Source organism: Vespula vulgaris, chromosome 1 (genome assembly GCF_905475345.1).
Source record: "Vespula vulgaris chromosome 1, iyVesVulg1.1, whole genome shotgun sequence".
NCBI classification, from domain to species: domain Eukaryota; kingdom Metazoa; phylum Arthropoda; class Insecta; order Hymenoptera; family Vespidae; genus Vespula; species Vespula vulgaris.
The window spans coordinates 422,279-530,345 of record NC_066586.1 but is presented as its reverse complement, the minus strand read 5'-3'; the positions used below and the strand labels follow the sequence as shown (position 1 = coordinate 530,345).

Sequence of the window (108,067 nt, the reverse complement as noted above, 5' to 3'; positions counted from 1 at the left end):
AAAAGAGCAGAGCGCTCTCTCGCGCCCTTTAATCTTCGCCTTAAGCCACGAGTCGTTTCGCGCGTTTAGCGCCAAATGAAAAATTCATTTCCACGAAGGCGACGGGAGAAGTTCCTCCTCGCCCTCCCACTTTTTCCGACCGCTTCTTAATGTCCCAACCACCGTCATGGAATTCATTACGGGAGTGTCGTCCGTTACGCCGTTCTCGTTCCGCTGCGATTTACCGCTCCTGCGAGCGGCAACCGTGCGAAATCGAATATTTTCCTCGCGATTTTACGTATCCCGCGAGAAGTAATACGCGTTAAATGCGTTCGAATGGGAAACGGAGAAAGAGGACGTTCCGTTTCTTTCCTCCTGCCGCGATCGGATGCACGTGCGAAATACCTACCACGTATCTACCTATACCCTCTACCTTCGAATCGAGTTCTCCGGCACGAAGGCGCGGAGAAACTAATGCATCCTTGAAAGCAGAAGCAACGCGTTACGATCGCGCGAGCGGTAGTAAGAGGAATTCGAAGAAAAATACGTTTTATCTCGAGGTTCCCGTATAAACGAGTCGACTCGGTTAAAAGAAATATTATTCGATAAAAAGAGAATTTCGATGAGAGACGATGTCAAAGAAGTAGAATTTTAACGCGAACGTTTGCGAAGTGGATCGATCGAGATGATAAATCCCGGTAAAACGGTCGAAGGATTAACCTCCTTCTTTTGCCTCTCCTCTTTTTCCTCCTCCTCCTCCTCCGCCTCCGCCTCCGCCTCCGCCTCCTCTTCTTCCTCCTTTTCCTCCTCCGGTCGTTTCCCAAGCGACGACGGTGGCAGCGCGTTTAAGGATGGCAATTGAATTAACTGCTCGTTCTTACGAGATACCACGACCGGATAGCCTTTTCTCTTTGTCACAATTAAGCGATATTTACATAGCGTGAGATCCCACAAACGACGGGAATGCCGGCAGCAGCAGCAGCGGCAGCAGCAACAGCAGCAGCAGCAAAGGCAGCAGCCTCGACCACTTATACTTTTTCCACGAGACTTTCTCGTTTTACGTAAGCTCCCAGCACGCTAAATTATCTCCAACGCGCATTACACTTACCGGCGTTGGTGCGACGATTTATCAGCTGCGATTGGATTACTATATTTTCTCTCCGAGGTAACACGTACACTCTCGCGTACGCACGGAACGTGCGATTTGCATGCGAAGCGGCGATCAACCGTCTATCGTATAATGCATACACATACCTATGTACATACGTAGGTATCTAAGTATAACGCTGCCATTAATACGAGAGCCTGTAAATCGATTTGCCGTCTCCGAGCATTTTTACCCCGAACGTTTTTGCCAACCGTGTAAAGAGGAAAGAGAAGGAGTATGTATCGCGGAAAAAGGAGTAGTAGTAAACGCGTCGCTTCTTTACCTTTTCAAGAACCACCGCGCTAGGTCGTTAATTCGATCGGAACGGTGCTTCGTTTATCGGAGCATCTTCTTAATAACTGTCTTTCCTTTTACGTAATTATAACCGTCTGAAAGAGAAAGACAGATTCGAGATCGTCTTTCTCACGATTGGGAGGAGCTTTTATTCTTAATCTCTCTCTCTCTTTTCTTTCTTTATTCAACCCGGAAGGAGAATCGATTCGTAAAGGGGCGGTAATTTTGAAAATCATAAGCGAGACGTCGAGGAGATGGAGCGGGCGAGTACACAACGTTGTGTGCGTGACGATACACGTACGAGCATTCCGTCGTGTGTGGCACGCGAAAGAAACTTTAACGAGCGTGTAAGAAAGGCGAAATAATTAGTATCGCCCACGGTTGCTCCCCCTTTTGGTTTCACCATCCCTCTCTCTCTCTCTCTCTATCGCAACCCTCCTTTCTCGATCGTGTTGTCTTATGCAGATGCAGGCGAAGCGCATTAGTGGCAGGTACGTACAAACTTGCCCACGCCACGCAGCTACCTTCGCGCGTGCATATGGCTTTAATGGATGTAGTACATAACCACGGACGAGAGGGTGTATCGATGCCACAGCGTTCGCCTATCTATATACGTCCTCGCCGCTTAATCTCTAATAATTCCACGAGCAAAGCGAGCGAGCGAGAGAACGAGAGAGAGAGAGAGAGAGGAACGTTATGCAAAACGATTTCTTACCGATCCGCCCCTACTCCGAACGAGCCAAGCAACTTCCAATTCTTTTACGATCATCTTTTCCTCGTCTTTTATTTTTTAGTGTCATGCATCGATTCCTCCTCCCTCGTCTCTCATCCTTACGCGATACTTGAAAAGAGAGAGAGAGAGAGAGAGAGAGACAGGGAGAAAAAGGCTTCTTGGCGTAGCACGAAATTCGAACGTTTATCTTGTCTCGTTTCTTATTTCAATCCTATTAATTCCGTTGGGCACGGCGGCGTCGTTAATGAATTCGCAGGAGTGATGTAAAGCGATTGAAGTCGGTAAGTTATGTAAAGTGATAAATTTACAAGACGGCTACGGTGACATGATTATTACACCCTACGTACGCGTACCGTAAGGAAAGAGAATTGTTATCGTTCTTACGATCGGTAATAAGAAAAAGAAAAAGAGAGAGAGAGATTCATTGAACGTATGTCGGTGAGAGAGGGCCGAGCAAAGGATAATCGAGGATCCCCTTAAATGGATTTGAGCGAGTATCGACGATAATGTATATGGAGTAACTAATTATTAGTAGTCGACTTGGCCGTTTAATTGCCCCGAACCTCTCGGTGACCTTTGAATTTAATTGTATCTACATATTATATATATATATGTGTGTACGCATATATATAGGTATACCTATCTACATGCAGCGTTTCTCGCCGACAAGAAATCGTTTAACGAAGTCAGCTACACCTGTACGAGACTCGTCGATGACGAATATTAAAAAGCAAGATATCTCGATGGCTCTAAAACGATATCGACGAAGAAACATAACTTTAACGAAAGTAATTACGTCGCGATAAAAAGAAGACGTTACTTGTTCGAAAGGCCGATTACCATGGAGGTCACTCCGCTGAAAATATCTTAATTCGAGAAGAAAATAAGGCAAAGGAAATTATATGGACGTATCAATCGATGCGAAAATAATGTTATAAGAGGAAAGAAAATAAAAATGAATCGCAAATGATATCTATCGTATAGGAAGGTGAAAGAAAGAGCGGAAACTCGAAAAAGATTATTCGACACGGTGAGCTGCCTCGAAATTTTTCCGCTTCGACGTGCCAAGCATCGAACGACTATCGTCTCTCTCTCTCTCTCTCTCTCTCTTTCCGTTTTTTCCTCTTTCTCTCTTCCTTTTTCTTTTTTCCTTTTTCTTCCCTCCTTCCTTTCGTCTTTTCCTACAACAAAACCATCGCTAAACACGAGGGCGTGTGCAGTACGGTCGTGTATCGAATTTCGATTCCGTTGGTCGATTGCGTATACGCTCGACCACTCCAACTCTACCGGGGTTCAAATTTCTCGAGGACCTCTCGTTATTTACTGTCATCCGACTCGGTTACGCCTTCTTCGACCGGTCTCGCTCGCTCTCTCACTCACTCTCCCTTTCTCGTCCTTGAGCAAAATCGGCAGAACTAAGGCGAAGGAGGAAAGGAAGAAACCTAAGGTCCCTCGAAAATTCTGTCGAAAGCTTTTCCCTCGACGTTCGGCCCGATGTTAAATTAAATCAGATTGGATTCGAAGAAAGCAATTGGACGGGTAAGGTCTCGAGAATCCTCCAAAGCAAACGGAGGAATGCAAAGAGCCATCCTCCGTTCTTCCTTTATATTATTGCTCTCTTCTATCCTCGCGTTTGTGTCGGTGACACGATTGTACTATACGTTTGATGCGAAGATACGCAACCAAGGACCTTGCTCGTCTTAACGTCGAGGCAAAGGATGCGGGTGTATCGAATTCAAAGGAGTACGCTATCCGGAGTACGGAGTACGAATACTCTGAAAAGATCGAATCTCGTCGAACCGACGTCCCTATTAATCATTTCTTCCTCGATGAGAAATATTTCCTAGATATAGAAAATATTTCTTTGTCCGTCGTTGATTTAATCGTTTCGAAGAGTTCTTTTCCAAGGCTCTATATAACGCGATGTACGAGTTACTGGATGTACGAGTAGGAGGACTCGTTCGTTCTCCTCCCCGTCTCTTCGAAGTCGATCGGAGATAAACGACGCATTGTCTCGGATGTTCGACCGACGACTACCAGGAGAGAATCGTCGTCGTGGCTGTCGTTGCCGCCTTGCTGCCGTTGCTGCCGTTGCTCTCGAGGTATATGCAGATACGCTCTCACGTCGATGTATACCGAGGCCATTATGCTCGCTCCAAAGGCCCTCCACTCGCTTGAATTTACGAACGTTTCTCTCTCTCTCTCTCTCTCTCTGCATATACATATACATGCTTGCGTGCGCGCCTCTCTCTCTCTCTCTCTCTCTCTCTCTCTCTCTCCGCGTCGCTTTGTACGCACGAGCTTCGTTATTATTCGAAGCGAGAAAGCATTGTCACGAAGAGAAACGTAAAGTTTACGATCGTTATCGAGCATCCTCTCTTGATTCTCCCTCCCTCTCCTTCTCCGTCTCCGTCTCCGTCTCCGCGTCGCGTCATTTCGAAAAAGAAAATATCGTTTCCTTCCTTCGGAATTCGCAAAACAATCTCGAGACTCCGATCGTCCTATAAGCTCCGAAAAAGAACAACATCTCCAAAGAGAAAAGTTGATTTTCCGTAGGAGATAGATAAATCTTTTAGGTAGCACGTCTTTCGAATGATCCCTTAAAGAGAAAACGTCAAGGTTAAGAGGCAAAGGTGCCATCGTCAAAATTTGTTGTCGTGGCTGTCACGAAACGCAAAGCGTTCTACCACCGAAGGGAAGTCGGCTCGTCGCGAGGAAGAGACTTTTTCCGGTCCCTTTTGCTTTGGCTTCGTGTACGAGTTTACAGGGTGGAGCGTGTAAACGGAGGAGGAAAGAAAAAGACGAAGGGCGGATGCCTTCCAGCAGGGCGCGTAAATCTGATTACGGCGCGAGCAGGAGTCGCGTCATAAATTCTCGATGAAAGTCGACGTTAGAGAAAACGTCGGGCTTCGTGTGGCAGCCCTCTTAAAAAAAGCGAACGTCGAGCGTTTAGGTGTCACCACCCTCATCGAAGCCACTGGCGAGTTCGTAGAATTTATTTATTCGCTTAACGCGCCTTTTATGAACCCTTCGGTGCGGGTGTCGGCTCGCACGTTCCTTCTCGGCGCGTTCGTGTGCGTGTGTTACGGGCTGGAACGAAGAGGGGAAGAAGGAGACAAAAAGACGAGGGATGAGAGAGGGAAAAACGTAAATTAGTGGACTTACACGCTCGGCAGCCCCCATTAAGCTAACGTAGCGAAGTATTATTAAGTCACCGCCCGTCGCCGATAGTTACGGACGACCTCCTGCGCTCGTGGATAATAATAATAGCTCTGTGTGGGCCCAGGACTACGTCGTCGACGATGACGGCGAGGACGACGACGACGACGACGACGACGTAGGCTGGGATAATAATAACACAATAGCCCGTCACAATGGATAACCGGCTAATAAATGGGGGAAAAGGCATACAGGCACGATCGTCCGATGGAGCCGAGCGTCGAGATATAGCGCCGTGCGTGCCCTCGTGTTTCTCGGAGAAACCTACCGAGATATATCCGCATCGAGAACAGCACGGAAAATTCAGAAAATCGCGCATCCAAGAAATCCATGTCTTAACTCGCTCGTGCGGAGAAGTCGAGTAGAGGAAAACGAGGAGAAATCGTCGTCGAGGTTGAAACTTTAGCCGCGACAATATTTCCACGTTGTCGAGCCGAACCAGTTCTCGTGAGAAGCCAAGGGGAGGAGGAGGAGGAGGAGAACGTATCTTGCGAAAATTCAATCGTCGCGCTTCGTAAAATCGTCTGCACTTTGATATTTGCGCGAACGTTCGCAAATTTTCCAACGACTTCCGCTCGATTTCGAAAGAGAAATATCTCCAAGAATCTCTAGTGAGCCGAATTGAATGATACCTTGTGTCGTAGAAGAAAAGAAAGAAAGGAATGGAGAAAGAAAGAAAGAAAGAAAGAAAAAACGAAAACAAACAAAATCGGTGTATTCGCTTTAGGACTACGCCGTGTATATCGTCGATAACGAACAATTCGACGATACGGTCGAGCGGTTCGACGTCGATGTCACTATTCATAACGTCGAACGCATCGAGACGGAAAGCAGCGGGCTCGGTATCGATAGAAATTAGCCGAATTAGTATAATGCGGCTCGATCGCTCATCATTTTCTCCTCCACCGTATTACGCAACGCGCGAACCTGTCGGTGTTTATCTTTACCGATCTGGAAGCACGATCGACATCGTAAACGGTAGCATATAGGCGACATATACATGCAAACGACGACGTCGATCGCCGGATGAATTTTTAATTATGCATGCGCGTCCGCTCCTCTCCGCGTAGCTATGCATTATTATTATAGCTCTCTTCCTCTCTCTCTCTCTCTCTCTCTCTCTCCGCCTCTCCGCGGATCTCTTTCGCTCGTTGGTTATATGGGCATTTAATGGTAGAGCGCCGATCGATAAACGATCGTCGTCGTGCTCGTATTCGAGATTTCCGTGTCGCAACATGGGATGCTCGGTTAGTACCACGCTACACCGTCGACAGAGCAAATGAGTAATTATTCGGCACGCATGCCCGATCTCGTTAATCGTAGCATCGGGCAATGCCTTACGGCTTAGTCGCCGTACGGCTTGTGGCTTATGGCTTAACAGCCTGCCTTCTCGTATACCGCCTGACGCCGGACCCGTCTATCCGTCTCTCTTTCTCTCTCGCTCGGTCCCTCGCTCACCGATTTTCTTACTCGCTCCTCCGTCAGGTATCTCCTCTCCGTCCGTCGTGTCGGGATCGGATCGTGAAAAGCGGATTACGCTCTTCGAGAGCACATTCTTTCGAGACGAGGGCTTCCTCGAGAGTCGAGAGATAAGGCTGCTCTCGACAAAGGGACTCCGTCCGCTTCGATAACCGAGAATACCTATCTCTTTATAAGGCTCTAACGAACCGATTTGTTTCGAAGAAGAGATAATATCCAATCTCGATCGTCTCATCGATTCCCTCGCTAATTGCATTTCTTTGTTGTCTCTCTTAAAGCGTACGTACTTACGTATCTCGGCGTAGATTGAAAAAGGGAACGATACGGATTTCTCTATCTCGTTCGCGTCGGACAAATATTTTTTTAGTGGAATTTTTATGTATAGATTACCATAGACAGCCGAGCATATAATTTCGAATTCCTTTCTTCGAACACATTTATTATATTTTAAAATAGAAATCAAAGAGCACCGATAGGATATCTGAGAATCCTTGAAAGAACCACCTGCGTAATCGCTTTTAATCTTTCGATACACCTGTCCTTTGAAGAAATACCGAGCGAGCGAGCGAGAGAGAGAGGCGTAAGCGAGACTACTACGTAGAGCTAAGTCGCGCGCGCGTTCGTCGAGCGACGAGGATGCCACGATGCGGGCGTTTATGCGGGTACGCGCGATCGCACGAGGTAGTGCAACACGTGGCGTTGCCACCGCAACTGCGTCTAATTAGCCGCTCGGCTGCGCGCGGAATTGAATTTCAATCGTCGTAATTCGCTGATTCGCTTCGTGCGTGCGAGCACGAAAGCGTGGAGAACGTAGAAGGATCGTGAACGAGAAGAAAGTGGCAGACGAAACGAATCCGTTTCAAGATCGCGCGCGCGCGCTAGAGAGAGAGAGAGAGAGAGAGAGAGAACAGCGACGACTAATTAAACCTCTCGAAGATTTTCTCTCTCGTTGGTCCCATCGAAGACGGGATTCATTTCGAAACGTTTCTCCAAATGGTAATAGCAGCTTCGAAAACACGCTCGATGCTCATCTTCGGTGTCTGGGTTGCGACGTCGTGCAAACTACCGTACGAAACACAGTGATTCCCTGGTTGACTGGTGAATGAGGAAGAGGACAGAGCTTGGAGAGTGAGGGCTGTGTTTTCGACAAGACCGGCTCTCTCCGTCGATGGATTTATTTAAGGGCGTGTATTCAGCAGGAGATACAATAGCGAAACGACTTTGCGGAGGGTGAAATCGCTCTCTCTCTCTCTCTCTCTCTCTCTCTCTCTCGCTCGAAGGCTTACGGACGACATCTGCGGCCAGTTTCGACCCCCCGGCGTGACGAAACGTCGAACGGCAAATGGGCCGGCGAGGGTAGCGCGGGTTTCGAGGGCAGAAGGGCTCTTTAAGGACGCTAACTGACCGAAGGGTGTGTCGTTGCTGGCACAACGTCGCTTCTGAACTTCCGAAAGGACGAACTAGGGAGAATCGAGAGGCAGCTACGTGGTAAATCGTCCGTTAAAAATCTCTCACACGATTTCGCTAGCGTTCTTCGCTGCTTTTCCTCCTCTTCCACGCTTTCTCCCTTTCTTTCGGCCGATTTTCTCTCTCTTTCTCTCTCTCTCTCTCCTTGTAAATCCGTGACGAAATCGGTTCGACCCCACGACGTTCCGCGTCTCGAATCGAACTCTTGACTTCCATCTCCCATCAATCGTCGTGTAAAAAACGATTGGAGAGACGGTATGAAATTTTGCAAATTTCCGAAAAGAAAACAGAGGAGAGATTCGCGTGCAGATGTTAACGTAGTAGGAAAGTTTTCGTTTATTCGTTTGCGACGACTGGCACGGTGTACGAGCGCGCGCGCTTTATCGCGCGACAAAGTTTCCACGCGAGCCATGCACTCCCGTAGAGACGGAACGTCGTGCTCTCGAGCTTTCCTACCTCTCGTACATATGCACGTACATAGATACTACGAGTACTCTTCGCCGTTGTAACGATGCTAGTGGCGGTGATGACGATGCCGGTGTAACTTTACAAACGTGCATTACGCGTCTCCTCCGACTGCATGGTAAATGCGTTGTCGCGCGCACCGAGAACACTATAACACTATATTCGAGCACGCGTTACCCGCCGTGAGTACACGTGTACGACGTGCACCGTGGTACGCGATAGTAGGATGTGGGCCAATGGCGTGGGGCATAAGGGTGACGTTATTTGATTATCTTCGACGTCGACGATTCGCCCTTCTATTTGCGCGACAAAGCTAATGATAATTTATGATCGGTGAGTAGCGCGCGTCCGCGAGAGAGAACGAAAGAGAGAAGCAAAGTAATTAGAGGGTCTCGATGGCTCTTTTAAACATCGATAACGAGCGTTCGTAAAGCATGCCCTGGGGATTTCTCGAGCAGCCGAAGGCCCCGTGCGCTAACAAAGATTTATCTTGTACGCTCCGTCGAACGCAAAAGGATACCGATCTCTCCGTTCGTCGCGATTCATAGAAGCGAATATCAGCACTGCGAAAGTTTGTGTTAAGCACCGACACAATAGAGAACACTAGACGAAAACGGTAGGGTTCTCCTCGCGCGAAAGGATCCACTCGATGCGAGTGCTACTTCGTTGAGCGTTCGTCGACGGTACCTTTGTAAAGCTATAACTCGAGTTAATCGTGTCGTTCGAAAAGAGAGAGAGAGAGAGGGAAAGAGAAAGAGAAAACAAAAGGGAAAAGAGAAGGAGAGAGAACGAGAGCAAAAGCGGGAACGCGATCGATTCTCGCGAGTCTCTTTCGTTATCGCCCACGAAACGTGGCGAACGAGCAAACGAACGGCGGAGAAAGTCGATTCTTTCGCGATTATCGCGCTCTCGAGCTTAATTTCTCGAGATAATTATTATTACGGCATGTAAATAATTTCATAACGAGCAGAGAAGAAGCTGCACGAGCCTTCTCAAATTTTCGCAGCTCTCGCGGTAATTAACGAAATACAAATTGCGAGGAACGCGTTCCCACGCCGGTGAGCTTCGTAAAACGAGTAACGCTCTCCCTGTCCAGGCTCATTAATTAATCCAGCTTCATGAATAAAAAGAAAGAAAAAAAAGAAGGAAAAAAAGAAAATGAACAAAAAAAGGGAGAGAAAAGAAAATAAAGAAGGGAAAGAAAAGGAACGCGAGACGGGACGAGACAAAGACCCGTGGAAGATATGTGGGAGCGAGAGAGGGAGAGGATGAAAGATCGTAGAGGGTCTTCCTCGAGTTACCTGCTGCTGCTGCTGCTGCTGCTGCTGCTGCCGCCGTTGCTCGAGCCGGATCCATAAATACACTTGGCCGTGTTAATTCCGTGTGCCGAGCACGAGACCGAGCAAGGGGCCGGAGCAGGCGGCCGAGCAAGCGGCCGAGCAAGCGGCCGAGCCACTACCGGTATTAACCGAGTCCAACGACACGCGGTTACACCGCGAAAAGGGAGATAATTTCGAGCTTGGCCCGTCCTACCTCGAGCCAATTTGTCTCCGCCCGTTGGATAAAACGTCGACGTACCCGGCTGTTATTTGTAATTTGGATAACGGTACTCCGCGTTTTGTGCCAGAACCGCGGAAGACATTTGTCAACGTGCTCGCGCGCGCGAAACTCTTTTGCCAAAAACCCTTTTTTCCTATTTCGCCGAACGCTTTTACATAACGTTCGTCGCCTCGTCGTTTTAATATCGTTTCTCATCTTTTCCCTTTTACTATTCTTCTTTTTCTCTTTTCTCTTTTCTTTTTTCTTTTTTCTTTTTTCCTTTTCTTTCTTTCTTTTTTTTCGTCAAATATGATTCCTCTTTCCTTCTTTCCTTCCCGTAGCAAATATCGTTCGATCACGAGAACGAGCACAGAGATCCATCGAACTTAATTGCTAACATCGTTCGACCGGGAAAGCCTTCGTTTATCCATTAAGCATCGAGTTCGGTTCTACTCCACCGACAGTCAGCAGACATTAGCCAAATGTTCTTCCCTCGATCGACCACCGTGTCGGGGAGCGACCCCGAGTCGACCCTTCGAGCCTCGTCTAGAAATTCGATCCTTTGGGATAATGTTGGGTCTTCATCGAGCTTCAGAGCGGTAGAGAGAAAGAGAGAGGTGGACGGAGAAATGGAAACGGAGCGAGATGTCGAGAAAGAGACCGAACGGGATTCCTCGAATCTCGGATTATGGTGTACGAAAACACGTTGTACGCAGCGTGTCGCGTTAATGGTTATGGCATGGGCGTGATGTTTACCACTTACCGCTCGTTAAGATTTTTATATATATATGTGTGTGTGTGTGTATGTATGCATGTATACATACGTACATAAATATATATACATATACATATACACACATATATCGCGATCGATCCGACGAAGGCCGACTCTTTGCGATCGGATCGCGCTATAAAACGAGTCGAGTTTTCTCGGAACAGCCTTTTGCTCGCAGATCGTAACTACTTTTCAGGTACGGATTACAGCAGGATATCCGGCTGGTCCTAAAGTCAGTAGGTATCTTTTCAAGTTCAGTTCGGTCTATTTTCTCTTTCTCTCCGTCCGTTTTTCTCTCGGTGGTATACATTAATGAGGCTCGAAGACGGTCGATCGCGTCCTCTTGGCAAAGGCTGACAGTCTCGGCGTTGCCGAGTAGGAGTCGAGCCTCTTACGAGATCTCCTCTCGTGCGGTTGGATAAAGTGGCCGTTGGTCGAGAGCGAGAGCGAGAGCGAGAGAGAGAGACGGCGCGGTTGGCCGGTGCACTCAACCAATTATAATTAATTACGTCGGCCCCTTCGTATATAGACCGCCATTTTCAAGGAGGAAATTCTCTCGTACGATGACACTAATAGAGAGCCCACCTGAGGCGCTTCCTTCGAAAGGTATTCCCGGATATAACGACTTCTTTTTCCGAACGTGGAGCTTCCATCGAGATTAACGATACGCGCGAGAGAAAGAGACGAACCCATCCACCTAGATACTACCTATCCTTCGCTTCTTTCTTCTATCTTACGGATTATTAAGAGTACCGATTCGAGATAAGGATCGATCGTGTAAGCGATAATACCTACGCATCGGCCGAGTTTGGCGAGATAACGAGCTCGAATCCGACGGCTCTTCTTCTTGCGCAAAGCGAGATTTCGAACGGGTCCGGTGTCACGTTTTTCTTCGCCCTCCTTGTACGCTTCTTCCATCCTCTAGGTGGAATCGAACGCTTCGCGCTGTACGATCTAGCGGCTTTTCGTAATTCGCAAGATCCGTGCTGATCGGGCAAGGTCGCCGCAGGTTGAGAACATCGGCGCGGTTAGCCGCGACGACCGCAGCGACTGGTTCTGCCGCCTGTCGGCGTCTCGCTCGCCATCGCTTTTCGCGGTATCGTCTCCTCTCTCTCGCTCTCGCTCGCGTGCTCCTCGTCTACGCGGCACTTTCCTTCCTCTTCTCTCTCTCTCTCTCTCGCGCGCACTCTGGCCAGAGTTCGGTGAGTACCGAGCCGTGCCGAGCCGCGCCGAGCCGCGCCGAGGACACGTATCCACCGAGCGAACACGGCGAACACGCAAACCGGCTGCGGCAGGCGGCAGGCAAGGCGGCTCCGCATAAACCGCAGCCGACCAAGCGCGACCGACAGCTTCGCCAACACTCCACGGCACTGCCTTATATTCCTTCTTCGTCGAGTGGAAAGGAGATAAAGAGCCGCGCCCGAGGAAAGAGAGCAAGAGAGAAAGCAAAATGCGCTCACGGTTCTCGCGATAAACAAAACCCACCGTCACCGCGGCACGTCACGTATTTATTTCATTAAGGGTAGGTCCCGCGCCATCGCCTCCGCCATGCACCAACCGACGAATATATGACTCCGAGAATCAGGGGGAAAGAGAGAGAGAGAGAGAATGAGAAAGAACTCTCGTGCATATATAAGCACGCACATATACACGTACCATCCCGCGTTCCGCGAAGCATGACAATGGGGTTTTCTAATCCTTCTTTGGATTAAGGGTCGAAAGCAGGGCTCGGTGTACGGCAGAGCGAGAGAGCTTCAGGTAATGGGATCGACGTTTCGTTATGTTACTTTTCCATTCTCATCCTCGGCCTCTCTATCTTCCGACCGGCGAAGCACCACCACCACCGTCGTCGTCGTCGTCGCCGCCACCGCCGCCACCGCCGCCGCCGCCACCGCCACCGCTGGCACTACCACCGCATCACCATCACCCCGAACAGCCTTTGCTGTTTCGGTTCGTAGGGTCCATCCCACAGAGTCCTCTTCCACCTCCTCCACTTCCACCTTCTCCTCCTCCTCCTCCTCCTCCTCCTCCTCTTCCTCTTTCTCCTCCTCTTCATCCTTCACCAACACCACCTTCTCCACCTCCTCCCTCGATCGTGTTTTTCCTCGTGTAGCCCCCTATTTTTCATGTTTCGCTGCGGCTTCGCGTAGCACCTTCATTCCGTATAGCTACGGCCATAGAGCGCGCAAGGGCGAGAGAGAGAGAGAGAGAGAGAGAAAGAGAGAGATAGAGAAAGAGAAAGAGCGAAAGAGAGACAGAGCGGAGGAGTCCGCGCGGAGCAAACGCGTGGACGTCGATCGAAAAAGTCACGACGAGGATTGGACGAGGACGAGCGCTCATTCGAGTCTTTGCGCCGGTAGCGTCGATCGGTGGGGCGTTCGACGGTACGATTGGCCAAGGCTCGCACGGCGGCGCAGCGATTGGTCGAGGCGCCGTACCTCGATCCGCGCGGACGGCTTCCCTTACGAGGCTGCCGGACGATAGCGGCAATCAAGTAGGAAACTGCTTGGGACTGTGTGCTGCGCGATATTCACATAGGGGCATCCCCTTACCACACACGCGAGCAACCCGGTGCTCACCACTCGCGCATGTACGTTCGCGACCGTGATGAGGGAGCGAGAGTGAGATACGTGCGTCTCTACATATATTCTATCCAGGGGGAGAGCGAGAGAGAGGGAGAAGAGAGAAAGCATGCTTTCTCTCTCTTGCCCTTTCTTCCTTCCTATCCCTACCCCCTGCTACTCACTCTCTCTCTCTGTCTCTCTCTACTCTCGCTCTCGCACTTTATGCAGCCACGGTATGTAGGGGTTGGGAAAACGGGTGGAGGCGCCATATTTGTGGTGGTATGGGAAGTGAGGGAAATCACGAGTACCGAGAGAGAGAATGACGCGGGGAAGGAGAGGGAAAGAGCGAGTTTATGCGGACATCCGTGTCAGCCCGGTGACGGCCATTTTGCGAAAAACTTTCGATTTGTTTGCACGCGTCGGTCGAAGCGGGGAGACGAACGACGGCTAATACTCGCGCGTATGTACGGCACGCCGCGATTTCGTCGATCCATCCACCTATCTATCTATCGCTTCGACGATCATCCCGTCTCCTACTCGATATGTACTTGCTTACTTACTTACTTACCTGCGCTCGGAATCGTCCTAAGAAAGGTACGATGTCTAGATCGTTTCGGCTTTCTTCGATCCATCCACGATCGATACCCGAACTCGGAATTATCCGATAGAATCGAGACGTCGACCGTTGGATACTCTCGTTAATAGTTCGAAGGAAAAATTAAGGGGCGTAATCGACGAACGTTGCGGGTTACTTCAGTCGAGTCGGCCGCTATTTTTAAATCTCCTCTCCGACGTATCTTTTCGCCTAATGCAAAGAAAATTGGGACGTCTCGAACGAACATGTAGCGAAATGGATACGCAGAGAGAGAGAGAGAGAGGGAGGGAGGGGTGGGGAGAGCAACTTTGACGAAATATTCACGGACCTTCCTCTTATCGGCGATGAGCCACGCACGAAGTCGTGACTAATTTCGATCGTTTGTAGAACCCTCCGACGACGACGACGACGACCGTATATACATAGGTAGTCGCGCAACTTCTCCTTCGTATATTCGCTCGGAACGCGACGAGAAGCATAAAGTCGTAAAACGACACGCGAGTTCGAGCGTGTTAACGCGACGCGTCTCAGATACACGACGGATAGAGAAAAAAATAACAATAGAAAATAGAAGGCGTTTCTTCTTCCTTTTGATAAGAGAGTCGAACGCCTCGTCATCGATTCGATCTCCGTGCTATCGAAAAATGAAAACGTCGAGTTCGATCGCGTTAACTCGGTAGAGAGCATTAAAATCGACTTGGCTGAGGAACATCCAACCGTCGGAAAGCGCGAAAGGGCATGCACGCGCCACCGTGTACGTGTAAACGAAGAGAGCGAGAGAGAGGGGGAGGGAGAAGCAAAGTACTACCGAGGGAGGGGGCCCATCAGAAAGGGGAGAGCATCGCAGCGACGTTTTAACGAGCCGTGATTTTCGTGCTCGCCTTTTCGAGGCCCTTACGTAACGCGACTTAATTGTGAAGGAGCTATCGCGCCGGTTAATACGAGCCTCGAGGACGAAGAAAGAGAGAGAGAGAGAGAGAGAGAGCGTCGAGAAGGAGACGGAGACGAAGCAGAAGGAGAAGAACGACTACGACGACGATGACGACGAAGACGAAGAGGAGAAAGACGGGAAAGACTACGACGACTACGACGACGACGACGACGACGACGACGTTCGAGGAGCTGCTTGGTGGGTCTAAGTGCGGTGAAGCGAGGCAGCGTTGCTGCCGAAAGAAAGAACGAGCGATACGCAAGAGAGAAAGAGAGAAACGGAACGGTGGTGCGAGCGAGAAGAGTCCCGGAGATGGGCGAAAGAGAGAGAAGGAGAACGAGCAAGAGTCTCGTCGAGTGGGGAGAGTCGCCGCGCGGCTACGAGGAGGGGATACGATCCCCACCACTCCGTCGTCCATCAGTCGCGCCGAGCACGTCGTCGGAAGAGGTTGTTTCGCTTCGCGCGTCCTCGGAAGTCTACGACGCTTCGAGAATCGCGCGTTCTTCGCTCGCCTTTCGACGCCGAGTCAAGTCGGCCGATTCGAAGCGTCCAGTTTGAAACGCGAGTGAGTGCACGGTTGCTCGACAAGTGTGCAGTGCGTAGGCAAAAGCGCCGTGCCAGTGAGAGCACGGTTGTGAGTTTTGTTTCGCTCGGTGTGGAACCGTGACGAAGAGTAACGGAATCGTATCGTCGAGCGTTGCGGGACAGGAGAGATATCGAGAGAAGGGATTATCCAGGAAATTTCCGAGTGCGCCTCGTCGGGTCGTTGTCGCGCGGCGAGAGAATCTCGCTGCCGTTTCGAAAAAGCGTCTTCTCGTTCGGCGTCTTTCCGCGTCCGTTTCTCGCGGTTCCTCTCGTCTCGGTGGTCGTCGCAGCTCTCTGCTTTACCGACCGACGTCGACGGAAGTGGGAAAAGGACGCGACGCTTCTAGCCGGCTACGGCGTCGTGGCATCGCCGCCGCCGCCGCCGCCGCCGCCGCCTTGTTTTCTCTCCCTCCTCCTCCTCCTCCTCCTCCTCCACGTCGCTGTTATCTTTGTTGTCGTCGGCGTCGTCGCCGGCGTCGCGATCTCGACGCGAGTCGGATCGATGAGAAAGGAAGAAGGTGTCGAGGACCGACGTCTAGCGCGCCGATGGATCCTCCTCGTCGAAAAGAGAACAGCGTGATCGTCGTTCGGACGGACGCCTGGATCGTCCACGAGAATCTTTCTGCGAAGGCACGCCGTTCCAGTCGTTCCGATCGTTCCGCCTCGACGGAATAGCCCGCGCGATTTTCCGCCGTTCGAATTCGGCGCTACTATTTTGTTTCTTTTTTTACTTTCTACGCGTCCCTCGAAACGCCGTTAGTTATCCTTTCGCGCTTCGGTGCGTTGCCATGACGCGACCTTGACGTGCCCGAATTCTTTGGATATTTTTTTCGTGGGAAGGGAGACGACCGAGCCAGGACAAGGAACGTTATTATGTATCCCAGTGCTGGAATCAACGCGGCTGCGGTGGCCGCTGCTGCCGCGAGGCATCCGGTGAGTACCGAACGATTTTTTCCGTTTCTTTTCATTCTTTTCTTTTTTTCTTTTTTTCTTTTTTTTCATCTTTTTCTCTCCCTCCTCACCTCCCCTTTCCATAGACTCGTACCATTAGCGTCGAAGTTATTCCACTGTAAGTATAGCCGCGAAGTCGACGGACGAAAGGAACGTTCTCTCTTTCCCTCTCTCTCTCTCTCTCTCTACCTGCTTCTCAGTTACAGTTTTCTACCTGCGCGCTCTGTGCTCGCCGTCGCTTCGGTTCCGGCCCTCCTTTCGTAGAAACGACCAACTTTTCCCATTTCGAGCTTTCCTTAGAAAATATTTTCTACGTACCTTCCTTTACCCATTTATCCTCTTATTCCATACGCTTTACGTACGATATACCTGCGTACCTATATTTCTTTCGTAATAGGAGTTTCTAATTGTACTACGAACCGAGTTACTTCGTAATCCCGCTCTCCCGTTTACTTATCGCGCGTTCGTCGGCTCGTTACGTCTCGCAGCTGTCGTCGACCCGTACTTTTACAACCCCCCGTGAAAATTTCCTTTCTTCGAATTCTACGACTTTCTTCTACCTGAGGAAAATACGAATATGTATATGTGTATATATACTTTGGGACGTCGTAAAATGTCCAACTATTACGATCCACGCACGAGATTAGTCGATGATCGTCGAAAAACCTCTCGCTTGCCCTTCTTCTTCCTTTCCTTGTTTTTCCTCGCTCGCGTTGCTTTCTTTATTGTTTTTCTTCCCTCCCCTCTCCCTTTCCCCCGACGCACAACTTTTATTAATTATTTCCGCGCGTGTGACCGTTATCGAAGGCGCGACAACTCTTTTAAAGGCCGCCTAGTTGTAACGCCATTTTTAATCGAGAAACACGCGTGACTCTAGCGAGTAGCACCTATCGAGAGTTACAAAAGATCGTTGCGTATCGACTGCGTGCTCCCACGCGAAGCAAACATCACGCCTTCGATATCTTTTTTATTTTCGTCTTTTTTCTCTCCTCGTTCCCTCCCTCCCTCCCTCCCTCCCTCTTCCTTCTCTTTCGCTCGAATATCGTAGAGCCGGTTCGAATTCCTCTCGCATGTGCGTTTCTCTTTACCGTAGCCTGCATATTTATCGAGCGACTCTCGAGATGATTTATATTCGTGATTTACATTGTTGTTAAGCTCGTTAACCTTGTCTCTCTCTCTCTCTCCAAGTACACATATTTGTACATACGTCTATCATATCGGATAAATTATATTTGTGATACAAACGAGAGAGAGCGAAGAGGAAAAGAAAGAGAAGAATAAATTGTGTATAAAATATAATTTATGCGAGGTGGAAGAAGAAGGTCGTCGACGGAAGCAGCACGTTCCGTCGGACGGTTTAATTAAAATCGACGTTGAATCGCGCCTCTTTATTATTACTATTTTTTTTCCTTTTTCTTCTCTTCCCGACTCGTAAAGGATATTTTTCCATAGGGGTCGCAGGTACCCTTCGCATTATAGCCGTTGTTATTAGGTTTGAGCGATTTGTTCATCGTAACTCGATCCAATCGAGGGGGACGGACTTGCTTGGTTTCGCGCGCACACGTACGCGCTCTTACACACGGATAACCCTGCTCTTTCTCTCGATCCCTCTCTCTCTCTCTCTCTCTCTCTCTCTCTCTCTCTTCGTCGCACATACGTACGCTGGCGATTCTGGTCACGTTCAGTGACGTAGGCAGTGGGCCGCGTTACACCGATGCCTCGACCGTCCATATTCTATCGAGTTACCCTTCAAAGAATTCTTTTTAACGTACCAAATGGTTGCTCGTTCGTGACGCGACCCTCTTCTTTCTTTCTTCTTTCTTCTCTCTTCTTTCCCTTGTTCCCATTTTTTTCGTACGCGTTTAAAAAAAAAAATTTCAAAGTATAGCAGAGTCTAGTTTCGTCTTTACGACGTACGCGTATCCGGATATTAATTAATTTCGTCGTAGAAATCCATGTACGTTGTTTTAATCTCGTTTGCATTTGGCTTCCTCGGGCGGTCGATTATCGAGAGAGATTCCGAGAGATCGGGCTGTAAAACGATGGAGAAAAGACGACGTCGCACGTGTTCGTCACGAGCGAGCGAGTTAACTCGACGCGCATCGTACGTACGTACGTACGTACGTACGCATGTAGGAACGACTAGCATAAACGGCTCGCGTAAGCGACACGTGCTCGTGTCGACCCGGACGCACGTGTGCGGCTCTTTCCCGCCTCCGCCGTACCATTTCGAGATATCGAGATGCGTGGGCGACTCGAGAATTCTCTTCTCTCCTCTCGCCAACGTTTCGGAGGAAGCTGCGTTACGTGTTTCTAAATTCGCCGATCGTCGTTCGAATTTATATTTATATTTTCAAACGATGTGCTCCTTGTTTTCTCCCTCTCTCTCTCTTTCTCTCTATTTTTTTCTCGCGTCATTTACAACGCGCGTTCGTATCGCTTCGAAAAATTAACAAACAACGTTCCTCGCGTATTGCGTTAGCGCGCGTTGGCGATCGTTCCCTCTTTACGCGACGATTTCATAATATTTCTATGAATAGGGAACGACGCGTAAAAGTGGTCGACGTCGTTTCTTCGTCGTCGTCGCCCTACCTGGTACCACCGCGACGTAGCTTCTATTGTGAAGCGCGCGCGAAGGAACGACGACTGTGAGACGTTTCCCGTTCTTTTAATAGAATCATTGAAAGAGGACTTGCGGTGTTTTGACGAAGACGATATTATAGATCCAATTTCAACTACGGCAAATTTTTGGCAAGCGTTCGCGCGGCACGTTATTTGTATCGCGAGTAACTCGACGGACGAGCACCTTTGGCATCGGAGATTTGTTTTTGTCTGTGCCAAAAATACTGCAACTTTGCGCGGACTACTCCGCGTTCGCAGGACGTTCTCGTAAATCGCAGGAAGATCGGAAAGATGGATGAATTATACGTATCTTTCTTGACTCGACATTTTCGAGGATACTTTGCGAAGAAGGAAAGAAAGAATGAAAGAAAAACGTAGACTTTTAACGAGCCAAATCGAAGACGATCTTTGCGACCGCGCCAACGTAGACGAGATCGTTGGAGAGTCATTTTTCAAGCAGTCGTTTCCATTTAGGGAAGGTGCGCAGCCCTACTTAAGAGAAACGTCGCGCAATCGTTTTCAAAGAAGCTTGAACCGGCTCGATAAAAGGGGAAGAAGCGTGGAACGAGAGTATAGATCTCTCCACCCTCCCCACTCCTCTCTCTCCGCCGGCTGTCCTTTCGCTTTCCAAGCTCGAGGAGAGATCGCTCGTTTACGCGGATTTTCAACGAAGTACTTCTTTTACGAAAAGAAACGTGGGAGAAAAAGAAAGAGAGAAAAAGGGATGGGGGGGGGGAGAGGAGAAGGAAGTGCGCGTATCCTATTTCGATCGAATCACCGTAGGATATTTACTTTTGCTCTTAAAACGACAAACAAAGGTTGATCGATTGGCACGAGACGTCGCGCGGAGAAATTGTGGATATGTCCCTCGTGTAAGTCCGTCGACTTAATAACGATAATCGTGGTTCGCGAGAGCGAAGAAATAAAAAAAAAAAGGGAGCAAAGTCGGTCATTACTATGTATTATAATGGTGTTGTCGGGTAAGAGGGAAACTCCGATGGAATAATGAAAGCTTCATCTGGCCCCGTCCCTAATAACAGGCGTTACACCGGATGCGGCACGGCGATATTGTAGCACGTGGAGAGATAGACAGGCGCAGGCAGACGAGCACGAGCAGGCAGGCGCACGGGATATAGGGACGAGACGAAGGAAGGGTCTTCGTGAAAGGGTCCTCGTACCTTCTCCTGTCCCTTCGTGTCCTGTCCCTCAGCGCCAACGACGGAGAAAGCAACGTGAGAGAAACGTCCTTATATCGGTCCGCATATCGACTGCTATCCCTGCCAAATTTTATTTTTCGGTATCTCCGTTACGAAGGTACAACGATCCGCGCGTAATTCGATCGTCCATCGATTATTCTTCTTCTTTGTAGAGCGAGTTCAAATGAAAATAAATGAATGCACGAGTAAATAAAATGAAATGAAAATAAAAATAAAAGAGAAGAAACACAGGCGAGTAATATACGCGAATATCGAATAGGAAAAATACACGTTGCATTAGGTGGACATTACATTCCGTAAATTCGCGCGCACGTTCGCGCGCAGCAGCGGAGCCCGGCTTTCGGCAAATATTGATACCTTTAATCGGCTTGTTTGCGCCGACGCGTCGCTCAAATGCACACGGTGTGTGCAGCTGAAAAAACTCGATGTGCTCGACAGACTGGAAGGTGTACGAGAATGTACGAGAGAGAGAGAGAGAGAGTGCGGGGAGGGGGGAGAAAGAAAATGCGATCGAAAAGAGAGAAGAAGAATCGGCCATCTTGCGTCCCTTATCGTTCGTTCGTTCGCTCGCTCGCTCGCTCGCTCGCTCGTCTGCGCGGAAATTCGACGAAAATTCCTGCCGATAAAGCGGCCCGTTTGAGACGCGGCCGAGCGTGCCAGACGGCCCGTTATTACCGGAATCGACGATGCGTGACTTCCGTTTCGGAAATTTTCCGATTTCTAAACAGAATCGGACGAATTATCCGAGAGAAACGTTATTCCTGCTGATTATTCTTCATTCTTATCGTACCTGTGCGATACGAAGGCCGTTTAACGAAGCATTCGAACGAGAATTCGAAATTGCCATCGATTTGTTCGACTCAAATTGTGCAAATATATATATATTCCTTTTTATTTAGTAGGATGTGTCTTTTGAAATCTCATTTGTCATTTTAATTTATCGTCCGTACTACTAATGATACTCGAGTAAACCATCAACGCGGAAGGATCGCGAACGTATTTTAGAGAAGGAGGAGATAATGTCGGGTGACGTGGGCGGTGAGATCGAGGGCGCGCGAGCGTGCACGACGCAGAAATATGGAATCACGGGTGATATCTTGAGCGTCACGTCGTCCATTACGCCGATGCGGCCGGTAAATTTCACGCATTATACTCCCATTATACGTTTCCTGGGGCAGGAAAGGAGCGTGGAGAGGGTCCGAGGGAGGGAGGAACGCGATATATAGACTCGCAAAGCGTTACGATCCTACCCCTTCTTCGTTTTACTCTCGCCTCGACCGTAATTACACGTTACATGCCGCTTCGTCGACGTAGCGAATGAATATAGGGAGCCAGAAAACCTATGCGCGTTGCGCGTGTGTACGTGTTGATGTGTGTAAGCAGATAGATGGAGATAGATAGATTGACAGAGAGAGAGAGAGAGAGAGAGAGAGAGAGAGAAAGGCTCCACTCGCACGATCGTGTTTTAATTTCTATTTTACTCGGCTTCCTCGAGCCGCGCAACTCCGTCACTTTCTCTCTTCGCGTACTCATTATATGCGCTTTACAAAGCTTCGTTCGATATTATCGACACGGTGAGAGCGTATCGCGCTTGGACGACGGGCCGTCCTGCAAAACAGTTTAACTCTTTTCGTTTCGCTACGCGTCATCTTTAATGGGATTCGACGACTTTACGTTTCTGTTTTTTTTTTCTTTTTTTCTTTTGCGAAATCTTTCCTTCTCTTTTATTTTTGTATTTTTTCTTTTTAACGCAGCTGCACAGAGTTATTATTCCATGAGTTTCCTTGTGTACGTGTATCTATGTTGGGTATTCTCTAATCGCGTAAGAGAAACCCTATATATAATACATATATACCTATATATCGAGCACTCGCTAACTGCTTACCCTTAATTGCCGCGCGCTTTACAGTAATCATGTTAATATCCGATAGCTATTAAGTAGGGTCGCTAGAAAACCAATAACGGCTGGTAAAGGGGACTTGGATGGTAATACCGTATCGTCGAGCTACTCAATTTACCAAAGCGTTATAGGCATAACGAATAAATCGATCCTCCAAAGCTTCGTCGACTTATTTTATTATTTGACAAATTTATCGCACGAAATACGACGATTACGACGTTATTTCTTCTTCTTCTTCTTTTCCTTTTCCCCTTTTTTCCTTTCTTTTTTTCTTTTTCCTTTTCCTTTTTTTTTGATCAACCGATAAAACCATCCGATTCAAGCACCGCAAGTTTCTATAGTTCGGGAAAAAGGTCCAACGAAATTGCTTCTTCATCGTCGAAACTCACTTATCGCCGGTCGTGCATTATTAAACGTGGTCTTTCGACCAAGAGAATCGTCTGATATCGATGATAATGGAGTAGTAGTAAGGTCGTTTTCTCGGACGGAAGACGGAAGAGATCGTAAAAGTTTAGTCGCTGTATGCACGATAAAAATTTGGAGGACACGCGGAAGAGTCAATCTCTCTCTCTCCCTATACATATATATATATGTATGTATGTATGTATGTATGTATGTATGTATCCATGTTTATCTTTATTTTTGTCATAAAAGCGTGTACGTAAATGCGTACGTACATATTAGGTATATACGGCATCGACGAGAGCACGACGTTAAAGAAGATAAGCCGATCGTTTCGTCTTACGTAACCTAGTCGTCTCGTTTCTTCTATCTATTTCTCTCTTCCTTTCAATAAGACGCCCCGAGATAATTGCTTAATCGAAGAACAAAGTCTATGCTCGAAAGGAGATCCGTTTAATGAGCTCGATCGGTATTCAGAGACATTTAACTAACGAAAGCGTTGGGATTCTTTGAAAGAGGATTTTCTTTTAATGAAATTGCACCTTAATGACATTGCAAATTGATCGCTTTATTCGCGTTGGTATACATCTCGAGATATATTATAATGGATCGTGCAAACGAATGATTATTATCGTTGGAACGTTTTAGCGTTTTCCTCGATAATGGACAGCTGATTCGAAGGGGAGCGTAACTGCTGATTCGAGGGTGTCGATGAAAGGCAGAGAAGAAATACGGCGTGTCGACGATATTTGGTTGCAGGTGCTCGAGAATCGCATAATCCGAAGGGTAGCTAAACGAAACGAAACTAAACTAAACGAAACGAAACGGACGAACGAACGAACGGATCGACGAACGGCTGCAACTGTAAATCCCCCTATCTTGCCAAAATAATCCCTCGGCCGGCACAACAATGGCCAGAAACGAGCCCTCGAGCTCGAAGCGTATTACTTGGGTCCTCGGGGTGCCGTAAATTGGTTCACTAGGAGAGAGAGAAAGCAAAGGAAAAGGGCTCCCGAGTAGAGTACCTTACCCACGTTCTTTCTCTCCCTCGTTGTTGTTATCCCTTTTGGCCACCCTTCTGTTTTATCTCCTCTTCGGATGGACGAAGAAGAAAGGAGACGTAGTCGCTACTCGTGTTTCCTTCGAACCGCAAAAATCCAAAATCGCGTATATAACGTATCAGCTCGTTTCTCTTGCTCCTTCTTTCGCTACCCACGTACTCGCGTCGTGATTTTTCGTCTCGAACGTCTCGATTCGAGATACGACGCCCGATAAACGCTCTTCTTTAGCTCTTGACCCTTCTTTTACGCGTCGAACCAACGCGAACGATCTCGAAATAGTTTGGCGAATCGTCTCGACGAGAGATCGATAGCTAAATATTCTCGGGACGATAAATTTTTATCCGTTCGTCGTCCGTACGGAAGACCTCTTGTCGGACGATTTGAAGAAATACGTGGTTGTGCGCGTCTACATTCACATTTATATTCCACGCGTGCTTTATTTGCCCCTCTTATATTCGTCGCTGCTTTACCCCATGCAACGATCGCGGTCGCTCCAAGTTTCAAGTATTTATCTTTCGACCACGCTTGGCTATAGATAGTCGAACGAGCAGGGGAAGGAGAAGGAGGGGAGGAGGAGGAGGAGGAGGAGAAAGAAGAAGAAGAAGAAGACGATACTTTCTATTCCAGGCAACGCAACATCGAAGAGGTCTATCTACACGCTCGAAGCATAATCCATTGTGCCGGCTCGATTGTATTTACGTCTGCATACGTTTCGACTAGAATGGAAGATTCTCCTTTCTCCCTCCCTCCGCCTCTCTTCCGTTCTCTTGCACACACCCGTTTTCGTTGAAATAACTCTCGAATTACCTCGCATTCCATCGACTGACATCGCTTATCTCCTCCTCGAGCTTCTCCTTTCGCTCGCACAACTTGGACGATCTTGTTCCTCTCGTCGTTGTTATCCCCCCATCTTCTCTTCGTCCTTCTCCATCACCTACCACGAGACCGTGGTTAAATCCGTCGCTTTTCCGAAGCGCCCACGGCAAAGGCAACTTGCGGCCACTCTCGTGGTTCTTTTTGCGGTTGGACTACCTCTCTTCGAGAGGTCCATCCACTCCCGCGATTTCTATCAGGGTAAAAGGGACTCGTTCCTCTTACCCTCGATCGACCAACGCGATTTCTCTCTCTCTCTCTCTACCTCCCTATTGGATTCGATTACATTACGCTCGCTCCTCTTTGCCCGAGGCTCGTTAAAACGAAAAAACTCTCGAATTCGACGAGCATAAAAGTCGTAGTCAAATCGGTAAGATCGAGCTGGATCGATTTTCGATCGATTTAACGCTACGGGCGAAAGAAAACATAGAGAAAGAAAACGTCAGAGGGAGAGAAGAGTGGAAAGGACTTTGAATTTGTCCCAACAAGAAGTTGACTCCGCAAGAAGTCGATACCGCAGAAAAAAGGACATGATTCTCCTTGGAAATAGGAGGTAGAACCACGTCGACGATTTTCACGGCTCGTTAGTCTCGCCTTTATAAAATCGAAGCTCGTAAAAGGGAAGAAGGGCGCGTCCAAGGAGGCCCGTTGCACTCGATGGAATGCGCGAGAGTGTACATAAGTATTTCGTGCACGTTCCTTTCGAATAATGCCAGCCACTCGACGAGGAGGATACGCCCGTATGCGTGCGCATGTACACGTACGTAGGTACATACACGAATGGCGATAAATACGCCTAACCGCTCTGTAAACCTCGCCCGTGGAGATCGCTGCGGAAAGAGAGAGAGGGAGAGAAAAAAAGAAATGGAAAAAAAAGAAAGTCCGTAGAAGTCTCTTCGAGTCCAGTCTCTGACTGCCGTTGCCGTTGCTGCTGCTGTTGGTTCTGCTCGTGTAGGAGAATGGCACTAATTGGCATTAGGCTTGGCAGTTTGTCGTGTATCTCCTCTTGCTTCCTCTCTCTCTCTCTCTCTCTCCTTTCGTTTCCACGACTCCTCTTCCGTGACTACGTACGGTATCCTATCCCCACCCTTTCTTCTCCCAGCATGTTCTTTATCTCCCTTCGTGCCGTAAAAGCGCCTCGAGGCAGGACCCACGATCGGTGGACGATGGTATTACTTATCGTCGTTGGCAGAAGGGCGCAGAGAGAAAGAGAGAGGAAGAGAAGAGAGAGTAAGTATTGGACGGCAGCGCGCACGCACTCAGGATACACTTAATGATTATCCTCGATCAGGCCGTTCTCGCTCCCGTCCGCGTATATAAAAGCCGCTCGAGCCATGGACGAGTTGGCTGACTGGCTGCCTGCCTGCCTGCCTGCCTGCCTGGCTGACTGCCTGCCTGCCTGGACGGCTTCTTTGTCCTTCGATCTTCGTGATTAAGTACGCCTTGTAATTTCTCACTCGAAGACTCCTCGATTATCTTTCGGGCTATCGGGTCGTTAAGAGCCCAACGACGTTGCCTCGACACGCACCGACGTCGATTCCACACGATTATTCTTCCTCGATATTTATTATCGAAGCAGAAAAATTGCGTTTATGAGCCTCGACTTGAAAGACCCTTCCGCTCTTTTCTAACGACATCATGCTGCGTGACATTCTTTATTTTATTTTCCCTTGGAACTTGCCGCTCGTTGGGAAAAGTGTCCGATCGTTTTTCGAGATCACTTCCAAATCCACCACTTTCTGTTTTGTGGATTTTTTAAATTTCTTTTCAAGATGACGATAGACAGAGAGAGAGAGAGTAGTTACGTGTAGCAACGTAGAGTATACGTACGTAGCCTTTTCGAATACGTCTGTCCAGCTGCCGGCACGCCGCTTTTCCGCAAATCCGCTGCGACGTGCAAATATTTGTTGGACGTTCGTCGTTCCTGATCCACCTCTACTCTTCTCTTCCTTCACTTCCAACTCTCTCGTTGCCTCTCTTAGGTCACCGTTGGCATGGATACCAATTGCAGAGCGAGAGAAAGAAAGTCGTCGAGCAAGAACGATGAGAAACGACCAAATATTTGATCGCGCAGCAAAGCGTGGACGCTAATCAGTACCGAATAAACGTACACAGGCGTTACACGCAGACGATTTGGTATTAGGAATGTTTGTAAGAATTTCACACCGACTTCGTCCGTTCTCGAATCTCGAGATTTCCAGTATACCGAGGGCAAACGATAAAAATTTTCAATGCTATCGCCGAAACATTTTTTCCTAAAGAAAAAAAAAAAAAAGAAAAAAAATCTTTAAAGGATCTTTCCTTCGTACACGGGATCTTTTTCTCAGATTGTAAAGCAAAGGTCAGAAAGGGAAGATAGGGAGAGAGAGATAGAGAAACGCCACGAAACTCACATTGGAATCTCGACGCGAGTCTTCTCGACCGCACGGACGAATGGGAAATTGGCACGTAAACGGTGCGGAATTATTCACCGCTAATGGGAAGATGAATGTTGAAGATAAATTCGCTGCCAGGTAGTACCCGGCCATTAGGCTGTAGTTGCTGTGGTTTACGCTGGGATAATCGACTTTTCTTCTCCGTTTCGCTCTTCTCTTCGTCGACACCTTCCCCTTTTCTCTCTCTCTCTCTCTCTCCCTCCCTCCCTGTACATATATATATGTGTGTGTGTATATCTTTCTCTCCTTCCCTCTCTCTTTCGCTTATTTACAAATTAAGCTTACAAAGCTTGGCCACATCTTGCTCGCCCTTCGCGGCCGATTCAATGACTGCTCTCGACGATGAATCACCGCGAGCGAACGAACGAACGCGAGATGTTTGCGAAGTACACACGGTGCGGTTTTGCCTCGAGCGAAATACAGGAGAGTAATAGTGGTAGTGGTAATTGTAGTAGCGGCAGCAGCAGCGGTAGTAGTGGTAATAGTAGTGATAGTAGTAGTAGTAATAGTAATAGCAGTAGTAGTAGTAAATGGTTGACCCTCTAAGGCTCTAACGTCGGTATTATGCGAATCACAAGCGAGATTCGCGTCGGATTCGAAAAAAGTCGAAAATATCCATCGTTCTTGCGACCTTAATCGCGTTGGGCGTTCTTCGAAAGTAAGTTCGTTTGTTTCTTTGCCACGCAACACCGACGATTACGAGTTTCTCAGTTGCAGCAATGAAATAATCTACGTATACGCGGAGAGAGAGAGAGAGAGAGAGAGAGAGAGAGAGAGAGAGAGCGTTTAATCCGGTCTTCGACAGCGTTCATCTAGTATTCCAAGTACGTCGTTTGCCCCGAGCCCTACGAAGCGACGTCCCGCCCCTTAGGCACCCTTCGACATACGCTTTATCTCCTATTCCCTAACGTAACGCTCCCTTCGTGCTTTGCTCCGACGAGAAGGACGACGACGACGACAACGAAAGACTAGGACACACGGACGTCCCTATTATTTTCCACAACGAGGGAGATCGTCCGTGACCACTATACGGCTCCGTGATCGTGTATTCTTCCCCTCCCCTCTCTTTCTTCTCTCCCCTCGTTCCGTGATCGCTCGTAATTTTTGGAAGCCAGTCCTGGCCCCTCGAGGGGTTCAGGGCGCTAAGCCGAATTAACATAAGAGCGTGTGTGCAAACAGAGACGCGGTTCGTAGGGTGAATAAGAGAGTGAGAGAGAGAGAGAGAGAGAGGGAAGGAAGGAGGGAGAGACACGGATAGATAGAGAACACGAGTAGGGAGCGAGAGAGCGCGCGAGCATGGTGGGAACACGTGTCTCATACGGAGATAGTTAATTACTCGTTTGTGCACACGGTGACTATCTCGTTCTCTCTCACACACACATAGACGCGCACGCACACAAAGAAACACGCACAAGCTCTTTCACTCGCTCTTTCCTTCTCCGTTCGTTCCGCTCGACGGGATATTAGCGTGGAAGAGAGACGGAGGATGACTCTGAAACGACATCGGGCGTACGACGAGGAAGATGAAGAGGGAGCGAGAAAGACGGGAGATTCCTGTTCCATCGGACCGTTGAGACCTCTGCTCTGAGAGCTACGGAGGTGCTGCTGCACTGCTGCTGCTGCCACCGCCGCCGTCGCTGTTGCGCTGCACGGTGGAGCCGGGGGAAGAGGGCACGAGAAGGAGGCGAAAAACGAGGATGAGGTTAATGATATACATGGGAGCTACCGTATACCACTACCGGCTCGATCCCATCTGCGGCTGCTTCTCTACATCCCTCTTCTTCCTCTCTCGCTCTCTCGCTCTCTTACGGGTCTTTATGATCTCACAGTACGTCTCCGCTTCCATTCTCTTCACATTTTATCAGCCAGTACAGTTCTCGCGACTCGGAATAATCGCTCGGTATACTATCGCTCAAAGTCCTTCTCGGCGAACTCTTTGTCTCTTTTATCCTTCTTATTTAGTTTTTCTTTCTCTCCGTTTCTACTCTCCGGATATCGAATTTTCCGTGCTGGTATTAGACGACACCGGCTGAAACTCGACTAATTGCGAGCAATTAAGAAGCGATTGAGTCTCTACTTAATTCGCTCATTGGTACTATTGAGGGAACGACGGAAAGAGAGAGAGAGAGAGAGAGAAAGAGAGAAACGGAGAATTGTCAAATCGTGATTGAATCGCTTTTTAATTACTTACAGTCGATTGGAACCCAAAGTTGTTACTGTACGTTTACAAGCGGAATCTAGACAGTGCTTAATCTACGAATATTTAAAATTACGAATTAATCAGTTTTATATAGATATACGATATAACTGTGTGTATGTACATATATATATATAGAGAGAAAGAGAGAGATCTGTTTTATTCCGAACGTTTGATTGCTGCTTCAACGACCGAGAGACCGATCGTTTAAGGGGGTAAAACGACGAGACTAGAAATACGGGAAGGGTGGACGACGTAGTTAGTATGCATGAGAATATCGGTGTCTAGCAACTAGAGCTTCGTAGTTTCTCGTACGTACGAATAATATTGGAATTCGCTGCCACGTAGCGAAAGTCTGTCGCGTGCTCGAGCGACTCTATCCAAAACGATTTATTCGATATATAACCCGTTATTGAATTACAGATACGAATTCGACCGAGCAAAAGCCCGAAGTAGGTCTCACTCTTTTGGAATGTTATTTCCTCGATTTATTTGCGATCGTTAGCGTTTTACATCGTTACTCGCGCGACGAGACGAGTCAGGAATAAAATTCCACAGAGGACACGGATATATTTTATCGGACTTTTCGTTTTTATATCTTTTATTTCTTTATCAGTTTTATTTTTTCCAAGGTTTCTTTCTCTCTCTCTCTCTCTCTCTCTCTTTTTTTTCAAGAATCATTTGTATCAGTCTCCGACGCCACTGTCGCCGAATCGTCTCTCCTTTTCGTTGTTCCTTTCTCTCTCTCTCCCTGCCCTCGAATACTTTACAGTGGTTCGGAGATCTACGAAGACGACGAGTTGGAGGTAGCAACAAAAAGAAAAAGAAAAAGAAAAAGGAAAAAAAAAGAAAGAAGTAGGGTCCTCACGTTGGGACCTTGTCGGGTACCTACATTAGCTGCAGCTTGTTCGCAGATAAAGGCAGGCACGGCTCTTAAAAACGACCGGTCGACCAACGAGATAGCTTCGATAATGGCGCGACATCGCGGAGACACGAGGGTACATTTTTTCTTTCCTTTTTTCTCTCCCCCTCTCTCTCTTTTTCTCGCTGTCCCTTCTCCTTGTACTTTTTATTTCTTTGACTGGAGTGAGATGGAACGATCGTGATTCGAGAAACAGGATAAACGGCGCACTCGTGGAGAAAAAAAAACAGAAGAAACGAGTATAATCCGTGGGCGATAACACCAACATTCTCTCTCTCTCTCTCTCTCACTCTCTTTCTCTCGGAAACTCCTCGCGAACGATATAATTAAGATCGAATCGAGTTTGTTCGCCGCTCGAAAGTTCGTCGATCCCTTATCGAATTTAACACCCGTCGAGTATTTCGAGGCAAATCCTCGTCTATCTTTATCTCTTTCTTTTCCTCGTTAATATCCGTAATAGCTCTCGAGGAAAGAAACGACATCGATTTCTTCGTCTCTCTTTCTCCAAGCTTTTTACTATCCAAAGAGAGGGCGTTAAAGCACGCGTTACCTCCCCAGGGGTTTAGGACTTGATCATAGAAATCTTCCATTTATGAGCCGCAAAACAGATCGTTGGGAAAAAGAGAGAGAGAGAGAGAGAGAAACGAGCAAGTCCCCATGTAGACAGAGGCCAGAGAATCACGATTTAGATGCTCTCGAGTGATTTGGCCGCGTGCTCGAATTTCATTGCCTCGAAAGGGCCACCCTAGAGGAGGGTAAAGCGGAAAGAAGAAGAGGGACGTACTCGAGGGGTTGAGACCGTAATGACGCCAGATAACGAGATTATCGCGAACCAAACGTGTAGGGTGGGAATAAGTGCGGCCTCTGGAAATTTCATTTCGACGCCACTGTGCCCCTCGTAAAAGAAAAAGAGGAAGGAGAGAGAGAGAGAGAGAGAGAGGATGCTATCGCTCCCGAGAGATCGAAAAGGGTGGCATTGTCGTAAGCGCGCTTGGGGAGTAAGCGTAGAGAAGAAGGGCTTGGAAAGGGCTCTCCCGACCCTTTTACAACTCCCTCAGCCGTTCAGTTTGACGGTAATTGTAACATATTCGCCCCCTTCTCCGAAGCAGTCAAGCTTGACGCGAAGCTCCTTTAGATCGTTGGATCGTCCTCGACGAGGTTCAACGAGATGAAAAAAGAACCTACTGCGTAGGATTAAAAAGGTGAACTATCACCTTCAGAAAAAATAAAAAAAAAAAGAGAGAGAGAGAAAGAAAAACAAATCTCTCGTATCGATCTTTCTGCGCTATTAACTATCGTATCGTCCGAAATGGTTCGTGTACGTTTTCCTAAGCAGATATTTATCTTGGAGAACGCGACGAGAGAGAAAAGAAAAGGAAACGGTAACGGAAGAAAATCAGTAAAGATCGCAGTTCGAAGTTCCCTCGAAAAGTGTGTCGTTTTCTATAGGGAGTAGGGCGACGGTGTAGAGCTCGTAAAGAAGCGAGCGGTAACGTTGATGGCGATGCCGTTGATGGTGGTAGTAATAGCGGTGCCGGTAGCGGATGGCGGAGTGCAAAAACGGAGTTTATGACTGTAACAGATTAGGTGGCCGAACTAGCGTAGGGTGGTTCTTGCCGCGCTTCCTATTATCGCAGAGCTTTTGTATTACCGTGCTTTTGTCAGGTCCCTTTTTCTCCTTCTCTCTTTCTCCGTCGCTCTCGCTCTCGCTTTCTCTGACAGCTCGATGGAAAAGGGGTGCGGAAGGAGACGAAGCGTAAGAGCGAGAGAGCTCGTAAACGCGAAGAGTAGCGGGGATAGGGGGTGGCTCGAGAGGCAGCGAGCCACGACAGTTGGCCGATATTTGAGCTCCCTTTGTGTCGCTAAAGTACCGCGCCCTATTGCCGTGCGCCTCGTCGGACTTTTCGCTTCGTGCTTTTATCGCTGCTCTCTCTCTCTCTCTCTCTCTCTCTCTCTCTCTCTCTCTCTTCCTCTCTTTCTCTCTTTTTCTTCCGCTTTTTCACAGCGACTCTCGACGTACCATCGTCGCTGTAGTAGACTCGCTCGTGGGGCGGGTGGAAGGTAGCGAAGAAAGGAGAAAGAAGAAAAAAGGACAGGAGTAGGTTCGACCAGTAATTACCCGCTCGGTCCAAAACGGGAGGAAGCGAGGTTCCTTTGTTTGCTCGTCTTTGCCTTCCGTTCGTTTAACTCCCTTCTACACCTCGTCCTTTTTCTTCCCTTCCAACTTCTTACGAATGCTCCATTTTTATTTCCCTTTGACGCGTACGCCTTTCCCCGTTTTTCTTCGGCCCCTCTTATCGTCGCTCATCTTCGTTCGTTGTTTCGTTACGATTCGGACAATTTATGAGCTCGTAACGTTTCATTAAAACGAACATTTTCCAGCGCCAACGATTTCCATGATATTCCGAAAGGAAACACCGGGTATATGCCTCGTAAGTTTCGGAAGGAAGAAAAAAGAAAAGCAGGAAGAAAAATTTAATGGCGATGGCACTCACGCGAACGTAAGCGGGAGCGAAGCGGTTCTCTCGGTACTTTATTCCTCAGGCTCTTGACATTTAACTTCCCTCGTAAAACGTGCACGCACGCGATGCCGCTTCTTCTATTCGTTCCTTTCATCGCGCACCTCTTTTCCCTTCTCACTCTCTCTTCTGTCTCTCTCTCTCTCTCTCTCTCTCTGCTTCTCCCCGCGAGATTCGCCCTTTTGTGCGATTAACAAACCTCCGAGCTCATCGCCGATAGTTATCGCGATCCTCGTCTCGTCGCTTTCCAGGACATGCGAGTCCTGAGAGACATATTTTTCCTTCTCTCTCGCGTATCTACGTACGTACGTTCCTATCTACTACGAAAGTTCTTCCAGCTGTTATAAAGATACACACGTATATGTATACGTAGTGTATATATATATCTTTATATATATATCTTTTTTCTCGAGCAAAACATTAGCTCTCTTTGAAAATGAAATTCAAACTCTCCCTCTTGCAGCTCGCGTGAAACGCCGAAAGATTCTCGCGATGACAGTTATTTCTTTCTTATTTTCCGGAATTACTTTTTCTCTTTCGAAAACGAGTTCCCTTATCAAAGAAACAAGTCGAGAGAGAAAGAGAGAGAAATGCCGGTGGCATCGCGTTATTAAGTCGAGTCGAGTGGTCCCGCAGCGCATGGAACAGCTGGTCGTCCTCTCTCTCTTTCTCTCTCTGTCTCTTTCTCTCTTGTTCCGTGTGCTCAATCGCGCGTACGAAAGCGCGATGCAAAACACGCGCGTAAACAGAGCCGTGCACTCTCGAACAAGAAAGAGAATAACGTGTATGGAAGCGTACACACGTATAGTTACACACCTACGCGTCGTATGCGTCAGAGAAGGAGGGAGAAAGAGAGAAAGAGAAAGGGACAAAGGTAGCACTTATCCACGTATCCAGGTACGCGGTGTGACGTTATTTCACGAGAGAGCACCGATCGTATCGCCTTAATTGCTCGCCGGGTTAAACTGCCGCGGCCACCTCTTATCGGCGGATCTGCACGAGCGCTCGCCGTGCCCGTGCGAGCTCCCCTTTGTATCTCTCTCTCTCTCTCTCTCTCTCTCTCTCTCTCTCTCTCTCTCTCTCTCTGTCCGTCCGTCCGTTTATCTATGCGCGTGTTTGTGTACGTACCTACGTACGTTGCGTGTGTGCACGATTCACGTATAGACGAACACGTATGCAACCCGTACACGCAAGAGGGCAGGAGTTTCGTTCACGCTGCCACGACCGATCGGACAAAAAAGCTGATCCGATGGACGTACTACGATCTTCGATGGAAGCTCGAAAGGGTACTGCCTGGGCTTGGAAAAAAATGCTAATATCGATCCCCAAGAGGACGCGGGCTTCCATTCGTTCGTTCTTCCAGACGCGACGAGCGCGTCGATGCGTGTAATATCGCGATTTGTTAGTTTTAACTAACGAGAACGATTTTCTATCTTTATCGATTCTTTTTTTCTTCCTTTACGCGATCTTGGAATATACGAACTTTCGCGTCCTTCCATTGCATATCGAGTGTTTCGTTTCGGCTAATGCTCGTTTCTTGTTCCGCTTTCGAAACGAGCAACTATTATTTACAACTTTGTTAAAAGCATTTATCATGAGAAACGCGCTCGATGAGTCGTTACTTTTGTTAAGCAGATACATTTAAAAGCGGTTACCATTCGCGACACGCAACATGATTACATATGTGTCTCTCGAAACGAGTAGCTCGTTTTCAAGGCTGGAAAACGATAGGCTAACATGCTGCGAGTGTACGCGTTCTTACGTACCTACGTGAATGTAGATAAGTGAGTACACCCACGGTCGACGAACGCACGCGCGCGAATACAAAGTATCGAGAGCTCGATTACTGGACATAGAAAACGTCGACTCGTACTTTATTAGGAGCGTACCACGATACCGATTAATTCGATCTTAAATCACGTCGATCTCGAGGTTTTTTTTCGATCGTCTCGAGGAGTGAACTCGAGGAGCCAGCGAAGCTGATAAGAGAGAAAAACGGGAGATTGGATCGAGCGACGAGCTCGTTGGCAACGTTTGAATCTCGCGTCCATCTTTTAACTCGAAATTATACACAGAGAGAGAGAGAGAGAGAGAGAGAGAAAGAGAGTTACACATGCATATATATATAGAGAAAAGAAAGACGACTCGATCGCCAATAAATCGTGAAACAGATGTCGAATATTTTTGTCGCGATCTCGAAATCCCGTCCCCGTTACCTTTTGTCCTTCGCGATAGAATCGAAAGGATCACGCGTCGCGATAAGAACGTACGATCAAAAGGTTGGATTAATTGTAGCAGGCAGGAAAAGTTGGACCGAACGTAAATCAATTTAATGGACGATTAGCGATCGCGAAGGTCGCGCGGCGCGAGATTAAAAGGAACGAAACGTAAAGTACGGAACGTCGTTAACGACGACGGCTACGACGCGACGAATACGACGTCCACGACGACGGTAGAAAACTCGAAGCGCGTGCAAGAGCGTGCCGCAATCTCGCATAGCGAAGAATTACGAGCGATAGAATCTCGTTTCTCGTTTCTCGTTTTGCGGTAGTCGCTCCATCTCCGTCTCTCGGTCGTTCGCATTCGTGCTCGCTCGATCATTACGCCATGCATTATTTATGTCATTCCCCGTTCCGGACACAATGTGGGTCCACGAATCAAAATGCATTGCTTATGTAAATGTCGGTCGTGCCCCGCAGTCTTCGCGGGGTGAATTCGCAGTCTGCTTCGAGGAATAATCATAATGATCAATAAGATACACCACCGTCGACGAGGCGTGCATCGTTTCCTCGTGTTTCTGCCGTCGAGTGGATGGAGCTGGAAGAGGGAGTACCATCTCGCCTCGAGCTCATGCAAATCTTGAGGCGCATTGTCTGTTGATATTAGGGGAACTGTTATCGCGTTGCATAATTTTCGTCTTCGCTCTTGCTCGTGTTTGTCAAGTCGGTATAGCGATCGGTTTGCATTTCGGAGTCGATCTCCCGCCTCTCCTTTTTCTTATTTATTTATTTATTTATTTATTTATTTATTTATTTATTCGCTCGTTCATCCATCATCCGTCAAGTTTTTAAGTACCGTCGCGATTAAATCGTACAACGTGTCCAACGTGTTCGATCGCCGCGTCGCCGGGCCGCGCTAGACGCGCACGTTCACTTTCGAAACGAAATTTGAATTTTACGAGCGCGCGTAAATCAAGAGTCGACGTACGCGCGATAAAGTCCGAAACTCCGTCGTCTTCCTCCTATCCTATCGTATAGACGAGATCGTAAATCTTGCGATAATTCGAGGACGATTCGATTCTTATTTCTTACCGTCGTCCTCTTTCGAAACGCTCGTCCTCGCCGCGAGTCCGCGACTTGTCCGAAGGAGGACGAGAGCCGGTTTCCAACGATTCCGGTCGAACGTGCGTCGAATGAGAGGATGCGACGACGATTCGACTTTCCTACCGAAAGAAGACATCGATCTTTCAGGTTGACGAGTGAGAAAGAAGCTATCTTCGCGGTCATAGGGCGATTGCGGTCGATCCCGGTCGTCCGGCGGTTTCGAGTCCGCGCCGCGAGTCGGTGCTGTTCTTCGCACCGCAAAACCACCGGACGGTTCTCGAGAAGCGCGCAAAAGCATCTCGAGGAAACGACTCGTGTGCCTCGTCCGTTCTCGCTTCTCTCGACGAGAGAGCTGCGAGTACCGCGTAGTCCGACCGTCTATGCATCTACCTGTTTTATAATTCGTCAAAACTAAGACGGAAAGACCGCGGTGAGAATCGTTATACTCGGGGAAAGGGAATCGATCGGATCGATCTCGTTAACGTTCCAAGACTTCATCGAAAGCTCGTATCGCGTGATCGTCTCCGATGCGGAAGGTATATAACGCGAAGTGCCTTTAAACCGAGCGATAATGTAACTTCGATGATCAGGGGCCTTTAGCGGACGGTAGGATCGATGAAGCTAACGTAATTAGTCGCGATGATACGCGGCATTTAAGCGTACTTGAGTGGCTGCAAACGCGACTGATTGGTTCCGTTGGCGTTGGTGCTACCCGGCCGTTGTAACGCGCCGTGTTGCTCGTGCTCGCTCGAAAGAGCGACGGAGGAGCGCCTTTCGACGCGGAACTAATGCATCTTACTTCGCTGTCGGCTCGCTAAATATTATTATGTTGATTGCTGCTTTGGAAACTGCGTTGTACGTTGATGGATTACGTGGCTCGCTCGTTAAACTTTAACCCGAAAAATCGCTGAGCCGGCTTCGCGAGTCGTGCCTACGTTGCTCGCCTCGTTAAAATCGAGATATTACGTAAAAAATATTTGTGCAATTATCTCCGTTACGTGTTTCGCGCGGCTTAGCGGGACTCGGAGGGAAAACTTGTGCTTTACCGAAGTCGGGATGAAAGATCGAAAGTAAAAAAGGAAAAAAAAGGGAGAAACGACCGAACAAAATCTCTACGCTCGTGCTCGAATCGATGCTCGATACGCGCCACGGGTATCTCGACAAAGAGGCTTATACCTACGAATGCGATAGCTCTTTTTCTTCGTCTCCTTCTTCGTCAACTCTCTCTCTCTCTCTCTCTCTCTCTTCCTCTACTTCTTCCTCGAGGAAGAAGAAAAATATGTTGCAAGAGGGATGTAACGAGTATATCGATGAAATTACAGCGTTGCACTTTAAACGTCAATAATTTATCATCCTCGATCGAGAACGAGACGACACTCGGTCGACGAGGCATCGTATTAACGGCACATCGAGAGCCGATCCCTATTTATCCTAACGTATCATTGATTCCTTCGAAGAAATCGTCTTACGCGAAAGAAACAGGAAAATTATAGATAACGCGAAGCGTCGTCCTTCGACGTTTCCTATGGGAAAAGGAAAAAGGAGATGCTGGCCGGGGGCTGGAAGGGGAGGAGGGAAAGCAGAAAATATCTACTCGTTACGTCGATCGGGTCTCGCTTTATACCTATTAATTCCTCTTTTTAACGTTATCGCGATATACTACCCATTTTCACGGCTGTTTTCGAGCGATGCGATATTCGAGTGCTGACCGTGTTATTGTGATTGCTCTCGAACGTGAAAAAAGGGGGAGCGCGAGGGTGAGAGAGGAAAAGTGCGGTGGTGTCGGTGATTGGAAGGCCGGAGGGGGAAAGAGAAGGGGGATGGGACTAGCCGATTTCGGGGTGGGTCGGAGGTAGGGACTATCGGATAATTAAATCGGCCGCAGGACGTAAAGGACACTGATTGACGTGTGCCGGCTGTGATCTCTCTCTCTCTCTCTCTCGCTCGCTCTCATTATTATTCGTCGAAACGACATAATTCGCGCTTCGCTTTTCGACGAAAATCTAACCGCGTTTTCCGGTGTCGGCAGCGACAACCATCCAGCCGCGCATCCACCCTCCTCCACACCTCTTTCCGAGCCCGCAAACATATCTGCGGGCAGCCGAGCTCGCCGAAAACTTTCACCGTTTTATCGGACGTTGAACGATGAACGTTTGAAAATCGAGCGGAAAAGAGACGACATACATACCCCGTCAAAAGTTTCGAGCACCGGACTTGTTTTCGCATAAATTTCGATTTCTCTCATAAGCGTGTAACTATTTCGTTGAAAAATATTTTAATGAGAATTATCGGCGTTGCCGTTGGCCGGCGAGATTTCAAATTTTGTTATCTCCGATGAAATCGCAAAGGAACGTTGATCGTTCGACAAATATTTTTGACCATCCGTCGGAATAAATCGTTCGATCATCGATCGATTCTTCGTATCCCCGTATATATCGTAAACGGGGATAACGCCGGTACGGTCGTTGTAATAAAGACTTTTTCTAGATGGTTCACCCGGTATGTCGAAGCTATAGAAGGTGGCGCGAGCGCTCGGCGAAAGCCAATAAATTAATTGGATTGACCGCGAGCGGCTTTGTGCGAACAAATGGGATCAACGATTCTTGCCGATCAGCAGCAGCGGCAGAGTCGACGATGATGCGTCGGTACTGGTGCGTCGATACCGGTGTTGGTCGGGTCGCCGACATAAGCACCAGCCGGCAGAAGCAAGCGATTTTTACGAGTCCGTCGACGCGATCCGCGTTAACGCGATCTTCTGACCGGATGTCGACCTAGTCATGCGCTTACACGTGTATCTCGTCGTTTGAAAAAAAAAAAAAAAAAGGAGGAATATGGACAGAGACGCGTAAATGTTCGCGCTTACTTCCCATCCATTTTTATCGATTCTTCGCAGCTGTAGCGGAAAGGAAGTAACAACAGTTTCGTTTTATACGCATTTCGTTGATCTCATCCGCAATAGTCCGTTTTCTAATTACTTAAAGTATACAATAAATTCAAAGATACCAAGCATCGTCCGACGATCGATACTTTTCGATCGGAAAGCGATCTCTACTCTCTTTGCGCGTACGCCGACGTTACTACAAAGGGATACCATAAAACGTAAAAGAAATAGAAAAGGTTACCCTCGCTAGGCGTTACTTATTATTTCTTCGAACCGTACATAGATACTCTTTACTGGTATCCCTTCAACGGCTTCTTCTGCTTACTCGTGAAACGAACGACGCGAGTATAAGTAAGTTACAATATCGGTGTTGTAGCTGTGTCAAACTCGTGGCTACGTTCCTACTCGTGGAACGTGGGAGCGAGGTGATCCAGTCGACGACCGTAACCGTGCTGACGAAGCGGCTTCCTTCTAGGAAGAAAAAGGAAAAAAGGAAAAAAAAAGAAAAAAAAAAGAAAGAAAAGAAAGGAAGGAAGGCGGAAAGGAGGAAAGGAAGAAAGGATACCGTTATAATACCGGATCTCTTTCACCATCGAGATTTCGAGATATTTCTAAGACGAGATGGAATATAACGTTCGATCTTTCATACGTATGAAAATCGTAGCAAGTTTGCACGGTGTATTCGAGGTGAGAAAAGTCGTCGAGATTTACCCTCGATAAGAACGCTGTTTCTAAAAGCACTTGATAAGGTCCAAGATGGAAGAAGAAAAGGGCAAGAAGCGCGGGAGGAAGTTAATGCGAGCGTTTGAACTTCTCAGCCTTCGATCTAATATAGTACCGAGCTCATTAAAGACCGCTTAATGGTCTCGATGCAGCCGGTTGGGTGAGAGCCATGGGGGTGAGGGATGCGGACGAGGAAGATGGAGAGACTGGGGGAGAGAGCGGGAGAGAGAAAGCGAGAACTGTTTTAGCTTTTACGAGGCCGACGTGGCATATCCGTTTTGCGAGACACGACGTGCAAAACGATCGATAACACGGTTGTAACGTTATTACCGGCGGGTATACGGAGGTGGGTAGTAGCACCGGTACTACCGGTAATAATGTGGCTTTTACGGTCGTGCGCGCCGCTACAGCTGCCGCCAAAGTCGGTAAGTGCGGCTTTCCATCGAGCTCTCCCTCCCTCTCTCTCTCTCTCTCTCTCTCTCTCTCATTCTCTCCCTCCCTCCTTCTCTCTCTCTCTCTCTTTCTCTCTCGAATACGCGACGACGGAAACCGAGCTTCGCGGTGCGCGCACTACCGCCTGGAATTTATCGCGCTTTTGCGGCTCTTCGAGCTTTTCTCTGACGATTCCGACATCCCCAAATCATTTTCCTACACTCATCTCTCTTGTCTTTCCTTTATTCGACTTTTTATTGCATTTTTATACGAGATTCGTTCTTCTTCGTTCGCGTACTTATTATTATTAGTTGATTTCTCTAGGAGAACATTGCTGGTAACAATTATTATTACGCGATCTATTATATCTCGTAGATTCGCGTTTGATTTCTTTCCCCTTATATGTACGATGGTACCAAGAATCTTGGGTATCTCCATTCTCCGAGAAAAGAGGCAGACGCGCGCGTTTCTTGCATCGTTTCTCGCAAGCTCAAAGCTCCGTGCGATATTTCGAACGTTCTCGCGAACTTCAAAGCTAGCCGAAAGATAAACAGATTTTCGAGAGGAAACGAAATCTTCTCGGCTCTTTTGAAGATCCGTATTTTTCTAAATGGCTTTCCTATGGGGAGGGTACTTCAAAATATCAGTTATTATTTTTTTTCCACTAATAGGTCGTCGTTTGTGTTTCAGGGTCCTCCGCAGCCTGGGCAACCGTTCAAGTTTTCGGTCAGTGAGTCCTGCGACCGAATAAAGGAAGAATTTAGTTTTCTACAGGCACAATATCACAGGTAACTCGTTTTCGTATCACGGATTCTCATTTTCCTTGTCCCGAAAGTTCGAATACTATTGTCCGTCCACATTTACGTGGATTCCGCGTGGGCAAGTACGCGAAACGAACGAACGAACGAACGAACGAGGAACGTAGGCGGCTAATCGTTCGACCGGAAGCCGGAGCGAAATAAATTGAAGAGAGAAGGCCGAGGAATGGGGAAATGTCTCGTTGGTATTAGACGCGCACGGGTAGCATCACGGTTCGGATTAGCAAAAGTTCATTTTCCGATTCACGCTCGTCCGTTCGTTTTCTTTTTTTTTTCTTTTTTCCCTTTTTTTTTTGTTAACCAATTACGAAATTCGCAGAGTCGCAGAGGAGGATCGCGGAAACCGATCGATCGATAGATCGAACTTTTCCATCGAGCCAACAAAGATCTCGTTTCCATTTGTAATTGTTCCTCTTGAATCGTTTTAACGTTCGAAATCGTAAAGTTATAATACGTGGAAGAAAATGTAGCGTATAAAAGGAGGTTAAACGAGCGAGCAAGGCCGTTAATCGTGGCACGATCTCTCGCACGCGAAAGAATAAGAAGTCTGCGATCGACGAAAGGAACTCTTTCTCTTTTTCCCTCTCTCTCTCTCTCTCTCTCTCTGTTTTTCGTCTAAAACGATGTGTTGATTTTCCTCTTGCGGACGAACGCGCGCCGATTTCTATCGCGCGTCCTTACGAACACGATAATTTATGTGCCGTCGCTTTGACGTGTTAATTCGCAAAGTCACGTGCCGCACGACTGGCACGGCCGCGACGGAAACTTAAATTACTGCTTTCGTGTCGTCGCATCGAGAAGGTGCGCCATGTAAGGGACGAAAGGGAGAGGAAAAGGACGGAAGGAGTTCGACGGAGGCGAGGAGAGAAGGGTAGAGCGAGTCCTCGGGCCGCCGAGCGCATACATGCATAAATATGTGCCAGAACGTACGTGCGTCGCGTGCGACATTTTCTGGTCGCTCATTGTTTCAAAGGCCTATCGCTTACCTAAGTAAGTACTTACTTACTTACGTACTCGATCGGCGAGTCTCGATATCGAATTTACGTGCGCGACGATGAATCGACCCTTTGCGAGACTTTTCTTTCTTTCTATTTCGTTCGTGCTACTATTTTTATCTCTCTCTCTCTCTCTCTCTCTCTCTCTCTCTCTCTCTGTTCCTCGTTAAAAGAGAATTTTTCCATTGCTCATTTCTTTCTCTACGCGGTGTAGTTATTTTATCGAAGCGAGGTAAAAAAAAAAAAGGAAAAAGAGATAGTAAAATATTTCGTATCTGTAATATATCCGAAAGGAGACGAGATAAATAGCGAGTATTATATCCGTACGAACAATCGCATATATCGCGTTAATTTCTCTTCCTCCGGTGCTTTAGTTATCCGCTTAATGATGCGATAAGTATTCGTAAATTATCGTCCCGATCTTTTTCCTTATACGCGCAGAATATTTTCGAATAAAGAGAAGAGAATTTTCGGAGAGTAATGGGTGAAAAAAAGAAAAATGGAAATAGAGTTATAAAGAGAGAAAAATCGTTTTCGGGAAAAACGACGATAAAAGAAGGAAAATAAATCGTCTAATCGTCGAAAATAGGAAATAATCGCCAACGCTGACTCGATTTGTTCGTTAAAAGGACGAAGGCGAAAGATATAACGGCGAAGGTTCGTATTTGCGAAAATAATTAATAATCCGCGATTGGTTATCGATCTTTGTGGGATATCCAGGACCGCTTTTATCGTCTATTCGATTCCTTCTATTTGCGAGCTTCTTCCTCGCGTTGGAGAATTTATGAAGCTCGCGCGTGCTTCGGTTCCGCGTTATTTCGCAAAATCGAGTTGCGGAGCAGCGGGATTTCCGTTCCGCTTTCGTCGATCGTTTCGCCTTTAATGGATCGTGACTCGTCGAACGCTCGTTCGCCAAGGTAATAACTCTATCGTTTTATTACGTCTACTTGAGTGTTTAACGAATCGAATAAAATTGCGTAATACGTTAAGATTGAAAAGCTTACTTCAAAAGCGAACGATTCTATCGAACGAAAACGATTTTTAAGAGACAAGATCGTCCATGCACCAAGACCTTCTCGAATCGAATCGTGTCGCGAGTGTGAAATGGAATTGAAATTATGCTAACAAAACGACGACGAATAAAAAAAAAAGAGAAAAAGAGAAATAAAAGAAGAATAGAAATCGTCACGAGAGAAGCACGAAAGGTTAACATTTAAATGTAGCCACGTTCGTAGAGTGGAATTTTAACAATTTCGTACGAACTTCTCTTATCTCCTTACTCCGTAAACGCACACGTGTTTTAATTTAACGTCGCGCCGACGTGCTCGGGATGAGAAGAAGAAGCACGAAAAAAAAATAAAAAATAAAAAGGAGAGCGAGAGAGAGAGAGAACGCGCGGTCGGGCTAGATATTAATGCTTTTCGCCCTTCCATTTTCCTCTTTCTCTTCTTTTTACTGCGTAGCCTTAAATTGGAACGCGAGAAACTGACCGGTGAAAAAGTAGAGAGACTCTGTGGTTTCGCGTCTGGGTTGCGTTGCTGAGCTAGCCCGGACAGAGAGAGAGAGAGAGAGAGAGAAATTTAACGCGACACGTTGCAAGTCGCTCTCTCGCGAATAAAAATTCTTTCCATCTCGACTTCGTCTCGATAATCTTCCTTAATTTCAATTTTTTTCCTTTTTTTCTCTCTCTCTCTCTCTCTTTCTCTTTTATACGTTTCCCTGGAAACGCGTTTACACTTGGCCGAGTACAAATTTACAAAATTTCGTACAACGCGTTAAAAAATTTTTATATCCAGGTAAATTTGTGCTTTCGAGCATACACAAATCCGATAAATAACGCATTTAATTCAGTTTCAGTTTCGAAATATTTCCCAGTCGTTGATATACACGTTATTGCAAATCATCTAGCGAATCGTTCGACAGGCAAAAAAAAAAGAGAGAATGATCGGCAAAATGCAAAATCGCCCGTTCTGAAAAAGAAGGGGTAAAAAGAGGTGGAAGTGAAAATGGGGAGGGAAATTATCGTGGTATCGTCGGCGCATTGCAAAATACTAGGTAAAGTGGGAAGGGACTTGTAACTCGCGAACGTGGCGAATATACGCGCGGGCACGTTCACCGTGCGTGCGGAAAAACGCGCGTTCGCGAGTCCGCACATATGGCGCATCACATCGGACCATTGTTACGCGAAACGCATAGGTCGTATGTAGAATCGTGAAGAAGAGAGGAAGGGAGGGAACATCGACGCATACGCTGGATTCGCTGTTTTGTTATCGTAATGTCGAACGATACGTTGTTTTTGTTATTAAATTCTGTGTGAATCCTTTAGCGGTGAGTTTATGAACGAGAGAAAGAGAAAGAGAGAGAGAGGGAGGGAGGGAGGGAGGGAGGGGAGGGGGTCAGTCGATCGAAGGGAACGAACGAAGCCACCGGGAATAACGTTTTGCTGAATTTTGATTTATTTTTATTTCCGATCATTATACAAACAGTACCTTTTCTCAGTATATGTAATTTACGATATACATTGTTATTCTTCTAACGAGAAGTATACGGTATTTCGTAGTAACTTTACAAAAATATTGTCAACATCTTTCTCTAGCACCGAACAATTACTCGTCATTAATTGCTTTAACGAGAAGGGTCTCTTGGATGTGTTTTCACGAGCGATTCGAACGATCGGCTGGCGTCCAATTTTCCCCGTTGGTACACTCGATTACGATTCGAGTCAGCGTGCCGTCGCTGCGCGTGCATGGATAACAGAGAGAAAGAGAGAGAAAGAGAGAAGCGGAGTTAGGGGTTTACGAGACTGCCGTGTAACGAATTATTATCGATGTTTGTTGCGGCCGCGCTAATTGCGTATTTTTAACGGCTTGCCTGCGAAGCGGTATTCATCATCTCCCATCCCCCTCTTACCTTCCCACCAACGCCACGCGATTGGTCGACCGCGTCGATCGAAAAAGAAAACTAGCGGGGTGAACTAATGGCGAGCAGTCATCGATCGATTCTGATTTTTATTTATTTATTTATTTTTTTTGTTTGTTTCTTTTTTCCTTTTTTCCTTCGCAATCCGTAACAAAGCGTAATCGATTTTCGTACTCGAATCGAAGAATAGCTATACTTTTGTTTATTTTTTATGCAGATAGAAATTATCAATTTTTCATTCGAAATATTTGTGCTTTTTAATTCTCTGGCCCCAAATTGAATTTTTGTATTACGTAGGTATTTCGAAGCGTTCTATAAAATTTGTATACCGTTGGTGTTAGCTCTCGCAACAATTTCCGTTTATCTCCGAAAAGCCTGTATTGCGATACTTTATAATTGATTTTTACAAATCCGATCGCCATCGATCGTAGGAAAGTCACGAAGCAAAAACAATGTACGCGGTGTAATCGGATTATCGAGTCCTTTCTGTCAAATAATGTTTACGAGCGTTACTCAACCGCATCCCCATCCTTTCCATAATATAAACAACGACTTTCGATATTTACCTCGCACTTACGATCCGTTATTTGTGTTCTTTAGTATTAAGTTGGACCTGGAGAAGCTTGCTCAGGAGAAGACGGAAATGCAACGTCATTACGTAATGGTGAGTACATTTTCTTTCCTTCTTTTTTCTTTATATCTTCATTATGTATTTATTAATTTTCTTTTTTTTCTTTCGTAAATTCTTTTTCAAAACTTTCTCGCGTAATTCTTCTTCGACTATCGTTGAACGTTCATATGGAATTTGTTCCCTCGAATTAATCGGATATGCTATGTACAATATACCTACGTGCTTCTCGTGCAACGATCGAAATACCGTTAATTTATTTGGCTGCGTGTCTATTAATGAAATTGCTATATTAAATGGCATCGGTGATTCTCAGTGGTCGATAAATTATAATTTGCAGGGAAGCTTAATAATTCAGCGAAACGGTATCTATGGAATTTGAAATACGTAGAAGCGATGCACATCATTTTCATAGATATCGTTAAAGCGATCGCGAGTGTCTGCGTTAAGTTTTTCATTTTCTTTTTAACGCAAAGGAAGTTGGAAGCGAATCGCAAAGACTTTGAAAACGAGCTTTTTGTTAATATTGTAATAACGTAATTAACTCTTGGCTACTTTGTTGTAACAAAAGCTTGGTAGCAAACAAACGCTTGGCGCGACATTAGCGTACGAGTATAGCGTAGGAAACACTTTCGGAATACGCGGTCTCAGAAAATTACGTTAAAACGAAAGCCGCGTTCCGTTGCCTTTGTACTCTCACGAGTTTCCATTTGGCGTTTGTCGAAGGGATGGTAAACAAACGGGAAACAAAAATGAGCATTGCATTAGCTAATGAAAATAACGGGAGAGTGCTTTTCCAAACGAGTATACGATAGGAGTCGAGAAAAATACTCGTAGATTCGACTACTCTTCTTCGCGCGAGAAATTCCAAGGTAAGTTTATATATATATATATATATATATATATATATATATATATATCCAGTAGGTGCGATTCTATAAGCATTTCTCGAAAGCTTTAGCAATTTTCACGGACACGCGCTTGCTACGGCTGAAAGCGCAAACGAGATTCGCAGGCACTCGAGGTACTCTGTAACGTTGTGTATACGTATCCACTCGCTCTCTCTCTCTTTCTCTCGACACTCCTGTTTGCAGTTACTTTTTGCGATCTCGTAGCCGCACTTTCGCCAGTAGATCTTGGTTATTACCTTACGTCGCGTCGGTCATGCGTGTGTCTTTATTAGCTACGAACTCGTGCCTTCTCTCTATCTCTTAGTAGGTCGAAGGTCGCTTACCGTGTTAACGTATGCAACGCGACGAGTATCGATCGCGATAGATCGTCGTCGTCGTCGTCGTCGTCGTCGTTCTCATTCACGATTGCTACCAACGTAGAACGAACTTTGTACAATAATTTATAGGGTACGCTCGTTGACTGCGTGACTACGTTCGATGCAAATCGCGCGATATAAAATGCAGCTCGTTCGCTCAGCCGTGGACGTGGCACTTCCGGCGATTCACGCAACGCGAAAGATAAATCGATCGATCTCGATCAGCGAACCAGGCGCGCCATTTTCTCACGTCGATTTTGCGATCCCTAGCTGCGGCCACGATTAACGCACTTGAGTTCGAATTTACGCGAGCCTGCCTTTCTACGTATGTACGTTTCTCGTTATTATAGCCGCGATAGGCAACCCTCGATCGGTTCGATGTTAAACGAGTCCATTCGTTATTAGAGAGCCTTTACTGGCATGCTCGCTTCTCGCGCTCCGCCGATGATCGATCGTCCTCGAAGGTAACAAAAATGTATTTTATCGGATCGTTTCGCAAGCCGGACACGCAGCAACAGGTATATATATGTATCTGTATACGTATATACAAGAGAGAGAGAGAGAGAGAGGAGGTATTTAGGTAGGTACGTACACCTGTTCTTCGCACAGACGATCGACCGCTCGACCGATCGACCGCCGACCGATCGATCTATCCGCTGATCGAGACTCTATCTCCAATCGATATCGAGCTCGCCACCGACTATTTACGCTTTCAGATTTCACTCGATGATAGCTCGTTTATCGAAACATACAATCGGCTTGAGTTTATATTTCGATTTATATAATCGATGCATCTTCCCCAGATATCGTCGATCTTCCTTTCCTACAATACGATTTCACTCGGCATCCTTGTTAAATGTCATTCTTGTCGACGCAATCCAAACGCTTTAGCACACATTGCGCCACTTCGTTTCTTCGTTTACAGTTTGTAAGCAAGTTTGCAAATCGCGACCTTTAGCTACTGCTTCTTAAGAGAGAAAGAGAATGAGAGAGACAGAGAGAGAAAATAGGAAAATAATGGAAGGTACAGATGGCGGGTGCATCCAGTCGTTGTCGTTCGTGGCACGTTTACCGGATTCGGCCTTACCACGAAGAAATCCTTTCTTCGGAAAGGTTCGGAGCATCGAAAGGGGTCGGAGGCCACACGAAGACTCGCGTTAGAAACGAAGAGGAAGACGCTTCTCTCACGATGCCGTTATACGACGTCGTAGCCAGAGGGCCATTACGCTTTTACGACTCTTTCATGTAATCGTCGAGCTCGTGAACTTTTACGAGTTAGAACGGAGATCGCCTCGCCGCCCGTCAAGCGTTTCCTTCGGTTTACATCGATCCACCCGTTACACTTGTACGTACATTTATTTATATGTACATATATATATATATATATATATATATATATATATACACACGTACACACACAAGGAAGTACGAGTATAAGTAAGTAGCTACTTGCCGTACACAAGTTTTCCCTCCGAAATTTTAGCTTCTTCGAAAGATGCGTAAATTATACAAGACGAAGAGATTTTCGAAGGAATTACTCGTTTTACGAACGCTTTTCGTTTCAACGCGTGTAGTAGGAGGAGCCGAGAAACGTCTAACGTGAAATCGATTCGTTTCAAAACGGGATCGTTACAAAGTTCGTAATCGATGTCGGGTGTTGATTTAATAATCGGGTTCGAGCGACTCTGGAGAAACGAGTTATTACGATGTAGGAAAGATGGTAGAAGGAGAGAGAGAGAGAGAGAGCGAGGAGAATCCATTAAGAATTCCATTCAAGCGATTCCATCCGACGATGCTTCTCTTTTACTTCGAGCTACTGGCGTTCTATCGATTTATATCATACATATTGAATCTGGCTTTTGCGATGCGAGTTATCGATGAAAAGTAGCGGAAAACATTCGCGTATAAAAAGATAGAAAAATGTATAAAAATTTCGTTTTCACGATTCATTATATTTCCGTCTTGTTCTCTCTCTCTCCCTCTCTCCCAATTTCTAATTCTAGAAAAATTATATGCAATTGGGAGAGTCTATTATCGGGTTCGGAGATAGGTACGTATAGAGCGGCGATTTACGCGAGAGAAAGTTGATTGTAAAACGCGACAAAGAGCATTGACGCGATGGACTATGAGCATACAAGTATACGTGTAGGGAGAGCACCGTTAACTTTACCATCTCGTTTACGCTTCGTCGAATTTACACGATCGCTTCATTACGCGAACGCATATCTCGCGCGCGAACAACGTTCCACGCATAGTAGTAGGTAAACTATCGACGCGTCGACTAGACTCAAGCTAGTTTCACTTTTCTCGATAATTTTCTCGCAGACTCGTAGAAGAAATCGAGCGTGAAGCGAAATCGAGGACAAAATTCTCTCTTCCTCGCGTCTTAACCCTTTTACGTATTGGATTCTTTTAAGGGCACGCTTCTACACGGTATTCGAGGTATCGAAGGTCGATCGGAGTACGAGATAAGGGTCCATCGAAAGAGAACGCGTAAAGAGGATCCATTAGACTCTCTCTCTCTCCCCTCTTCTTTACCGTCTATCTACCCGAGATATTGATCGCGATCGATATCGTCCATTTATTCGAGAACGTACAGCCATGGAATCGTTTTCATCGTCCGGAGGATCTCGCGTTCGGGTAACATCAAAGAAACCAGTTCTCTCAGGGCAAACAATGGCCATCTCTCTCTTTCTCTCCTTCATTCTCGGTTGGTACTTTTTGCGCTCGTAACTCGGCTTTGACGTGGAAAGAAGGGGAGCACGGACGAGCCGTGGAAATCTAATAACGATAAGCGTAAAGTTGACCCTTTATTACTGGCAACGCGCGCTACTTCTCGCGCTTATGAAAGAATCGGAATTAACGTTAAACTTCCTTTTTTTCTTCTTCTTCTTCCTCTTCCTCTTGCTCTTCTTTTTCTCTTTCTCTATTCCCTTCTTTCCTTCTTTTTTTTCCTTTTCTATTATTATTCTACATCCATCTCTCTTTTTCTTCGTTCGTCTTCCTTTGACTCTTTAAAAACCGTTTTAGGCTTTGCTTTATGGAGGGCGGAGATAGCGTTGAATAGATAGTAACTTTGTTTTACGACGACTTAATAAAAAGCTAAGGGAAACGCGTTAAACTTCTCGGGGATTTGTATTTTCTTAAGAACTCTAAGACAAAGGAAAAAAGAGAAAGAGTAGTAACGGTTCTTTAGTTTTCTTTTTGGATCGACGCGTTCGCGAGTAAAATATTAGTTATATTAATATTTTAATTGCTGGTAAAGTCGTGGAATTTTTTTCTTCCGATCTTCGACTCGTTTGTTGAAAAAAGAGGAAACAAGCAAGGAAAGAGATTAACGACGATACGGCGGTACGTAAGTCGACGAATATCATTGAAACGTGTTCCGGTTAGTTGGAAGCATCGAATTGCATCACACTCGCCGTCCTTGCGGCGAAATGAGTAGGTAAATGCAGCTCGAATAGTAGGAAAGAGAGCGTAATAAAGAGTAAAAACTGCGGCTCGTTGAACGCGCGAGCGTGAAATTACGCGTGTAGCGTGAAAAATTGGAAGAGACGGAGAGTGGGGAGGAGAGAGAGAGAGAGAGAGAAAAGTAGAATACGCGAAAAAGGATCGTCGACGGGGATAATAATAATTGGTGGTTGCGTTCTCGAATGTACATGCGCAAAGAGAAATTATCGTTGAATTTTCATCGCCTTCCTCGATTTTTCCATGAAACACGGAACCATGAGGATAGGAGTCTCTCCTATTAAATGCATCCTCGCTAAAGTGACGTTCTCGGTCTCTCGTGATAATTAAGATCGTGACCTCGGTTCCGACGGAGCTCGCTGCTACCGGGGAAAGTCTATTAATTAAAGGCCAATTACTTCGGTGAAACGACGACGACGAAGAAGACGACGACGACGACGACGACGACGACGACGACGACGACGACGACGACGACGACGACGATCCTCCGCAAGCTACGCCACAGTTCCACCACCGTCTCGTTGCCTTTCTTAATCAGCCTCTTTCCACTTTCCCCTTCCACGTTATCTCTCTTCTCCATTTCCCTTTCCCGGTCTTTCGCAAGTCCCCACGAAATACCGACTCTTTCTCCTGTTCTCTCGCTGAATTTCACGATATTTGGCGAGCTTAATGCTCGTTACACGCCTCGCTCCGTGCATCCTCGACGCTTAACGCTCCTACCCACGCCTCTTGGATTAAATTCGCAAACGAGCGTCATTTCGGCTACTGGGATGGAACTTGGTGGCACTTTGTTTACGATCGAGCCGAGCTCGTGGGATTGGAGCAACGATTAAAATCCGATTTTTCTCATTTCGCTGGAGAGATTATATTTCGACTTGGAACGGGAAAACGAATTTCGATTATTTCGTTTCGTAACGTCGACTTGAAAACGTAGGAAATAATTTCGAATAATATCTTTATTTTTCTCGATATCTAGGCTCGTTTCGGAGACACAGTTTTACAACGAGTTACTCTGTAGGTCGAAGCGCAGGATTTTACGATCGGCAAGCAGTAAAGACCGCCCGACGAGAGATGACCGTAGAACATTCTTTCTCTTCTCGGAGAAATAAAGCGATGGTTGTATAGTACGCTCGTTAAAATTGCGAACTATGAAATTTTATTCTACGCGTCTACCACGACCACCGGTTCTCTCTTTTGTTTCCTCCTTTTTTCTCCAGTTTGGAGTAAACTCGCGCGAGCTAAACGCAGTCTCGCGCTCTTTTTGCGGGCCGCCGGTAGCACTGGTACAACTCGGTGCCAACCAGATATCAACAGTTACTCCTTTTTTTTCCTGGTCCTGTAGCGTTGCACTTTTATCGTCCACTTTACCGTCGTGCCTATGAAATCTGCGGCGAGCGCCGGCAACAAACGGCGAATCGCGATTCGCGGCTCTCAATGGCGCGCGAGTTGTAACAAAAAGCCGAGGGTAGAGTGTCGAATCGAATCTCCTCTCTCTTCTCTTTTTCTCTCTTGCTCTCTTCGACGGGCGTTCGATGTTTTGCGAGTTGTTTTAGAAAAGCCACCGTTCAAAGAGAACCGTTCGTTTTCTATTTCGATCAAACGATTAACGAAGCGTCGATCGAGGAACGAACGATTCGTCGCATCGCTGAAACTCTCGACGAATTTATCTAAGAAGAACAAACGAAATATCTTTGATATCGATCGTGGTTGAAAATTCTGAATCGATGGAAGAACCCCTGCCTTGGTTGGGTGCAGACGCTTGAATTAGTTAAAGCGAGCGCCGACGACGGGCTCTTGTACACACGATGTAGAAACGATGTTACGAGAAACCGGTCTTGGATCGCCGCCGGAATCAGCAGCTCTGAAACTCGCGTGAGATCCTTTAGTGTGGTAGAAAGGTGGAGAGGAATGGGACGTGGGGAACCAAACGACTTCTTCCTTTTCTTCCTATTTTCCTTTCTCTTCCTCCTTCTCGTTTTCTCATTTACTCGACGCCACGCCGTTTATCCCTTCTCCCTTTCTTCCTCCCCGCTCCGCTCTTCTCTTCTCTTCTCTTTTCTCCTCGTGTGCTCGCCGTGGTCTCGCATTACAGCTCAATTTGGTCCGCTTTCCGTAATCTCCTAATCTCGTTCGATCGATGTAATCTCGACTCGGCAGTCCGTGTCGGCTATTTTAAAGATACTTTTCGAAGAGGAAAAGAGAGAGAGAGAGGGGGGGGGGGAGAGGGAGGGATACTTTTTAAGAGACTCGTTTTTAAATTTAAGCAGCCTATCGATTTTCTCGCGTTCTAGATAATTCCATCCGGATTCGGAAACGCTCCTCGACAGATCGATAATGCTAATCGGATTACTCGGTGTATGTTTTGTAATCGCTTCTTTACGTTCGATGAATAATAATTTATGCCATATGTAGATATCCTTCGCCGTTCATAAATTTACTGCGTTTGTCCTATATACAATAACGCGAGATCGTATACGAAAGTTGTGTTAACGAACCTGTTTTCTTTTTTTTCTTTTCCAGTACTACGAGATGTCGTACGGGCTCAACGTAGAGATGCATAAACAAGTGAGTATAAAGAAAATTCGTATAAATATATTTTCGAAGGTAAGTATAACTTTGCTGGTCGCGATGCACGAGCACGCGTGACGTCGAATGCTTGACTTATTAATCGGTCGGCTTGACTCGTGGCGCGCAAAGCTTTAATCCAAAATTAAAGGACCGAACGAGAAGAGGAAGCTCGGATTAGAAGGGTGATATCCGAGCCCTCGGGCTCGCGGCTATTGAATAAATATGTAAACAAGGTAATAACATGCAAATAGCATGATGACCTTCTTGGCGAACGGCTTTCTCTTCGTTGGAGATCGTGAAAAGCTCGCTGGAAAGAATACCAGAGTGGGCTTTCGGGAGTTTCACGAGAGAAATTATTCAACCCGTCGCTCTCGAGAACAATTTCCCATCGAATGGGCTGGTGGAACGAATGCCGACATTTATTCTTAAGATCATTTAAAGATTTCTCCTTTTTCTTTTTCTTTATATACTCTCGAGGGTGTATAAAATGTGTTCGTATTCGAGGAGATTGCGATCGTAAGTTTCAGGTCTTTCGTCGATTATTTTCGACCGGGACGAAAATTGCGGCTTTCGGTGTACAAAGGCGAGGAGATTGCGCTTTGGTATAAACCTTTGATATACCCTTAGACTACGTTTTCAAATACGTTCGTATATAAATCGTCGATATCTTTCGGATAAACTTCTACGGCTACGATTCCAAGAGGGAAATTTATTTCGAGATGAGTTTCATTCGCGACGCACAGACGAGGTATATTAGATAGGTTTATATATCTTTTTATCCGGGAGAGCGTTCGATTACGCGCGCGTACCATCTTTACCTTCATTTTCAACGCCTTCTTTATTTTCTTTTTCTCTCCCTTTTTGTTCTCGTTCTTTCCTCGCGGTCGAGATTTATCGCGCAAACGAGAAAGCTAGGATAGAGAGGATGGACGATTTATTTTTTTTTTTCTTTTTTCTTCTTTTCTTTTTTTCCAACAAAAAACGCGCCTTCTCTTCCATCTCGCTGGAGTGCTAGGTAGAAAATTTATTAGGTTCGCGTTAATATCCCGACGAAAAGGTGGCCTGTGGATGTTGGTAAAAAGATGTCGGAGCCTAAAGCGACGGTTTTACGTAAAAAGCGTGCGCGTATACCAGATAGAGAGAGAGAGCGAAAGAGAAAAAGAAAGAGAGAGAGAGAGAGCGGCTTTTCGTAGTGCGCGGAAGGCTCATAAATATCGTCACGGATTATTTAAAGGAGGCGAGAGCGTACGGCAAGCATACGATGTATGCCCGGGACGAGAACATCTTTCCAAGTCGCACAAAATCTCGATCACGAACTCGCGAAGATAAATAGCCCCCTCTCCCTTTTGTTTCTTTTTCTTTTCCTTCGGGCCTGCGCTCTTTCATCTCGTCTCTTTCTCTCTTTTCACCTCCCTTCAACCTGAATTATGCTGTCTCTCTCTCTTTCCCTTAACTCGCCTTCTTCGTCGTTGTCGTCGTCGTCGTCGTCGTCGTCGTCGTCGTCGTCGTAGTCGACGTGCCAGGAATAATGTTCGCGTTTATTGAATATTTAGCAGCCGGCCCCGTTATTTCCTCCTTCTTCCCTCTCCATCTCTGTCTCTTTCATTCTCAAGCACGATTTCCTCCTTCTTTTCTTCTTATTCCGGGCGGATGCGCCCCGCAAATCGTAAATCGGACTTCGTGTCGGCCGGGCGAAAGAGAGTTCGCTCTTCTAGCTCGAACCCTCCTTTTCTCTTTTTCTTTCTCTCTCCTCCTCCTCCTTCACCTCTTCTCTTCTTCTATATTTCCCTACCTACTCGAGCAAGACACAGGAGTAAAGAAGAAATGGCACGGGACGATTCATAAATTAGCCGACGGTCGTGCGGATCGAAACTAAAAGAGGGAATCGTCGTGGAATAGTCCAAGAGCGAGCGAAGAGAGAAAAAGGATAGAAGGAGACACGGTTTCCTGAAGGGGGATGTCCACGTTGTTCTCTCTGCAAGAAGAGACACGTATTTCGTTTTGTTTTATTTTGTTTTTTTTTTTTTTTTAGTTCTCTCTCTCTCTCTCTCTCTCTCTCTGTCTCTTTTTTCAAATCGACGCGTCATCCATGTGTTTTTTTTTCGAGAGAGTACATACCGGTGAGTAATTTTTATATTTTACAAGTCACGCGATTCAACCACGTAGTTTACGAGGAAACTCGCGCCTCGTCGCATACGGATGCTCTTCCTCTTTTTCGAGATTTCGCGTTAAACGACGATCGCGAGGACGATGACGATGATAATAAAACGAAAAGTACGACGTGTCGAATGGGGAGTGAATCGCGTTTCCGAATACAAAGGGGATGGCGAACGCGTTCTGTGCAAAAGAGTGAGAGAGAGAGAGAGAGAGAGAGAGGAGGGATTGGGGGAGTTGCGAAAGGGCAAAATATTTCCCCCTTCGCTCGTGAAACGTCGAATGAAATTTATCGAGGTATACCGGGGCCGAGTGGGCGCGCGTATTAATCGACCGACTCTGCTCGATGTAAGTGTCGATGTAAACGCGACCCGCTATCACAACGACGCGTAATTAACGCGGGGTAATGCTTGACAATTACCGTCATCGTCATCATTCATCCGGGTGGTGCGCTCCGACCTGTTACGTTTTCCCCATCCTCCCTTTTCTCTCCTTCTATTTCTCGACACTTGTGCCACGCTAAATAATCGTCCGTGACCGACACGCTTCGCGCTCCGACGAGTTTTAACTTTTTTTTTTCTACTTCTTTTTTTTCCTCTGTCCTTTTTATCGCGTAATTAAGTACGATAGCCGGAGCATTTCCGGAGATAATTAGAGTATCAAAGTTTCTTCCGTGACACATTTTCTGACGATTACGTTATTTAAGTCCGAGGAAAATGAAAAGAAAGAAAGAAAGAAAGAAAGGGAGGAAGGAAGAAAGAAAAATTGTGAAAGAAGTAGATCGTGCAATCTGTGCGTCGGATAAAAGATGGACCGTTTTGATATTTCATCCGCAGTCGTTATTTATTACGCGCCGATGAAGCGCGGTCTCTCTCTCTCTCTCTCTCCTTTCTCGGACTCTGATATCGTTCGATTTTTATTTATCGTTTCGCATCACGGAACGACGATCACGGTCGCACGCTGGGTTTTTATTGCGGCGCGACGATCACCGGGACTCGGTCCCGTTTTTATTTGCAGGAAGCGACGCGTATTGTAAATGTTTTCGGGCATTACTCTCGATTTTACTAACGCTATTACCAGCGATTCCGGGGCGCTCTGCAATACGTGTCGGGCAGTTGGAAAATTCACGCATGAAAAGTACCGACGGCCACCGCGAGTGATTCGATTTCGTTGTTTTGCGTCCGATTCGCTGCTTCCCATCCCCTCACCCTCTTCCTCCCGGTCGCTCTCCTGGTTACCATCGCTATCACCGGCAGCAGTAGCAGCAGCACACCGGTAGCGTCACCCTCGCTCGTTCTCTCGCTTGTCTCTCTATCCACCCCATATAGTTCGCTCATTATTCATTTATCGGTTTAACGAGCACGTCCGCGAAAAAGCGCCACAGAATATTGGCCGGTCGATAGCGTAGAATCGGCCTTTTCGAGGACGACGCGTCCTGTCCGTTCCGCCATACCCGACGAGAGCTCTCTCTCTCTGTCTCTCTGTCTCTCTGTCTCTCCTCCCCTCTTACTCGATCTCTTTTCTCTTTTTTTAATTTGAATTCGCTCGCGGTCCACGACGACCAAATTAGTCCATTTCAAAGTCCGGTACAAAACGAGAATCGAAACGAATCGATTGTTACTCGTTCGAATAATCTTGTCTGCGGTGGGATTATTAATTCGCCGATAAAAGAAGGATTTTCCATCGGCGATCCCACTGTTTCTCTCTCTCTCTCTCTCTCTCTTTTTCTCCCTCCCTTTCTCTCTCTCTCTCTCTCTCTCTCTCTCTCTCTCTCTCTCTCCTTCCGAGGCGAAAAAAGAGCCGAAGAGAAAAATCGTTGATACTTTTGAAGGAGCGGATGACGACAGTTTATCGCCTTTCTACGGCGAATAACGAATTCGTCGTTCTCTCGTAGTCGCGACGAACTCAAAGGAATAGTAATTCGTGATAGGGCGAGGTTGGCTGGGTCCCTTCGTCGCGTGGAGCTTCGACGAGAGCCCGTTTTCAATCTCCCCTGAATGACCGCAAATCTAGGCTTCATTAATTTCGCGGCGTACCACCCCGAAAAAGCATGCTCGAGGAGAGGAATCTCGTCAGGTGCTTCATGAATAACCTCTCGAAAGCGTCCGACGCGCAATGCGATGCTCCCTCCCTCGAAAACTTCCCTCTCTATCCCACTATCATCGGTACTCGCGAGAGGGGTGACTTTAAGCTGGTACGGAAGCGAGCGAGCGCGCGCACACACACGTTACCAGTCCTCGTTTTTTCCACCTTTTTATTGTGTCTGCAGCAGCAGCAGCAACGTCGCTGCTTCGGTCCTCGTGTCTACATAGGAGAGAGATAGAGAGAGAGAGAGAGAGAGAGTGCGTGCGCGCGCGCCCGTGTGTGTAGAGAGGAGCAGAGAAGCAGAGCGAAAGAGAGCAGATGGAGGTTGCAAAAGAAGAGAGAGAGAGAAAAAGGGCGAGGTCGAGAGGAACGAGCGAACGGGTGGAAAACGCGATGCATCCTGGAGGGTGGGTGGGAGGATAGGTAGGGGCGAGTGGTGTGGCAGCCGACGAGGGAGGCTGGTTTCACAGGCTCGCTGCCGCGCTCTGTGGTCGGGGAAAAAACGAAGAGCAGAATTCGCTATCGGAAAAATCGAGCCATTCGCCCCTCCACAGTCCCTCTCTACGGTCCCTCCACGGCCCCTCCGCGACCCCTCCATGGCCCCCTCCAGGGCCACTCCTCCATCTCCCATACACGCGTCTACTACGCCAGCCTCTCTTTTCTCTCTGTCTGCCTTAGCCGAGCATACTCTCTCCAACCATCTCCATCCCGTATTCCGCTCGTCCATTTCATTCTCTTCCTCTCGCCCCAGAACCCCTTTACGAAGCGACTGTGTTTGTATGCGCGTACACGTGCGCGCGTTGTGTGGCTTGGCGTGGCCGCGGAGGAACGAGTCGCAATATGTGCACGATAAAATATACACAGAAATGTCTACCAGCCGCGGCGCGCACGTTTCTACATTCTTTTTATCCTTCGCCGTATTTCGTCCGCCGCGTCTATACGTGTAGGTACGTGTACGTTTGTGCGCGCGCGTGTATTATATAGATGGATAGATAGATAGATAGATAGAGAGAGAGAGAGAGAGAGGGAGAGAGGACGCGCACGTGTTATTCTTTCAGCACGGTGGTATTCGCAGTACGAAGCGGGCCACCACGTATTCGATACACGTCTTCTCTCGGCGCTCGCGATCTCCCAACACGATAAGTTCTTTCAACCGACACCGGCTTCGATCCTCTCTTTCTCTTTCTTTCTCTTTCTCTCTTTTGCTCTCCTTTAGACTGCTACACCGCCCAACAACAAACACATACAAACGTATATTCGCACACCTATCCGAGCGTCCGTGTGACGAGTGAATTTTTTGCTTCACTACCGGAGGAAGAATGCTGCACGGAGACGATGCGAGATACGAAAAGGTTTTATCCGGGGCAGCTCGGCTGCCTGGAAATACCGCGTACTGAATTGAGAGCGACTCTCTTTTCCACGAATAGAAAGAGCCAGAGGTTGGGTGGAGCGAGAGGAGAAGCTAATGCCGATATTCCAGCTAGACGAATGCATCCACTCGAGCGATGCGCTTCCTGCGAGGTTATCCCTTCTTTTTCCTCTCTCTCTCTCTCTCTGTCTCTCTCAAACTTTCTCTCTATTAGCTTTGACGCGTGACTCGTCGTTCCGTCGCGAAAATGCGGAGCCGTCCCTTTATGAAAATTTCGTCTAAGTTGCGCGAGCAACGCGAGAACCGGCTTTGAAATTTTCTAGAAAGGAAACTCTGACGAATCGAAACGCGTTTTATTGGGTGATACGACGAACGCTGGCTGATTTTTAATTACCGTCGGAGCTCGTTTTGCAGAGACCTCGATATTCGTCCCATCGACCAAGAAAGAAGAAAAATAAGAGGAAGAAGAACCAAAAAAAAAAAAATACCAATACCGCGATCCTTATCGAGACGAAACGCTTTGACGAAAACTTTGCAAAGAGTCGCGTAAACGGCATGAATTTTCATCGCGCGTCGTTTCCTTTTTATATCGAATTCAAGATTCAGGAAGTACCTACTATTCGGAGCTGCTCGAGGGAGAAATACGAGAGAGAGAAAGAGAGAGAGAGAGAGAGAGGACTCGCTTAATTCTCGCGTCTCCGAATGGGTACTTAAATTTCTTGCTTTTCTAGCCCGAGCATCCTCCGACACACCGTCGTAGGTCGTTAACTTCGCTGGAAAGGGCTACTAAGAAGGAGGGTGCTCTCCGTCCGTTCTTCGAAAGACCCTTCGGAGGTAGTGGTATCACCGCACAACTCCAAATATTCTTCTCGCGTTAAGCTTCGGACGTCGCCGTAACTACCTCAGGAGCGCGTTGGGGGATCGCTTTTATCGCTCCCACAACTTTTACGAGGAGTCCTCCACTTTTGCGCTCGCCGCGAGGAAACCTCGTCTTTCTTTCTTTATTTTTACCTTGGTTCAAATTTGTGAACGAGTTTCTTCTACGCTTACGTTTACGAGTCTCGAGTTGTGTCGTATTTGCCTGTTGTGCCAAAGTACCCAACATTTAATGATACTACCTAGATGTAATATCATTTCATTTCTACATCGATACAATATATACCGTTTGTTTTAACGAAACGATACCCTTGCGAAAAGAGAAAAGGATCTATGCCATGGGCTTATTTACGCTCTATCTAACGGCGAGTCTCCGAGCTCTCCTTCCTTCGCTTTATGTTCGTTGCTTTACACTTTTATATCGATGCGCCGACGTTAGCGTTATGCCGGCTATCAACGAGAGGGCTAACGCCCTCCGACCTCTCCATGGTCACGGGGGAGTCGTTAAGAGATCGCCGCTTACTACCCTCCTTCTTTTCCGCGTTATCCCCTAGGAAAACTCTTTTCCATGGATACGTAGTAACTCGAAACGACGAGCGAAGGAACGATAAAAAAGAAAGAAAAAAGATATACGATGTTCGCATTCGATAAGATCGTTTCCCTCTACTCGATCCTACGATCGATTTACATGTTACGATTTTCAAGAGTCATCGCAAGAGAAAGGAGCATAAAGAAAATAGACGTCCACCGGTGTGTTTCGTCGAGGTCTAATTAGCGGCACGCGCGCGCGGATGGATAATCCATTTACGTTTGAGTAATCAGAGAGAACGATCACTCGACATTTATCGTCGAAGCGTGGCACCAACGTTGCTGCTGCTGTTGTTGTTGTTGTTGTAGTTCGCGATGAATCAGGAGAATTTAATCGTCCCGCCAAAACCGGCCGAGACTTTCCAATTAATCGAGACGTCCTTTCAGGTGGGCTTTATTCCTCCCGCGCTAAGTTAATTATATCCTGTGGGCTAACCTCCAGGACGACGGTCTTGTTTTCCTCTATGTTCATCGTGGAATTACGAGGGGTCGCTCGTCGACTATAATTCCTTGGGTATTTCGGTGGTGGGCGTGCGGTGTGCTGCTACTGCTCGTAAAGTCGCGTTCACAATGTGAATTCTCGTCTCGTCGACTCTGCGACGACGTCGACGTCGTTGTCCTTCTCTTCCTTGTCGCGTCGTGCAAACGAGCCTGAGGCGACCGGCTGTCGGATGAGAGCAAGAGGTGCGCAAGAGGAACGCAAGAGAGGGAGATAGAAAACTTAACGAGGGCGCCAGGGAAAGGGTGTTCTTGCTCGGAGTCACGGCACTAATTTGCTCGCTTCGTGGCACAGCGGATATCATTCCGGCGTGTTTTCAGCGCCTCCGCGTTAATTACCGCGGTCGTATTTGCGTCGACTAAGATGGAAACGAGTCTTATACAATCGTCGACAACTCCTACTTCTCGCTGCTTTTTGTTTCTTTTTTCTTTCTTTTTCTTTTTCTCGACGTTTCAACGACGTTTCAATGACTTCCCCGATGACTCCTCCTTTTATTGCTTTTTTTTTCCTCCATCTACCAAAATGGTACAAGTCATTTATAAATTGAACAAACGCCTACGCGTACGCAAGAACGCGCGCATACACGTCGAAAGACATTTAATCACAGAATCCTCAAGCTCTACGATTCATATTGGAACACTTGAAATCGATTTAATCGGCAATAATCTGTAACACGAGCGAAGGGATAGCGTACTCGAACTCGAAATCGAGAGGCCAAAGTGTAGGGCGAGGAGATAGAGGTCGGCTCTGGCGGCTAGTCCGTTAATGTTTAGCGCAATCAGCGATAATGGCGGTCTATGGCGCGTTTAATCAAGGCAGTAGTCCGTTGCGGCTTGTGGTTCGAAAGCGGCCGCCTGGCCCACGGTGCAAAGGAAAGGGCTTGGCGTGAGGGTGAGTGCATTGGAGTGTGCACGAGAGAGAGAGAGAGAGACAGTAAGAGGGTAGGATATATCAGGTGGGCTTAGTGGTCTCTGCTGGCCTCGCATCGTCTCGACCAGAGAGTGCCCACCGTACCTCTACACACGAATGTATCGTTGTTCGTGTTTGCGGCCAGGATCGCCAACAGACCGGACTCTCTCTCTCTCTCTCTCTCTCTCTCTTTCTCTCTCCATCTCTCCCTCTCTATATATCTTCCCTTTCTCTTTAGCCGATCGAAGCTACTCGCTCGCTTGCGGTCAAAACGCCGCGAACTCTCCTACTCGTCCATCAGTTCTCTATACGGCTATATACCTCTATTGCTGGTGATTGTTTAGCTAGGTAGTCTGTGTGCACCGACCACAGAGAGAATCTTTACACGAATTTCGTGAAAATGTTTGTTCAAAGTCAAAGATCGGGAGATGGTTCAAATATTCTCTCGAGGTAACAAACTTGAAGTACCCGTTGTAGATTCGTAGACATATTCGGATTTTGAAATTTCGTGTTTTCACTCGCTACTCCTTTAATGGAGTTTCGAGCCGACAAGATGGAAACGTTAGAAGAGCATGGAGGAAGCCGGTGGAACGGCACGACAGTCTCCGGGTAAACGAGCAGCCGTATATAAACGACCAATTAGGAATGCCGTAACAGCGATACGAGCTCGTAACGCTCGGGAGCGTCTTCGTAACTCGGCAATCTCTTGGCAGCCTTAGCAAGCTTCCCTCCTAACACCTACCGGTACATCCCTCCTAATAGCTGGGCGAAGCCAACCCGTTGTTATTGGCTGCTGGCACCAGCAGAAGCTCTCGCGATAGCACCTTTCTCTCTCTCTCTCTCGCTCTCGCTCTCGCTTTCGCTCTCGCTCTCCCTCGTCTAATATCCTGAGTGGCGCTTATTTGCCGGCCGTAACCCACTAACACGTTGATCGATCGTTCTCTCGTTCTCTTTCGGAAGGACGACGAAGGGGAAGATTACTAGGAAGACGACTTCTGGAGACCCGTGCGGTAAGAGTGGAATCGAGAGAGAAGTGGAAGGGGAGCCCAACGGGTAATTAGATACTCGAAGGTAATCGACGTTCTCGAGTAACCGCCTACGCCGGCGAGCTCGGGCTTGTCCGTACAAGAGCCAGGGATTCTGTGTACATCGTGTAAGCCTTATTAACGTCGATTGATTTTACTCGATCGTTTAACGCTTAACGATAATCATTTGTTCCCTCGAATCCTACGTTCGATCGAAATCCCTTATGTATCCCAAGTCGAGTTTCGATCGATCTTCGTTTTACCACTGTACGTACAAATATTTTTTACCCTCGAAGAATGGAGAAAAATCGGAGCGGCGATAAATTCACTTCTCTTCCAGCGGCATCGATTTGTTTCGGTCAACCCGAAGGCCGATACGTCGGCGGACACCCGGTGTATCGAAGTATCACGGGGGGTCGAGCCACTCGAATAGAGAAGAGTGGAGACCGAGTGAGAGAGAGAGGAATACTCGAGTGCTGAGACAGCACTCCGACGTTCAAACATCCAAACATCCTGATCTTTCGCCGTCTGTTGGATCCTCCACCTCTTCCTCATCCTCCTGCTTCCCCTACCTTTTCTCTTACCCTCCTTTGCCTCCTCTCGGCCGTGAAGCTCGAGTGGCCACTTATCCTCCTCCATCGCTCCTTCTTCCGTCTTCATTCCCGACCTCGTAGTAGGCCCACTTCACTTCCCATCTTCTCTCCTCCTCGCCTCTCCCTCCCACCCTCTCTCTCTCGCTCGTTCGCTCGCTCGCTCTCTCCCTTTCTTTCTATCTACCTATCACTCTCCGCATTCTACCTTTAGCCGCTCGTCGTCTCGTATTCGCGATTGTAGTGCAACTCGTTGATGGCAAAGTTTCCAGGTGTGGGTAACGTTTCTACGTAGGTGCTCGTCCGTGTAGTCGAGTCTTCCTGTATCCATGCTCTTCTCCCTCCTCCTCCGTCTCTTTCTCCCTCTCTCGTCCCATCTTTCTCCGTCGAAAGCAGAAGAGGGTGGGTATAGACGTTGGTGCACACGTACGAGGGGTGTCTACGTTCTCTAAACGGCGACCACTTCAAGTCAGCCCACTCCACGAAGCAGCAACCACGATGAACCCCCGGAATTGATTGCAGCCTGTTTACCCTCGAACGTTCGCACATAATGGCCGGCCCTCCTCCGCATTGTCGATTGCTCTTCGTCTTCGGTGGCTGCCTCGGCACGAACCCCCAAAGACCTACGCTACCACTACTGGCAGCATTGCTAACACTGCACCAACACTCGATCTATGTGTGTGCGCCCTCGTGTAAGCTTCTCTTCGTCCTTTGCAATTCGTTCGTCATCGATCCGAGGCGCTGCCGCCGTTGCTGCAGTCTTCGTCGGAAGAGATCGTTTGATCCAGAAGCAATCGAATCTGTTTTTCAGTACCTCTTCGTTCCACATTTCGTTCGTATTCGTTCTCATTCGTTCGTTTTCTTCCATGCAAAGGCTGCCTTTTCGTGATCGGCTCTTTGAAAACGATTTTTCATCATTTTTCTTTCATCTTATATCCATCGTCTTCTTGAAATTTTCAAGAGAAAAATAGAGAGAGAGAGAGAGAGAGAGAGAGAGAGGAATCGTTAACGAATAGAGGAAAGATCGAGGTTGCGATTTAATCAAACTAATCGAGTTACGCTCGCGTTTTGCATGAGATTTGTAATCTCGGCATGATATCTTAATTTCCACGCTCGCGGGCTATATACGTAGATAGGTATATCTAGGTATGTATGTAAGTCTCTGTACATACATATCGGTGGGCGGCAAGATTCTCGTCGCAGCTGTTTAACTTCGGAAACTGCGGGCGTTTAGTCGTGGCTGAAATTTATACGCCCTCGAGCATTTCGTTGTATACGGTACTTACTTTATAGGTGTATCGCTTATCCGTCGTGAGATGCTTTGCGGACAAATATGCCGCTCTCACATCTCGACCGAGTTAGCTGAGCTTTTCTTAATAAATTTCACGTTGCAAAAGGATATAGGAAATTATTTGCGAACACCCGGCGCTCTCTGTAACATCGATCGATGCGCGAACACACAAAACGGATATTACGTTGGTCGGTTGTTAGTCGACCAGTTTTTCCGGACACGCAGAGGGTCGACGTTAATGATTTTCGCGCGCTCGTTTCGACGATCCTGTAATTATAATTTAATTACACGAGAGCCAGTAGACGAACGAACGGGACTGATTGCCCGTTATTTAAATGTTAAAATAATTAAGTGGACTGAGCGAACGCGTAGTCTCTTTTTTCTCTCTCTCTCCCTCTCTCCCTCTCCAGCGAAAATGGGAGAGAAAAAGAGCGAAAGGATCGATGAAAAAAACGAGGAGTAGAAAATCTCACGTTGACGGAAAAACGCGTTGCCGAACGTGTCATCGTCGAGTTCGCAATTACACGTTCCCTCTCTGCCTCTCTCTGTCTCTCTGTCTCTCTTTAATTCTCCACTCTCGTCCTCCCGTTCGCAGCCCACTTTGCCAACCATTGCCCTCCATAGCGCAAATTCGCGGTGAAACCACCGTCGTTCGCACCTTTCGTTCCAATAACCGGCATAGCCACGCTCGGAATCATGAACGAGCTTTCGCATAAGTTACCGATGAGAGTATCATCGAAGGAAAACATAGAATGAAAAATAAAAATAAATCGCAAAATCGTGTCATTCGTTTTTTCCACAATCCACTTTCATATCGTCGATACGATTTTGATTTTCAATTTGCAAACGAAGGGACGATGACTCGTTCATGCACATCCATAGATCGAAACTCATATACGATGGAACGATATTTCCGATTTCCCGTCGGTTAAAATAATTCGTTAGCAAGTCGACATTTAGCGAGTCGACGGGAGCTTCGTCATTTTTCCCTGGTGCGGACGAAAAGCCCGGAGGCAAACGGACGACACGAGAGAGAGAGAGAGAGAGAGAGAGAGAGAGAGGCTGACCGAACAATGTCCACACTGAAACGAAATGTGACGCGAGTGGAGCACGGTTTGCAGCATCGAAAGCACCAAGCGCATAAAATTCCATCGAGGGGTAGTTTGTCCCGACCACCTTTCCCACCCCCATCCCTCAGGCTCGTCCGTCGCATCGCATCTCTCTCTCTCTCTCTCTCTCTCTCCTACGATCTATCCGTCTCTCTTCCGACAAGCAGCACCGCGGAAAATTAACCGAATGACAATAGCGAGTTCTAATATTTATACGAGCAATTTTCGACGCGGTTGCCTGGCAGCCTGCTCTCTACTACCATCGCTACGAGTCACCTCCGTGGGATCGCACGACTATCTCCTCCCACTGTCCCATAAATCGTACCCACCTATGTACGTACGTACGTCATGCAAGAGAATATCGTCTGAACCAGAGACACGTTCAAATTTTTACTCGTTCGACCGAAAGTGTTTCAACTACATTTCTACATTTCCTTGGATACATGTATCAACATAGATATTAATGTTATTAGAATTGTCACATTTTTTCTATCGAGTTAATCCGAAAAAGTAGAGAGAAAGAGAGAAAGAAGATAAAAAGAAAAAAAAAGGTATCAACGTCAAGGATTAATGGGACAGCCGCGATCATCGAGGTTTCCGAGCTTTCCGGAATAGATAAACTGGTCGTTCGTTAGGGAAGAGGCAAATTGATTAAATCTAACTTCTGATGCGAGCGCCAGCCGCGTTACGATGGACAATGCTCGACGTAGAGCTTTCAGCGAGCAGGATATAGAGTATTCCATCGATAGAGCCCACATATGGAGTAGACGTAGATGCGTGTGCGCGAGGGGGTACCTTAACGCACACACGCACGCGCGCGTACACACACGTACAGGAGAATAAGCTACGCCGTACATCCGGTATTCTCCGCAACCCGCGAAATATTGCAATCACGCGGACGTTAGCCGGGCTTTACAGCGAGTGCAGCCAGTGTATAGGGGCTTACCAGAAACCAGGGAGTTAGCCGAACACGTCGGTTTATTTGCTCGTACAGCATAATACCAGGAAAGTCCGACGAGCGCTGGCGGTGGAGGCGTTGGCGACGGCGGCGGTGGTAGTAGTGTCGATGGCGGTGATGGTGGTGGTGGTAGTGGCGGTGGCGGTGGCGGTGGAGGTGGTGGTAGTGGCGGCGGAGGCGGTGATGGAGCCAGTGGTGGTCGTTGGTTTACTCGTTAGAGCGAGTAACGTGCCGTTTTACGGGCGCGCAGGCGTTGCTTTATCTCTCTTTCTCACGCGCGCGCGCACGCACACACACACCTACAGAATCGTTCGCTCTCCTTCCTATTCTCGATGCAACGGTGTTACCGACGACGTGGTAGTAAGAGAGAGGAAGCAGAGCGTGGCTTTGTTGCCGCAAACTTTCGCTCCGTCGGAACACTCGCCGCTGACCCTTCAATTAAATGTTTCCAGATACACTCTAGAGCGTACTTCTCCGTTATTATAGCGTGGTTGCCCAACGAATTAAGGACTTTTATGGATGAGCCGGACTATGTCTGTTTCGTTACAAACTCGATATTTAGCGTATCGCGATCGGAGATCGAGTTCTATATTTCGATTCGCGATTATATTTCTCTTCGTCGTGTCTATTTTATTCTCTTTCTATTTCTCTTTCCATTTCGAAAGAACGACGACAATTCGTGGTATTCGTCAAGTTTCTCGACGCGTATTGGAACATCGAGGTTACGATGAAGATCGTGGCACGAAGGAAGGCACGAAAAAAGAGGGAGAAAGAGGAACGGATGGGAGCGAGGTGCTGAAAGAGCATTCGATGCACGTCACCGTTTTACAGGCGAAGAATTTTATCGGCGGCACTTCGTCGCTTTGCATTTTTATGCGAGGAGTGTTGCTGCCAGCTTTCAGGTATATATACCCGTCTATAATACATACGAAAGGCACCCGAGAGTGCTTGTACGTGGGCGCGCGCTCGCTCGCTCGCTCGCTCGTCGCATACACACGTACACGCGCATACAGGAGCACGTTTGTATCGCATCGACTTTCTCTCTCTCTCTCTCTCTCTCTCTTCTCATCTTTTCCTCTCTTTTCCTCTCGCATAGCTGCCGTTGCCACTAAGGGGGCGAGATCGCGATGGAGCCAGCACGATGGTGGGTGCTGAGTACATGAGCATACTCGAGAAAGAGAGAGAGATAGAGCACTTTGCAAGAGCTTCTTGCGGCTTTCGCGATATTACGAGCTCGGGCACCCATGCTTCCGTCTCGACGTGTCACGACCCCTCCCACGCTCCTTCAATTCCGGAAAGAACGAAACAGCCAGAGAAAAGATAATATGTGTAAAAGCCGAGCTTAAGCTTCTCCCATTTGCATGTCGGATTTCCTCTTTTATCGATTCGTCGATTTCACGAATCTATCGTGAAATAATCGTGTCCGACATTTTATCGGGGCCGTATATTCTTATTTTCTTTGAAATGAAATTTCTTTGTTCTCGCGCTACGATGATAGAGATATTAAAAGAGAGATTGAAACGATTACGCGAACGCACTCGATAAGATTCGACGAGCGTAAAAATATTTTTCGCCTTGCGAAAAAGATATCTTACGTATAACTCTGAACATTTTAACGAGTAATTCCGTCGGTCGTAGGTATTGCTTCGAACAAAGAGCCGTTACCCCGCAGGAAAAGGCCGAGCTCGGACCAGCAATCTTCGTGGTCCAATTTGGCATGGAAGAGAAAAATTCATTCCGAAAGAAGGGATTTTCATATCTCCGGTGTGAAATCCAGGACAATGAGAACCCACAGAACCCAAACTTACCCTCCATCTTTTTGTCTTTTCTATCTCCTTCCCTCTCTCCTCCCTCTTTATCTTTCCTTCTTCCTCTATCACTCTCTCACCCTTGCCGCGCGCGGTAAAGCATCCACCCCCATTCATTATTTTCTTGGCTACCTCTCACCCAGGGAAAACTTCTCGGCAACGCAATTACGTCTGCAACGGGCTTTCTCTTTCTTTCCTTCCTCCCTTCCCCTTTCCTTTGCTTTTCCCTCTTCTTTTTTTCTTTTTCTTTTTCTTTCCATCGCCTTCGCTTTTCTGGAGCAAGTCATCCTTTACTCCACAATTTCGCAAGCCATCTCCATCACAAGGAATCTTCCTCGCGATACGCTGTTTGAGTTATATAGATAGAGGCACCTTGCGACACGACGTTTTATATCAACGCTTCGTCTCGGAGTTATCGAGGGTATCTACATAGATGTCTTCCAACGCGTTATTACGACCTCGTGTTCGTCGATTCGAAGGCGCGAAAATAAAAGAAAAACTTAGCCAGGGGGAAAATAGTACGATATAAAACGTTGAAAAGACGCTTGTATTTACAAGCGCGCGCACAACAAATTTTACAGACGACATTTTCCATTTTTCAAACGTTCGTCCGTGACCCAGGAAACTACGATGAAAGCGAGTACGGTCCCTTTTAATTACGTATTCCACGGAGCATAAAATTCATAATCGATGAAATTTGTTGGCTAGAGAAGGGAGCTCATCGAGTTAAGGCTTTTTTAAAGGCTCGTGGAAAGGGGAACGAAGAGAGAGGGTTGACCGAAACAAAAAGTTCCGTTCATCAACGTCGACGCGGTAGTAGAGCGCGAGCTCTCATGCATATGTATAGAGTTTGCGAGGTACGTTCACGACTCTCTTCTCTCTCTCTCTCTCTCTCTCTCTCTCCCTCCCTCCCTCTCTCTCTCTGTCCGTCGTGCACTTTCATATGCGATGCTCGCGGATGGCTCGACTCATTTTCGCGTACGTTATAATTAGTGGCTTAATGACTGGCACTTCGAGGGCGACGGGTAATTAAAACATCTCTGTTTTTTTTTTCTTTCTTTCGTTCTCCTCGCTTCTGCCCTTCGCGCTCTTCTCCGTACGGCCCTCTTTCTCATACTTCTTCATCTCCTCCCGTTCCATTCGTCTGGCATCACGCTTTCGGTTATGGAGAAGGAAACTTGCCAAGAATTTTAGTGGCCACGATATTTCAATTAACATCCGAGACTCGTTTAAACGGCAGTGAAAATGAGTGCCGTCGGCAACGGCAACGAAGACGAGGAGGGAACGAAAAATAGAGCGGGACAGATAAAGAGGTAGAGAAACTCCATAAGGATTTTACTGGCTTACACCGGCCGGTAGTCGAGCCAGCCTTTATGCACCCTTCTCTCTTTTATGAGTCGCATTAAGCACCGTACATAACCGTCTAATCGAGCCGTTTTTAACGTTGGACAACTCGCTTCTTCGTTTCCTCTTCCTGTTTCACGAGCGATCCTTCGCAATTTCCTGCTAATTATGAAATAGCGCGAGAGAGGGAGAGGGAGAAACGAGAAAGAGAAAAACATGTAAATTTTCGAGCAAACGTTAAACGCAGGTTTTCGAAACGATATAACGATCAAAAGTTGTCCAACGCAAACGTTGTTGTCTTTTGAGAGATTATTAAATTTTATAAATTATCTCGCGAAAGTGAGATAGAGAGAGAGAGAGAGAGAGAGAGAGAGAGAGAGAGAGAGAGAGAAAGAGAATATGTATATCGACCATACTCTTGGCCGCACGCTAATTGCGCTCAGCCTCTGTTAAATTTTTCAAACTCCACGGCTCGATCGGTACGTCGCACCAGGCTGTTTTCATCGACCCGGTGATTTTCATTTTCAATGAAAGAGAAATTTTGTCATTACGTTTCGTCTACGGGCTCCGAGTATATTTGTTCGTATTATCGCGTCCGGGATGAAGCGTGCGAGTAAATAAATATCACGTACGCTCGCTCGTAATCATTTTATTTGAAGAGCGTTTCAAAAGTACAAGTCCACGTACCTGCGTACACATGTATGTGTAGATATGTAAAACGAACGATTCGTTTTATAAATCATCGACGATGGCTTCGCATAGATAAACAATCGCGCACTGGCGCCGAAAGTGTACTCTGTTGGTCGATTTTCATTTCCGCACGTATCCAGAACGGACGACCAACGATCAGCTATTTTTCTCTCCTCGAACGAATCGGTATGCTGGCGTAATTTTCGAATCGTTACCTATCTCGTACGAGTTCAATTTAATTCTCGTTGGTTCGTTCCAGAGCCTGGGGGTACCATAAAATACGGTCGTCGGACCATCGCCACCTGCACTCCTTTTCCTCGTAAGGAAACGTTAAGACGGTCCTTGCTCCTCCTTAACGATCACGGTTAAAGCGCTTTTAGGATCTCCTACACACTCGTCTAGATTTTCTAGAGGGTCGTACGTGATCTCATTCTCTCTTTCTTCTCATTTTCGCGTAAAATCTTGAAGCGTTTTCGTTACTTTCAAAATGAAAATCCACAGAAAAAATAACCCGATCTCTTCTTTTTTCCAGACGGAGATAGCGAAGAGGTTGAACGCCATAATCGCGCAGATTCTACCCTTCCTCTCTCAGGAACATCAACAGCAAGTCGCCACTGCTGTTGACAGAGCCAAGCAAGTAACCATGACCGAGCTGAATGCTATTATCGGGGTGAGTACGCGCCAATGGCGGATAAATTAATCTGCGCAACGTGTGCCACTCAGCATGATATTATTGATTATGATTGCATCTACTGCCGAGCGTCGTTGAAACGATATTAAAGCGTATATCCGACGTAAAGCGCGGCATGCTCGTACATACGAGTGAAACGTTAATTGCGGCTCGCTCGTGTGGATCGTATTTCGCATTGTCGATGTATAGAGAATAGTCCAAGGTAAACGCGAATCGATGCAAGGATCGCATTATCGTCGATAAATAAACGCGTAATTCGAGAGATTTAGATACCGACCGATTATGTCTCTTTAATCGGCGATACAATTTTATGTTTACTTACGATTATTCTACATCGCGTAAGACGAACGGAACGAGTTCGGATGTAGGAGTTGTCGCGTGTACGCGTGCATATATACGTACATACAACATACATACATACGTAGATGTCTGTGTGTGTGTATATATATATGTATGTATATGTATATGTAGCACGTGCGCGCTCTAGAAAAATTGTCGAAATTCGTTGGCGTAGAAACCGAATGAGAACCACTGCACGATGGTAAGAGGAAGCCGATGCACGCTCGAGGAATCCGAAAGCGGACGGATGGATACGATCCTGGCGAATCCGAAATCCTCCTCAATATTGCTCGAGCACTCAATTTCCTCCCTATTAAGCCGCCGGCTTCTCTCGACTCTCTTCCTCCGCCTCCGTCTCCACCTTCTCTTTCCACAAGTACCACCACTACCACCATCACCACCACCACCAGCAGCATCGCCAGCAGCATCACCTCCACCTCCTTTCCCTGTTCCTTCTTCGACTTCTCCACCTCTTCCTCTTCCTCTTTCTCAGCCAACTCCAACTCGAATCTTACTGCGAGTCTTCCTGCCGGTTTCCAGACCGGATAGGTTATAGTGTTATGGCGCACGAGCACCGACTAATCAGCATTCCTACCCACCCTTCTCGCCCCTTCCTCACCCTCTCGAAACTACCATGGATCCGCGGCGTTGTCGGGGTACGTGCGGCAAATCCTTAGCAGGATCCCAGGATTCTCTGCGCCTTAACTCGCTCCATCCCTGGCTCGTTCCGTTTCCCTCCCTTCTCCCTTTCTCCTCTCTCTCTCTCTCTCTCCCCCTTTCTCTCTCAACCGGCCGCAAGCAGATCGAACGGAAAAGTCGAGACTCACCCCTCCAACCCTTTAGTAGCTTTCCACGTTTTAATTGATACCGTGCAAATGATTGCCTTATTCCGGAATGCTCGTCGAATCGATCTACGAAATACTCTGTCCAAAAATAGAGTATCTTTTATTCGGTCTAAAGCTTCGTTCGACGTAAATTTATTCGCCGAGTAATTCGAGTTCGTTTGTAAAGTCCGACGATGAGGTCGCTATAGGAAATAATTTCATCTTTGCTTTCTTCGACGACTTTTTACCGGATGACTCACAAAGGGAGAAGAAATAGAGAAAAAAAGAAAAAAGAAATGACGAGCGTCACCAAGAGCCATTCTCGGCTTGGTCGTCGACAAGTCGCACGGCTGAGGATGCTTTTCAGGCGGCAACGACGCGTGATATGGAAGAAGGTTAAGACGATCTCCTACGGTCCTCCAGTACTATCTTCACGGTTAGCCGAGTCAGCAAGTGGCGACTCTGATGAAAAGTGCTGAGGACGAGACTGGCAATGGATGCAGGTGCACGAGGAATTTCGAGCCTCTTCGTCGACGTGACTGCTTCTCTTGTGCAAAGAAAGAGAGAGAGAGAGAGAGAGAGAGAGAGAGAGAGAGAGAGAGACACGTGCATCGCGATCAGTAAAAAATTTTTTTTAAAGCGGCTGACTTATCAGTATACCGGTGTAGTATATCGCTCGAAGACGACGAGAGAATCTTTGACGGAAGTCGACGCTCGATGGAATTTAATCGCAGTCGTAAGGATAATCCTCGTGCAAAGGCAAGGCGGCGATTATTTCCTCTCTTCCTCTGCTCGAGCAAGAGAGGCAAAACAGAGAGAAAGAGAGAGAGAGAGAGAGAGGTGGCAGACCCTAGGTGTGGCAGCTTCAGGTTCTCGGTATTATTATCGCTGCAGAGAGTAGAAACTCGACGAACGTTTCCTCGGGGCTTCCGGCTTTCCCAAATCTCCAGCAACGTTTGCGAGAGCGTCTTCTCTCGCAAGTCGAAGTGATGCTCCCCTCCTTTCTCTTTATCTCTCTCGCACTCCGCCGAGAGTTACCATCCCCTTCGTCTCGACACGACGCGGCCCCGTGCATACATGTCGCTCTCCCTCTTCTCTGTTTGTATGTTTTGTGGGTGGCTCTGCTCAGACAGCCGCTCGACGCGAGGTTATTATATCGTTAAGCCATTTAATTATCTCGGCAAACTACTCTCAAGAATATTCGCCGGGGTCTGCCTTAACGCGTGTATACCGTAGAAGCAGAGAAAGCGAGAGAGAGAGAGAGAGAGGAATAGAGGTAGAGGCAGATAGAGATACAAAGAGAGGGAGGAAGAGAGACAAAAGATTCTCCGAGGATTGTACGCGAAACGTTTTAACCCTCGGCACCTCCGCTACCGTTTCCTACTTTACCGTTTCTCCGTCTCCTTCCCATCCGCTTTTCTCTACGCTGAGATTCGCGAACCGTTAAAACACCGCTGAACAGCTTTACAACTTGTCTGTTGGCTAAAAATTACTCGACACCAAGAGAGGAGGAGAACGAGCGAACTAACGAGGCAACTACCGGCAAAAGTACCTTCGCGCTTTCGGACAAAGTTTTTGGTGACGTTCGCTGCAAGTGACCGCATAAATCTCATGCTCTGTCTCCCTTGCTTTTCCTTCTTTCCCTTATTTCGCAGTCTTGCCCTTTTCCCTGCCGGAACGCTCGGTTATTTAAAGTTTCTCGAGTTTGTGCGACAAGTCGTTATATATCGCGAGTACCGCGCCATTTTAACCATGCTGAAAAGGGAAAAAAAGTACAACCGGTGGAGAAAAGGCAAAGGGTTCGGTAACGATTACTTGGAATACACCGACCACGTCGATGGTCGAAGCGGTCTCCCGCAACTTTTTCAACGAACAAATTACTAAGTTCGTGCATTTTGCTTCTAACAAAAATCAAATCGTTTGATCAATTATAACGCGTAAATGAGCAAAAACGAGCTTCTCGTACCTTCAATATCGTAGCTCTCGTCGAGCTATTTGTCGTGGGAATTTATTTGCTTATGCAACTGGCTAGATGAGTTTACGCTTCGCAAACAGAGACTTCTAACGAAGGTGAGTACTCACGAGCGACGAGGCACCTTTGAAAATTACTCCTTTTTTTCGACCGAGCTTACAATCAGACAAACGGCGTTTCTACAATTTTTTAGTCGGCAAAGAAAAATCTCTATCGTCGTTAACATTTTTTCTTATTTTCAGCAACAGAGGCCCGATTTACCGAGGCTCCTTCAACAGATGCACGCTCAACAGTTGCCACCGGGTGCCGCGATGGGACCTCATCCAGGAATTCCTGGTCTACCAGGATTGGGACCGGGGGCTGGTCTTCCGGTACCCACTTCGGCGTCCGCGGCCCTTTTGGGACTCGGTTTGCCTCCAGGTGCTGCAGCAACTCCTGGAGGTTCCGCGGCTCATCCTCTTTCCATGTTGACCAAGCCGGACCTTCATCGAGGTCAACCGGACGATCTCAAACCTAACGGAGGTAAGCTTTATGATGTAATGAGACTGGTGGTATGTAACGAAAAAAAAAAAAAAAAATATAAAAAAAGAGAAAAGAAAAATTCATTTCGTCGCGTGAATGGTAGTATCACATTGTCTTCAGATTCGTTCCTGTAAGAGAGATTCCGATTCCAAGAGATACTCTCGTTACAAACTTCGTCGTAGATAAACGTCGAGGGTTCGACTTACAAAAATTGCTGGCCCCGTGTCTCGCGCGTTTCCTGCTTCCCCTTTGGATATCTTACTCGCGCGAATACGATCGCATACGACACGAAAAAACAACGAGACCGTCGTCCACTTCGAAGAATGGTTGCTCATCGTGTTTTCGCTGATATCGTTTTGCACGACCGCTTGTTTTATACATTCTTATCGCGTTATCGCGAGGTTAATTATTACGAGATGAAACGCTTTTCGACTTGGATCATCGACTTTTCGATAGGTAGTATAAAAGTAATGCGATACTCGATCGAAAATCGAAAAGTCATCGACGGTTCGCAGTACTCTCTGTTAGAACGAAATACGTACTCCGTGACTGGAAAGCCAAGGATGACGCAAACGATCGTGCTTAAGTCTCGATCTTGACCTCGCTCCGGTACTCGCGTTGACGTCCTCACCCTGTATATACCTCGTACGTACCAGTGCTAGAACGTTCACACTGACAGAATCGTGAGTGAGAAGGAGAGAACGAGTTGTACCATCTTCTTCTCTCGCGCTTCAGTTCTCTCCTTCGTCCGCCCGATGTCGTCTTGTTCAGCCTCGCCCATCTCTTCTTTTTCCTCTTCTTCTTTCTTTCCTTCCGCTCTCAAACACACACCCACCCACCTACCCACCCACACACACACACACACACACACACAGAGTCTTTCTTTCGCCTCTTCAGCTATCTCTCTTTCCGTCGTCGTCTCTCAAGAGAGCACTTAGAATCTCCTCTCAACACGAGAGTACTTCCGACTCCTCCCCTCGTTCCTTCCGACTCTAGCTACGTTCTCGTCTAAAACCTTCACGCCCCTAAGCCGCTTGATCCCTCCTTCCTCGCTCTGCTCTCTCTCTCTCTCTCTCTCTCTCTCTCTCGTTCAAAGCATACACCTACCTATACCTACGTATGTCTCTACCTTCTTTTTGGCCACACTCCATCCACCTCGACCCACACTCGTCTAACCGTGTTATACTCCTTTACCCGATGTAACCTCAGAGCAGTTGTTACACGTTGTTTCGCGTCTTTCCAACTACGTCGACACCTTATATATTGTAGATATGAAAGACCGAATCAAGACCTCTTTTGGACGAAAGAATCTCGTCTTCGAAAAGTCTCTTTTTTCTGATTTTATTAATTTACCTTGTCATGTATTACATGTGTGTTTCTTTGTATGATGGGACGTTGTTAAAAATGTCATATTGATTAAAACTGTTCAAGTATTATGTTCTCACATCAACGTGGATCAAGTATAAGGGCTCGTCAAAGGCCATCCCGAAGCCTTTCGATGGCCTTTCTCGAAGACGCAACACGGTACGTGAGCCTAGAACATTAAATGGCTAGCAATTTTTATCCTGACTGCGTAGCGGAACTTCTTCCCTCTCCTTTCCGGGACATTGCCTCGGGCGAATTGTTTCTTCCCAAGGTTGTTATCGTCCTTACCGTTCTGGCCGGCTTTTTCTTCCCATCGTCGACATAATATCCGTCACGAGCAGTCGTCCGATTCGTTTTTACTCGATCGCTCGCGGCGTAACGACGATTTCGTGGCCGATCGCAGTAGACCGGACTCTTTTACGGACGATTAGAAACCAGTAGCGTCGCTCGTATTACCGTTTTATCGCCGACTCTGTCCACAGAAACGGCTTTTTAAGATAGACAGGGAAAGAGACAAGGAGATCGAGTTTTGTCCGTTTTTATATTCTTTCTTTTTTCTTTTTTTTTTCTTTTTCTTCTTGTTTTCGTTTTCTTATTCCCCAAGCCTGGACCATTGGAGCGAGAGAAATATAACGGCCAAAGATAGAAAATTTAATCTATCTGAAAAAGAACTCGTTCGATAATTCCTTCCGTTTTTCTTATCTTCTGGTATACCCGTTTACGCGGGAGCTTTCGAAACGAGCTACCTAGCTATCCGTTTCTTCGGTACTTAAGTACTTAACGTAAACTTCATCTTCGACGAAAACTACCTTCTTGTATTTGCGATAAACCAATAGGTTTTCATCGTTGAGGTCGATTCGTGGTCACGATTCGATTCATCGAATCTAAACGTGACTCTTCCATCCAATAATTCGTAAGAAGTCATCCTTCGAATGGCTCTTGGGAAAGTACTCGGACAAATGCCGGTCGAGTCGTTTTCTTGGATGGCGAACGACACCCTTACTGGTTTTAGTGCGAAATTATGCGCGCTCTTCCGCGTCCGTTTACGAGGCAGGCCAAGCCACGAGGGAGTTCAAGGAGAAATCTCTAGAGAGAGAAAGGGAGTTCCCTTGGAAAGGACAAGGGAGGGAGAAGATGACGAGCATTAGCCAGGTTTACGGGGGACACGCTTGCCAGTAACTACTCTCTCTCTCTCTCTCTCTCTCTCTCTATATATATATATATATATATATATATATATATATATCTTTCTCTTTCTCTCCTTCGGAGAAAGCCAACGTGTATCTGGGCAGGCTTCTTCCAGCCTAACCCCTCGTTCATCCCTTTTCCGGAATGCAGCATCCGTAGTAGACGTTGGAACGCTCGTATACGAGTTTACCCTTCCCTTCTCCTCGATATCTACTTCTTCTCTTTTCCTCGGTAATAGCCGGGAAATATGAGGAAATTCTTCCGGTCGACCGCATCGCCCTACCGTAATTTGGTGAACCGTAAAGCGAGCAAAAAGGATCGGGAGCGACCTTCTTCTTCTTTTCTCTCTTTCTCTCTCTTTCTCTTACGCAAGCAAAACGACTATGTTAAGCCATTTAACGTATTTAATCTATAATCCGAAGGAAAATAATTCGCGAAAAAAGAGAATAAACGATCGTATGGGGCTGCTATGTAGGACGAACGAGAGAAAAGATATCGTTAGGATATTTCCTGCGAGACAAAGTGTACTTATCTAGAGGATGAGGAGGTTGGGGAAATCGAGCGAGAGCAAACTACGAACTCGGTTTCTCGAGGACAAAGCTTCCTCCTTCGGGCTCTTCTCCCTTTCTCCTATTCCTCTCTCTCTCTCTCTTTCTCTTTCTATCTATCTATCTATCTATCTATCTATCTATGTATCTATCTATCTCTCTCTCTCCTTCTCGCTGTCTCTTTTCTTCTTTTCACATTCTCGCTCCTCCAACTCGTCCACTTTCTTCTCGGAAATTCTCGAGAAGTCTGACTCCCCTTTCTTTTCCTTTTCCTTCCTTTGCCTTTTTCCTCTTTTCACAGAAAAGATCCTGTAGGTGTACCGCTGACTCAATTCGATTCGGTCCTCGAATAATAGCGAAATAAAATAGCACGTAGCGCTATTAATATAAATATCGCTGTTATCCGTGAAAAATTGATTTTTCTTTTTTTCTGTTTCAGGCCTTAATCCAGCCGAGGAGAGGCATGTAAGTATATTTATTATGCAATCATGCATTATTATTCGAAATAATTTTCATTCTTTGGCTTCTCGCGTACTTTCCTTTTCGAGATCACGCTAATATCCACATTCGTTTTATCGATTTATCGAAACGTAATAACTGCAGTACGACGTCCTTGGCAATCTCACTATTGGCGAAGGACAGTGATCTTCGATATCGGAGCGATGCCAAACCTTTCATACAAATACGTTTTCTGAACTTGTGCCAAGATATCGCGAGTAAACGACGATCTCATCGGTCGGCCCGCCAACGTTCTTCGTTCAAAGAATCTACCGAATGGAAGGGAAAAGAATGTAAAGGAGGATGAGAGAGAGAGAGAGAGAGAGAGAGAGAGAGAGAGAGAGAGAGAGAGAGAGAGAGAGAGAAGAGAATTTGTCGGTGGAATCCGTAGAATTCAGGAAATTCCACTCGCGATCAATCTAGAGGGGAAGTGAAAGAAAGAGAGGGCCCGGGAATACGTGTAAGTAGAAGTAAGCACGCTTGGCTGCCATTTAAGCCGCCGTCATTATCTTGCGAGTTCCAATTCGACTTTACGTCCTCGCCTTAATCCCTCCTCTTGATCTCGAGAGACTTCGCAAATCGCTTTCGACGTACCAACGAGCTGTTCACATGTAGATATATATATATATATATGTGTGTATATATATATGTATGTATGTATGTATGTATGTATGTAGGTATGTAGGTATGTAGGTATGTATGTATGTATGTATATATGTATACATGGGGTATATTTATAAGTATATACATAGGATATACGCGTACTTACGCGCGTCGATAAGATATCTCGATTCTCTCGCAAACGTAACGCGCATTAACGGAACTTAATCATTTTTAAGATCGGCCAAGCGACAAGCGTAAATTTTACCTGCGCGCTTTCTCCTTTGCTTTTTGATTTCTAATTTATGTACATAGATGCGAACGTTCGGATAAGAAGTAATAGAAAACACACTGTAAAGAATCTTTTACGGGATTCGATCTCATAATTCTTTGGCAGAGTGGTGAACATTCCAAAATGGAAATTTCTTTCGACGGGTAATGGGCCAAGCGCTGAAGACGATTATTGAAATGTTACTTCCGGTCCCGATAGAAATTCCATTAGTCTCGATCGAGTTACCGATTATTCTGCCTTATTATTTCTCCACTTTCTTCCTAGAGAATGAATTCATTCTTCTCTCTTGTTCTATTATCGAGTGGGAGTATGCATATATTTTATTCGAACATTGGTAAAAGATCGATCGCGATTATCGTCAGCGTGTCCGATACGAGCGAGCGATGCCGATTTTAATTAAATTTACGGCGAGATATCCCGTACAAGTACACTTTAATATACAAGAGCAATTTGAAATCACGTCGAAGATTATCTTCGTAAATTTATCGAGGTACAATCTAATCTTTTGCCTTTTCTCTACGTAAATTGATTTAAAAGTTTGCCGCATGGAGAACATTTGTTTTAACTTGTTTTTTGTATTCCTTTTTTTTCCTTCTATTCCCTTTTTTTTCGTTGCACTTTACGGTAGAGAAAAAAGACTGGGAAAAGCACGGAGGGAAGGAAACTCGTAGAAGAGCATAAAAAAGTTGTACGTTCGAGGGGTAATTGGCTTTGACCGCGAGAGTGCTTAACGAAATCTGGCAATGTAATTTCGTCCCTCACCCTCCGTCTAGTGGACGAGGAGAGAAGACGCGCATAGCGGGGAAACGACTTCGGTCGCGTAAAATTTCACCTCGTAAAAGTGATTAGACCGCCGCTTACGTATCGGTGAGGACGGAAAGGTAGGGCAGCGAGGGGCTGAGGTGGAGAAGGAGGAGGTGGAGGTGGAGGTAGAGGTGGAGGAAGGCCGGAATGGACGTAAAAGCCCGACCACCGGAACACAGGGCCGTAAAAAACTCGTCGTCAAAAGCATCCCCTTCCGCTTCGAACGTACCCTTCCTTCCCTCCGCTCACCGTCGGTGGTATAAAGCACCCGCTGGGCCCGGCGCTCGTTTATTAAAAGCGCTCCAGGGAAGCAAAAAAGACTGGAGAGCGCTCTAGGACGAGCTACTCGTGCAAAGCTTCCGTTTCTCGAGATCAGTTCGAGGATTACCCATGGCACGGGCGATCGATCGATCGATCGAAATTTCTCTAGCGCGAGTATCGCCGAATTAAAGGAAAGATCTCGTTCGAAAAGTCATTTTTTCTCGCGAAATATCTTTCCCTTTATGGAACCTTACTTTTCCTTTTCTTTCATTTTTTCTTTTCTTTTTCTTTTTTTTAGGTAGTATTTGCCTGTTTTTCTTTTTTTTTTTCATTTTTCATGCTTTCCTCGTCGTCCAATAATTTTCATTCGAACATCGAAAAAGCTTCGATTCGGGTTCCGAGCGCTAATACGATAAAGTATATCGGATCGGAGTGCGAATTAACGAGGAAAATCACATTATGCGCCTACAAATATTTATTCGTCTTCACGCTTCATATTTAGCACTAAACGAACGAGGCGGTTCGATGTTGGCCCATTGTTTGCCAGGTTTATATTTGCACTCTCTCTCGCACTACCCTACCCTCTTCCCTTTTCTTCGTCCCCTCGTCACCAATCCTTCTTTCCACATGATACGATATACGTTCGAATAATCGCGTTTAATGCGAAATACGAGAAGCGACGGTAATCCATATTATTTGGCCGTTCCACTTTCGTTAAAACAAATAATCCGATAAAGCTTATTTCCTTCTTCTTTTCTATTTTTTATCGAGCGATCTCCCAGTTCGAAGCAACTTCACTTCGTAAGAAATGAAATGGAACTGGCCTCGCGATGTTATTGGATAGATCACCGATCGTTCGCAATTAATTTTCTACAGTAAAATCGCTAAAAAGAGGAAGGAGATGTCGCGAACGGCATGGTAATCCTGCGAAATGAATCCGAAACGAGATTACACCAGCCCGAACCCATTTTCCGTTATCGCCGTACGATAAACTATTTTGCGCGAATAAAATAAAAGGTAATGGGAGTCGCATAAATCAAGGATGGCCGACGCGTCGAACGTTAACTAGCAGTCGTCGAAACGGGTCGCGTTGTATCGCGATTTTTCGATTACGTTCGGCGAGTTATTCCGAGCGTAAAAAAAAAAGAAAAAAAAAAGAAAAAAGAGAGACTTTGCGCGTAATTACCTTTTTCGAAATACGAAACTCCGCTTGCAATTGGAATCGACCAGTGGTGCCGGTCGGTTGGTTGGACGGTCGGTCGGTCGGTCGGTCGGTTGGTCGGTCGGTTGGTTGGCATTTTAGCAACGAATACACTCGGTATAATTCGTGCGATTTGCCAGCGGCGCTGGTGGTGCGCGGTTGGTGGTCGATAATTAGCGCGCGGTTAATATGCACAATTATTAAGGATTGATAATCGGACCTGTGCGTCCATTACATCGGCATGGAGATAGATGATAATAGGTTTCCATCGATATTGACCTTCCTTCCGTCCTTCCCTCCGTCCCTCCTATCTCAATGTTACCCTCCTCTCATCCATTCATCGTCGACGTCCCCGTCGCTTCTCTCTCTCTCTCTCTGTCTATCTCTATTTCTATCTCTATCTCTCTCGTTCTTTCTCTTTCTTTTTCCCTTTCTCTTGTTATCTCTTCGATTTTCGAAGAAAAAGAAAGGAGCTTTCTCGTATCTTAAATGGAAAACCGTCGACGGGGTAAAATGCTACTACGTTATTATTCCTGCGCCCATTTCTTCTCAAGGGGAAACTTTTTCTTTTTCTCTTCGATACTGCTTGTATCCTACCTCTTCTCGTTCTACCCATCTATACTATTTCTCCGCGATTTCTCGAGCCAAAGAACAAAAGTTTTACTCGTTTCTTGTCGAAGAGGATAAAAATAAATAGAAGGAAAATATCAGAATGAAGAAGTGCGAGTAAGAGAAGAGTTGTCTCTTAGCGATCGCCGGCTCATAACGAATTCATGGAGGTGAGTACGACCGTCCTTGAGTGTGAAACGGAAGATAGAAGTAAAAACGAGAGAAAAGAGATCGGAGATACGAAGAAGGACGGAAACAGAGGGATGAGAGAGAGAGAGAGAGAGAGAGAGAGAGCTGGAAGATTTATTTATCGAAACGAATCGTACCACTTTTCCTTTTTGTATGAAGGTGACAGAGGAAGAGTTGGGTGGGGTACCGTCGATTTTTTTCTCCTTTTTCATCTCCTCACCCTCCCCTCCCAACGTTGCCCCTAGAACTTAATTGAATTTCACGATACTTACGCCCGATCCGTGAGGCTCGCGGTAAATTGTCGCGAAAGCGGGTGATGGTAGTGGCCCCTCGATGCCAAGCGAGAGGAAAGTCCTCGAGGCGAGGCGCCGCATTAATTCGTTCGCTCGAATACGAGAGTGGAACGCGGAGGGTGATGGGAGGAAGGGATGAGAGGAGGAGGAGGAGGAGGAAGAGGAGAACGACGAAGAGGACGCGATTTTCTGTTTTAAGCTCTCCATCGTGCGACTCCAACGAGTGTAATTAGTGCCGTGTTTTGCTGTAATTGAAATCACCCTCGTCGTTTTCGCTCGCTCCCTCTCTCTCTCTCTCTCTCTCTCTCTCTCTCTCTCTTCCTCTTTCTCTTCTCTTTCTCTCTCCTTCTCCTTTTGAATCGTTCATTCCACACGATCGACGCCAAAAACAGATCGATGGATCGTGGAATTCCGTTGGCGACTCAAGGAAATACGACATACATACGACGCTCGATAATTTAACATCGCTTTTTATGAGAACTAAAATGTGCGATCGAATCGTGTTCTCTTGGCGACGAAGCGAGTTAACCAAATACTTTTAACGAGAATCGTCCGGTATCGTATTCGAATCAACAGGACGAGTTCGTAAGTATCTTTGTCGGTTTAATTTGTTCTTGTTTGGGAAAAAAGAAGAGAGGAATAAGAGACTACGAAGAAAAAGAGAAAATGGAGAAAGATGGTATAAATCGCGAGGATAGCGAAGGTGGAGGTAGCAGAGGCGTCATATCGATCGTCGCGCCCTATCTCGTCGTCGGGTACCTCGCTCTTTCCTTGATTCGGCCATTTTTCCGGCGGTTCGTCTGCCATTGGTCGCGAGCCTCGCGATGGAGGTACACTTTTTCCAACTTTTCTCTCCACCTCCAGCTCCTCATCCTCCTCTTACCCATCGACGCGCCTCTCTTTCCCTCCTCTTTTTAATCCCATCACAGAGTCGAGCGCTCACCAACGAGTCTGTCGTCCGGAGGTCGGTAAATTAAATCTCGAATAAAGTGCAAATAAACGAGCGCGCGTGCGAGACAAGGACGCGCTCTACTAGAAGCTGTAGAACAGAGCGAGAGAGAAAGAGAGAAAGAGAGAGAGAGAGAGAGAGAGCAAGGGGTTGCTCGAGGAGAGAACGAGGGTGGTCGAAAGTGCGGTACAAAAAAACGCTAGGGAGGGCGTCGAAAAAAAGACTCGTGAAAGAGAGAGGGTCGTGTGGCGTGCGGAAAGACAGGAAGAGCTAAAGAGCGAGAGAGAAAGGGCCAGGGGAACCGAGGGTGTAATTTATTTTAATTAGAGTGGCTGCATTATGTAAGCGGGCGAAGCACCGATGAAAGGGTTTGAAAGGGTCGAGAGATCCTGACACCGAGCTACGAGCGGAGGAAGGAGGAACTCCTCCTCTCGTCGTTTCGCTTTATCCGCGAACTTCCTCAAATGAACTAATTCGCTCTTGGCCAAGGTTGCCTCAACCCGATTTGGCGATCGTAGTTTATTGTACCATAGGGGAACTCCGTAATAATTCTCTGTCGAACGTCGTTATATTTAGGAGGACGAGTTTACGTTGAATGTAAAGACGTATTGACGAATTAGCAAACATCTTTGTAAGCGTTTCCACTAATTGTAAGGGTGAGAGGAGAGGACGAAGAGATATGTATACGTATCTCATGTATATAATACGTATAGGGAAAGAGAGAGAGAGGGAGAAAGAGAGAGAGAGAGAGAGAGACGAAAAAGACTAAGATTCGAAGCGAAGGTACTCTCGCTCGATGAACACGCCGGGAGAGTACCGATCTCCCTTGCGTTACCGACACCTCTGATCTTGTTACGGACGCATTAATTAATTTACAAGATGGCGATGGTGGCTGCCGGGGATGGTATAAGTATAAAGGAGTCAAGAGCTACCTTATACGAAGGTAGCGGTAAAGAGTAAGAGAGGAAGAGAGAGAGAGAGAGTAGCAGCCTGTTACGTTTTAATTACTAATTGAAACGTCGTCCTAGCAGCGCGTAGACTTTCCTCTTCTTGTACCTTCTTTTCTGCGTCGTGATATACCGCGTCTTCGTCTCCTCTTTTCCGCTTCTTTGCCTCTCGCCCCTTTTCTTTTCGGATTTCAATCCTTGCCACGGTTTCTCTTCCGACACTTTACGTTTTTAAATACCTACTTTCGAGGAGTCTCCTTATTTCTTTATTTTATCCTTTTTCAATTATTTTTTGTTCTTTCATTTTTCTATCTCCTCTCCTTCCCTTCTTACATTTGACTCTTATAAAAGAAGAATTCGCCTTCTCCGCTCGACTCAAAGAGCGAATTTTACCTAAAAACGCTACCCTCTTTCTGGCATTAATTAATTAAAAGTACCGTGCTGCCTTCGTGATATTTAGCGACTCCTCTCTTTTTTAATCCACCTTCATTTCCTATCTTCAGACGCGTTACTTACTTTCCTGCTCGTATATCTTACTCTCGTCGTTTTCCTTTCCACGCTCGTAAAATCGTGGAAAATTGCTATGGGAATTATCGTCACGCTTTTTTTACGGAACGCCTTGAGTCTACCACTCGATTTATAATGCGAAACAAAAAGCTCTCTCTTTTCGTTTATGAAAAAAAGAATGGAAGAGAAAAAAAGAACGACGACTCTTCGTGTTTTTGTACGTATCTGAAATTTTCAATTTACATTATCGCCGATTAGGATACGTGACTGATCGTAACCCGTTTAACTCAACTTTTTACCAGTGTTTCAAAGTTACGTCTACGAAGGAAAGAGAACCGATCGTAAAAGACCGTGGCAAGACGATTCGTTGCGGGTCGCTCTTAACTTCGTATAACGTAGGTACCTTCGATGAAACCTGATTTCATTTCGCAGAAATGCTTGACGAGTGTGTACGTACAACGACGACGCGGAATGACGACGACGCGACAACGACGACGACGACGACGACGCGACGACGACGATGACGAGACCTAAGGAACGAACGTCGGGCGCCCGGGGATTTCTGCGCGTATCCGGCACGGTTAACGCTCGATTTCCTTCTTTTCTCCATCTCTCTTGTCTACTCGCTCGTCGAGAGAAAAACCGGTTAGGTACGAGTCCGACTCGGGATGAACGAATCGCGTTGCCCTCTCGTTGTGGAATTCCTCTCGTTCCGCTTATAATATGCTCGATTTCTTCCTTTCTTCCTTCCTTCCTCTTGATGCACTCGTTTCGCACGCTCGAGATCGTCCTCGAAGTAATTTATTAAGAAAACAGAGGGAAAGAAACGGAAAAAGAAAAAGAAAAGTTTGCCTGGAGAAGTATAATAGGTAAGTCGATGCGACGTAAATCAGATCGGACAAGTAAAGCGATAAGAACGATCGGTCATAAAGCGGAATAAAGTATTACGCGCAACGTGACCGAGAAGACGCGACGGTGTATTTTTTAATGACGCGCCATCGCCGACGCGAGAAACACGCGCGCACCCACGCGTCCTCGCATTCTCTTTCTCTTTCTCTTTCTCTTTCTCTTTCTCTTTCTCTTCGTTCCCTCTTTATTCGTCTCGTTCGGGCCACGCGAAGTCGACGCTCCGCTTTTACGAGGAGCGGCGCGTTTAACGGTCGACTAACCTTTTTAATAATTCGCCGACCGGTAATTAGTCCGTAATTTAATGAGGCGGCCATAAAACGACGCCCGGTAGTCCCTCGACGAGACTCGACCGCCCCGTAATTACGGCTCCGTATATATTTCACAATATAATCGCGTTGGCAGAGCGAGCGAGAAAGAGAATGTTAAAAAGGAAGACGAAGAAGGAGGGTAAAAAAAGCAGGGAAGTAGATGGAGAAGTTAACTGGAAAATGTTGGACATGCGCTCGTTACGAGGGAGGATCGAACAAACCACTTTTTACACAGATAACTTTCCATTATCGCGAATTCTATCGTAGACAAATATTTTGAAATAGTTGAAAAGTACCGATCCGATTTTATAACAAGTTTTCGCGTTAACGATTCCCTCGAAAATCGATAGACTCCGCGAGGTACTTTTTATTCGAGGAGTTTGTCGAGAACGCCTTTGATGCGCAATTTTCAACGAGCTCTCTCTCTCTCTCTCTCTCTCTTTCTCTACATACTTTACCCTTTATCCACATCCTTTCGACGGAGGATGCAGGGGAGAGCGATAAATCAGTCGGTCGATCGACGACACTTGGAATTCCACGCCAATCTATCTCTCTCTTTCTCCTCCCACTCCTTCTTCCCTCTTTCGTCCCTTTCCCTTCTTGCCGAGGCGTCTCAACGACGGTGGATGGCCATTAACTCCCTTTTTGCGACGTGTAATGACCTTAAAGCGGCCACGGTTTACGAAGCCATTCGTTAAGTCCACCGCTCGCGTCGGTAATCGCGCGAGAATGCACCTCCGCGGGCATTGTTGTGTTTTTTCCCCTCTTCGTCCTTTCTCCCTCTCCCCCGCCCTCTTTCGTTCTAGACTCGTTTCGCGTTGGTTCGACGTCTCGCCCGATCCTCCTTTCCTTTCTCGTTTTTCTTCTTTCAAGGGACTCGTCGAAAGGGGTGGAGGAGTTGTCGGAGAAGAAGGAGGGACACAGGAACGGGCGAGATAATAGCCGAGAGGGCCGACACCGTCGAGCACGCGAAATAAAGCGACGATCGGGATCCACCGCGGGCTTTTCAATTACCGCGACTCCTCCCCTTTCCTTCCTTCCTTCCTTCCTTCCTTCCTTCCTTCGTTCCTTCTTTCTTTTTTCTTCCTTGTCTCTTGGCATTTCCTGACACATCTACTCTTACCTTCGCTACTACTACCACCACAACCACCATAGCCATCGTCACGAGCATCTTGCAACTCCTCTCCGTCAGAGCGATAAAAATGTTTCCTCCTTCCTCCTGGATAACGCGGAGGCACTTTACGGCAGGCTATTCTGTTTGCTCCTTATTTTTCTCTTGCCCTGCCTTCTTCCTTTTTATTTCGTCCTTCTTCTTTTCAACGGACGCTCTTTGCTCCCAGAGTAGGTACGGCGTATCTTTAAGAAGCGGCCGCCTCGTAAAAGAGTACTCTCTAAGGTGTATCTCTCTTTTCCTCTCTTCTATCTTTCTTTTTTCTTCTCCTTTTTCTTCCTTTTTCTTCCTTTTTCTTTTCTTTTTTTTCTTCTTCTTTTTTACTCTTTCTGCTTTCTTCTCTCGCTGGCAATGCGCGTCGAAGGCTTTCGTGCGCCAAGCATTTTAGGGCTCCACCTCCGAGAAAGAACCTTACGCCGATAAGAACGACGGCGACGAGAAGTCGCCGAGAAAAGATAAAGAAAAAAAAAATATCCTCGCGCTATGGGTGGTCGACGACTTTTTCAGCGGAAATTTTCGAAGTTAATTCGGTGCGATGTAACTAATCGATCGAGGAAAGAAAATTTATTTGATAATAATTACGAGACACCCTGTAGATCGTCGACAGGTAGTACTTAGGTACGATGGACGGTAATGCGCGCGCGTGCCGGCACTTCGTAAAGGTCAGTCTTGCGGTTAGGTGTTAATTGGCCGCAACGATAACGTCAACGACATCGCGGTGCATCGACGGTAGGCCGAGCACCGCGACACGAGGACGGTAATATCGATCATGCGTAGGTGGGATGCGAGAGACCGGGAACGATATACTCGTATTCGATGGAGAGAGGACGAAGCAAGAGGACGAGAACAAGGATGAGGAGACGAAGCTAGAGACGGGAGTTGCGTCGAGGGTGGAAGAGGAGAGACAGAGAGAGAGAGAGAGTCGGGGAGGGGGCCACTCGGCGCGCGTTGTTGCATAAAATTGTAAAGCCCTACTCGGTGGTAGCGGCGCCGTGCCGAGATAGCTGCAAACAGAGGCGAGTTAATTTAAAAATGCAAATTCTCCAGCAGGGTTTCTGCCTTGTAGAAAGAGAGAAAAGAGGAAGAGCGGGAGAGCTGTGACGATACGAGTTAGACGCGTCGAGAGATAGAACAAAACGGAGGTGTGAGAGAAGGGACGAAGGGATGTGGAATGCTTGCCCGAGGATAGAGGAAAAAGGAAAGGGAGAGGGGTTGGGGAGGTAGAAAAAAGGGAAAAAAAGGGAAGATAGCTCTACCGATAGGACATCTGAACGACGTGGAGAAACGACGGTGAACGACGATGGCGTTGGCAATGGCTGCTGCAGTCCGCTCTGGATTTATGACGGACCTATAAATTAGGTAGCTGTGAATTTTTGTCCGATTTGCACCGCCGTTCGTCGTTGTCGCGAAGCGATTCACCGACACTGTATATCTTGTCTCGTTCTGAATAAAATAGGGAAAAGAGAGCTCGTCGCTTTGAAATTTTTTGGAAAGAAGTCTTGGAAAGTCGTTGGAACTCGAGACATTGAGCGCATTTATCGAGCGAGCAAAAGGGCTCGCGTATTAAAGTCCTTGCCGAAACATAAATCTCGTGATGCGACCTCCGTCTCGAGCTTCGAGCGAACGAAAAGAAAGGGAAGAGAGAGAGAGAGAGAGAGAGAGAGAGAGAGAGAGAGAAGAAAAAACGGCGAGCACGCTCAAACCGATTCTCATTTCCCTGTTATATCGGCTGCATAATTACCGCGCGCGCGCCGAGTCGGACAGGAGGAAAAAAAATGGAGAGCACGAGCCGAAGCGAGAGAACGACGGATACCTGCGCGTAAAGCGGAAATAAAAATTCACGTTCACTAATTGCCAGGGTGATGGATGCACGTGGTGACCTAGTGACACGTGGGCGATTTCGGGAACCGGTTAGCGAAGCTCGCGTCGCGGTCATTAAAAATTCCATGCATCCCCGAGTGGAACGTCCGTCCGGGTATCGTCCTCCTCTGACTCGCCCCAACCCCTCACTTACTCGCAACCACGACCACCGTCGAAATAATTACACTTGCTGCCCGTCAACCGGTTGCCATGCATCTTCTCCTACGTATTCGTATATACCAAACCGTGATTTTGCTAATTAAATTAATCGCCACGAGAGAGAAACCAAAATTGTAATCGACCAACGAAATTTGCTTAATATTCAGAGTTCCTGCATTGATTTCGAATCGAATCGATTAAACGAACGATCGCGTAAACGCGTCCAGCGAAATCATTGAGTTCTTTCTTCCTCGATTAGTCGCTTTAACAAATGTGCATACATCGATCGTGTTTACATATCCAGAGAGTGAGTTACAAAGCGTGATACTAAATGGCACGATGATTGAAATTTCAAGGAAGTCAATTACCTACGTGTCGAAAATCTTACAACGTTTGGTTGAGAACCACTGAGTGCAATCTTGTACCAGCTGGGGTTTTGTGGGGTCTTGGGAGACGCTACTCTGGCTCGTAACCTCATCTCTCGGGGTCTTGGCTACGACGAGAGCAAGAGAGAGAGAGAGAGAGAGAGAGAGAGAGAATGCGGAGGGAGGAATAGAGAAACAGGCACTATCGGGGTTGAACGAGGTAGGGACGTGTCTTGAAGGGAAAGGAGAAAAGCAGAGAGAGAGAGAGAGAAGGAGTAAGAATAAGGAGAGACAGAAGAGGAAGAGGGAAGGTCGAGGAGAGCAGCGTGTCGTGGAGGAAGAGAGAGAGAGAGAGAGAGAGAGAGAGAAGGATGGCTCGGAATATATCCGTAAAGTTAGGGTGGTTTCGGTGGTATGAGTCGGGTCGAGACGAAGCGCCGTGGTGAAGGAGTCGCTCACTCACTTACCACCCTCATGGCTCCGACCACCAACCCCAATGCCGCGCACACCAGCACCACCGCCAGCACCACCAGTACTACCACGGCTGCCGCCGCAGACCTCCTTCCAAGCTCGACATTCAGCCCCCGACCCATACTTTGGTGCCTGCTGCTTGCCAAGTTGCCTGCCTGGCTGGCTGCTTGCTTGCGGACCAAGTCGTCCCTAACACTACAAAGTCTATATATCTATGGTGCACCCACGACGCTTCCTTCGCTTCCACCCACGCCACCGCCTCTTCTTCGGAGGCTACCAACCCCCATATTGATCGAGACACGAACCCTCTTTGCCGGAAAGAGTGGTGTGGGTATATCCACCCGGTGGGGTTGCTGTAAGTAAACTTACGTGAATGGAGGCCGTCTACTCTCTCCCTCCACCTCCAACAACCTCTATCTCTTCTCGTCCTCTTCACTCGAGTCTCTCTTTCTCTTTCTCTCGAGTTCGGTCCTACTCGGTATATCGCTGTTCTCGAAGACGACACGTAACGAGAGCGGAAAGAGGTTTCTTCTTCGACGGTTCGATAGCAGCTAGAAAAGGAGGAAGGAGGACGAGTCGCTTCGAGATCGCTTGTAACGCGGATCTCGAAGAAAGACGTTCTTTCCTCGTAGCCTTTGAGCTACGATCAGTTTATATAGATCGTCCGTCTTCGTGCCACGGCATACGGGTACTTTTGGAACGTCTCCATCTTTTCGGCTATGTACTTTGAAAGGAAAGAAGAGATAGGAAGAACCGACCGTGCCAGATTTTTCTCGTCTTTGATCGAATTATTCGATTATTAATGTTTCTGAGAGTTTACCAGGAGAATGCGGTTTTCCCAGATATATACTTTGTAGTTTGCTCTCTCTCCCTCTTCCTCCCTTTCCTATATCACATCCTCGTTTTCCCTCGGCACGTCGCGTCGAGCTAGGAAAAGGACAACGAAGACATTCTCTCTCTCTCTCTCTCTTTCTCTTTCTTTGGCTTTTCCATTTGAGGAATACAAGCGGTATACCATCTGCTTCTTCGGGCTGCCCTCGTCCGGATAAATAGTGGCTTGCCATTACCGGATAACGAGAAGACGGTCCTCTCTTCCAGCAGCTTCGGTGAGAAGGAAAAGGATCTCTCCGGAGGTCTTTACGCGAGGAAACTCGATGGAAGCACGTAATATGGTTCCCTGGGGGATTCCTCCCTACGTGAAATACTCGTCGTGCGAGCGTACGTGTTTGCGCGCGTGTTTCCAGCCACTGCTCTCTTTCTCTCTCCCTCTCCCTCTCCCTCTCCTTCTCCCCCTCGTTCTCTTTCCACCCGCTCTTTTCTGCTTTTTCCCGGGACTACCTTCTTCGGATGAAAAACTCGAGCGAGTGTAAATAAAACGTTGTCTCTCATCGATTTTATTTATACGTCAAGAGGTTGTTGTATCTTCTACAAGATTTTTTTCTCAAAGCATCTAATCCCATCCATCCTCTCTTCATAGATTCTTGTTATGAACGAGAAGATTACAAAGATGAAGAGCAAGAAGTAGCAACCCCTTAACGGGTTAAACTACGAAGCGTATACCTTACGAACATTCTCGCTTTGAAGTCGATCACTCGTATCGAATACCGATGGGAGCTCGAATCTTCCTCCATAAATTCAATCTCGCTCGACTTTTTATCGCTCACGGCCAGTTAAACGAACGACGGCTGCGAAAATAGTCGACTAAAAGCGTTCGTTACTCTCGATCGAACGGAGGCGCTTTCTTTCCACGCGCCGAAGCACCTTTCATTCGCCATTAGACCCGACGCTTTATCATCCCTCTGCAAATCTAAAAATCGTTTTCGGCCGAGCGTCGATTTAATCGCGAATCATCCCGTTCGCTCTCTCTCTCTCTCTCTCTCTTCTCTTTTCTCTTCTTTCCTTTCTTTTTTTTTCTTTTCTCTTCGTCGATAGAAGGATCGTCCTTTTAGCTACGCGATCCTGACTCGAAAGCCGTCTTCTTTTTTCCTTTTTATTTTCCTTCCACTCGATGAGCTTGCTAGGGTCATAGAGGAGGAGGAGAAGGAGGAGGAGGAGGAAAAGGAGGAGAGGATAGCGAGGTGTCGAGGTAATGGACCGAGCTAAAGGTGGCGCCGCCACTGCCACCACCGTTGCCGTTGCTATTGGTGGATGAAGTACCGGGGTGGTGGCAACAGGGACGGGGTAATTGAGAAGAGGAGATTTACTTCGGAAGTGCCGGAGGAGGATGGTCGAGGCAAAAGGGGGATGGTTTACGGTGCTCTGCAAGATGGTACGCTGTTATCGGGGCTAGGAAAGGGTACCGATATCTAATCGACAGAGTGAGGGAAACAGACGGAAGAAAGATAGAGAGAAAGAGAGAGAAAATGCTATACTGTATCGACGACAAAACTGTCGCTCGTAAAACTTCTCTTTCGATAATATCTTCCACTGTCGGTGGATGTCGCTATATGTCGATAAGTGTCCTTTCGAAAGAAAGAGACTTTTATTAATATTGTTCCTCTCGAAAGCCATACTCCGTTCTCATTTTCTTTTTATTTAAATAATTCATTGTCATCGCGAGATATGACGGAGATGATAATTCGGTAAAAGTTTCGTTCGAAAAGGAAAGAGCAAGAAAGAAATAGATCGGACGCATCGATGGCTCTTCTTGTTATACGAAGAAACAGGATAACGGTGTAGCATCGATTTATCTCTTTAATATCACTTCCATCTAGTTTTACTCGAAATACGATTCCGGAATTTTTACGACCGTTCGATATCGTTGCGCGAGGGAAGCGGTATCGGCTCAACGATACGATCCTCGGCAACAAAGGGGATACTTAGCCGGGTGTATACACGAGTGTTACCAAATTCCTTCGAGATTTTAATCGAGGATTTGAAGCGTGATCTCGTAAAGAAGTTTTCGCAAAGACATCTCTTCATTTAATCCGAAAAAGTTGAAAATTGTCCGACTCGAGTGGAAGGTTTCGTTGCGAGCGATCTTTTGGCTGGCTTCCTCTCTCACGACTCTTCCGTGAAAATCCAACGAGGAGCAAAATTGCAGGCCGTAAAAAGCCGCGATGAAATCGGCGAAATCGCATTAACCGTGCGCGAAAGAGCGGCTCGTATCGCGGATGCGAGAGATCCACGTGATACACTCTAACACCGTCCTCGTTTTACAGGCCACCCTCGATCTCGATACTTTCTCCTCGTTCCACTCGCTCTATCGCCTCCTCCGCAACACCCCACATCCGATACTCTCTCCCTCTCTCTCTCCATCCCTCTCTTCTACGTGTAAACGATTATCTACACCGAGCTCGCTCTCGGTGACACCCACATAATCGGCCGGTCGCGACGATTATTTTCAGCGGCGCGAGAGCGTTTAACGCTTACGAAAATCGTCTCTCGACGCGTCCGCGAGGATTCGATCGATCGAATATCCAAATTATAACGCGAAAATAATTTTGGATTCGTCGGAAGAGTCGTATCGAATTTCCATGAATATTCAAGTACGTTATTTTAATTCACCGATATGCATTTTATTTCAAGTCACCCAATACGCGCAATAAAAGCAAGTAACGAAGTTTTTAACGTTTCAGAGAAGCTCGATATCGCCGGCGGAACGCGAAAAGTACAGCAGGCCCCGTAGCACGCCGGATCCTCAGCATCACGAGCACCTACACTTGAAAAAGATGAAGAAGGAGCAAGACAAGGACATAGGCCATGTAGGTAGCCCGCATGTTACTCCATGTCGTAAGATCATTCGGTTCGCCTTAATAAAGCCGTGCACGTTCTCTGCGACAGCAAAGCGATGGCGAAAAGAGCGACCAGGACTTGGTGGTCGACGACGCGAGCGAAGGACCGACGAGTCCGGCCGCGAATGGTACTACCTCGCCGAGAGAGAATGGCCTGGACAAGCTAGGACCTTCCTCGGTGCCGTTGAGCGGACAGGTCAAAAAAGAAGTGCCACCTCCGTCGCCTAGAAGCGGTACCAGTAGCAACGCCAGTACCCCGTCCGCGAAGAAAATGGAGGAACGAGAAAAAGCTACCACTCCCATTTCGAAACCAGTTACGCCTACTTCGGCGGGTACGTCGACGCGTCTCTACCCTATTTATTTTCCATAGATCGATCTACCGAAGGAACTTTAGATAAGAGGAAAATGTTTATTCGTCAGGTGGCAGTAGTTCGGGTTCGGGTGGCCTAAAACCATCGAGTTCCAGCAAGCCTCTGGTCTCCGCTTCGGCGGTAGGCCCCTATCCCCCTCATTATCCTCCGCCTCATCACCCGCCCGCGGGACCTCACGTGGACATGCTCGGCTATCCTCCTGCCGCTTTGAACGGATATCCCGCCAGACCGCCGCTTCAACAGCTCTACGATCCTCACGGTAGCATGAGAGCACCTCTCGGACCTCTCGGGGTACCCGGCGGAAAACCGTAAGTCTTTTCTCCGCCCTTACTACGCCTTTCTACGATATGGAAAAGCCGGTATATGAAGCTTTTCCCGTTCGCAGAGCCTACAGCTTTCACGTGTTGAGCGACGGACAGATGCAACCGGTACCGTTTCCACCCGACGCTCTCGCAGCTCCGGGAATACCAAGGCACGCGCGTCAAATAAATACTCTCACTCACGGCGAAGTGGTCTGTGCGGTGACGATCTCCAATCCGACGAAGTACGTTTACACCGGTGGCAAGGGCTGCGTCAAGGTTTGGGACATCAGTCAAGGCGGGAGCGGCAGCGCGAAGCCGGTTTCCCAACTCGACTGTCTGCAACGAGACAATTACATCAGGTTCGAACGACCATCTATAAGCTCCTCGACGATATTCCTCCGTCGGATTCTACTCTACGTTACTCACCAAGACGTCTTCTCTGTCGCTACTTACAGATCGGTCAAACTGTTACCGGACGGTAGGACGCTCATCGTGGGCGGCGAAGCGAGCAACTTGAGCATCTGGGATCTGGCGAGTCCAACGCCGAGAATCAAAGCGGAATTAACTTCTTCCGCGCCTGCCTGTTACGCTTTGGCGATCTCTCCGGACTCCAAGGTCTGCTTCAGTTGCTGCAGCGACGGAAACATCGCCGTCTGGGATCTTCAAAATCAAACGTTGGTCAGACAATTCCAAGGTCACACGGACGGTGCCTCTTGCATCGACATCTCTGCGAACGGCTCGAAACTCTGGACCGGTGGTCTCGACAACACAGTACGTTCCTGGGATCTTCGAGAGGGTAGGCAGCTGCAGCAACACGATTTCACGTCGCAGATATTTTCTCTCGGTTATTGCCCGAACGACGAGTGGCTCGCGGTCGGAATGGAAAATTCGAACGTCGAGGTTCTTCACGCAACGAAACCCGACAAGTTCCAACTGCATTTGCACGAATCTTGCGTTCTTTCGTTACGCTTTGCCTCCTGCGGCAAATGGTTCGTTTCGACCGGCAAAGATAATTTGTTGAACGCTTGGCGCACGCCGTATGGAGCATCGATATTCCAGGTAATCCTCGCGTTTCCACTTCTTTTTTTTTCTCTCATCCAACGAACCGACACAACGCAACGTAAATTCAACCATTTCTTTCTTTTCTCGTTTGCAGTCAAAGGAATCGTCGTCGGTGCTCAGCTGCGACATCTCCAACGACGACAAGTACATAGTGACAGGATCAGGGGACAAAAAAGCCACCGTCTACGAAGTGATTTATTGAGTCGTTCTTTCGATAACGCTTCGACATTCGAAGAACATTAAACGCGTGAGAATCTCAACGAACGTCGTTGCGCGTCAAGGCTTGAGACAGTGTATGTTTCTTGAGTGACAACGAGTTTGTTCGTCGACTGCTGGAAGAGATCACTTATCGACGACGGTGCGGACGAAGTTAAAAAAAGAACATTGTTGCCTCTTAAGTCTGATACAAGACGGACGCTAGAACCCGAATTAAAGAAGTACCGACGTTTACGGTGATGACAAAAGTGAAAACTGCGTCGCTCGTACGTTGGACGAACGTTACTTTATGAGTATACACGCATACACACACACACACACACAAACGTATATATATATATATATAAATATATATAGCTAGACAGAGATACAGACGAGAAACGCTTAGTTATTTAAGATTGTATAGGAAAAATTGGTAATAAGTAGGTACGAACGAGGAAGGAGACGTGAAGATTCTTGTACGAAATTCTCTCTAAACGATAGGAGGTAAAAGTCCGACGGTGCGTGTAATATGTTGCTAATGTAATATAGAAGACTCGATGCTATAAGTATATCTTTTACGTGTGATTGCGAGAGAAGCGATCGATCGATCGATATCGTGCACTTCGTCGTACGCGTCGTTCTCCATTTTCGCGCTTGATCCTCGTCGATCGTAAAATCGGCAAGGGTGCTCGTCGACGCGTTGAACGCCGATCTAGTGCGTCACAACTCGTCGAAAGTAGTAGGAATGTGTGTCGTGATACAGAATTATACGTAAGAAACACAACCAACGCAAAATATATCGAACACGCGTATAGAAAGAGCGTTTATGCCAAAACAATGCGAATGTAACATTTATGGATGGAATCATTTGTCGATCGCGCGCTGTGACGTTGTTTAGAAAAAGCTCGAGAACGTAAGAAGCATGACGACTGGTCCGTATTTCCATTACGAAGAGTATGTAATTTGATTTAGAAAATATTTCGTTCGAGCACACTCTTTCACGTTCGACGTTACGTCGATCGTCGTATTGTTTTTTTTTTCGAAATCTATCTCCATTCTGTGTTATGTTAACGAGCGCGTACTCGAAATGCTTTAGGCATCATCACGTCCGACGAATCGACGAGCTCGTACGCGGAAGCCCGTTATTCTCGCAGTAAGCATTGTCTCGAGCGTATCTCTGAACTCTCGTTAGTCCTTTTACAACTGCCAGTCTCTTACTACGTGCGAATGTGTTCATAGGATCGATCGCGTGCGTGCAGCTTGAACGTGCGTTCGACGTGTGTACTAAGAGTATAGTATGTTATTTTACAGATCGCGTATGTATGTATCGTAAGTTCGAGCGGTTTACTGCAAACGCGAGTCGACTCGCGTGCGAGACTCGTTCTTTTGTTTGTATCGATAAACAGGAAAATAATTTTGTCCTTGAGATCGTCTTAGACGGATACATTTCACTGTGACGCAAACATCGATCGAAGATAAAATGCGTGTCCACGCCTTCGTTAACGCGTACATACATACGTATTTTAGACAAATATTTGACAAATTATTTTTATGACCGTAAACTTAGATTTAGGCCATCGCGCATCGGCAAATTCGGTCGGCGTACGAGCTTGCGTCCGTATCATCGACGGGATATAGACTCGCGCGCGAAGCCAACGATAGCGATTTGCTCGTACAACTCTGTCGCTCTGTCTCTTCTACTTTTCTCTTCCCTCCCTCCCCTCCCCTCTCCCCTCTCCCTCTTTCTATCTGTCCCTCTCCGCGCTAATTAAAAAGATGTCGAAAGAGAAGCCTCCTAAAGTAGGGTACTAGTTGACGCCATTATTAAACGCTATCCCCCTTCTCCCAAGCCGAACGGCGGAAGCAGCCAATGCATACGGAGATTTATATTTTGTTACAGGATGACACAAACGCAAAAAACCGCAGGACAGATACGTACGCGTCACTGAACGCGCATTACTCGAAACGCTGTGATCGTCGCAAAAGTCGAACGAGATCGATTTTTTGAACGTTTCTGAAACGGAGAGGTCAAACGACACGATTTGTGACGACGATCACAGTCGCGACGACGATATAGACCAATAGAAACAACGATACCTCAAGAAGACTCAATAGTTTATTATCTTTAACGGATCAATGTGTACAGAATCGATATTCTTTTACGGTAATATTAAAAAAAAAAAGAGAGAGCATACATACACAACGCGGACAAAAGTAATCGCAAATTCGATGCCTGCGACGATTACAATTTTTCCTTTTATTCCTATCCCGCGTTCATCGAATCATCGTACCTCCAAACTACTCGTGCTTCGCGCACCGACTGCGCGCTAATCGAAAGAACGGTCATTTATAACCGGAGAAAAGACAGCCGACAATTAATGTTTTCTTTCGTCACTTTTTCATATCGTTCCTATAACTATGCGAGATTTGTTTTTTCGGCAATTAAATCATCTATATCTATATATACATTTCGACTTGTCGTTTGCATCCCTACCCTCGCACTTTCCTCTCTCCCTGCTTTGCGACGAATGAGAACGATCGTACGTCGGACCTTGGCGTAGTTCGAACGTCGATCGCAGCGCCACTTCGTCGTAACTACGTACTAAAGCGACAGTGCTGCCACGCGTCGGAGCGTTTAACCAACGCTCACCGGTGAATTACGACATGGCCGTTCGTGAAGCGCGTAGGGTTCCTTCTTGATCCCGTATTTTATCTCGATTATTTATTGTTTAGTGTAATAAAAATAGTCGGCAAAATGAACATGTCCGTGGAGAAAAAGAAATATCCTTCGGCGTTACCGACCAATTGGTCAACGAGGGAGGAAACGGCTAGAAAAAGTCAAAATCAATTGACGTCTACGGGAAAGGTTGACGTTTATTATTACAGGTATGTATTTAACGATAATTATTATGGTATTATTTATAGGACGTATCGAACGTCGTAACGGGATCTCGATTGAAAATATCACCCGTGGGATCGATTGTATAAAAGTGATAGATCGTCGGACGTATCCAGTGGTTACATTCGTTTGGTTGGTTATATTTGTTTTAGCCGTGGTGTAAGGAACGACGCATCGTTGGTACCGCCTATAAGGCAAACTGCTTCCATATTTAAACAACCGGTTACTATATACAAAACACAAGAGGGAAAAGTAAAGGATTTAAAGCATGGTAATCAAGAGAAACCAAAACAGGTTAGTAGACGTACTAATGGGACGTAAAACTGGTCCCTTTGGTATTGACCTTATAAGAAATGGTTTTTCATATCGATAATGTATCTTTTATATGGAATCCGCTAGCACCTACTTTTATTTCACGTTAAGTAATCTCTATGAGACAAGTTACTACGACTTTGATACACCCTACCGCAGTGAATCGTTCTCTCCGTTCTTCGTCCATACGTATGATACTTAAAAATATGGCATGCTTTTTCCAAAGATTTATGTACATCAGAGAAACGTTCTAAGAAGGGATCGCTCTAATATAGGAAACATTCGAAACCATTTTGTGTGCCTTCCCTTTTGATTCTCATGTTACAAACGTCCAATCGTTCCCTTAGGAAGGAGCCGATAAAGCTGATGGCAAATACGGCTCCCAAGATAAGCCTAAGCAGGTAATTCTATTTAACGCGCTCGTCAAAACGTTCGTATGATTTTACGTTACTGTATCTTACTTTTTGTGGAAACTTTGCATCGAATCCCTATTGTAATGCATTGTACTTGCGCATACCACGATATATGATGATGCAAATGCTTCTCTTAGAAAGTCGATGCGATGGATTTGTTGGTACGTTAGAAATTAATTTCATTTTTACTAGCTTTTCAATTTTATCCTACTTTACTTTCCCACGTAATACTCACCTTGCAAGGTATATATAGTTTGACATTAAATATTTATTTTGTGAAGTAACCTTTTGTTGTAGCATCGATGGTAATTATATACTTTTATTTTATACGTTAGTCACTTCCGATATACAAGTCTTGACACGGCTAACCTTACCACCCTAATTAACTACGACCGTAATTTTGCAGCTATTTTGGGAGAAACGTTTAGAAGGTCTCAGAGCATGCGATCCAGATGGATACGAGTTTGACGCAATGGATTTACCGAAGTCTCTTAAACCGGTAGGACCGTATATAACCGAAGAAACTTTGTTACAAAGCGTAGCCACGGCTCTTCACGTATCCTCTCAACCTGTTACGGGCCAAACAGGATCTAAAACGGCACTGGAAAAAAATCCTGGAGTGTTTCTTAATCCCGATCAACCCCTCGTACAGGTAGAAGTGTTTGTAATTTTCGACAGAGTACTCGATCATTAACCATCTAACGATTTTAAACACTCGTCGTACTCGCGGTCGAACGCTTTACGAAAAATTAAATCGAATCATTAAAATCGTGTGTCTTTAAAGGCTGTTTCCATAGCGGACGAAGACATCAAGCGACAAGAGGATCGTGTAGCACTAGCGAGAAAAAAATTGCAAGAGGCGCTACGAGGGATGCCTACGTAAAGTCTGTTAGCCATATTATCGATAATACATTCTTTAGTTTTAAGTTCGTTTTAATTTATATCACGCATCAGTTTTTATAATAAATGTTTTATAAAAAAAAAAAAAGAGAGAGAGAGAGAGAAAGAAAGAAAGAAAGAAAGAAAAAAAAAGAAAAAAGAAAAAAAGAAAAGAAAAACTAAGAAAGATCGAAAAGAAAAGGGGCGGAGATCGAGGCGAAACGTTTCTTATGTGTTAATTTAGTCTTAAGTCGATGCCTTTCGGACGAACGCTTTATCTCGACGGAAAAACCACGATTTGTAATCTATTACGTTAACATTCTGATTAATGCGTCCTTACTTTCGTTAACTGGTCGCTATCGCAACATTTAATATTCCATCCAGCAACTTTCTCGTCTGGCATTACCAGGCAACGCAACGTAATGTCTCGCAAATACGAGACGCAACATTCGAAGAAAGATGCACACGCAATCGGATTCTAGGTCATTAAACTTCCTTCAGCTGAGTTGCACGAAAGAAAGATCAAATTAATCAGATTGAAATCGTTCATGTTGGAAAGCGCTAAGGACAACCACTCGTAATCCGATATTGTCGTAAACGATCGAGCGTGTAGTAGGAAATTCGATCTTGTTCTGGTACAAGCCAAGAAAAAGAAAGAAGATATAAGGGAGATTGAAGGAAATAAAGCGAAAGGAAGGAGAAGAGGTAGACGCTATTGCTGAGAGGTAGACAACAGCGTTTAAAATCGATCAAACTACTCTAAATATTTCAAGACTAAACGCGATAGAAATGAAACGATTCGTTGGAGAACGCTTTAGATGCGAGCAAGAAAAACTCGACTTGCAGTAATCGGAAATAAAACGTAGACTCTTGTCAAAGTCTCGTCGCGATTACGTATATAATTAGAGCGAAGGAAAAGATGGAACATGAGAAAGAACGAAATGGGGTGTGGAAGAGAACGGCATATTTATTATTACGTTGTAGGACTTGGCTCTTTAGCAACGACTCGATCTTTCTTCGCAATTCTCGTCGAGTGACGCAAACGAGAGAGAAAGAGAAGACGAGAAGGGCGATCTCATACACAAAGAGAGAGAGAGAGAGAAAGAAAGTGTACCTAGAGTGAAATCGTCGGTACTCGACGATCAGGGCGAACGAGCCCGGGTCAATAAAGCTCTTTTTTTCTTGCGAACGACGTTACGCTCGAACAACGACGGGTAAGAAGGTCTCACGGCTAGACGGAGACAGAAGAGAAGCGCGAAAAGAAGAGAACGACTTTTTTCGAATCGTTTCAAAAAAAGAAAAAAAAAACTATTTCGCGTACGTAGGGAAGACGAATAAGAATAAGAGAAGAAGAGTGAACTCGCGTTGTTGTGCCTTAGCAAGAGAGGATAAAATGAAAAAGAGAGTGGGAGAAGGAGAGACTCGTGCCATCGTCTGGGAACGGGTAGACGAGGTGCCTTCGTTCGGAGCTCAACTCGTCAACAAAAGAAATACCCGAGGCCCCCAGGTATATAATAGGTATATAGTACGTACAATGGCGTATCGCCAGCTTTTCAGGTAAGCCAGAACGAACAGCCAGGTAAGCCAGGTGGTAACCTTCTTTTTTTCCTCTCTCTCCCTCTTCGTACTCTTCGAGGCCCTCAACCTCGTCGTCCTTTTCTCACCATCATCGTCCAACAGCTGTTTCCCCGTGCTGTTTCGCCAAAAGGCTCGCCCTTTTTCCTCCTCGACGTCGCGATCGAACCAGATCGTTCCTTACCCTCGGCCTGCACCATTTTTAAATCTTTGCGACTCGTTCCATTTCTTCCCCATTTCAATCTACCTTCTTACGTGTGTGCGTCTATGCGAGCACGTACAAATATTAAAGTCGAAAGAAGGACGAGTAAATTGTAGCTCTATTGGCTCTATAATGGCGGAAAACCCGCATCGTAGCGACGTACGCGACACCCTACGGTCCGACGCGATTCGTTCTCATTCCACTACCCCTAGCTTTCTCCTTGCTAGGATCGAATGGATTAGCTCGAGGCTGATGAGCACGAGAAAAGACGTCGGGGTGCCCAATTTCGAGGAACATCGTGTTTTTCTCGATAGCGATACTCGGTACAAATGGTTCGTTAGCCGGAATTGATTTATTGTTCTTTCTTAAGGAAGACAAATATTCCGACGTAGGCTTAATCAAGTATAGGAAATAGCGGAAGAAAAAAGAAAATGATTAAATGATCGAAATTCTGAGCCCGATTAGACGCAACTTTGTAACTTTTTTCGCTTCTCCCTTGTTTTTTTTCCTCCGGAAAGAGGAAACGAAGTTAATGGAGAATATAATCCGTCTCGTGCGATACTCGCATATAAATAGAGCGAACTGTAGAACGAAGCGTTATCGATCTTTCGAGCAGGCGTTCGACCGACGGAAGTCGAACGAGCTGACCGAGTTGACCAGCGGGTACATAGGCGTTCGCCTCGAAGTCTCGAGCCGACCGGAAGCGAGCACGATTTTTCACGAAACATCTGTCTCTTGGGAATGGCAGTCAACGGCAGCACCGTTCGTTCGTAACGGCACGAAAATAATACCGAAGCCGATACGTGCAAATGCGAAGGAAGCGAGTCGATCGAAAACGAATCGTTAAATGGGCGCACACATTTTTTTCTCATTATTTTCTCATTACGCAATGTAATCGATCTTTGATAACGTTCGAGTCGACTCGTACGTGAAAGAACGAAAATAAGACGTAGACACGTCGGAAGGAGGATAGTACGGGTCACATGGCTGTCTCGAGATCGTAAAGTTTTATTTTATCGATCCTTTACCGTCTATTTCAATCTTCCTAGAAGAGTTCATTGTTTGGCGTATGTCATCTCTCGAAGAGTGGACTCTCTCGCAGCCGACATACCCGAAAGACGTGAAAAATCGACGTTCTTTAAAGGAGGCGTTGGTCCATCGGTCTCTCGACGGAAGAACAGCTGGGGGACCTTCGACTCCCAACTGGCAACACGTAATCGATGTCGACTGACTTTCTCTCTCGTAGGCTGCGCGAGAGAGGAGAGGGAGAGGGGTCCGGAGGCAAGAGGGATGAGGGATGAGGAGGGGTAGGGTAGGGAAGGGAAGAGAAGAGAAAGAAGAGAGAATGCACGCACGCATAGCCGTGGCTTTTCGCTCGAACACGGAACGCCACGCTTTCCGCAGCCTCCGCTCTTGGGACCTATCTCGAAATCTTTTCTCTACCTTCCATTTGTTTCCCTTTTCCCGTTTTACGGGCCCACACAACGAAACTTCTATGTAGCGTCTTTACATAGGAAAACGCCTAACGATTTTCGATATAGGTATAACGATATTAATATTCTTCAAAGATAAAATTTCTTTTTACGGTCTCGATATTTTATATAACAAAATATATACGTATAGCTACCTACATATATGTATACATATTTTATATACCCAGGACGTTTTTATTTATCGAGCGTACATAGGAAAGCTTAAAGACCGCTCTCGCTTTCCGTCTGGCTCCATTGTTGTCCCGTTCCGTTTCGAGCGCAGAAAAAAGATCGAAATCTATTGAACCGTCTGAAAAGCGGCCCTCTTCTCTCGACGTTCGCTCGCGCTCCCTTTTCTACGTTTCTTCGTCGTCTCCATTCGACCCTCCGCCTTTCGCTTCTCCTACAACCAAGTTCTTCTTTCGATCGAAGACTACCACTCTCTCTCTCTCTCTCTCCCTCTCTACCTCCCTCCTCTCTTTCTCTCTCTCTCTCTTTCTTTTCTTCCCCTTCTCGTGCCACAGACTCCAGACACCAGCAAGGGTGTCGCAAGAAACCTTCCGAACGTAAGAAAAATTTACGTGCTGTATGCACTCGTCTCGCGGCGCATTAGAAAATAAATAACGTTTAAATCGTAGAATGATTCAAAAGCCATCTCCATTAGCTTTCAGAAACAAAGGAGAATAATGTTTTATTAAACTCGAGCGATTTCTTTGATCTCGCTTTATTAAAGACAAAAAGGACGTTATATTTCATTAAAAAAACGTCCGATCGTCGTCGAAATATAACGACTCAAAGGAGGAGGAGGAGGAGGAGGGGACAAGGTCGAGGACGTCCTAGAGATTGCGAACGCAACGATGCATCTATCCGGGAGAGCGAATTATCGAGATATCGATCGACTATCGCTTAATATCCGGTTACCCGCAAAATCGTGTGGCCTCCCGCGACGGAGAGCATGGCCGAGAGCGTCTCTGACCGAAACCCTCTTCTCGGCGGTTTGTCTGTCTGTCCCTCTCTCTCTCTCTCTCACTCCTACAAAGACCCGTCTCGCGAGCAATGAAAACTCGAATGCGTGCATTAGATCGCGCGTTTGTCCGTGATCGTTTAAAGTAACAAACGATCGAATATTAATTATAAAAAAAAAAATTAATCACCGTGATGGCGTTTATACCTTAGCAATTTTCAATACGATTAGATCTAAACGTTCGTTACGAAAATAGAATGCACGCGCTGATGATACGCGTTTGGTAAATTCTCGTCGATACGAGATTAAACGATAAACGCTACGCAAGGAGAAAGGACGATCGTCTGTCGTTATCGAGAGGAGAAGCTTCCCAGTTCGTCGTCGTCTTCGTCGGTACGGCTAGAAGCGACTCATTGTCAGACGGCAGCCGACTCAGAGGCCAGCAATGCGGTTCTCCCGCGTTGTTACACCCCGCTCGATCGAAATCGAAAGAAATGTTCTCTCGCACGGTCGCGCGAAAGCGATTCAGCGCCGCGCCAGCGCTACATCGGCTTTGCACACCTTGCCGAGGACGGGAGGGCCGGCTCTTGGGAGCGCTTTTGCAAAGCAACGACAATGATCGCCGTGGAAGGCAACCGGTTGCACGCGCTAAAAATACGCTGGACGCCGAAGAGGAGCCAGATCGGCGCGCCGTCGCGAGAAGGCAACTATTTCCAAAGGTTCAGAGTCCCTTTAACCCCTCCGTCTTATTCATACTCGTCTTATTTTTCACATCTGACAAAGTCGATAACGCATCCGATGTTTTGGAAAACAATCTTCTTCGAAAAGAGAGAGGGATCACGGGGGAAAGGAATGATTCATTTGTTTTGTTGCGACGACGAGTAGGTCTTGATAACTGATTACCTTCGAGCGAAACTTTGACTAATAACATTTACCTATTTCTCGTTGAGATTTATGATTCGTCCCGGCGCGACAAGATTCAATAACGTTTATTAATACAGCGTTTGAAAAGTCGGTACCGTTATGAGTAATAAAGTCCTTTTCGTTTGTCACGATCTTCGTACGTCTTACATCGTACACGTATCTTATCTTCTGACGAAATTCAAATCGTATCGTCGAGCGCGATAATGTTCCTTTGTTTTCCTCGATTTTAGCCGAAGAGAAGAGTCGGGCGGATCGCTTATGCCTGCGCATCGATATCGGAGGATACATCGGCCGGGAACAAAAGGGCTTTTATAGTATCGCCGACGATGCTGCTGGCTGATTCCGAACGACGAAGCTCGTATTATTTCGCGACTCCGCTCGTGGTTCGTTCGAGAGGAGAGCTCGAGGAAGCATCGACGAGGAGGAGGAAGCCACGGAAACATCGGTACGGCTCGTAACGAGCTTCGAAAACACGATAACTCGGGGGTATTTACGAGCGGGTGAGGAGGTAGGAGCGCGAGAACGCTCGGCAGGTGCTCCCCTGGGCAAAAGGTGGCGTCCCGAGACAGCCTTGAGAGAGAACGAGAGAAAGAGACGCACCACGGGTCGTTGGATCGGACGAGCGAGGAGAAACAAAATCGGCCGCTCGGCTAGTCGCTCGGCTAGTCGCTCGGCTAGTCGCTCGAATCGTGCCTTTGCTCGCTCGACCGAATCCGATCGTGAAATTCAATGAATCTTTCTCTTTTACTCCTTTTTCTTATTTCCATCTTATCTTATTTTCTATGTTCCTATTATCTCTTATCGCGTGGTTAATTAGGTGCCGATAATCCGCGTTTTTCGTTTCATTACTCTTTCGCCATAATTCCTTCGAACGTGTTGTCTCGTTCACGAACGATAGGTACGTTCCGTTTCCAAAGGATCGAACAAGAGTCGTTATGGAATGGAAAGTCGAAAAGAGATTCGCGAAATACGGGACGACGGGGAAGCTTGCTCGTCGCGCGATCGTAGTTTTGCCTGACGCCAACGCGATGATACCATAAATATTGAATATTTTCATGAAATTTATGTAAACCGATGCGAAACCATAAATCCCATGTATTGCCACGGATACGTAAAAGTAATCGAATATCTCTCCGATAAATATCTAACGCGATGATTCGCTCCCGTATTAGCGTCACGCGTTTTCGAGAAATCACAAAGCGCGAAGCAGCGCGAATCGATGCCCGCTCCAATTTTCGAACGTTGCCCTATAATGCGTTTGTCGTGGCTGCCGACAACGTTGTTGGATTAATTTCATCGAATTTTCAACGATCGGCCGCGGATTTATTTATTCGCGAAATAATTTCGCTTACGAGAGACGCTCTCGTCCCGCTCGCGTATACGCGAACGTGCGAGCCACGGGTTATCGATTTTCATCTCGACTCGATGCAAATACGTTTCTCATCAAAATAAGAGTCTTTTAGCCCGGGGAGAAAAGGAACGGTTCTACCTAGGAGAGATAAAAGCCGTTGGTTTCAGGGAAAAGTCGAAGGCTGAACGAACGAGCGACCGTACGAAAAGAAAAGAGAATAGAAGAGAAAACGAAGGGTCGTCGGCAGAGAACAATGAGACACGGCTTGCACCTTGGTTCAAGGTCCATCGTCCTTTTCTCTGCATCGTTTTAGCCAAATTCTCAGTTTTCTCTTACTTAACAAAACCGCTAGCCGAACAGGTGTTGTTGCCTGGTCGAACTGGCGACTCGAGAGAAGGCTGGATCGCAGGTATACGCCTTCGCGTATTTTTCCACGACTATCTACGTTCCTAAAAATAACACGAAAAGGAACGTATTAGCTTCTAGTCGAATTATCTCATCGAACTCTTCTACCTTAATTTATGCGTTTTTTACGAAGGTAAGGAAGATACCGACGTCGAATTAAACGACGATGGATCGATGAAACTTAACTCGGTCGAATCGTCGGACGATTTCGAGTTCTCGTTTTACTCCTTCGTCCGTTAACCACGAATCGAAGTAATTCCATTAACTTTGCTCCGAGTTAGGGCTACTATTCCAGAAGAGAGAGAATTTCCACCGCAAATTTGTCAACGCTTTACACGACGCTGAAAACTTGTCGTCGACTTATCGAATCATCGTTATAATCTCGCTTTTCTTTTTATCTCGGAACGAGAAAACGGACGCGAGAGACAAAGAAGCGGTAGCGACTCCCGTTGGAAAGAGAGAAAAATGATTCGAGAAAGAAATAATTAACGGAGCGAGAGCTCGCGCTCCTCTTGATATCCGGCAGAGCTTTCCTTTGGGGTACGCTCGACGTTGCGTTTAATTTATGGCTTGATAGGAGGCACGAACGATGCGAGCAAGCTTTACGACCTCAACGATGCATCGCTATTATTCCTACGGAGTCGTAAATTTCCTTCCTGTTGCATTTCCCTCCTCGTCGACGATAGCACGCGAGTTGGATCTTTGCGTGGCTCGCGGGGGTTGCGAAAGGGAGAATTCGCAAGGATAAAAAGAGGAAAAAGGCTTGGTTCGCAGAGTTCGCTCGAGTTTCGTTAGTCAAATCGAATCGTTGAAGATCATATTCGTTGGTGGTGCGATCGAAGGGTATCACGACGAGTTGCGGGGGTTCGTCGCTCCGGAAGAGAATAGTCGGCGTGGCGCGACGAGACATCGACGAGGTGGCAGTGCCGAGTGCGGCGGGGGTGTTTGGCGACGAGAGTAGGGAAACTTCGCGA

The 108,067-nt window shown here is 46.8% G+C and overlaps 2 protein-coding genes across 9 annotated transcripts; both read left to right on the top strand.

The window, feature by feature from the left end:
* Nucleotides 1-15,084: 15,084 nt before the first annotated feature.
* LOC127071932 (protein groucho-like) lies at nt 15,085-98,163 on the top strand. Of its 7 annotated transcripts, none has more exons than XM_051011794.1 (13): nt 15,085-16,705; nt 40,921-41,018; nt 45,563-45,626; nt 52,846-52,890; nt 70,721-70,858; nt 74,257-74,536; nt 78,077-78,102; nt 93,594-93,734; nt 93,832-94,096; nt 94,185-94,443; nt 94,521-94,796; nt 94,893-95,496; nt 95,594-98,163. In XM_051011794.1, exons 1-13 carry the CDS (start codon nt 16,646-16,648, stop codon nt 95,699-95,701), a joined length of 2,364 nt encoding a protein of 787 aa, XP_050867751.1. In that variant the 5' UTR covers nt 15,085-16,645; the 3' UTR covers nt 95,702-98,163. The 7 variants fall into 7 exon arrangements, with proteins under 7 accessions (XP_050867751.1, XP_050867731.1, XP_050867770.1 ...); XM_051011774.1 differs by having other exon boundaries at nt 15,086-16,705; nt 74,263-74,536; nt 93,814-94,096; XM_051011804.1 differs by having other exon boundaries at nt 15,088-16,705; nt 93,609-93,734.
* A 139-nt stretch (nt 98,164-98,302) lies between these two features.
* On the top strand, nt 98,303-102,695 carry LOC127072005 (methyl-CpG-binding domain protein 2). Of its 2 annotated transcripts, XM_051011986.1 has the most exons (5): nt 98,303-98,583; nt 98,749-98,890; nt 99,256-99,309; nt 99,728-99,973; nt 100,106-102,695. In XM_051011986.1, exons 1-5 carry the CDS (start codon nt 98,453-98,455, stop codon nt 100,202-100,204), a joined length of 672 nt encoding a protein of 223 aa, XP_050867943.1. In that variant the 5' UTR covers nt 98,303-98,452; the 3' UTR covers nt 100,205-102,695. The 2 variants fall into 2 exon arrangements, with proteins under 2 accessions (XP_050867943.1, XP_050867952.1); XM_051011995.1 differs by lacking the exon at nt 99,256-99,309.
* The last annotated feature ends 5,372 nt before the right edge of the window (nt 102,696-108,067 follow it).

What these genes read in the sequence shown, in the direction of transcription:
- LOC127071932 (XM_051011764.1), top strand. Translation starts at nt 16,646, where the DNA reads ATGTATCCCAGTGCTGGAATCAACGCGGCTGCGGTGGCCGCTGCTGCC. An exon ending in CTACAGGCACAATATCACAG is followed by an intron (nt 41,019 to 45,562) that starts GTAACTCGTTTT and finishes TGTGTTCTTTAG; the next exon opens with TATTAAGTTGGACCTGGAGA. An exon ending in AGCTGAATGCTATTATCGGG is followed by an intron (nt 70,859 to 74,256) that starts GTGAGTACGCGC and finishes TCTTATTTTCAG; the next exon opens with CAACAGAGGCCCGATTTACC.
- LOC127072005 (XM_051011986.1), top strand. Translation starts at nt 98,453, where the DNA reads ATGAACATGTCCGTGGAGAAAAAGAAATATCCTTCGGCGTTACCGACC. An exon ending in GTTGACGTTTATTATTACAG is followed by an intron (nt 98,584 to 98,748) that starts GTATGTATTTAA and finishes TATTTGTTTTAG; the next exon opens with CCGTGGTGTAAGGAACGACG. An exon ending in CCCAAGATAAGCCTAAGCAG is followed by an intron (nt 99,310 to 99,727) that starts GTAATTCTATTT and finishes GTAATTTTGCAG; the next exon opens with CTATTTTGGGAGAAACGTTT.